We start from the raw sequence: 144,179 nt of genomic DNA on the forward strand, positions 1-144,179 counted from the left end.
CAGTTTTGAACTGTTTAAGATTAGCAGCTATTAAAGTTCGTGTCTGGTATACCGGACGCCAGGTCGGAAGGGGTTAAGAATATCCTCGAGCTCAGATGTGTGGATAAATTACAGACACACGAGAAAACACCTTAAGTGATTACAGACGGTCACTTACCTCTACATAACCCATACTCTCCGTACCATCGATTCTCTTTGCATCTGAAGACTGGGAAATCATCTTCTTCGCAGTGAAGAATCGCTGTGGAACGACTGTATTGAAAATATCCGCTAGAAGCATTGTGATTAGGAACAAGTTGGCACCAGGAATCTAGAATAAAAATATCTCTACCTCAATACCTCCTGTTGTTTTTATTTCTTATTAAAAAAAAAACAGCTTCATCTTACTTTCTAATAAAAGGTGCATACTTAAAAGTTGAGATAAAACAAACTATCGTTACCTTTACCACTGTGGGAACACTTATTAATTCACTGTACTGGAAATACTCGTTGTTTTTCTAATCTTGTAATCTATTTAGAATTTTTAAACTGTTTTTCTCTCTTGCAACGACATCTCATCTGATATTTGGCTGCTTCTGGATCCTCTGAATGAGTTAATTCTATTTTTAATTGCTGAATATCGAAAAAAAGTCCGACCCCCCAATCACAGACACCGAAAAATCTGATGATATCCAGTAACAGATAGGACGAGGAAAGGATGAGTCATGGACAGAATTTTACTTTTCTCTTCAAAATGTGCAAAAGTTCTTTATTTCTAGACCTAAAACCTTATAAAATTCGAATGAGCATGAAACACTGGCTGACCAAGTGGGGGCTGTTCCTAACTTTCCACCACTGCTTGTAAATAGCAACTGGCTCATAAAATTCTCTCTGATAACACTAGTTGGTTGCACCGTATTCATGGGTCGCAGCAATATCCGTTTTACCCGCCTAAAATTCTTATTGTTTAAATCCAAACTTATGATTGTCTGTTGCTGGTGCTGTTACCCTACTTCCGATTTTAAGTTTCACTTAAAAAAAAAATGTATGTAAAAAAAAGCATCTGTTCTCGTAATTATTATCGAGCAACCTAATATAATATAGAAGTTTCTAAACACTAACTTTTTACACTTTTAAACATTTTTTTTTTCGTTTAAGCAGAATTTTCATTTATTTATTCATTCATTTTTTTTGGGGGGGGGCATAATATTTCCCAATTCCCTGTCTATTTGGTCCAATAATGGTCAATTGAACAGAACTCGAAATATAACTTAAACCTCTCATGGACAGGACCATCCAACTCAATGTAAAGTTTCTTAAACCAGCCCGGTATCCTTGGGCTTGCCACCAGGAGCATTAATATCCTACGAAGCTGAAAGACAAGCTTTATTGAATACCACATATTCGCCACATTTATTTATTTTATTTTTCTTCTGAAAATATCAAACACTGCTTTTTATGACCTTGAAATAGTCCTGCTGCATAACCTTGCGGAGTGACATACCATTTTAAATTATATTCCAAGAGCTTAAAAAAAAAACCTTTCGAAAACTCTCGCCCTAATTTTACCTTTTACCATTCTTAGAGCTTCTTTGGGGGGCGCTCACACATATTGTAAAATGATTCAATGGGTAAACACTTGCCATATCAAATTCAAACATCGACAAACGAATTAAAGGTTAGAAAAAACATTTCAATTAAGAACTGTTAGTTGAAACGTATATACAGTGCACATAATTTATATCGAAAATTGGGAACATAAGTCCCATCAAAAGGGGCGACTCTCGTCACATCAAAGCATCGAATTTCAACATTCATCGAAAGGTGATTCAGTGGCGACCGAACTCTTGATTCGAGTTCATGCTAGGAAGCGTTGAATGGCTGTTGCCATTCCAAATCAAATAATTTTCTACACACTCCCCACCATGAACTCTTTCAAGAGTTCATCAATATCTCAATTTCAAATAATGTATTAATTACAAAATCGTAATTTCAAAATTTCAAATACACAAAATATTAAATCAATAAATCAAAAATATGCATGAATCAAAACATTTTCAAATTTCAAATATTAAATATAATTCTAAAAATGTTAGTGAACTATGCTAAATATTAAGTATCAAGTTTAAAGGTTAGTACAAAATATCAATATAAATGTTCAATTTAAATTAATGTAGAGTTCAAATTTCAAAAGTTCAAAATTCCAAGGGATACAAGTGTTGTATCGTTCTCCGCAAAAGTCCAGAAGCAGTTTTAACTTCGTATGAGCGTACGTTATTATCCCGTCCGAGAAACGCTCTTTCAATTTTTCTGAGTTTCCAAAGCAGTTTGTTTTTGGAATCCTCTTCGATGAGCACTACATCTCCTATCTTAAGTGCCGGTTGTTTGTTTGGATTATTCAAGGAGTGAACAGTTCTGAGGTCAAGTAAATATTGCTGCTTCCATTTTATCCATAATTGCCGGAGAAGAAGAGATTGATATTTTTTCCGTTTCAAAAGTGAAGATCTTTTCGATTCATTTTCTACTATTTCAGCGAAATTAATAGGATATTGAGGTTCTCGTCCAAAATTTAGGAAGTGCATTGGTGTCAAAGGCAAAGGTTCACTATTTTCATTATAGACGTAAGTTAGCGGTCGCAAGTTGAGGACGGTTTCTATTTCGTTAAGCAATGTAGACATTTCTTCAAAATTTAATAAAGTTTTCCCTACAATTTTCCGCAGGCAACCTTTTACGAATTTCACAAGTCGCTCGTAAAAACCTCCCCACCAAGCCGCCCTTTCAATTATATTTTTCCAAACTATTCTTTCTTTAGTTAGAAATTGCGAAAGTAATTTGTCAGAAATAATTTTTGATAAATCTTCTATTTCTTTTTTCGCCCTTTTAAAGGTTTTCGCGTTATCCGAATATATTACCTTACAGTTTCCTCTTCTAGCTAAAAATCTTCGAAGTGCCAATAAGAAGGAATCTGTAGTCATATCGCTAACGAGTTCAAGGTGAATTGATCTAGTAATCGCACATGTAAACAAAACTATATAAGATTTTCGAACTTCTGTAAAAATTTTCACATAAATTGGACCCGCAAAATCCAATCCGCAAACTGAGAATGGAGGCGAGGTGTTACTTCTGTCAAGCGGCAACGGAGCTGTAATTTGATTAGCAGCCTTCGAAAGATATTTTTGGCAGATTAGACACTTTTTGATTACACTCTTGACTAACTGCCGTCCCTTTGGAATCCAGAAACGTTGCCGAATTCGAGCTAAAGTGCAAGCTGTTCCACCGTGCATCATTTTCTCATGTTCTCTTCTTGTGATTAAAAATGTCAGCCAGGACCGTTTTGGAAGAATAATAGGATGTTTTTCTTCTGTAGATAATTCAGTAAATTCTAATCTTCCTCCTAGTCTGATAATTTTATTTTCATCCATGAATGGCAAAAAGGTAAACAAATCAGAGTCTTTTTGAATCGGTTCTCCATTCTTTAAGGATTCGTAATCTTCTTTAAAAAAGATCTTCTGTTCTAATCTTATCAAATGATTCTCAGCTTCTATTATTTCTTCAGTGGTCAATGTATTTCCTATATTAGAAATCTTTCTAAATTTCATGATCGACTTCTTCACCCAAGCTGTAATCCTCACCAACTTCTCCATATTACTAAATTTAGTAATGCTGATTGCATTTTCCTTTTCTTCAACAAGACATTCACACTGAAAGATGTCCTTCGATTTCTTTCTGTATTCCAATTCTTCTGTATTTATTGCTTCATCATTTTCCGACTTCGGGCAGTATTCTGGAGAATTTTTTAGCCACTGCGGTCCTATCAGCCAGGTTGGATCTTCTAGCAGTTTAGAAACTTTTGCTCCCCTCGACAAGGTATCTGAGGGGTTGGCTTTTCCGGGGCAAAAAAACCAGTCTGAAGGTGCTGTGAATTTGCGAATTTTTTCAACCCGATTCTTGACAAAAGGTTTGAATTTTTCAGGAATTCCTTTTATCCAAAAAATTGTTATCTTCGAGTCAGACCAGAAATAGCACGGAATGTCACGTTTCAAGGATTTCAAAATATTAAAACTTAATTTTGCTGACAATACTGCAGCCATGAGCTCCAGCCGAGGCAATGTAAGAGATTTTATCGGAGCAACTCTATTTTTAGAAGCTACAAAGGCCGTTCGAACGCCTTCATTTCGAGATAAAACACGCATGTAGGCAACTGTTCCAAATGCTTTCATACTTGCGTCACAAAAGAAATGAAGTTCAAGAGTCTTGATATCAATATTTAGGTTTTCGGAAAAATAATGGCGTGGGATTGAAATTTCCGTCAGTTGAGGAACTTCTTCGCACCAGTTTCTCCATAACAAACTTAGATCTTCGGGTAATTTGTCATCCCAGTCAATACGTAACGCCCAAATCTGTTGCATCAAACATTTAATTCTCACTGTAAAAGGACCTAAAATTCCGATAGGATCGAAGATGCGTCCTAAGACCTGGAGCACGAAGCGTTTAGTGTCAGTTCCTCTAGAAACAAATTTGACTAGATCTCCAACATCAAAATAAAGAATGTCCTTTAAGTTGTCCCATGCTATACCTAAGACTTTGTAAGTCATATTTTCTTCTTTGAGGGGTTCGGCATAATCACTCGAAATCACTCCATGTTTTTTCCATAACTCGCGTAGGGTCTTCGAATTAGTGCGCCACTTGTGTAGTGACAAACTAGCACCTTCGAAAATTGCTATGGACTCTAATGTATGAGATAAGGCTTCATCTACAGATGCATGACTACCGATGATGTCATCGACATAAATATTATCATTTAAAAATTTTGTAGTCACTGGGTATTTTTCAGTATACTGTTTCAGATGATATTTCAAAGTTCCTGCCAATAAAAACGGACTGCTACTGATGCCGAATAGAACGCGAGTAAATTTATAAACCTGGGGTGCAATAGATTCGTCCGAGGGGTCATCGGTAAAGAAAAAACGAGTGACATCTCGATCTTCTTCGTTGAGCGAAATTTGCAAAAATGCTTGTTTCATGTCCGTTGTATAAGCAATGGGGTGAAAGCGAAATCTCAATAAAATATCAAATATTTCAGAATATAAATTTGGACCTATATGAAGACAGTCATTTAAAGATAGACAATTAGAATCATGAGAGGAGGCATCGAAAACTATACGCAATTTACTCGTCTCACGATCTTTTCTAATTATTTCTCTGTGGGGCAGGTAAAATTTAACTTCGTCTTCCTCATCTGGGTTGATAACTGGTTCAATAATTTTTTGTCGTAAATAGTCATCTATCACCTTTCTGTATTCAAAATACAACTCGGGGTTTCTATAAAATCTTTTTCTAAGTCTAGAAAATCTCTCTTCAGCTATCTTCCTATTATCTTTTAAATCCCGCTTTTCTAACTTGCATGGTAATCCCACTGTATACCTTTTGTTTTCATATTTGATCTGAGACTCGAATTGTCTCATGATTTCACTTTATGTTGGGTCAGCATCTTGCTTCGAATCAATAAGACCTGAAGTTTCTAAGTCCCAAAATTTCTGAATTTGTTCTGAAATCGCGCTATTTTCTACGACTACATTCATCATTAAGGAAAAGTTATTTTCACTTTTTTTTTTCTTGTAAACACCAACCGAAAATTGTTTCAACTGCAACTAGTGTGTTGCTTAAATGCTTAATATTTCCCGTTACAACGTTATAATAATAATCAGCACCAATTAAAATTGTAATGGGTTCTTTACTTTCTGGAAAATCTGCGAGTGTCATATTTTTTAAGAGTTTCATACCTTAAAGTCTTCAACTTCGGGAGGGGGAATATTTGATCCTGATATTTCGTCTGTAACCAACAGTTCAATTTCTATTTTTAAGTCGAGAGAGTTTCTGTTGATTAACGTAAGTTTGATGACATCGTAGTATTTTTCGATCGGGGTTTTACTTCCAAACGTGTACACTGATAATTTTTCTTTCCTTAGTACTTTGCATTTTAATTTATTAGCTATGTTTTGCGTGGTAAAGCTACGCATCGAACCACAATCCAGTAAAACGCGTGTACCACAGTTCGAATCTAAGATTTCATTTTTTGCTAACACGTAACTCGTTTGCAAAAGAGTCCTATTTCTATTTCCCATATGCGATACAGCAGAAATTACATTTTCCGTCCCATCGCCCATAAGAGATTCTTTATTAGATTTATCGTTAGCCAAATTGTTAAACTTATAGCAAATATTTTCATTATGTTTACCGGAACAGTATTTACAATTCCTTCCCGACAAACAATCTTTCAAACGGTGTCTTAATCCAAGGCACAAAAAGCATCTACCTTGATTCTTCAATACGTTTCTCTTTTTTTTTTCAACACTTAAGCGACAGTTGAGAACATCGTGTTCTTTTTTACAAAATAAACAATCATCCGTTTTCTTATCAGCGAAAGCTTCATTTCCATTCTTCGCAGCAACGAAAAAACCGGTAGTGGAAATGCAAGCGCTATCTTGTCTATTAGACAAAGTTGAATTTTTATTCTTACTGTTTGATTCAAATGGCTTCGACCTACACGAATAAGTTCGTTCTCTTGTTAAAATTTCTGTTTGCAAGAAATTCAAGAATTGATTTATGTCTGGAACGCAAGAGGTTTTCTTATTTTGTCGATTATATTCCAATGCCAATTCATGGGGGATTATTTTCAATACTACTGCTAACAGCATTGCAGAATAGGAACTTGACTCCAATCCTAAAGCGGAAAGGCACCGAACGCTAACTTCTATTTCATTGTGAATCCGTTTCAACTTTGGAATGTCGGTAATTTTGTAAACAGGAGATAAGTTAAGCAATTTGTTCATATGGCTGTTAATTATGACGTCTTTTTGTCCGAATGGTTCTTTTAATATTTGAAGCGCAGAGTCGTAATTTTCATCTGAAATTTCAAAACCCGCAATTTCATTAGTTGCAGGGCTACCCAAATAACTGTTTAGGTAGTTAAATTTCTCAGTTTTTGAAAGCGTTTCATTTTTATGAATCGAGACTTTGAAAGTGTTGTAAAAGGAATAAAATTGGGTGCAATCACCGTAAAACTTTTGAATGTTCAATTTTGGAAGCTTCACGTGTTTTGTTTCGTATATTAATTTCTCGCTCATGTTCGAACTTATGTTCGCTTGGCTATTATTAGAGGATTTACTTTCCTTTAATTTTCTTTGAGCGCGAAATATTGTGTTCGAAACTTTTTCAGCGTACTCATATGCTGATATCAGTTCTTTTTCGTATTCTTCTAATTCTAACAACGGTTCGATATCTTCATCAATTTTCTTTAAAAGTTCTGCTTTAATATGCAATTGATTCAATAGCTCTTCTAGGGTCTCTAAATCTATTTGATCTTCTTTAATTAAACCTTCAATAGTATTCGTTATTTTCGTGACTGCTGTTCTAATAACAGTTCGGTTTTTCTTAATCTTTTCGAAATCCATTTTGGAAAATAAAAATGTCTCTCTTACCTTTTGTTGTCTTCGCACTAGGTGCTAATCCATATGAAAGTCTTCTAAATCAACAAATGTCACATGCAACGAACTAAAGTTGAATGCAAGCGTTACTTTTCGGCCGCTATGCACCTTATTGTAAAATGATTCAATGGGTAAACACTTGCCATATCAAATTCAAACATCGACAAACGAATTAAAGGTTAGAAAAAACATTTTAATTAAGAACTGTTAGTTGAAACGTATATACAGTGCACATAATTTATATCGAAAATTGGGAACATAAGTCCCATCAAAAGGGGTGACTCTCGTCACATCAAAAGTATCGAATTTCAACATTCATCGAAAGGTGATTCAGTGGCGACTGAACTCTTGATTCGAGTTCATGCTAGGAAGCGTTGAATGGCTGTTGCCATTCCAAATCAAATAATTTTCCACACACAAAAACAAATTGTCAAAAATATCTAAAACAGTTTTTTTTCCTATCAAAATTCTAGTACATTAGATCCCGTAAATTTTATTAGACTTGTTTGACGTGAATTTGTGAGGTTTAATACTGTTCATTGATTTCACATGGAATAACGCAGAAGTTTTTGAACGACATTATCCTTTCTAATCAGTGCGTCTCAAAAATGAAACAAACATTTTTTATTTCAAAAAGTGTGCTGTTTTAATGGTATGAAGAAAAACCAAACTAAAGAGGACCTTTTTGAATTATTGCTCTCTGAAGTTGAAATAAAATTGACGAAAAAGATTATTGACTAGATTTAAAACTTGGGTAATTCAGCAACTATTTGAGCTATTAAGATGCCACTTGCATATCTTCAGGACATAACATGCTACAAACGAGGAAAAAATTCGATTCAGAAAACCGTTCTCTCAGCAGATACAAGCCGCTGATGTACGGTTGGAATTTGTAAAAATGCGACTTTATGTCTACTTAGGCAGCAAATCGCGAAAAAGCTACCATGCATAGAGCTTCTGTTATACTTCTTGGCTCTTCTACCCCAAAAGTTGATCAGGATCACCAAATATCAGTTTTATAACCATCACTAGCTGCGTTGCCCGGCTTTGCCCGGTCAACCTTGAAAATAAAAATGGTGTCAAGTGACGTATATACAACAATCAGGCTTAAATAAAAGAAAAAAAAACATTATGCGAAGTTTTCCTACCTAAACAATGACGACAGAAAATAAGTTTAACAAATTAAAATGAGAAAGATAAATTTAAAAAGCGTAACCATGGAAACATAAAATAAGTTTAAGAAATTAAAATGCGAAAAATGGAAAGAAACAATGGATTCAAAAAGCGTAACCGTAGAATCGCGAAAATAAAATGGTTTTTTCGAACTTGATTTCGAAAGACAACAAACTTTTTTCTTTTGGAGATAAAAGTTTAGTTTTTCGACCAAAGGTCGAGTAAGATCTGAGTGAGGAAAGCGACTTTTTTCAGTGGCATTAAAAAGAAAACTATGGGACAATTCCTTCACTTTTTACCGAGAGGTTTAATAGAGAAAGTAGTCCCTAAATTTCAGCTAAGTCGAAAAGAATTCGAGCTAAAAAAGCAAATAACTCCCTCCGCAATTAATTTAGAGCATTGAAATAAATTGCTTAGAACGCGAGAAATTCTATTCTTTCCAACGATATATAATATTAATGTGTGCATTTAATTTTTCACCCCATATTCGAAAATTTATGTGAAAATTGAACCTAAATTGAAGTAAAAAAATGAACTATTTATCGGATTTTTTTTTCGAACCAGCCCACAGTGAGGCGAAAACGTCAAAACCGCTTATACATGTTTTTCCCCTATATTCAACCAATTGAGGATTAATAAATGTGCACAGGCCTACCTCTCAGGCAAGCAGAACTGGAGTTTTAGAGTCCTTCATCCACTACAAAGCTGAAGGGAGCCTTTAGAAAGTTAAAGAACCATTAGTGCGGGAATTTAAAAAATTTCTTTTAAGCAATCGATGCATTTTTTTCCTATTAAAGGCGAGTATATTTAATTTTCCAACGATAGTAATAGGGCGAAAAAAATCAATAGTCTAATACTCAAACCTAAAATCGGTTTTGCTCAGCACCGAAAGCTAAGAAATCCAAGGTTTTTTTTTTTTTTTTTCAAAACCCTCTACAAAAAAAAAGTCATCTTAAAAATTAATATTAATGAGTCATAAATGGTCTGTAGAAAGACCCTGAAAAGGAATTAGCTGCGTAAGCCGTGCGAACTCTAGACCCTGAGCCCAAACAAATCGAAAAAACTCCCTAATAACATGGCTGTGTAAACAAACAAGCGAGAGAGGTGTAAAAACATTTTGAAGCTCTTTTTGGCGTTTTCGCCCCACTGTGCGGCCAGCAAGCCTTTTCCGGACTTCAAATAAACTGAAAATTTCAGCGAAGTTGACCGGGAAGTTCTCGAGTTGTGCGCGTTCAAACACACAGACGCTTTTTTGGAGACTTCGTTTTATACTATGTAGAGATAAGTCGCTAGCAATAAACGCACAAACTTGGTGATTTTGTCATTTCAGTCGCGACGTGAAAAAAGAGGGCTTTACAAAACTTTGGATTTTGGCAGAACCATACGACATGTGGAGCTGTAATTTTCATATAAGTCCCATGCGTACATCCAATAAAAATTTCATGAAAATTGGATAGGGTCGAATGAGGACCTTGTCTGAAACTAAAACACTTGACATGGAATGACCCAATATGATGAAATTTTCTAGCAAAATGAATTGATTGTTCTACGTGTGGTTGGAAACTATTGGAAAAGAAATTTTCAGCCAATGCCACTTGCATGCGTAAAAATATAACTTACCTTGTTTTTCAAATAGCTGTATCTCGCAAATACCAGTCAAGCTCCTTACTATGATAGCTGCCCCATCTGCCACATCCTCCAAATCTGTTCCGCACTCCACCGTCACCCATTGGTCGGTTTCTAACAGGTACAGAATAGTTCGTTAGAAAAGGGCACAATGAAAAATTTTATTTTCAAAACTAGAAAGTCGCCCGTCGAGGTATGACGGGTGAAAATTGCTTCTAATCTTCTACATATGAACGAAACCATTGCCTGTTTGGTGATACTAAAAAAACTTGGCCGCGGATCGTATGTAATTTGGCAATCTGCCAAGTAAAGACTATTCTATCTGAATGAACTTAGCAGGGGAGAAGGGAAAATAACGATGATGGGATTTTGATTCACGCGTTTTAAAATGTCACTAGACCCTTATTCATTTATTGCATTCTCTAAACTAAAATAGGGGAAAACAAAAATAGTTACCAAGAAAACAACAAAAATAAAATAAAATATTTTCATTTCGTTCAGGAACGTAAAAACAAAATGGTTTTCTCAAAACTTTGTCGTGAATAAATAAATCAATTGATTTTGCCGAGAGAATATAGATCGAATATACTTTAGATTAAAAAAATGTTGCTGAGAGAGCTAATTTTCATTTTGACAAAACTAAGGCTAAATAACAGAAGGCAAAAGTGCACATCTGTAACAAACCAATTAACACCCCTATAAACTAATTCGCAACTGCAATAAACTATAGGGGCGTTGCAGCCACTGTCTAATGGCGGATGAAAAAGGTAAAACAAACAGATGCCGTAACTTGCTTTGAAGATTAGTGGATGACAGTACTTTTTTCATCGTGTTTGTAGGAAGCTTTCTTTTCTTTTCTTCTAAAATCACATTACACCACAAACTGTCTAAAGCCTGTAATTTACCCCAAAGAAAACACGTGGAATGGAACGTTTTACCTTTTTCAATAGTATTGTTAACCACCGCAAGGTAGCGTATTTGAGCGCTGGAGTTGCGAATAGATTCGTCCATTTCCTTCTATAAACCGGATATTAGGCTTTCCATGTAATCGATGGTCAGACAGTAGTTTGATAGTTGCAATGGTAACTCTCACTCCAGTGGATGATTCCTAAACTCCAGTAGATAGCGTTCATAGTTTTCGTTTCTTCATTACCCTGAAATGACGCAGTCTTACCAGTAAAACAATTAAGTGACCGGATCGAGTTCAGCCTTATCACAAAAAAGCCATTCCTTGCATGTTAAACATAAAAAAAAACATATTATCGAATGATTCTGCCGCGGCGCGAGTTTCATTGTTGAAACTCGCGGGTTACGCGATCATCGACGATTACATATATGAGGATGAGCTTTTTTCCAAAATGTCAAAAAAGAATTCTGGTTGATGTGTGGTCATAGGGCAACACAGTTATTGAAAATCTAGCCACAATCACACGTTCAAGACAAAAAAAGAGAGCAGGCCAATACCGAACGCCATTGACTCGGGCGGTGTAACAGATTTATGAAAAACGCAAGTAAAGCATACTGTGGATTTCTCAGTTTAAATTCTTTACACCGCAAAAGAGTTGAGGCCATTAACTGTAGTTGGGGCAAACCTAATCTCGCAGAGAGTAGCCTGAAGGCATAGTCACAGCAGATTAGGTTTGCCACAAAACGACGGGAAAGAATGAAATGGTTACAATTTGCTTATCGTGCACGTTTGAATCTTCGTATATATAATGCCGAATGATCGAGTAACGCTGACGTCATCATCAATGAAACACGCACCACGGCATGATCATTTGATAATATTTTTTGGTAATATTTGACTTGCAGGGAAATGCTTTATTTTGAAAGGGCAGAACTGGATTCGATTGTTTAACTGTTTTAGTGGCGAAACTGTTATTTTAGGAGAATCAAGAAACGTAAAAACGGTCAGCAATGAAACTACCTACTGGAGTTTAGTGTAAATCCACTGGGGTGAGGGTTAAAACTTAAACCATCAAAATATCCCCAAACAGGCAATGTCTTCGTTCAAAGGTAGAAGCAGTTTTCACCCGTCAAACCTCTGACGGGCGGTTTTCCAGTTAATTAATGGTATTGTTGTAATTGCAGTTTACAAATAGAAACTACGGATGTGTCTCTCACAAACGAACGATCCTTAAAATGAACTTCATATCAAATAATGTTTCACTTAGACCACCTCGCAGATGAGCAGTCGACAAAGTGCCAGGTTTCGAAGTTGTAATTATGACAACAGCAGAAAACTTCTTTACCTGCTATAAATCCTTCCGTAATGTACTCAAAGCTAAGATCATGCCTACGTGAAAACTGCAAGTACTATACGAAGTTTTTTCTTGGTTATCAACTATTCTTCCCATTACTTAATTTAAATCCGAATTAGTTACAAAAAAAAAAAAAACTGCACAATACATTTTTACCCTGGTAAACGCTTTGTAGACGGTCTTTATAGTCTTGGTATACTTACCTAAACTCGTGTTAACATAACAAACTGCCCTATTCACGCTGCCAACGTGTGTTGTCAATAAAACCCACATGTCTACAGTGCCTGAAAATAGAAAGTCATATTTGTTAATGATCAAAAACTATGACGTAAAATAGAGCTAAAATAGCAACATAGTCTTTTATCGGTCAGTCCCGCGACTGCCATTAAAAAAAAAATCATTGCAGTGAAAATAACATCACTTTTGTCTGTTTGAAAGGAAATCAACCACACCTAGTTCAAAAACCAAACCTTTCAGTAGAAATAATCGCAGCGAAGCAATCTGAACTTCCCCATCCAGGGTAAAGTACAAGAACTTGGTCTCTTCTGAAATGGGATGGCACGTTTCAGGTTTACCGTCAGTCAAGTGAAATTTCTGAGACGAGGTCCTCCACACATCTTCCTTCATACCGTATGCAGGGACTCCTGAAACGCAATTAGTTATTGTCAAGTTCCGATTTAGAAATTGAGGGATTTTAAGCCCTATTCATTAGGAAAGCCCGTTGAATGGGGTGAAAGTTTTTCTTCGCTCCTTTTTGTTTCTTTTCTTTTTTTTTGCGTATTCAATCAATTTCAATGACTAAAAGTACAGTAGAGAACGAATTATCCGGGAAGTTCGGGACCATAGCTATCACGGATATCTGAATTTCCCGGGATTCTGGATTGCTAAAAAGAGCTTTTGGCCGATTGCTTATAATACTTAAATTGCTATAATAAATAGTAATACGTATTAAAATATGAAGAAAACAGCTTCGAAATGCTTATCAATATCGAGGCATTAAAAACTACTAGTGAGAGAATAATTTAAACACCAAAAACCTTAAGTTATTTAATAAGACCTGAGACTCTCACACTCATTTTGGAAAGGAAAGAAAAACACCAATTTTCGTTCGTTTTTAAATAGAAGAGAATGAAGGGAAGTGCAAGAAACAAGTTTTTGAACGTAAATGTGCGATTCTTCTACTATAGTGTACGATGAGAATTTGTTTTCATGAACGCGTTTTTTTTTTTTTTTTGTGCACTTTTTTTGTAAATGTTTGGCGTTAGCGATTATTGATAACTATTGCTTTTACATTAAGTTAATACCGATTGAAATTTAATTTATGAGTTCCTGCAGCTTTATTACAGTCATGCGTTTAACGATTTATAGTTTCCACCATCAACTATACGGAAAATTCGAGAATCGCGGCGATTCATGCGCTTTTGCAACGTCACTTCCGCTCTAAACGGTTTTAATTAAAGACCATTCAATAAAATATTGCATTATAATGTGACAATATTCATTTCTTTAGTTTTTCAGTTGGAATAAAACACAAAAATTTCAGACTTACGTGTGTACTTTATAGTTCAAGAAAATATTCCGGAAAATTTCCCCCTGCGTTAGACAACCCTTTGAAGCTCATTTTTGTAAACATTTTCCTGAATTATAAATGAGTAATATGGTATTTGTTAAGAAACCGCTCATTTTCTGTTAGGTATTTCAAAAAAAAATGCTTAGTTTTTCAGAAATTGCCAAAAATGCGTATTTTTAAAAAATGACGGGAAAATCTGCAAAAGGTTGCCGGTTTTCTGGTTTCCCGGTTTTTTAGTTCCCGGATAAAAGATTCTGCACTGTAGTACTTTTGACTAAAGGAAACAACCCCATTATGTAAATATTTGGAAAATTTTAACCTGCTAGAAATTTTTCTGTCGTATCACTAAACGACACCGACCACACTGCAATCAGCCATCACGACAATGGTAGTCATCCATGGCGTGACAGTCTACAGTGGGCCAAGGTTTTCTGAAAACCAGTCTCCTTAATCCGCTCTAACTGGACTTCAAAATGGTTGCTCTTATACTTGGCGTCAGCGAAATATTTCTCGCACTTTGGATCGTTTTCCGAATAAAATAAAACTGCTTGCTTACCATCCTTTGTGGAAACTCTTATCTCGCAGATGGATAAATCGGAAGGCGTCGGTGATGTATTCACGATATCTAACATGCCAATCATTCTAATGTCCCATGCGCACTGCATCTCCATCCATTGATCAGTTTCTGAAAAACAACGAAATAAAATCGGAATTTTAGAAAGAAAGTTTTTTTTTTTAAAAAACAAAAAACATTTTCCCGAAATGTTTCATAAAAATTTTTTTACGCTATCTAAGACTTGTTCCCCTTTTCAATTCTTGCTTATTGAACTTGCCTATTGCACTTATTTGAATTTACCAAGCACCGTCGGAAGTTTCCCGACTTGCTCAAGCGATACGTTCCTTTTGCTATTCCATAACTGAGGTCGAGGAAAAAAATACATAATTTTTACATGAAAGTGATTACTTAGAAAATGTTAGGCAACAAAAACTGTTTGCTGACAGTGCTATCAGCTATAAAAAAAAAAAAAGTTAAAAATCAAGCAAACTGGGAAACTAAGATGTATTTAGCTGTTACAGAAAGTTCGATAAACAATCGAGCCAGCTGGTTGCTAGAACGACAGTTATTTTCTTGTTAGTAGGCCTTTATACATTCAATTAAATTGATTGGTCGTCAGTTTTTTAAAAATTGCAAGTAGAGTCAGTGAAAGTTAAAGAAAAAAGAAACCCTGAGTCAGAGTCAGCATGTTTTCGAACGACTCCTACTCCTTTACCCCAAAATCAGTCCGAGTTAGACTCTTAGACTCCACAGCCATGATTATAACAATTATTTTTTATGTATTAATCACTTTAAGAGTTCACAAAAAGTCTAATTTACTGTTTTAAACGTCTTCAAAGCCGAGCAGTTTTTATTGACCTGCCCTATCCTAATATTATTGCGGGTAATATTGATGACATTTTAAGTGAAAATGAATGGAATAAATGACAAATTTGGCAAGACCTTAAAAATAACATTCATTTTCGGAGCTTTTATCTAAATGCATTAAAAATGAAATTAACCAGATAAAACACAAAACGGTTAACAATGATGAATCACTTGAGAGTATTCTTACCTACAACGGTGCTCAATTTCCCACATGTCTCTCCGCCTCCCGGATTTCTCACCGTAATACTTATATGGCCTGAAAAAAAAAGGTTCATTATAAGTAATATAATGAGGGTCAGTCAATAAATAACGAAGCAGAGGCTATAAAACAGATTTTATTCGACTTTCTTCAAACATTTTGTGACTGAAATTGTTTAAACACTTATCCCACTGGGATATGAGTCGTGCTCATAGAAGTCCTTTGGCTGCTGCTGGCACCAGTTACGCACGCGTGACTTCTTGAGTTTCCCAAAGATGTGGAATCACATGGAGATAGATCTGGACTATAAGGGGGGTGGTTCAAGATCCCACTCAAATTTCCGTAAAAGTTTTTTTTTTTTTTTGCATTGGCTGTCTGTGGTCTAATGTTGTCGTGCCAACAGGATGACAGCACGTGAAAGTTTGCCGGGACCACAGACAGTCAATGCAAAAAAAAAAAAAAAAAAAGAACTTTTACGGAAATTTGAGTGGGGAATCTTGAACCGCCCCCCTTATTGTCCAGTTCTATCCCATGTGATCCCACATCTTTGGGGAACTCAAGAAGGCACTTCGGGGACAACGATTTCATTTGGACGACGAAATAAAGGAGCGCGTGCGTAACTGGTGCCAGCTGCAGCCGATGGACTTACTTCTATGAGTACGGAACTATGTAACTCATTTCCCAGAGGGATGAGTGTTTAAGAAATTTCGGTCAGTATTTTTGAAGAATGTCGAATAAAATCTGTTTTATAGCCTCTGTTTCGTTATTATTGACTGACCCTAATACTGGGTGTCCTGAAAAAGACTGACTGTTTTTAAAATTTTATAACAGGAAACGGTAAATGAATAATTCTTGCAAAAAATTCATGTGGTGGGTCGTAAATTTTTCCCACCCAGTTCCAAATTTTAGCTGAAAATTTTTCGAATAGATGGCGCTGCAGATAGTAAGCCCGTAAATCAGAAAAAAATATATAGAAAAATTAACAAAAGAACAAAACAATATTTTCAAACAATCGTCGGCTGTAATCCCAAGTCGTTATCGGAGGAAAAATCGGTGAATTTCAATTCTTTTTTTACTTACCGGCTAAATTTTTAAAAACAGTCGGTCTTTTTCAGGATACCCTGTAATATAGATCGAAAATCATCAAGATGTTGTTTATCGGTTGAAACTCATTTTACGTGTAACTGCTGCAATCGATGAAATGCAATTACAGTTTAACTAATGCGCAATCTTAGTTTAACAGAAGTAATTTCTAAAAATGAATTCATCAAAATAATCTCATCTTTCTTATTTCGAAAAAAATAACAAAACGAAATTAACTTTTCATCAGAATTTAACTGTCACTGTCGCAAAGATTAAAACAGTTTCATTCAATGAAAAATGATCGAAAAAGGTTTGTGCTACAACATGATTAAATTGAAAAAATAAATAAAGCAAATAAAGCACAAATTATCAAGAAAACACAGCAAAAGTGGCGAGTTTTTCCAACAACTTACTGGTTGTGTTGGTGAGCTTTTTGCACTCATAAAGAGGTTCCATTGTAGCCTTGAAATAGCTATTTGCTGAGTTTTTTTGATAACTAGAAAATTACCTACCAAGGTACCACGGGTGAAAATTGTTTCAACATTCGAACGGAGTCATTGCCGGTTTAGTGATATTTTGATAGTTGAAATGGTAACCCTAACTCCAGTGGATCAGCCCTAAACTACAATTGATAACGTTCATTGTGTTGACCACTTTTTTGTTTCTTCATTTCCTTGAAATGACACAGTCTTATTAGTAAAACAGTGAAGTAACCGGATCAAGTTCAGCCCTGGCAAAATAAAGCCTTTCCGTGGCATGTTTAACATTACCAAAACATTTTATCAAATGATCATACCGTGGCACGAGTTTCATTGTTGAAACTCACGGATTATTCGATCATATGCTACTATTTATATGAGGATAGCCACAAGGCAGATATATCATTGGATGATTTGTTGTGAGGTTGTATTTTTCTGTGTTGTAAAGGCATCATTTATGAAAATGACGCAAGCATACTTTTTAAAAAAGGAACGAATGTAAAAATTAACTTTGCATATTAAAACTATCATAAATATACAACTAACCTTTTTGTAGAAACAAATGCACCGATGCAATCTTGATCTTCTTCTTCAGCCAAAATTTTATCCTTAGCTCCTTTATATTTGGCAAGCGGTAACACGTTGAAGTTTCGTTGTCAAACATGAAAGAGGAGTCTCCTGGAGTCAGAAAGTATTCATATAGCGCGGTGATACCCAAAAGGACATCTGAAATAATAATTAATTACTAAATTAGAAAAGGGGTCTACGTACAAACGCTAGGAAAATGTGTAGAATAAACACATAAACACATATCAACAAGAAAAGAGTTAAAAGCAAAGTTAAAAATAATTAATTTGAATTTTGACATCTTGAATTCAAATTATGTTTTTCGCAATCACGAGTGTGTTTATGTAGGCGTGTGTGTTTGTGTGTGGAGAGTGTGTTTGTGTGTAGGGGTATGTGTATGTGTGTGTAGGCATATGTGTTTGTGTCCGTGTGCATGCATGAATGTGTGGGTAGTTGTGTGTATGTGTAGGTGTCTGTAAGTATGCGTGTGTACGTGTATGTATGTGTATGTGTGCGTGTGTAGTTGAGTATGTATGCACGTGTGTGTAGGACATGAATGCAACCTGGAGACGGCTTTCGCTAGAGGAGCAGCATCGTGAGGAGCCGATCGACGGTGATGGTGCGGAGGGTGGCCGTGGGAAAATAAAATGATAGGACGCCAAAAACAGTCAAATAAAAGCAATAAGCAATCATGATTGCTCAAAAAAAAAAAAAGAAAAAAGGAAATGTAAAGCAAGAAAATTAGACTACAATTTCTTCTGAATAACCATATCACCATTAGATGGAGCTGATGCTTTACGGGCCTTGACAATTTATGACTTTTCTGCGTTAAACCGATGCAACTATGATCTGCTCTTGAAATTCTGGAAAAGCGCGAAACTTCATATGTCACCCATTTTGACCGCAAGAGGCGCTGAACCCAATCCTGTGCATCCAACAATCAATGGCAACGTAATGAAAATCAGGGATTGCCTGTAGCACCCCCTTCGTTGACATGATTTTCAGTAATTGTCACAACCTATAAGCGTAAGCGAAATTTAGTGGGGATTCCAAATAGAGGTAAGAAAACCTGGGACCCGTATAAAAAGTTAAATTTTTTATTGAGCAATCACGATTGCTTATTGTTCTCATTTGACTGTTTTTGGCGTGCTATCATTTTATTTTCCCACCAGCACTCTCTGTCAGCACCACGGTCGACCGGCCTCACGATGCTGCACAGCGAAAACCGTCTCTAGGTTGCGTCCATATCCTACACACACGCGCATACGAACTCGCATACCTACACACACATACATACACACACTCCTACACACACATACACACACATACGAACGCCTACACGCGCGCATACACACACACGAACGCCTACACACACGCGCATACACACACACAGCACTGCATACACAACATGCACACACATGCATAGATACACACATAAATGCGTACACACACACACGTACACACACAGCACTGCGTACACAACATGCACACACATGCCTACTTACACACACGCGCGCACCCACACACATGCGCCTACACAAACACACACGAGCATACATACACACACACACGCTCGTGATTGCGAAAAACATAATTTGAGTTCAAGATGACAAAAATTCAAATTACTTCTTTTTTTTTTGATTCATTTCTAATTTTGCTTCAAACTTTCAATGCCTTAACTCGCAGTTTTTTTTTTTTTTTTTTTGTAACATTTTTGTTACTGGAAGTTTGCATCTTGGACTAACAGTTGCGAAAATAAAGGTCTTTGCAGGTTAAAACGGAACACCCTGTATATATGTATACACATTAGGGTGGTTCAAAAATACATGTAAAAAAAAATTCTCCTAGATAACCGGACACCCCTCCACATTTTTAGACTTGTGGATAGTAATTTACTGGAAACATTCTGGCTTCCTATTTCAAAAAGGGTTGCCAGACGTCCAGGATTTCAAGGGACAGTACCGTATTTTGAAAAATTGTCCCGCGTACCGGGGAATATGCATACGGGACGGCTTAAGTCCCGTATTCTGGCTAATAACAGTATTTTACAAAACGAGACATTATTTTAAGTCAAAAAAAAAACAAAACATGTGAAATAAAGAGCAAAACGAAAATAAGTTGACAGCAAATGCAAAAATTGTTATCGTTTTTATTTGGTTCGTATGTTTTTGTTTTGGCGGCAGACCATGAGGTTAACTCATTCAAATTTCCACATTGGCTGGTGTGGCATTAAAAAAATTTTTTTGCTCCACGGTTCCTTCCATTACTATTTTTGATAAAGTAGTCACATTTAACAAGAAATTTTTTCGATTGCACTGTTTCTCTTATAGCAAACGCAAGTAAAAAAAACTAGTTAGCACCTGTTCCTCTCACTGTTAATCTGCACACTGAATATCGTTCTATTGCTTGCTTTATTCTCTGAGATAGAGTTCCTCCAAAATTGTGCTTACCCATAAACATACTGAGAGGAATCTTCGGAAAGCTATAAAAACTTTGTTTATCACTCCTTAAAAATACACCATTACCAGTAATTGCACCCAATGTCAAAAATATCTCCCCCCCCCTTTTTCACTTCTAGAAGTCGTTCCGTATTTACTGTTCTTCAATCTGGCAACCCTGATTTCAACTGGAAGAAGGTGATGAACCCCCCCCCCCAAACTTCATAAGTGTGGGGAGGGGGGTTAAAAATACATTGAACTGAAAAAACAATGCGACATATTATAATATACACGAGTATTATGCATATACATAGCAATAAGATAATTATTTACGAAAAAACGGCTGGGGAAATGAAATGTTTCTAAATTTGTGACATTTTCTAAGCCACGGTCAATGTCAAACGGAGGGGTCACGGCGCACCCTTTTAAAATTCGAATAAGAAGCTAAAACTTTTACAGCACAATGTAAGGTTAAAAAAATAGGGGGTGTCCTGGACTCTAGCTGAAAAGGGTTTTTTTTTCGAACCACCCTAATGTAAATTGGGAACGGAAAGTAACAATAGGTAGCGCTATAATTAGGATAAACATTAAACCAGCTCGTCTGCTACAATGTTCTGCTACGGCATGAAGCTAGCAATGAATCATTACATTTTTACATGTTTTTTGTGATATTCTTTCCTCGTATTCATATTTTGTGCTTGATTTGTGAAGATGTGGTTATTCTTAATGCACCAATTATTCATAAACTGTAGTTTTATTGGTTTTCTTTTCCTGTTTTGATTTGTAGCATTCGTATTGTTTGTTGCACATCCATTCTTTGACTCTTTACTGTCTACTATCATTTCATATCTTTTTCTGTTTCAAATTTCAGCTTTAATCTATTGTCTACTACAATCCCCTTGTCACTGTTGGCGTAAATTTCTACACAGGAAGAGTGCATATTATTATTTGCACTGATTTAATTGTTTTGATTTAACTGTTTTCGAGCCGATAAATACCATATAGGATATACTTGTATCATAGCAGATGTTAGTAATTTAGCAGTATATACCACTCAGGGTCAGTTTCCGAGTGGTTTACTTTGCAAAATATTTTCGTATCTCACATTGTCACACTTGGATGACTAGCATGATCGTAAGTAGTATGAGTGGCAAGACAAATTTTCTTATGATGCCTTTTTCAGATTTATCAGAAAGATTAACTGTTAAACAAGAGTTTCTACTAATATAACAGCTTGGGAGCTTTTCATTTTCGTTGAATAAGTTAAAATACACGAATGACATATTTTTCCTTTGCTAAAAAGTTTAACACGCAGAACAACGGGCAACCGCCATCGTTTCCTATTTAGATTCTCTCGCCAGATGGCGTCTTTGTTACTTTCAGTTCCCAATATTCAGAGAAAGAGAGAGAGACAGAGTAACTATGAGCATACCACAAAATGGAGGAGCAGCTGACCACCCTTCAGACGTACAGCTCAAGACGTCTTGACCAACGAGCGCGTGTCCTTCCTTGCACTCATACGTGACGACATCTCCGGACAGGTACCCGATCTGCTGCGGCGCGTACGACCCTGCGATTGGTATATCCGGTACATGACAGACTGAAACGGAAAAGAAAACGAAAATTTGAAGAAAACAAAGTTATTAAAACTAGCGTTTTTTATCTATAAATATGTTTTAAAGTCAATAGGGTAACGGCACCAGTCACAGAAATGTTTGAGTCATTGCTCTCAGGTTAACTCAATTTTCTGAACCTTTTAACGTATTTAGACATTTTGAACCATTTCTCTCTCACGCAACGACATCTCATCTAACGTTTGGCTGCTTCTGGATCCTCTGAATGAGTTCATTCTATTTTTAGTTGCTCAATTTCGGAAAAAGGTCCGACCCTCAGTCACAGACACCGAATAATCTGATGATCCCCGGTAACAGATAGGATGAGGAAACGATGAGTCATGGAAAACATTCCCTTTTTCTCTTCAAAGTGGGTAAAAGTTTTTCATCTTTAGAACTGAAGACTTGTTAAGTTCAAATGAACACGAAACACCGGCTGAGATCGGAGTGACTGTTCCTAACCTTCCACCACTGCCGTGTAAATACCAACTGACTCATGAAAATCACCGTGATAACACTAGATGTTTGCAGCGTATTCATAGGTCGCAGCAACACCAGTTTAAACGGCCTAAAATTCTTACCATTTAAGTCCAAATCTTCGGCTGTCTGTGACTGGACCTTTGTCTGTTACTGGTGCCGTTACCCTATGTGAACAATGTTCGAGCTCGTTAACATACGTTTTTCAAACAATTTTGACAATTTAGTTACTTGACATTGCAATTAGCTTTGTTATTGCAATGGACCCTGTTCACGGTTTGGCAACGACCCCTTCAGCAGTCGGTCTGTGTGTATTTTGACCAACAATGCAGAGGCAGTAGAGCTAAAACAACTCGTTTTATTTAAGGATTACTGGACTTCATACGCGTCATGAAAAGGCTTAAGACTTGTACAGATGTATGACTGCATGAAAAATGCCGAGAACAAGAAAACTCAAAAAGAGAATTCGAGTTTTCACCATGTTTTTGATGAGGAACCAAAGTCTTAAACCGATGAAAATACGATAATAAAGACAGTATTTCTTATCAAATGCATCGTTCATCATTCTTTTACAACGTTTCTTAGTTCAAAACTTAAAAAACGTCTAATTTTTAAATAGAAAGAAGAGTTTATAAGCTGTTTAAAAGCAGGGCTTATTATACGCTGTAGTACCTGTTTTCGTCTGATAAAGTTCCCACAATGCACGGCAGTGACGTTTTAGACCCGCAGTGACGTCAGGTGAATAGGGTTCATTATGACTCCTTGGTTTTGAAATGAAGTCTGATTTACTTTTCGAGGTTTTCATTACTTTAAAGTTTCTTGTACAGGATCTAAAGTTATGCTGAATATGATTCCAAAAATGACACTATAATACTGCAGTATTAATTTTCTTTACCAAACACAGTAAAAGAAGTTCTTCTTCGTTGAGCATAAATACTTACCGATTACAGCATCTTCTATTTCATTTGTACCTGTAAGAGATATGAATATAAATGCAAATTCAAGCAAAAGTTTTTCTTTTTAAATTAATATTTTTTTCGTGCAAATAATGTATAAAATCAGACAAGTCGAGCTTAAATTATCCATCTTGAGGGATCAAGAATGTGTTAAATAGCTAACGCATTTCCCCACTTGTCTAAAGTAACGAGAAACTTCGGACATGCCCATGTTTTCAAGGCGACCTGGTTTCCTAGGAAGCGTTACGCCAATCTTTGGCATTGTGCCCCTATTGAGGAAAGATAAAATGGAGGGATTGAAGACTTTCATTCATGAAACCAAGACCCCAAGTCACGTGATAAATTTTGACGCAAAGCATTGGAAGAACTCAGGTTTCTTCCGCTAGTTTCACGCAAAACGTGCCAACCATTCGCCGTTGTTGAGTCACGTAACTAGGGGACTTTCGGTCAGCCTTTGCTAGGCCGATGGTTGGACTTGCTCCCTCCCTTTTAATTCCTGCTCTAAGTGTTTCACGCTCCGGGGAAAACTTGATTTGCCTGTGCATGCGCGAACGAGCCAAATCGACGCCGTGAATCCCTGAGCTGAAATCAAACTCATCGTCGGCGTGAGACGACGCCACTGCAATTTTGCAACGCAAGCAGCTCTGCTCCAGTTGAAAAATTCGTTTGGACAGTTTCCCCCATAAAGTAAAGAAATTTACATAGCGAGGCCCCGTCTATCGTAAAAAGGAGATGCAATTGACGCCCGGATTATGGGATACAGTGGTGCAATGATGGGTGAATAGTTTTCATCAATCTCGCAATGAGACTCAAAGTGACTGGCGGATTGGTTTGCATTTTAATTCATGTTTTAATTCAATTTCAAAAACGTGCCTCATAAACTTGCAACAATATCTAAGTATAAATTAACAACCATTTGAGATTCGGTAATGGAATGTTTTGAATCAAAATATATCGCAAGATGTTTAGCAGGAAGCTAAGGATCTTGGGATAGAGCGGTGCAACTTCCGGCTTCAATTTCTTAGTATCTATATGTAATTTCTTTACTCTATGGTTTCCCCGTGCGCAATCGGCTCTTTCCTAGGAATTCCCCATGGCGTAGTTACACCAAAGAAAATAGATATACGTATAAGACCAACAACCACTCCGTGACAGGTTTCTAAGTTCCGCCGAGAAAGCAACCACACTAACGGAAACGTGATTTGACACAGAAGCCAACATTTAGGAACAGATAACATGCATTCGTCGCCAATGTTGAACTAGCTTGGCGGAGTTTTTGCCTTTCCTCCGACCCCTAATTCCAAGAAATCTAAGAGAGCTGCGAATTTGTTGACACGACGGGTGGACCCCTCTGGCACTGGGGATTCTAAAGCCATTTGTATCTGTAGGTTTGAAGATAATTGCAAAATAGTTTCAGATGTTCAGTCTTCTCTTTTACTAATTCTTTTACTGATTACTGTAGGTGACTTTCTTCATTTACTACAGTTGGTGCACCAGTATAAATTCGCATATTTTCCCCCTGATGATCCTTTCTGTTCCATACTGATCATCCTTTGCAGTTTAATAATAAAAATATACATTGAGGGAGGAAACATTGTTATTACTTTTACTGATTTATATCATTGACCTTTTTAAAACCGAATAATCTTTTTTTTTTCAATCAAAGAAGGAGTGAAGAACGAACTGTGTGTGTGATTTGGTTTGCTAGATTCTAATCTAAGATTCGTTGTGGCTATTTGTGTTTTTTTTTAAATTTATTTAAAAAAATGGTTTAAATGAAGAAATAAATTTAAAACTAGTCAATTTTTCGTTTATTCAATTTTACCCCTCTGGGAGGAACATTAAGTGTCCCAGCATCTACTTTAGAACACTTGCAATAATAAATAGCACAGAGGAACCCAAAAATGTTTTTTCTTTGGTGCCCAGAGCTTGAGAACGTATTTTAGGTATGTTAGGGGCTCTGAATCGAAATATGAACTTAGTTTTTCTTCTAGCAGCTCTACTTTTTCAGATAAGTGTTGCTGTGTTACCCAAAATATGTTGTTTTAACTCCATTTTACGCACTTCTAAATCAAGTCTAGGCTTATGAAACAAGGATTGCTTCCAGCAGGTGTGCTTTGTAGTCAACTTGTACAACTACTTCTCATTGGTGTGAAACCACACCGTCGCTGTAGAACGTCAAACGTTGCGCATGCGTCAGTCGATCTACCAATAGATGGTGCCTCGATGCACGCAGTAACGTGACACCCTCGAATGTCGAATGTGAAGTTGGATGCACTGACCGGGCTTCATTTGAATGAATCCTGCATTTAACGAAGTTTTATTTCTTTATTTCTCAAAGTTTGATGGCTCAGCTTTTTTAACCAGATTTTCGAGTTCAGATGTGTAGATAAATATTTAGCCCACAAAAAGAAATAAAAAAAATCACATTTGGTTATTTACCATTGCATGATCCATATTTTCCATACCAATGATTGTCTATGCAACTGAAGACTGGGGAACCATTTTCTCCCTCGCAGTGAAGAACAGCTGTGGAACGATTGAATTGAAAATATGCGTTAGGTGCACTGTGACTGGGAAGATACCTGCACCAGGGATCTAGAGAATATAAATATAATTTCCTTCAATTTCTGGTGTCATTTTCGTTTTGTAGACGAAAACGTTCTATCATACAAGGTGTTCCAAAAATGACTGATACATTTGAAAAATCAATAAATACTAAACGGGCAGCGACGGAAATATTACATTTGTTGCATTATGCTTAAGACAACAGTAAATTTTCAGGCAGACACACTTTCAAAATTAGTTACAATGTTCCTCAACAGATGGCGCTGCAGGTATTTTAAAAGGTATGAAAGAAAACGCAGTCTGTAAGATCGCCAAAATGACCGGTGTATTTGAAAAATCATTAAAAACTAAATAGGAAGCGACAGAAATACACTTTATTTGCAATATGCTTGGAAAAACAGTAAATTTTCAGACAGACGCACCTGCAACCTCATTTAAATATCTGCAGCGTCATCTGTTGAGGAATCTTGTAGCTAATTTTGAAGGTTTGTCTGTCTGAAAATTTACTGTTGTCCCAGGCATAATGCAACAAACGGTATATTTCTATCACTGCCCGTCTACAGCCTGGGCTAAGGCAGAACTACATGGGCCATGCCACGGAAAAGCTAACTGTTGAGCAATAACTTACAGCTTGGGCTAAGGCAGAACTACATGAGTCATTCCACGGAAAAGCAGACAAATCCACGGAAAAGCTAACTGTTAAGCAGTAAGTTACAGCCTGGGCTAAGGCAGAACTACATGGGCCATTCAACGGAAAAGCAGACAAAGCCACAGAAAAGCTAACTGTTAAGCAATAAGCTGCAGCCTATGCTAAGGCAGATCTACATGGGCCATTCCGAGGAAAAGCAGACATTTTTGTCCAGCACGTGACAGATCTATATTTAATTCCAGACCGTGTAAAAGGCAGCATTTTTTGGCCTAAGAAATCACAGGTGTACGTGTGGATTTTTACGAGAAAAAAACCATTGTTCATTGCATTTTTTAAATATTTCTTTTGACATGAAACATAGAGTCGTCACGTGTGGGACAAAATGTCTGATTTTCAGTGGAATGTCATACTATTTGTTAGGACTCGACCGATGCATCGGCGCCGATGGTTCAACAATTTAGCCATCGGCATCGGTGGCCGATGCTAACTTGCAGGAAACATCGGCCCATCGGCCTTAAAAACATCGAAAAGCCGATGGAATTGACCGATGTTTTTGAAAAAAAAAAGACCTTTGTTTTACTTTTTAATACAAAGTAAAGGGAGTTGTTGTTTTCAAACAAAATTGTTTACTTAAATTTCAGTATGAATTTATATTTTAGTAACCCCTGAAAGAGTTTTTAATACTGCATTCAGGTACCAAACACGTTAACTATTGCGTTGTTTCTTGCGGCTGGATGCACGTATGTATCTCTCATAAGTCATAACTAAAAAATGGTAAGCTGTACTCTCTTAAAAAATTCCAGCGATTTTAACTCAGACTGAGTAAATTTTCACTCCTTTACAGTTTCGAAAACGCACTTTCCTTATAGGAGTGAATTCCATCCCTTTTGCGGAGCGGTTATTTTCACTCCATTTGGATAAGCTAATTTCACTCCCTTTTGTTAAGTGTTTTCCACTCTTTTTTAAGACTAAATTAATATCCTAAATGAGTGACTGCATTCCGTTTTGGAAAGCCACTATTTCACTCTTTTTTAGAATAAAATAGATAAAATCATTTCACTCTCATTTGGTGAAATTGTTTTTTAAATGTGTTTTCATGTGCTTATGCTGTGTATTTGAATTTAAAACTGTTTTTAAAATTGTTATTTCATTTGAAAAAAAAAATAGGTTAAAAAGTGTGAAAGAAAACTTTTTAGTGTTTCCGAAGAGGTTGCACAAAAACTGTATGGTAAGTACGAAGACTTTTCTAATTTATTAAAACTTTAACTGGTAATATTTCTTGAACTACTCGTATATCGTTACAAATCACCCACGTGCAATATTACGTACATTTCTGAATTTAAAGATTGAAATAAAATTAAACAAACCCACACAGTTCCAAATAAATAGATTTAAAATTTTGAAACTCTATATTGATATTCTCGGTGTGCCTTTTAACATTAATAATGTTTTAAAAGTTATCTCAGTTCAAATTAATTTAAAAAGTCTCTCATAAATTATGACAAGATACGTTTGAATTCAATTTTGTTTCTTCGGGGCCATTCATCAATTACGTAAGGACAATTTTGGCAATATTTTTGACCTTCCCTTCCCCCTATGTAAGGGTATGTAAGATTCCCTCCCCCACCCATCTTACGTAAGATTCTTTTTTTTCTTCACAATAATAAAATAACAAATATTACATCACTGGGATCGTTCTTAAATTAACTATCATTATTATTTTTTAAAACCTTTTTGAGTAAAGAAATGTTAACTTTAAGGAATCTAGACCGAATGTTTTTTCGACAAATAATTTTTGTATATGATGCGATACTAATTAAAAATAAGACATGCAAAACACAGAGCGATTCTTTTATAATATTTTACACGTTTCATTCTTTGAAACACAAAACAGCTCATCCTATAATACATACTTTTACCTTCCTGAAGCAAATGAAATATAATATTTGCCAAACCACTTGACCGCGGATTTCTAATATAAAATATCGGCTTGGAAAATATTAGTAAGAATGGATCTAACCCCCCCCCCTCCAAGCAAGGGTATGTAGAGAATTTTCCACACCCTCCCCGTCAGGACACTTACTTAATGAATTGGATGTTACACATATGAATGAGTGTATTGTACAAAGTTTATGATACTCTTTAAAGTTTATTATACACACAAACAATATTTGATTAATTTAAAATATACGCAGTGGTTGGAGCTCCGACCATCGGGAGCGGATTCGGTATCCGACCTATAGATTTGCGCATGGTCGGGTCTGTAACACCTGCCTAAAATATATATACAGTACACACACACACACACACCAAAGATGATAACGACTGTTTCAAATGTCCTATTTTTGATTCGATGACCGAAACAAAATTGTTGATGAAAGTTTCATTCGTTTGGAAGAAAAAGTTACAAAAAGTTCGCCGTAACATTGCACGTGGATGATTTGTAATGATATACGAGCAGTTCAAGAAATATTAACAGTTACAAGTTTTAATAAAAAAGAAAATTCTTCGCACTTACCATGCAGTTTTTGTGCACTTCCTACAGAAACCTCATTCGGCAACAAATATTGTTTTAATTCATAAAAGGAAGACATTTAGATGGCGACATCCACTTCGTACTCGCGACCAACGTTGGGTAAGCCTAACGTGGAGGTATAGAAGATTCTCCCTAAACAAAATCACGTGACAGAATCGAACCAATGAAAATGTTTTTGAGTCCTTCTTTCAAAGAATGTTTTTATATTTCGCTCACAAAACGGAGTGTTTCCGAATTTCACGCGAATAAAGAAAAGTTTTAGTCTTGGTTTTTTCGTAAAGCGTCTTTTTTCGATAAAGCTAGCACTCAGAAAGAATGAATGCACCCGCAATAGATTTCACTCTTTTTAAGAGTTATTTTTTCGCTCTTTTGAATTAAGAGTGTAGAAGGCTACATTTTCGCCTGTGGGAAGTGCGCACGTTCCAGTTGTGACCTTCCCTTTTTGTTTTCGATCAGATGTTCTAAAACGCCTATTAACTGATTTTTTGTGGCTATTAATTACTTATTTCAATGCAAAACTAATATAGCGTCTCAGACTGACGATCATTTGGTGATATATTACCGAATTGGAGACCGTGTAAACAAATTTGAGATGGCGAAACCGGTTTTGTTTCATTTTGTTCGATTCCCGTTGAACCGACGGTAATTTTTAATTTTTCGATGTTTGTAATATGAATCACAGTAATGCAGTCCTTTCTGTATCGCTTCGGCGGAGCTACAAGATTGGGGCCCGTCGAAATATATTTTGGGGCCCTATTTCTCTATCACAGAAGTTGTAAAACATTTATCAAAAGCATTGTTGTAACTCCTACGGTGCCCCTATGGTTATGGGGCCCTCACGCAATTGCAACATTTGCTGCATTTTAAATCCGCCACTGCACGTCAAAACAAACTCGGGTGCAAGTTTTAAAAGGGTTTTTCTGCTCAATGTTCGTTATTATTTTGAACTCTATTTTTTTGCGACTATTTTTTGTATTTCCGAGAACACTTGCGTGCTCCTCCTCCCACTCCCTCAATTTCTGAAATTAAACTGAAGTTGTACTTCTGAGTTGTTTAAAACTAACACCATTCATAAAATTAGAGATTTTTTTTCAAGTTTTATCTATTGTTTAGGAAGAGTTTAGAGCATTAATTAAAAATTGATTAAAGACGTTTTGAATGGTGACATAATTCGGAAAACAAAAAGATTTTGAATTTTTCTTCGGAAGTGCTGAAGTAGATTCAGAAACTCTTCCGAGGCGTTGGTGATAGCGCTTCTGTACTAAAAAAATCAAGCCGAAGTTGGGGCCGAAGTTTAACATTGTGAGTTACTCCAAAATTTGAGGGTGACCCCCTAATCCGCCTTCGTCGTTTCAAGCATTTCTTAAATATTTAGCGATTATTTATTTTGGTCAAGGAATGTCATTTTGCGTATTTTTTATACTTGTTTCACCTATATTTTGTAATGCGCCACCTTTTTTGCATCATTAATAGCGATCGATTTTTTTTTCTGTTGTAACTATTTTTATGTATTTATATAAAATCAATGAATAAGTTATTTTCGTTTTCATCATATGTTTAATAATATGTTATAGAAAAGTTTCAAGGATTTTTTACTATGCAATTTTTTTAATTTCAGAAAATTATTGTTAAATTGAAAAATTTAATTTGAACGTGTTTGTAGTGCTCCATAAAAGATTAATCAATCAAATTGTTCAATATTACGTGTGCAAACATCAAATCAAGTAGTATGTATATGTATTCAGTTATTAACTTGGGGTAAATATTGAGTTTGTTTATTGGTAGCTGCGTTTTAAGAATCTCACTCATTTCGTGGCTATTTCTTTTTTCCACAAAATTTACGCCACTGTTACACATTTTATGAAAAATGCCAACTTTTCTATTCATAAATTTTAAATAAGTATAAAAATATTCCTATTATGATTTAATATTGTAATTTATCTGTTACCTTTTTTGTTTAACTTGATGACTAAAAAATGTCTACGTGCAATCTTTCCACTTTAATAGCGTAATTTGTTGACGGTTTCATAGTTTTTTTTTTTTTGAATGATTAAGCAACATAATTTAATGCTTTTTAACTATGTTTAGTTTACCTAAATCCAAACATTATTAAAATATTACTGAAATCTTAGTTATATGTTCAATTAAAAAAAAAATCAATTGGTTATTAAACAGTCTCTTTGTTTTTCCTCCATTTTTTTTTTTTGGCTGTTGTTCTTCGTCTTCCATCATACAGCAGTCAAAAAAGGAGAAGCATAACTACACCCTATACAGATTGTACGTAGTACGATCCAAAAGTTCGAGGGATAAGCTGTATAAAACCTTACCCAGAATAGTTCACATTACCGAAGCACATCCACCTACAAAAGGTCATCTTGAGGGACTATGTACTTCTGCCAGTGTTCATATAACTTTTGGAAAAACTCCTGGAAGCCATTTTTCACTACCTTCTGTGATGCAGCTTTATCTTCTCCTGACGGAAGAAAGCGGCGTCCATGCAAATGTTTTTTTTGCTTGAAACAGGTAAAAGTCACACGGAGCTAAGTCCGACGAAACGTGATGTTATTGGTTTGTCATATCAGAGTATTGACCACTCGAACCGTGCATCCTCAACATGAAAGTCGCCTTCTTCCCCACGATGAAGACAAAGCAGCAGCGAAAGAGCCCTTACAGGAGGTTGCGATAAATGTCTTCCAGGAGTCCTTCTAAAAGCTATAAGAACGGTGGCAGAAGTGCATAGTCGTTCAAGGTGACTATTTCGTAGATAGATTCACGGTAAATTTTTATACAACTTGTCCTCGAACTTTTAGATTATACTACCTACGTATGAGTTTTCAACTTACTACTTCATAACGTTTTTGAGTGACGTAAGTTTACGCGCATGAAAACATCACAAGAGAATTTGCGATAATTTTAACTAAGGAGGCTTTCAAAATGGATATTTCGGTCATCTATATGTTCTTAGGTACATATGCATGTACATATGCGCAGAAAAAACTTGTGAAGTTTAAATTGGATGATCGTAAAATAAAAATTTAGGTCGAAATCTGATTTTTTTTGGGGGGGGGGGGTGAGTATTACAATTCTTTATCCGTAGAAAGGAAATAAAGTGAAATGAATCAATGATCCTTTAAATCCCTGACAATTTTATCAATTTATTTCTGTTAGATTTTTTTTTTTTTTGCCATCGGCCAACAGCATCGGCCATCGGCCATTTGGAGGAAAACAATCGGCCATCGGCCATCTTTGAACAATCGGCCAACAATCGGCATCGGCCCATCGGCCAAAAAATGCCATCGGTCGAGCCCTACTATTTGTTTCTTTTTGAAACTAACTCTAAAAATTAATCAGTAGGGAATCAAAGTATATATTTACAGATTTGCAACGACAGATACGAAGAATATATTGCTAGAATAAAGAACTCTGAAGCAGATGTCCGCAAGTGTGTCCCACACGTGACAGGTAAACTTCACTTAGAACACCAATTTAAAAAAAAATTCGAAAAATATTTTTTCCTTAACAACTCACACGAGTAGAGTACCAGGGTGGCCCATCGGCGCACGGGCTGATGTACCCTCCCATCTGAACGCTTTTTTATGTGAATTTTATTTTAAATTTAAATTTTATTTATTTATTTTTATTCCCCCCTTCCCGCTCTCAAACTTGTTCGACTTTACTTTGCTTTCTTTTTCTTTTCTTTACACTCGTAAACCTGTGTACCATCGTTTCCTTTCCTTTTACGTTCTTTCTTTTTTTTTCTCTTTTTTTTTTGCACCCTTAAGAGGCCGATGTTAGCGCCCTCTTACGGGACCCAGTCCGCCCCTGTAGAGTCAACAAACTTTTAACTTTCAGCCATTACAAATTACTATATGTATGAAGCCGCAAGGAAAGTTTTGTCAAAACTGTCCCACAGGTGACCGTGGAATCACCCACATGCAATATACCGATGTCATTCAGAGACTAGTTTCTGGGTGGCTCAACCGGACTGTCGGTAGAGTACACGCTAACTGTTGGTTTGCGATGATTTTATCTTCACCATTGTATCGACACGTTTTATTTTTCTACTAGCCGCCAGGGTTGTTTCTAAGTGCATTACGAAGAAGTTTTGATAGTTGTGGCATGTGATTGTGATTAGTTTACATTCGTTGGTCTAGTTATTAATTAAAATTGCATGATATACAGATTATTATTGTTTCCCTCCCTTTTTTAAATAACTCCATTCGCATGATATTCGTTCATCTAATATTTGCGTATTATTTATTTTCTTGTGCGTAGTTAAAATTTTAGTGTTTTGCCTACTTCACTCGCTTCTAATAATGTAATATTTTTTATATTATTAAACAACTAGAAAGTCACCCGTCAAGGTATGACGGGTGAAATTTGCTTCTACATTTGAACGAGGCCATTGCCTGTTTGGCGATAGTTTGATACTTGAAATTGTAACCCTAAATCCAGTAGATGAACCCTAAACTCCAGTATATAGGGTTCATTATTTTGGTTCCTTCGTTTTCCTAAAATGATACAGTCTTACCAGTAAAACAGTGAAGTGACCGGATCGAGTTCAGCTTTGTCACAATAAAGCCTTCCGATGGATGTTAAACATTACCAAAACATATTATCAAATGATCATACCGTGGCGGAAACTCGCGGGTTACTCTATCATTGGCTGTTATTTATATGAGGATTTTATCGTTTAAATCCTCATCGCGTCCCAAGAACTTATCGCCCCCCATTCCCTGAGTTGCCAAACCGTCCCTTTGATGGCGATCGCTCCAAGGTTTGGAACCACTGGTACAGTGTTATCAGCAAAGAAAGTTTCAGACAATGCCCAAATATTCTTACCTTCTTTTTCAAATATCTGTATGTCACACATACTAGACAATCTCCTGAGGGACACGTCTACACTGTCCACCAGTTGGTTCACCCCTGATGCACACTCCACCGTCACCCATTGGTCAATATCTGAAAAATGGAAAAGAGTTCGTTTGGGTAAAGGCAAAGGCATAACAAAATCTTTAATTTGAAAAATTTCTCAAATGTTTTAGAAAAAAGATATTTTAGTGGCTCAGAATTTAAAATGTGACTCATTTGATCGAAAAGGTAGAAACTTCTTAACAGTTAATCATACGTGTAATGCGTTCCGTCTCAAGGAAGAAGAAATTTTTGTAGTAAGTTACCGCCCTAAGCCAGGGCTAAGGCAGAAATACTTAAAACTGTTTTAAGTGAGAAGAAATATTGTTTAATCAGTTTTATACAAGGGTAAATGCGGAAGAAAAACGAGCTGATGTGTGACATAACATGACTTCCTTCTACACCAATTTAATGTTATTCCCCATTATCGGCAATTTTAATGTGGTTGAATAGAAAACTCTCTAAATATCACCAACAATGGCCAAATTGAAACCAGATTTTTAAAAAAAAAATTGCCAAATTTTTCGCCAAGTTCGCGACAAAACTTGGCGACCAAAAGACTGGCGATATATTGCCAAGTGTCTACCAAATTATATCACAACTTGAGTTTGCATCGAAATTAACAATGAATCCCCCCCCCCCAAAGTTGCAAAAGGCCCCTTTAGAAACACTCGAATGCAACCAAAAGGGGAGGTGCACAACGAGACCACACTAGGAGTCTACGTACCAAATTTCAACTTTTTCTCTTCCTTTTTTGTTAAAGGAAGTAAAAAATATATTGATTGCGTCATACGTAAAATGCAACCTCTGCCCCTCCCCTCCCTCCCATTGCAGGATGGAGTGTTATCTCTTCAACTGCATGTGCGGATTTCGGGAGACCGTTTTTACTTCCCTTTGCATAGTCAAAAGGAAATATTGTATTCGGCCGTCATTTCCACTTTGCTCACCCCCGAATGAATGTTGAGTTTTTCTCTCGACCCAACCACACCTGGATATATGCCTAAGAACGTATAGACACCCAAAATATCTATTTTGACGATCCCCGAATTAATTACAACGAGTTTTCTCGTGACGTCCGTATGTATGTGCGTATGTATCTCGCGTAACTCAAAAACGCGATGCCACAGAAAGTTAAAATTTTTTAAGTAGACTCCTAGTGGAGTCTAGTGGTGCACCTCCAATTTTAGTTGCATTCAGATGTTCCAAAAGGGGTCTTTTACACTTTTTTTGGGGAAAATCGTTGTTAATTTCAATGCAAACTCAAGTGGTGTTATAATTTGGCTGACATCTGGCGATATGTCGCCAAGTTTTGCGCCATATTGGCAACAAATTTGGCGTTTTTTTTCTTTTTTTTTACTTCCTTTTACAAACTAGTATGTTGTGGCCATCACGAAACTTTCTTCTATATTTTTCTTTTTTTTTCTGATCCTTCCCCATGCTTGACGAGGAAGCAATATTCCCAACAAAAACAAAATTACACATGCAAAAACTGAAAGTTATTTTAAAAGCCTTGCTTGAATTAATTACAAATATTTTATTTGTTAACAAACATAAGATGGCAACAGTTAAAAATTTTAAATCATTGAGATAATATTTCCGATCATTTCCATACAATTAAAATCACGAGAAATACGCAGACGACAATCTATTACGATTTATCTTTCTTATTGTTGCATTAATAAAGCTATTTTTATTCAAAAAAAAAAAAAAAAACACCTTGGAGCGATTGGTGTCAAAATTGAACCCAAGCCTGTTTACATATGGATTCACATATATTCCAAATTTCAACCAGAACGTAGCATTACTTCTTGAGATAGGGCACTCACAATGGAAAAAAAGAACGGGCGATTGCGCTACCCCCTTTTTAGCTGTTGACACCAAAATAAAATCAGCTCTTATACCCACTAAGGGCTACTTGCCGATAAATTTTTCTTTCATTCCGTTCATTATTTCTTGAGATACAGCAGTCACAATTGACGACAAAAAACGTTCTATAGCTCAACCCCCGTTTGAGTTATTGACACCAAAATTGAATCAGCACCTGTTCCTGTTACTGGCAACATATGGACCAAATTTTGTTTGATTCCGCCAGTTACTTTCTGAGGAATAGCAATCACGCGTAACTCAAAAAACGTCCCATTGCTCCACCCTCCTTGGAGGAATTCGCGCCAAAAACCAATGGGCACAAGTTCGCATAGGGGCACATATGTGTACCGAATTTCATTCGATTTCATGCGGTAGTTTTTGCTGTAGAGCGGCCACAAAAAACTGGTCACACACACACATACACACACACACACGCACACACACACACATACACACACACACAGACAGACATTTTCCAAAAATAGTCGAAATGGACTCAGCACACCAAAAAACGTTCGAATCCGTCAAAATTCGAAATTCGAAAATTTACACGAATCCAATACTTTCTTCTATACATTAGATATAGAAGAAAGTAAAAAGGAAGTGTATGCGCGAAAAAGTTTTTACTAAAATCGGCATTAATTTCTATTTTGCTCACCCCCCAATGAATGTTGCGTTTTTTTTCCAACCCTACCACACGTGGATATATGCCAAGGAACTTACAGACACCCAAAATATCCATTTTGACGATCCCCGAGTTAATTACAACGAGTTTTCTCGTGACGTCTGTATGTATGTATCTGCGTATATGAGTATGTGTGTATGTATCTCGCATAATTCAAAAACGGTATGTCCTAGAAAGTTTAAATTTGGTACGTAGACTCCTACTGGGGTCTACGTGACACCTTTCCTTTTGGTTGCATTCGGATGTTCCTAAGGGGGTCTTTTGCCCCTTTTTGGGGGGACACCATTGCTAATTTCGATGTAAACTCAAGTGTAGTTATAATTTGCGGACACTTGGTGATATATCGCCAGTCTTTTGGTCGCCAAGTTTTGTCGCCAACTTGGAGACAAATTTGGCGGTATTTTTTTTTTAATGTGGTTTTGATTTGGCCACTGTTGGTGATATTTAGAAAGTAAGTAATGGAATCACATTAAGATTGCCAGTAATGGGGAAATGACATTAAAGTGGAGTAAAAGGAAGACATGTGATGCACACACACATCAGCTCGTTTTTTTATCTAGTTTCAATTTGGCCACTATTGGCGATATTTAGAAAGTTCACCAGTGAATCACATTAAAATTATTGCGTGTAAAACGTTTTTTTTGCTTCGGTTCGCAACAAAGTTGGGGCGAAAACATTCAAAGTGTTTTCTTGCGTACTCCAAGGCACTATTATCATTAAATTCGCGTAAAAGGTAGTCATGTGATGTACACATCAGCTCGTTTTCAAACTGCTATCATACATAAATTAAATTTCTTGAGCCTCCGGTGTAATGTCATTGCTTTCAGGTGTATGCCTTCTACACTATATACTGGTAAATGGTAATCAACAAAATTTCAACGTACAAAATTAGCAGTTTACTGTATACACGTGTTTCGAGTTTTCTGGGAACCTCTGCTTCAATGCTAATAGTGAGATTTTGGATAAAAAGACATTCAGTAAAAGCTTTTACCAGATGTCGTCTAACTTTTCAGTTTAAGCATGAAATTTAGCAGGCGATCACGTGAGCCGCAGACATTTTCTAGTTATCAAATATCCGTCCCGTTACTTAAGTTAAAATTAATGACAGAATTAACAGCGCTACATGTTTTTCAATATTTTACGTTTCGTGCTCGTTTCTATCACGATTAATAGGAATTAATCTCTTTACACTTACCTGTAATTGCGTTAATATCACAGTACGCTATCAACACACGCCCATAGCCTGATTTTAGTTTAATTCCAATGTCTACAGTACCTGAAAATAGAAAATTATATTTTAAATATCCCAATTTATGACGGAAAATAATCATCAAGTTGTGTTTATTTTGATCAGTTTCTACTTGGGTGGGTACTCCTGATAATTTAGTGTCCTAGGTCTTTTTTTAGTAACTTTACATAATCTTGGGTCTTTTATTACAGTACATTTCGTCCTGAGTAGTAGTTTGCTATATATTTCCGTAAAATCATTGCTGATGTTTCAGGTTTAAGTTCTCTATAACTGTTGATTTTGAATTCTATATAATCTCCTTTATAAAATCCTCTGTATATTTAACTCCTTTAGGTAGCCGAACACCCTAATTTTCGGGGGGGGGGGGAATCGATTTTCAGATTTTGTAAAATTTAGAGAGCCCCAGTGTTCTTCTTTATAAGTCCGCAATTTTTTTTTTCAAATGAATGTATGAATTATTGAGAAAACAAGAAGAAATTTACTAAACTTCTAAGTTTTTATTCATGTTCAAAGTTTTTATTCGTTCGTCAAAGTTCGTGTATGTGTGTATTTATGTAGGCATGTGTGTTTGTGTCTGTGTGCAGGCATGAGTGTGTGTATGTGTGTGTAGGAGTGGGTGCATGTGTAGGTGTGTGTGTGTAGGTATACGTGTAAGTGTAGGATATGGACGGAACCTGGAGACGGTTTCGCAAGAGGAGCAGCATTGTGAGGAGCCGGTCGACGGTGGTGCTGCAGAGGGTGCTGGCGGGAAAATAAAATCAACGTAACGACAAAAACAGTCAAATGAGAAAAATAAGCAATCTTGATTGCTCAAAAAAAATAAGGGTTGTCCTGGACTCTAGCCGATTTTTTTTTTTTTTTTTTGAACCATCCTGGGGGGGGGGGGGGGGGTCTAAAATGAAAAAAAAAGCAGAAATCCAACCTTTTGGTATAAAAAATCTCATTGAAGCAATCTTAACAGGCCGGAACAGAGCAATGAATATGGAATTAGCCTCATTGGGAAAGGAATGGCATGTGGCAGGTTCACCGTCCACCAGGTGAAATTCGTCGTCAGAGGTCCTATAAGCAGCTTCCCGCCAACCAGACACAGCAGCTCCTAAAACAGAATTAGTTCCTGTTACACCTATGTGATAAGAATACACCCAAGTCTGTCTTTATGCAGCAGATAGGGACCGCATAAAAAAAAGATCGAAACTTCACCAGTAGCTATAAAAAGTTGTTTTTTGCAACGCAGTTTAAAAATATATTTTTTTAATGCAGTGGACAGGGACCGCATAAAAAAAGTCTCTCGTAGAGAATAACCCAAAACGTTATCTTTAAGCGACATAAAAATAAACCAAGTGATTATCATTTTGCCGACTCCCGAAGAATATTTACCGGATAGGGAAATTTTTGGGAGGTCACAGTGACTTCCCATCGGGATGGCCCCGTCGTCATATGAAGATACAGGGTGTCCAGCAAAGGACTCTCTGGTTTCGAAATTAAATATCTCGGAAACAAAGGACGACATTGGAATAAAATAAACGATATATTTATTGTGAAACCCATAAAAATCATATACAGGAACTTGGAAATTAGTTTTAAAAACTGCCAGCAGGTGGCGCTGCACAATGTAATTGCAATAGGAGTCTCTATAAATAGTGCTGCGAAGAGGTTAGTTGTTTCAGCAGTAGTTTAGTCTCCCAGATATGCTTACATTACGCTTGAAATTATCGCCCAACCTTTTCGCAGCACTATTTATGGCGACTTTTATTGCAATTACAGCGTGCAGCGCCACCTGTTGGAACTTTTTAAAACTAATTTACAAGTTCCTGTATAAGATTTTTATGGGTTTCACAGTAAACATACCGTTTATTTTATTCCTATATCGTCCTTTTTTTCGAGATATTTAATTTTGAAACCAGGGAGTCCTTTGCTGGACACCCTGTACTACTTCGCACTCGTTTTTTATAATTTCCGCTTCTTTTATGAATAATTTCCATTCGTTTTATAAATAACTAGTGGTTCCCGCACGGCTTTGCCAGTAGTTGAAAATGAAAAGATCATTTGATTCGCCTTTATATTTACAAATAATGGATTACGAATTTCTCGCCCATTTGCTGTGTTCATTTGCTTGTCCATGTTACGGTTCCACGTTATGATAATTTCGTAATTTACTCAACCATCTTATGATAATTTTGTTCTTAAAATTGGAATAGAAAAAGAACAACATCGAATTTTCGAAAAATCGCTTCGAGATGCATACCCCCATGCTACAAACTAACTTTGTGCCAAATGATAATCACAACACATTCGTCCTTAATGTGACTAAATGTAGCTGAACTCTGTCAATACTAAATATCAAAAAAAACACGCATTTGTACGTATCATCCGTTATTCGTAACAATCGTTATTTGGAAAATCGGCCAAAAATTGCCATCAGTCGAGCAATAGCGGTTCAACGGTTGTTGTTTAAGAAATTTTAAAGCTACATGAGCAAATTAAAATTGCTTACTCACCATTCTTTGTTAAAACTTTTATCTCACAGACGGATAGAACAGAGGGCGTTGGTGACATATTCAGAATGCGCAGCTTGTCGAGGTGTCCAATATCCCACGCACACTCGATCTTCACCCATTGGTCAGTTTCTATAAAAAAAAAATAATAGACTACAACATATAATTTCAAAAAAAAAAAAAAATATGCTTCTTAACACAGGAAACGTTTTCCCGAAAGGTTTCAAAAATATTTTGTATGCTATACGTAAATTGTATTCTTGATATAATGCTCGTATAGTGAGTTTTGTTTATATCAGAACTATTTAAACCATTTTTACAATCGGTATAAAGTTATAGTAAGCACTGTAAATTGTGTGAGGTTATAACTGCTAATGGTTGTAAAGCTATATAACTTCGAGCATAGGTCGTGCAGATTTTGAGACAAATCTAATAAATCGTTGAAGGAAATTTTCACGATGGCTTGTGTGAAATTCCGCCTGGTTTCAAAATTGAGCTAGAATTCAAAGCGCATGCGTAAAGATCAGCATCGATGCAAAGTTCGCAAAGCCCTGGTTTCCTGGCCGTGACGATGAAATCAAAATCGAGTGGATTCCGGCGTGGCCATTCAGGACGTCGATTTAGCTCGGGCGCGCATGCGCAGAAGAATCAAGTTCTCCTCTTGATCGACGATCGGCGAGTTCGCTTCAAGGAAACCAAGGTTTAACGAGCTGTCTGTCAGCAGTGAGACTGACGTCGTGGGTTCAGGTACTGTGGCTGTTATTTCCTCTTTTTGTGCTGTAAAAATGTCTTGTCTGTAAATGAAATAAATTTCGGATTGGTGTAAAGTTGATTGACATTAGTTTTGAGAAAGCATAATACTGATAAATGAATGATTGAAAGTAAGATGGATGGCGAAATCTGTAGATAAAAAAAAAGCTTTTAAACGCCTTTTTTTGTAGTGCTATGGAGAAAATGTTAATGATTTTGCTATAATTAGTCAGTATATATGACATGTAAGAAATCATGAACACATGGTTGCTAATTTTAAGTATTGCAACCTATTAATAATTTTTTATACTTTCAATTTATAACTTATATAAATTATTTCCTGATCATTTAATGGCTTTGGTTTATTTAAATAATCGAATAGTTAACCTGAAGCATAAACCAACTTAAACTTAGTAACCTTCCAAGAAAGGCTGATGAAAGCTTGCTTTCTCCAACTTTTTCCAACAATCTCTCTGTGAGCTTGCGAAGAACTTTGGTATAACCTTACGTGTAAAATTAGTAATAAGTTATAACGTTGTAACATTATTGTGATGAACCATCCCGAAGTGATGCGTATTTTACACCAGTCATATAACTGGCAAAAGCTAAAGACATAAACGACAAATTGAGCAAGATTAAGAAAAAAAAACACCTATTTACAAATCTTGTAGCGCTTTGAACAAATGCAAAATGAATCACAATAATAATAATAATAATAATAATAATAAAATAAAAATAAAAAACCGCAGAGGAAGACAAAATTAAATATTTTGAAGATTTCTTCACCTGTAACGTTGTTGAATGTCCCACATGTTCCTCCGCCGTTGCCATTTCTCACTGAAATATTTATAGAGCCTGAAAATAAAACAAAATCTTCCATTATAACTAGTATAAATAGAAAGTCGCAAATCTACGCTAATAATATAAAGCTGAACAGTTTGATTTTAACGCACTAATCTCAGGAACGACTGGTTCGAATTGAAAAACTCTTTTTGTGTTGAATAGTCCATTTATTGAGGAAGGCTATATAACATCACGCTATGACTAATAGTATTGGAGCAGCAATAAATTGAAATTAAATCAGTAATAATCATGATGATTTTTTTGTTGCATCAATAGCTCGAACTTTTGTAGACCGAATAGCTCAGTTGGTAAAGTCCCAGGCAGCAACTCTCGGGTTCGAGCCCGGCTGCAGGTGGGAAGATTTTCACCATTTTTTCCCGGCTCATCGAAAAATTAATTAATTTATAAATCAAGGGTTTAAATTTTTTTAATTGATTTTTTCCCGATTTTTTTATTTAACGGAAAATATCGATGTGGATAAGGGTGTGTAATTTTTTACTATATATATAATAATTATAATAAGTAAACTTAAAAAGAACCTTTTGGCAGAAACAAATGCACTGAGTCAATCTCGGTCCGCCCCGTAAGAAAAAAGTCTATCGTCAGCTCCGTCAGATTTGGCGAGTTGTAACATGTTGCAGTTTCATTATCAAACATGATAGATGAGCCTCCAGGATACAAATTATATTCAAATATCGCGGCGATGCTGGATGGGCTATCTGAAATAATAGTTAGTAATGTCACTCTTAAGAAATGACTACACAACAAAATCACTACACATCAAAATATACAGAGTAAAAATAGAGCAATAATTAAGCTGTCAGAGAACCACATAAACTTTACGCCAAGAAAATTCGACTGTAAAACTTCATCCAAATAATTTTTAAATTTATGAACTTAAATGAATCTTTTAAAATACACTGTGTGACACGATTTCTCTAACATGAATACTATCTCGTGTATTGAGTTACTTATTTAATTGTAACAAAAATTGCCAAACGCGTCACGTTTCTAAGTTATAGCCTCTATAATGTTTTCATACACCTTGCTTATAATGAGGTGAAAATTATTTAATTCCATATATATTTCAATAATGAGAAGTATAAAAAAATGTATTAGTATATAGCGTGAAAAATTCATCTGCAACAGTTATGTTTAATATAATATTTTATTTGAAATAGAATTGCTGTAAGTTTTTGAAGTGGCAACACTTAATATTTTAATTTACCACTTATTCAGCAAGAAAATTATTTTTCCTCCCTTACATATAAAAGTCGTTTTGACAAAATTGTTTTCAAACCTATGGATAAAAATGGCAATGGTTTTCTGCAATTGAAAAGAATTATTCCCAAATTGAGTGGTGCTAAATAAAAGGCATTTTTGTCTGCCCACAAATAAGAACGCGTATGAAAGAACCTTAAGGAAAATCTCCCCCCAAAAAAAACTAGCAGCTTGTTTGTCTCTATAAAAGGCAACTCGAGGATTTTTAGCCGATCATAAAACAAAAAAAAGGCCAAATTTTTAGTGAAAAACTTGTTGCAAAAATATGAAATGATGGTGGGCAGAATGTGATTTACATTTCTTGCATTCTCACTTCGATTCTTTTCCTTCTAATCTTGCAATGGTGAGAGGTGAGCAAGGTGAATCAAGATATTAATCGTAAAGAATAACGTTACCGAGGAAAATGGAATGCAAAAAATGTTGGAAGATTTCTGTTGGTTTCTAATTCAAGAAGGTTTCACTATTCATAAGAGGAAAAGTTACGTTTTCATCATTTTCTTTTATAGCATGAGGCTCATTTTCCGAGTGATAAAAAAAAACCTGCGCTATTTCTCCTCACAACGTATGTACAAGCAGTGTTGCCAGATTGGGGGAAATCTGGTGCTCTCTGGGGAAATTTTGGGGAAACGGGTTTTGAGGGGAATTCTTTGGGGAAAAAAATTTTTCCTGGGGAAAAATTAGGGAAAAAAACCTTATGGAAAAAAGAATTTTTTTCGTATTTAGATTAGCGTCAAGAAATAGTAGTTACATTGTTTGTATCAAACAGCGTTGGTTTAGCTTTACTCAACTTTATGAAATTCGCATTTCGCATTATGTGGAATATTATATTATGCTACGGAATGTGTGAGCAACTAGTTGATACGTGAAACGGGTAAAAATAAGTGTGATGAAGAATGTTCTTGGATAAATATATACAAATATCATAGTTAAAATGTACATACAGAAGCAGAGTAATAAATAAATGTAGAGAAAAAAAAACATTTGGCTATTTCTTATCTCTCGGTCAGGCGCTTGTATTTATGACTAGTGGCCCCCGCATGGCTTTGCCCGTAGTAGAAAATTAAAAGGTCTTTTGGTTCCCCTGTATATTTACAAATAATGCATGATGAATTTCTCGCCAATTGGCTTGCCCACGTTACGGTTCCACGTTATGATAGCTTGGTAATTTACTCGTCCATCTTATGATAATTTTGCTCGGGAAAATGTTCTTAAAATTGGAATAGAAAAAGAACAAAATCGAATTTTCGAAAAATCGCTTAAAGGTGCACACCCCTATGCTACCAACTAATTCATTGCCATATTTCATGAAAATCGGCCGAACCGTCTATAGGCGCTATGCGCGTTACTGAGATCCTGACAGACAGAGAGAGATATCCAGACAGAGAGACTTGGAGTTTGATTATTAGTACAGATAAAGAAAGATATTGATAAAGAAGACAAAAAAAAAAAAAAAAAAAGCGAAAATGGGAAGAAAAAAAGTTGGGGAATTTTATAAGAAAATTTAGTTATTTGGGGGAAAAAAAATTCAAGAGACAAAAATATTAGAAGAAGTCGATTCATTTTCTGAAAATATTGGTGGAAAAATAATTTTTGAATTTGGGGAATTTTGGTAGAAAACATCGCTTTTTGTGGAAAAATTGGAAGGAAACTTGGGAAATCTGGATTTGACAATCTGGCAACACTGTGTATAAGTGTATATTATTACTCTATTTGCATTAAGATTCAAAATTGAAGTAGATAAATATGTTTAGATTAGATTTGAAAATTTCAGTTTTTAGCCATTTATGGAAATTAAATTTGTCATAACTTTAAAATGGTACGTGTTACAAGCATTTAGTCTATATATTCAAGCATTATTAGCAAGCCCAAACTGACCTAAATCAGGAGTTTTTCTCAATGTTCAAGAAAAAAAAAGTAAAATTTTGTCACACAGTGATATCATTTAACAATACCAGTAGTTTCAGTCCGATTTTTTAGTTTCTGTCTGACCATCGATTACATGGAAAGGCTAATATCCGGTTTCTAGGCGGAAATGGACGTATCTATTAGTTTACAGGGATGTTAGTTGGTTTATTTCAGATGTGCGCTTTTGCCTCTCAATAATTTGGCCTTAGTTTTGTAAAAATGAAAATTTGCTTACAGCAACATTTTTTAAATCTAAAGTACATTCGATCTATATTCTCACGACAAAAATTAATTGATTTATTTATTCACAACAAAGTTTTGAGCTTACCATTTTGCTTTTACGTTCCTGAACGAAATGAACATATTTTATTTTCTTTTTGTTGTTTCCATGGTAACTATTTTGTGTTTCCTCTTATTTTATTTTAGAGAATGCAATAAATGAATAAGGCACTAGTGACATTATAAAGCTCGTGCATCAAAATCCCATCGCTATTTCCCCTTCTCCCCTGCTAGATTCATTTAGATGGAATCGTCTTTACTTGGCAGATTGCCCAATTACATACAATCCGTGGTCAAACAGTACGGCAATAATATCATTTTTGTGCGATGTACTGTTTAAGGGGTTTTTTTTTTTTTTTTTTTTTTTTTTTGAATCGACAAAAATTATTTCTCAAGCGGTGCAACTTACATTTTTCATAATGGAAGGTTCTTTGAAGACACTCGGGGAGAGGTGTGGCTGAACTGCTTACGTGGGCATTTCTGTTTTTGGTTGCATTCGAATGTTCCAAAAGGGGTCTTTTGCACGCTTTTTGGAGCCAATCAGTGTTGATTTCAATACAAACTTAAGTGATGTTATAGTTAGGCAACCACTTGGCAATATATCGCCAAATTGGGGATACATAGGGCGATTTTTTTTTTTCAAATCTGGTTTCAATTTGGCGACATTTAGCGAATAATCCATAGAATCACGTTAAAATTATCGATATTTGAAAGATGAATTTATGCAAAACACTTTTTTTGTTTTGTTTTTGCATTGATTCGATACAAATTGGGGGCATTAATGTGGGCACATTTAGATTGTGTCGAGGCTGAAAGAGCCAGATTGAGTTTAAGATTTCTGTAAATATTTTTTTCCTCTTATAAATAAATTCTCTACCATTTCGTAGATCTTTATCCTATTTTTAAACTATTTTCAGTGACTTTCTAAAGAGGCCCCATATTTGCACCCCATTTTTTTCCGGTGCTTTTTATTTATTTATTTATTTATTTTTTGCAAATCGTTTGAAATGAGATCATTGATATTAATCCTTGTTTTGCCTTCTCGCATTTAGGATAATTTTTATAGTTGTTAAAGAAAGACAAGAATTTAGAGTTTTTCAAATTGAAAGTAATTTTAAATCAAAACCAAAAGAGGAAGCCCACATTTACATAACTTTCCTCTCTCTATATACAGGATGTTCAGTTTTTATCCTGCAAGACCATTATTTTTGCAACCGTTAGTCTTAGATGTATACTTCTAATTGCAAAAATGTTCAAAATCAGATGCAGAATTAAGATACTGAAAGTTTGAAGTGAAAATAAAAATAATTCAGAAAACACAAAATTTAACATTTTACTAGCTGCGTGCCCGGCGTTGCACGGGCTACGTAAAAAACGAAAGAGATGTCCAATTGATGTTTTTGCATTACTCTGACTTCAGTTTCTAAAGCGCTAAGGAGTAAATAAATACGCGTAATGCAAGGTTTGCAAAACACCAGTAGAGCATATTTTTGGCAAAAATCTCTTTAAAGTTAATCATAGTTATCAATAATGCAAGTTATGCGTATTTTCAATTAACACAAAAGATAAAAATACATGCATTATCAATTATAATCTATGCTCACTTTAAACTGAATTAAATCTGATAGACTATATCTGAAACATTTGTATGTACAATTACGATCAGCTTTTTACATAAAATGACATACTTTTTGGTTGCTTACGTGAAACTAAAGCACCAAGACTTAATAAATACCAATTAGCATTAATTTAATACCAAGTCATCAGATTCGAATTAAGCTTTAGCTAAAATCCTTAAAAACAATATTTTTGTTCAACTCTGTTTCACTTAAAGAAATTCAAACAATCTTAATTTGACATGTTCTTTTAACGATACAAACTGTATTTCAAAAATAGAAACAGGAAGGAAAAAGAGTTATTACAATTCGAAAACTCACCCATGTGACGGGAAAAAGTCCAACAAAATAAACATAATAAGTCGCACATCCTAAATGTACCAAAATATGAGGTCGGTGAATAATAAACTTACACTACAATCAATAAACATAACTAAAGAAACAACTTTCATATGCTGAAAAGAGTTAAGAACGTTGAATGTAAAAAATAAAAAAAGGACAGACGATAAAATAAAGGCTACGTCCGAATAGAGCAACCAATTTTAAACTAATTTAAAATGAAATTCTAGATGGAAACGTTGTTTTAAGATTTAGACAGCAGCCAAAAAATCTCTTTTAAAACAATTATTAGAATTTTACTTGCTCGCGCATATGCAAAATGGCAACAGGAAAGAAATAAAAATTCCTGAATAACGTTATGTTAATTAACGTTTTAATTAATATCTCTGCTAATTAAAATCGCACAATTACGAGATTGGTCCTATTGTTTTCTTTGGAAAATTTCGAATTGATCGGTATCTCGTTTGACTCCCGATTCGTAGTGGTTCTAGAGAAGATAGATCTTCAGACAGACAGACGCGAACAGATTTTAATATTATAGAGGATACTGGCCCCAGGTCCCTTAACTTATGTTTCGAAAAATAATTTCCATTAAAAAGTAATTCCAACACAAAAAGTTTGAAATAAGTACGACCAATATACACCGAGATATGAAACGCAACGTTTTGTGACTTACACCACTTTTCACTCGCCGTCAATAACACCTTTGGGGAGAAAATACGGCGGTTAACAAGTGCTTAAAATGATATTTGTGTATAGAGTGTGGTTTTTCAAATGGTTCGAGGTTTTTTCAGTGTGTTTTTGCGTATCACGGCATAACATTTGCATTCATTTTTGAATAGCAATGAAAAATATGCATAAATACCTTGTTTTTAAATGACGATCTGTCATTCTTCTGAAAGGGCGATAAGTTCCAATCTCAACTTCTGTATGGTCCCTTAAAACTTTGAACTGGAATATCTCCTTGAGTTTTGGTCGCACAAATGTCAAGTTTTTTGTGTCAGTAATATCTTTCAATGGAGATTATTTCATTACGTAAAAGTTAGGGACTTGAGGCCGTATAAGAAGATAAATTTTGCATTTCTTGACTTATTTTCACGTCCAACTTTCAATATCTTAACCCTGCATCTGATTTTGAACATCGTTGCAATTGGAAATATACATCTAGGACTAACGGTTGCGAAAATAAAAGTCTTGCAGGTTAAAACGAAGTACCCTGTATACTATTAATTTCTGTGTATGCGTGTGTGTATATAAGTGACTAAAATTGCACCACAAAAAGGAGAAGCTGCTGACCACCCTTCGGATGTACAGCTCAGGATGTCTTGACCATTGAGCCCAAAGCCTTTCTCACATTTGTACGCGACAGTATCTCCCACCAAGTACTTGGTCTTCTGCGGCAGGTACGAACCTTTGATGGGTACATCCGGGACATTGCAAACTGCAACAGAAAAAGAAAACGACATCTTCTTTATAAATACAACACAGAATATAGGTGTATATATGTGTGTGTGTGTGTAAGTATGTTTCTTACACAAATCCACAGTTTACGTCGGATCTTGGGCAGTCGAGAAGGAATAAAGGGCGGTTTTCGAATGCCAAAAAAAAAAAAAAAAAAAAACCCCGAACAGTTCGAATTTTAATTTTAGCATTCAAAAATTCTCTTTCTACTCGAAATAATTAACTGATTTGCTTGACTTTAGTTTTATTCGAAAGTACGCTAAAAAATACCCCTGAAGTTCATTTACTTCCTTTCAAAGAAAAAAAAAACGGCTGTAAAATCACAAGGAAAAAAGTTATAAGTATTTTTTAGCCTTTTGAAACATTCATATCAAATCTGAAATTTATCGTTTTTCAACGAGCAGTTTAAGTTAGAGTGAAGAGAGATCTGTTGCCATTTTTTTTCTTGACTGCGAACAAATAAAAACATTGATTTTGCTTTAAAGTAATATTTTACCCCTTTTTAATTTTTTTTTTTTTACTGCCAGCAGAAGAAAGTCAAGGATTTTAGTTGCATTAACAAAGAGTTGCGTGTTAGGGACTTTTAGACTTGCCGTTAACGAAATTTAAGAATCATTATTTTGACGGGAAATTTTACACGCAAATTTTACAAAAAAAAAAGTTAAAAACACCGTTCATAATGCTGAGGTGTTCATATTATAGGATGTTCAAAGTACAGAGAGGTCAGCCTATGTTGAGTCTATGAAGTTTCTGCGGGACTGTCAAATTGTGTTTTTTAAAATATCAGGGAGATAATATAGAGAGTGTTCAGATAAGGAAAGTCCGTTGTACTAATACCGCGGCCAAATTTATCCAAGCATCCGGCGAATGTTGCAATCCTAGCATTGCGTAGAAAGGCGAATGGCGTATAAAGGGGAACCAGCTGGCTAGTCAGCAATAAGAAGGCCAAAATTATTCTATCAATTGATAAGTTTATGCAGGTAAAAATCTCAATAATTTTTTTTTTTTAATTTTACGTAACTTTCAAACAGCAAAATTTTCCATTTTTTGATGAAAATCGGGTATTTTGACTTCGAAGTGGAGTAAAAAATTGAATAACCAATTCAAGAAAAATTATCGTTTTCAGCAGCAGAATTAACTTTTATCTTTACTAATAATAAAGCTGAAAGTCTCTCTGTCCGGAGGATGTCTGTAGGATGTCTGTGGGATGTCTGTGACGCGCATAGCGAATAGACCGTTCGGCCGATTTTCATGAAATTTGGCACGAAGTTAGTTTGTAGCATGGGGGTGTGCACCTCGAAGCGATTTTTCGAAAATTCGATGTGGTCCTTTTTCTATTCCAATTTTGAGAAAAAAACTATCATAAATTACGAAATTATCGTAACGTGGAACCGTAACATGGGCACATGCCAATTGGCGAGATACGAAATTATCATAACGTGGATTTGTAACGTGGGTACAAGCCAATTGGCGAGAAAATTCACCATACATTATTTGTAAATATACAGGCGAACCAAAAGACCTTTTAATTTTTCTATTACGGGCAAAGCCATGCGGGTGCCACTAGTTACTAATAATAGAGCTCAAAGTCTCTCTGTCAGGATGTCTGGATCTCTGTGACGCGCATAGCGCCTAGATCGTTCGGCCGATTTTCATGAAATTTGGCACAAAGTTAGTTTGTTGCATGGAGGTGTGCACACCGAAGCGATTTTTCAAAAATTCCGTTTTGCTCTTTTTCTATTTCAAATTTAAGAACATTTTCCGGAGCGAAATTATCATGAGATGGACGACTAAATTACGAAATTATCATGACGTAGAATGGGAGAGCGAATGAACATAGCCAATTGGCGAGAAATTCGCCATCCATTATTTGTAAATATACAGGCGAACCGAATGACCTTTTAATTTTCAACTACGGGCAAAGCCGTGCGGGTACCACTAGTTAATAATAAAGCTGAAAGTATGTATGTCTGGATATTTGGATAGCTGAATATCTGTCTGTTACGTGCATAGCGCCTAGACCGTTCGGCCGATTTTCATGACATTTGGCACAAAATGAGTTCGTAGCATAGGGGTGAGCACCTCGAAGCGATTTTTCGAAAATTTTTCTTTGTTCGTCTTCTATTCAAATTTTAAGAACATTTTCCAGAGCAAAATTATCACAAAGTGGAAGAGTAAATTACGAAATTAGCATAACGTGGAACCGTAAATGGGCAAGCAAATGAACACAGCAACTGGGCGAGAAATTCGTAATCCATTATTTGTAAATATACAGGCGAACCAAATGATTTACACCAATCCGAAATTTATTTCATTTACAGACAAGACATTTTTACAGCACAAAAAGAGGAAATAACAGCCACAGTACCTGAACCCACGACGTCAGTCTCACTGCTGACAGACAGCTCGTTAAACCTTGGTTTCCTTGAAGCGAACTCGCCGATCGTCGATCAAGAGGAGAACTTGATTCTTCTGCGCATGCGCGCCCGAGCTAAATCGACGTCCTGAATGGCCACGCCGGAATCCACTCGATTTTGATTTCATCGTCACGGCCAGGAAACCAGGGCTTTGCGAACTTTGCATCGATGCTGATCTTTACGCATGCGCTTTGAATTCTAGCTCAATTTTGAAACCAGGCGGAATTTCACACAAGCCATCGTGAAAATTTCCTTCAACGATTTATTAGATTTGTCTCAAAATCTGCACGACCTATGCCCGAAGTTACATAGCTTTACAACCATTAGCAGTTATAACCTCACACAATTTACAGTGCTTACTATAACTTTATACCGATTGTAAAAATGGTTTAAATAGTTCTGATATGAAAAACTCACTATACGAGCATTATATCAAGAATACAATTTACGTATAGCATACAAAATATTTTTGAAACCTTTCGGGAAAACGTTTCCTGTGTTAAGAAGCATATTTTTTTTTTTTTTGAAATTATATGTTGTAGTCTATTATTTTTTTTATAGAAACTGACCAATGGGTGAAGATCGAGTGTGCGTGGGATATTGGACACCTCGACAAGCTGCGCATTCTGAATATGTCACCAACGCCCTCTGTTCTATCCGTCTGTGAGATAAAAGTTTTAACAAAGGATGGTGAGTAAGCAATTTTAATTTGCTCATGTAGCTTTAAAATTTCTTAAACAACAACCGTTGAACCGCTATGGCTCGACCGATGGCAATTTTTGACCGATTTTCCAAATAACGATTGTTACGAATAACGGATGATGCGTACAAATGCGTGTTTTTTTGAACATTTGGTATTGACAGAGTTCAACTACATTTAGTCACATTAAGGATGAATGTGTTGTGATTATCATTTGGCACAAAGTTAGTTTGTAGCATGGGGGTATGCATCTCGAAGCGATTTTTCGAAAATTCGATGTGGTTCTTTTTCTATTCCAATTTTAAGAACAAAATTATCATAAGATGGTCGAGTAAATTACGAAATTATCATAACGTGGAACCGTAACATGGGCAAGCAAATGAACACAGCAACTGGGCGAGAAATTCGTAATCCATTATTTGTAAATATACAGGCGAACCAAATGATTTTTTCATTTTCAACTACTGGCAAAGCCGTGCGGGTACCACTAGTTATTTATAAAATGAGCGGAAATTATTTTTAAAACGAGCGGAAATGATAAAAACGAGTGCGAGGTAGTATCTTCATGTGACGACAAGGCCATCCCGATCAGAAGTCACTGCGACCTCCCAAAAATTTCCTTATTCGGTAAATATTTTTCGGGAGTTTGCGAGAAATTCATCAAACATTATTTGTAAATATACACGCGAACCAGAAGACCTTTTAATTTTTCTACCACGGGGAAAGCCGTACGGGTACCGCTAGTTAACTAATAAAGTCAATTTGGATTTTCGATTTTTGAGGATCCAGAGATGAGTTAAGAGAAGCACCGCTATGAAGTTGTTTTTGAGTTAGTGCGTCAGGCGTCATAAAAATTAATGAAAATTGTATAGAACAGTCTTCGAAATGTACTTTATTATGTAGTAATTTCTTGAATATACATTAAATTTTTCATTAAAAAATTGAAAATATACTTTTTTTCCCTGCGAAATAATCTTATTGACTCTTAGAAATATAAACTGTGCGTGATAGGAATTTGCCGACTTGGAATTCGCTTTCAAAACGCTAAATTTTTCCACAAAACATTCTGACAGTAATGTTAAAAGTTTCATAGAAGATTGTTGTCATCATAATTTTAATCTAATTCAGGTGTAGACTATGATGCGTCTGGTGCGTTAATTTTTTTCGAGCTGATACTAATTTTAAAGTGTGCATTGGGGTCATTCAAATCAACAAGCCTCTGAAATTGACCCATCGTTGATTTCTATAAAATTCTTATTTTTTAAGTCTACCCACGTGATGATGCAAAAAAACATTTTTTTTAATAGATTTTTTTGACCATTAGTTTTTTGTGTGAGACCCCCGAAATACTCGAAAAATAGAAAAAATGATACTTCGGTAGTTACAAAAATTAGTTTTTGTCAGCTCCTATAGGAGCTAGAGTGACGTACTAGTCGTCATTTTAAAGCTCTTTACCTTGCAGTTTATGACAAGATATTTCGTCCACTTAACATGTAATTCTGGGACTGTCCAACTGCAAGGGGGTTAATAGGTTTTTAAATGGTATGTCATTTGGCAAGGTTACGTGACATTAATATTTCAAGGTCATACAAATCATTATTTGAAGTAGGAGAATCAAAGGGATGCAAGTGGCAAAATTAAAAATTTGCAGATAACCCGTACAAACGGTAGGTGAACCTCTCCTCTGTCTTGGGGCAAGAGATAGTACTAGTAGCCCTGGTAGGTGCTGCTGTTCGGCATGATTTAGTAAAAAACTTCAATGAAAGTCTACCTTGGATCTGATCTTTAAACGCGTTTTACTCGAAACTTAAAATAGTCCACTTGCATCCCTTTGCTTCTCACTACCTCATTTGACCTTGAATATTTAAAAAAGTAGATTTTTTAAAAAATCTGAAAAAAACTTTTTTTTGCTTAATAATATGGTCTACACGTGGAAGAAATTTCAGAAAGGGATAGCAATGTGATCGTACTGAAAATTAATTATTCATTTTCAATTAACAACCGCGCATTGGGAATATTGCATTATTATGCGGAATCGAGATATTTTACTTCTTGCCATTTTTCGAGTACTTCGGGTCTAACTCGGGTTAACTAATAGTCAAAAAAATCTAATGAAACCATTTTTTTTTAATATTATCACGTGGGTAGACTCAAACTTGTAAATATTTTTTTAGAAATTGATAATGGGTCAATTTCAGAAGTTTGTTGATGTGTCGTGGAATGACCCCGTTATCTCTTCCTGTGAGCGTACTCACCTCGATAAGTACTCACCTTGGGCAACAATAATTCCGATGCTTGAAGATATGAGCATCCAAATACAGTCTTTTAATATCTTCATAGTCTGTTTAGAAAACGGCCTCTGAACTAAAACTCCATCTTATCACGCGATGCATCATACTCAGGTAACAGAAGTTCCGCCACAGGATGCGAAGCGGATATGGCGTAATGCTTTTCCGAAACACTAGTTGGATCCATGTGAGGAAATGAAGGGAGTGAAGTAGGGTTGCACCGGTAAGCAAATTGGCCGATTACCGATAAATCGGCCGATTAATGATCATTATGATTATCGAGCTCGCTTCCTCCGTCTTTTTTTTCTTTTTCGTTTTTTTATTTTTTTTTTTACTTCAGAAATAATTAACAGATATAAATAAGTTTCACTTTCCAATTTAAATGTCCTGTAGTTCAATTTTTCTTTGTTGTGTCATGTGAATTTTAGCTGTGAGAATTATTCTTTAATATTTTATTCAGTTTTACGCACTTTCTAAACTATTTGTATTTCCTCTGTACACTTACATACTGTAGTTTTAAAATAATGTTTGCAGCAAATTACGTTTATTCATTGTTCGTAAATGTACTCCTCATAGTTTCTAGTTAAAGGTATGCTTAAAAAGAGTATTTTGAAAAATATTTTTCTCGCCGATTAATCGGCAAAATTTGACCGATTATAAATAATCGGCAAAGTGGCCGATTAATCGGTGCATCCCTACAGTGAAGACTTTTATTCGTAAGGACGGAAAGTCACGTGATAGATTTTAATGCGAAGCATTGGCTGAAATCAGGTTTCTTTTGCTAGTCTCGCGCAAAACGTGTCAACCGTTCGTCGGTGTGGAGTCACATGACTTGAGGTCCTTGCCTGAGCGTTTGCTTAGCCAACGATTGGACTTGCTCCCTCCCATACTTGCTTGCAACTTAAGTTGACAATGACGTCGCGACGCACGGAAGAAAAACCTAGAGCTGCTATATAGACAGGCCGACGCATCAGCTTAAGTTTAGCCATTTTGGATCGGATTTTTCATTGTTGCACTGCTTGGGTTACTACAGCAAAGTTTCGGATTCCGCTAAATTTGCCGAAAATAATATTTCATTTAATAAACAATTCACGTGCCGCTAATAATTTCTCACCAACGCGAACAATCACCAAACGCGATAACTTATCAGAAAAGACAACCACTCAAACACGCGCTCCGATTCAAAATGGCTAATCTTAAGCTGATGCGTCGGCTCGTATATATAGGGGCTTTAGAAAAACCGAGTTAACAAATGAAACGTCACTCTTGCTACGCAAATAAGAGGAGATCGCCACCTGTCTATGAGCTGCTATTGGCTGGCGCGTTTGATTCAAATGGAAGAAGTGCTCCGCGGATGAATTTACGTTTCGCTGGTAAAATTGAAAATATTTAACGATCTACAGAAATGACAAAAACGGTTACGTATGCGTTTGTTCAATTAACTAATCCGATTTCCTTCGCTTTGCCTGAGCTTATTTCTCCATTGTCAAGTAAGCTTGCCGTCGAGTTTAATGCTAATTCCTGCTCAAAGGTTGAATCCTTAAAAAACGAGGCGCATCGATTTTACAGCTAATACCCTCCCCCCCCCCAACACACACAAACACATTCTCAAACGATATTTTGGCTGTTACAAATGTTGGTTTTAGATTGAAATTTTTTGAAAACTAAATTTTAAGATACTTCTTCTTTGTCACTCCGGCGGATTGCGGTTTATAACGTTCCCTAAAACAATGTAAAAAAAATAGTAAACAAAATTAATCCTGATGATTAAGTTATCAAACTTATTATCCTTTGCACTGATTCATTGCTTACTGCAGATTTACATTCATTAATTTTAAGCACTTACATTTTGAGAATTGACAAATACCAAAACATACGAAAAAATTTGAAACAATTCTTACGATGATCTTTAATCCGATATGAAAATAAAGTCAAAAAATCTGGTTTCTGACTTCTTGTCAAGGATTTTCAATTCTGTTCAAAAACATTCAAACCTACTCTCTTGAAAAATTCCAGCGATTTTAACTCAGACTGAGTAAATTTTCACTCCTTTCCAGTTTCGAGAATGCACTTTCCTTATAGGAGTGAATTTCATTCCTTTTGCGGAGCGGTCATTTTCACTCCTTTTGGATAAGCTAATTTCACTCCCTTTTGATAAGTTATTTTCACTCTTTTCTAAGACTAAATTAATATCCTAAATGAGTGGTTGCTTTCCGTTTCGGAAAGCCGATATTTCATTCTTTTTTAGAATAAAATAGGTAAAATTATTTCACTCTCATTTGGTGAAATTGTTTTTGTACGAAGAATTTTCTTTCTTATTAAAACTTTAACTGGCAATATTTCTTGAACTACAGTCGACTCCCGCTACAACGCGATTCGACTTACGCGAAACGGCTATAACGCCAGGAGCAACATAGGCTAAAGCCAGTTTCTTGCACTAGACAAGAAATTATTTGGAAAGGAATCGTGATGCTAAGTTTCGGCTTTGTTTTTCACTACTAAACATTGACTTCGTGAATGTACTTTCATCCTTTTAGCATCACTGACTGTGCAAGTTCCCACACACCGCACTATCAACATAGCTTTGCTAGTGTGTAGTATATAACGCAATTCCTCATTTTTCATTTATTTGTTCTAAAAATGAAAAGTGATGAAATATTTTGGCACCTAAGCACGCTGTTTCATCTAAAGTTTGAAGATGGAAGCAAAAAGCGAAAATTTGCGACAATTTAAGAAAATGTAAAGATACTTGATACATTTGAACAACTAGAAAGTGGATCGAAAACAACACGACTATTAGGTATGAGTGAATCTTTCATACGTAAAATTAAAAGCCGCAGAGGAGGGTAGTGTCTAAGCAAAATACAAACAGTATGGAATTGTATGAACAATTTTACAAAAAGCGAAAGTTTGAGGCAATTTAAGAAACGGTAAAGATTTTTGATGCGCACAAACCTTAGTTTTAATATGAAGCTCGCAGAGTAATGTTTAAGCAAAACGCAAACAATATGAAATTGAAGTCTGCTCTTTTATTGTATATTATGGAGACCCTGAAAGAGGGATGTTTACCATAGATATAAATGTTATAAAAGTAAATGCGAAACTACTGTATTTAAGAATACATTAGAATGACAATAAGCTTGCGCGACATAAATCATCATCTTCAATATTAAAGTTAAAAATGTAACTTATTGTTCTACTGTACAGTAACTCTTACAGTGCAGTGCTTTATTATTACTACATACTGTACGTACCGTACTGTGTTATTTTTATGTCTCTCTTTCCCATTCATCATTGATTTGTGCATCGCAACAGTATTTCATGTTGAATTTTGCAACCTCTTTAAATATACGAAAAAAATTTCTTCATGTAAGAAACGGTAATATGTACCTAAAAATGGTCTATAACAGTTTAAAAAGTGTTTAAAAATGTCTAAAAGGATTGGGCATGTTAATAAAAAAAATCATAAACACGACACTTTTCCACTACGCGAAATTTCGACTTACGCGAGGAGTCTTGGAACGCATCCCTCGCGTAAGTCGGGATCCGACTGTACTCGTATATCGTTACAAATCACCCACGTGCAATATTACGTACACCTCTGAATCTATAGATTGAAAAAAAATTAAAAAACCCACACAGTTTCAAATAAATAGATATAAAATTTTGAAACTCTATATTGGTATTCTCGGTGTGCCTTTTAACATTAATAATGTTTTAAAAGTTACATCAGTCCAAATTAATTTAAAAAATCACTCATAAATTATGACAAGATACGTTTGAATTCAATTTTGTTTCTTCGAGGCCATTCATTAATTACTTAAGGACAATTTTAGGAATTTTTGACCTCCCCCTCCCCCCGTCTTAAGTAAGATTTTTTTTTCTTCAAAATAATAAAATAACAAATATTACATCATTGGGATCGTTCTTAAATTAACCATTATTAATTTTTTTAAAACTTTTTTGAGCAAAGAAATATTTACTGTAAGGAATCTAGACCGAATGTTTTTTCGACAAATAATTTTTGTATATAATGCGATAATAATTAAAAATAAGACATGCAAAACACAGTGCGATTCTTTTACTATATTTTACACGTTTCATTCTTTGAAACACAAGTAAAAAACAGCTCATCCTATAATACATCCTTTTACCTTCCTGAAGCAAATGAAATACAGTGGCTCTGAAAAGTGTTCGTACACCTACGACTCAATGAAATTATCCCCTATCCATTGGTTAGAATTAATATTTCGGAACAGGTATTTAATTATGAGATCTATGATCAATTTTTAACAAAACTACCTGAATTTTTTTTGGAAAAATATTAAAACTTAATTTTTTTTAATAATCAAAAAACAAAAAGTGCCGGAAATTTTATCTCACAAAAGTCTTCGTACACATTGAAAAATGTCTATATATTATTGAATAACCTAACTTTTTATTAAGTTATGAATAAGTAGAATATCATGCAGTATCAACAACACCTTTTAAACGTCTGGGAATCTATTTCATTCTTTTTTTGCGTAATTTCTAAGTAAGTGTTCAACCACTCTTCGAGTCTTACTGTTTCTAGCTCTATTTTCCTTTCAAAGCCATATTTTCGTAATCTAGCCTTACATACGTTACATTAAGTTCAAATCTGGAGATGGAGGGGGTAATTTCTAAACTTTAGGACAATTTTCGAGGACCTAGACGCAAACGTTGAACACCGTGTGCTTCTTATAGTATATCTTGATAAAAAACAAAATTGTTTCCGATAACCAAATTTTTGGCTAAGAGTTGAAAATTGGTTTTTAAAATAATTAAAGGAACAGCGTGATTCATTATTTCATCAAAAAATTTCAAACTACCAAGTCCTGATGCTGATATGCACCCTCACGCAAGAACACCTTCATCGTCCTGAATAACTGATCCAACTAAGTTCTTAAGATTAAGTTCCTAATTTTTTCTTCTATATACAATTATGCAACAATTTAACCAAAAATGTTGATTTCATATTTATCTCTAAGTAAGTCGTAATTCCAAAACGTTTTGAGCTTATCTATCATTGATTTTGCGACGAAAAGCGTAAGCCTTCTGTTTTTCGCACGATAAAGAAAATTTCTGCTGTATGAGGTCCCATTTAATACACTCACCAGAGATTTTGACGAACAATTTTAGGTGAAAACTAAATATAAAATGTTTCATTTAACTCTGTAGAAACTTTTACATCACTCAAATGTGTATTTTTCATAATTTTTTTAACTTTAAATCTCCGATCACGCTTGGTCAACTTTGCCGGTTGACTTTTTATTGCCTTGTTTTCGATCCGATTCGTTTTTTTTTTAAAGCATTTTATCAAGCACTTTACTATAGAATGGAATAAATTTTCTAATTTAGAGACATTTCAAACCAATTTACCGTTATTATGAGGAAAAAATTCCAATTTCGAATGGTGTTTCTTGTTTTTTACGAATACCAGCCATTTCAAAGTAATAAGCACAATATTAAGGAATAAATAAGCAAAAAATTAAAGCCAAATAACTTTTAAGGGTCAACACAATGCAAATATAATATAAAAACGACATACGATAATTTTAATCATGAATTTATTTGAAAATATTTGAGTGTACGATGACTTTTGTGGCGTGTTATTTCTCTGTCTTTTCGTTTTTTGACCAATTTCAAAAAGAAGATCCATCAATATTTTGAAAAAAACTACTGGGTTGTATTTAGAATGACATAGGAATGATGTGAAAAAATATTGGACGTCATATTCGAATCTAGTTTCGCGTTATTTTGGTTTTACTTCACTTTTAGGAGTCACTGTATAATCTTTGTCAAACCACTTGACCGTGTGATTTCTAATATAAAATATCGGCTTGGAAAATATTACGTAAGAATGGATCTAACCCCTTCCCCTTCCAAGCAAGGGTATGTAGAGAATTTTCCACCCCTCCCCCTCAGGACCCTTAATTAATGAATGGCCCCTTATACATATAAATGAGTGTAGTATACAAAGTTATGGTACTCTTAAAAGTTTATTATACACACAAACAATATTTGATTAATTTAAAATATATATACAGTACACACACACTAAAAATGGTAACGACTGTTTCAAAAGTCATATTTTTGATTCGATGAACGAAACAAAATTGTTGATGAAAGTTTCATTAATTTGGAAGAAAAAGTTACAAAAAGTTGTAACATTGCACGTGGGTGATTTGTAACGATATACGAGCAGTACAAGAAATATTAAGTTACAAGTTTTAATAGAAAAGAAAATTCTTCGCACTTACCATGCAGTTTCTGTGCATTGCCTTCGGAAACCTCATTCGGCAACAAAAACTGTTTTAATTCATAAAAGGAAGACATTTAGATGGCGACATCCACTTCGTACTCGCGACCAACGTTAGCTTCAATCTTGGTTTTTTCGTAAAGCTTCTTTTTTCGATAAAGCTAGCACTCAGAGTAAATGCAACCACAATAGATTTCACTCTTTTTAAGAGTTTTTTTTTTTTTGAGCAATCACGATTGCTTATTGTTCTCATTTGACCGTTTTTGGTGTCCGTGTCCTTTTCAACTTGGACCAGAAGCCGCTGCAGCACCACCGCCCCCCGTCCTCTGCTGGCTGCGCGGCGCGGCTGCCCGGTTTTAAGCTATCCGCTTCTCCTGGTCGGAGGCGTCCATGTCCTACACACACACACACACACGACTTCACACACATACACACGCCTACGTGCATACACACAGGTCTACGCACACACACAACTATGCACAAGTAACCGCCCAGGAGGAGAGGCAGGCTTGGGGGGGGGGGGGACAGGAGCCGTTTCTAAAAACAATAACTCCAATAAGTAGGGTCCTGTCTCAGTTCGTGATTGCGAAAAACATAATTTGAATTCAAAATTTCAGAATTCAAATTAATTTTCTTTCTTTCTTTTTTTTTTTTTTTTTTTGTTCTTTTGAATTAAGAGTGTATGTGTTTGTCACGGTTGACCAGCGGGCTCTAACAATCTAATTGAAGTGATCTTTCCTCTGAGTTGAATCTCACCCAATTCTGTTACAGCAGCATTCATCTGTCCGTAGCTTAGCCATTTGAAGGGCTCGTCATTAAATTTTTAGAAATATTTTTAAAAAACATTATTAATGGGTATGCTTGATCGCATAAACATAGATTCGTCATTCAAAAAAAATTTTTTTATGAATTTCTTTCGCAGGTGGTGGTGTCCCCACTTGTTCACACTCCGCTACCAGAGCCCGGAAAAAAGTTCGTTTATGTATGAAAAATTGATTTTGAATCTTTCAGAACTAGATAATTGAATATTTGAAGGAAAATGAAAAAAAAAAAATGGTTGACTATTTTAGCGCTAATTAAATTTTTTTTAATTTGAAATTTTTTTCCATTTCTGAGTTCATAACTTGGAGTGATTTGAAAAAACATTGAGCATACCGAAAAAGATACTGTTCTTGAAATGACATCTATTGTTGTTCATTAAATTTAAAAGAAAAGGACACAAGTGATTTCAAATTAAAAAAAACCTCGGAAAAAGTAGAGAAAAAAAATAAATAGTTGTTCAAAAGGGTGCTTGGAACTTACAGTTTGGGAAAGCAGAAATTCTTAATTTGCCGAATAAAATTCCAAATTTAGCCGATTGAGGATAATTTTACCGAATGAAACTCCAAATTATTCTGAATGCTGACAATTTTCCGAATCGTCCAATAAATATTACAGAATAAGGAAATTTTCTGGAAAACCTCCCGCGAACACCCATCGGCAGTCCCTTGGTTGCTCCCAAATACTCCCTATTTTCTCTTTCTGAAACCTATCCACATTTATAGGTAAGCATTGTACTATAGCTTTTACGTGATAGATTACCATATCCCTGTGATGTTTCCCCCTCTTTTGTAAAGACAACAAGAGAAATACATGATCTTTAAGAGACGTTAAATGCATCTATTATTTACAGCTATCTTACACATTATTTTATGTTACAAAGATATTGAGAATCTCGAGAGTCCATCGTCTGTGGTTCACAGTTCTTCGCTCAGTAATGTCTCTCCTCTTTGACCTACTTAATTTCCCTTACATACGGGATCCTTCGGTGGGGGTAGCTTGACTTTGTTGACACCAGAATCTGGTGGGATGACACTCTTTGCAAGTTATGATTTTCCCTGCTGTCTGGAATTTGGAATCTCGATGACAGTGGACTGAAAAATGTTCGCTATAGTGTCACAGACATCACCTCACACCAAACGGAGAAAATTTATGTGCACAACAAAATGTCCAGCTCCGGATAGAACTCGGCTATTCCGAAGACCACATTGCGGGCTTTTCGCAGAAAAGGGAAGGCGAACGTCGTATTTAAGTGTGGTCCTAGACTTATCCAGCTTCCATTTTGGTGATAGATTCAAAACACACACGTAATATGTTTTTCTTACCACGAGAGTGGTCTGGGAAAGAATTTCCAGTTCGACCTCACACATTGAATCGAAATAGCAAACAACTGGAGGAATTGCATCGGTATAGGACTGTGAAACGGCAATCGTCTGCTGCCTGTGGTAAACCTGTGATTGAGCGGAGAAAGTTGCAGGAAGTTGCTGCAACTAAAGCTGGCCCGTGTAATGAGATCATAAGTTTTGAAAAAAATGTGTGCTGAGTCCACCTAATGTATGATATGTTCGTAAAATGGACCGTTGAACAATTCATTTTGAATCAAGAACAAGTTTCTCCAAATTCTGTGCTATCATTTTCGACATTTGGTTTCTCGTTTTCTCTGAGCTGTAGATCTTCTACGTTACTTACGCACAATTAATCTTCAAAACTTTTTTTTCTTCTAATGGGGGCTTTGTTTCTAGGCTATTTAGCCTTTTAGCAGACCTAGTGCGATCCCCCGATACGGCATCCAGTCTTTCATGTACCATCATTAAGGCGTGTATGTCAATGGCACGGATAATTTGGACGCCCAGTTTCCACCAGATGGAGGCACCTGGACGAAAGCGCACTAGGAATTAAATTTAGCTGAGAGATATTCTAATCCAAACGAATACCCAAAGGATCTTTTACATGCTGCATAATCAAACGACATGGGCGCTGATGATTTTCTGCAGCTCGAAAATCCACCGAATGGCCACCCCAGGTAAAAACCTGGGTCCACAGGCGTAGAAGGCCGGCGCCTAACCATCACGCCACCAGCCGGTCATCTTCAAAACTTGAGCCGGCCATTCGAAGATAATCACTGTTCCTCCTTTCATCATTAAAAGCTTGATAAAGATGACTCATCTCCTCATAATACTGTCAAAAGGGAAAAAAATCCTCATGAATATAAATTAGCATACGTAAAATGCAGTTCAATACTTTTTAATTATTTCTAAAATGGAGCTCGTCAGACGCCATTTATTTTAGTCTTAAATCCACAAATTATTATTAAACTTAAAATGTAGTCCAATGCATTAATGGATTTATTTTGATTGGCGAAAGTTAAATCAGCTCATGCTCAGACTCAAAACATTACTTAAACAATTTATTCTCTAACATACTTAAAACTAAGAAACGTATTATTTAGTGCTTGATAAAATAACACTGTACATAGCAGTGAGCATTGGGTAACTTAATGTTTTATGCTTATCCAATGACCCTTATGCGCCCCCTTTTGCAATACTTGGTTAAGGTGAAATACGACTCTTAAACCTTGCAGATATGTGTAAAAAACAATCGAATTCGAAAAACTATAACTCTGAAAGAATACATTTGAGATAGTCTTTTTTTTTCTAGAGAAATGTATGTTCGTCCTAGTACGGCACGTATTTTTTTTTTGAAACCAAGCATTGGTAGGGGGTTTATTTAAGTGAGTTATTATTAAAAGCAAACATTTTTTTATAAAAATTGCATTAGCCACCTTGCGCGCACGATTAAAGAAATATTAGTCCAGACAATATTTTTGGTATCTAAATAATTTAAACTGTTAATTTAATAAACTGAACTAGGTTTTTTTTTCAAACATTTGTGTGTAATTTCTATATTTTATGGTAATTTAAATTAAAGTTTCAAAAAATTATCAACATTTTATCATTTTTTACCATACATAATTTATCTGGTAAGAAATTGTACACAAATGGAGGTTTACTTTGTAAAACAAAACATTAAACATGTTCAGTAAAAATATCATATGAAAATATTTCTTCGTTTTTAAGTTATCATGTGCATGATAATATACAACAAACACATTTTGAGAAAAACGTTTCAAAAATATTTTTTACGGTGAATTACTTAAATGAACTGACACGTTTTTTCTCATATTTTTCTTAATTACAGGAACTTTTCAAAGCGGTTTGTTTTAAATTATTCAGGAAGTCGAGGGAATAGGGTGGCTCAAAAAAACTTTTTTTTTTAGCTAGAGTCCAGGACATTCCCTATTTTTTTTAGACTTACTAATAGTATTTTGCTGTAAAAGTTTTAGCTTCGTACTCAAATTTTAAGAGGGTGCTCAATGACCCCTCAGTTTAACATGAGCCGTAGCATAGAAAATTCCAAAATTAGAAACATTTAATTTCCCCAGCTGTTATTTTGTAAATAATTATTTTATTGCAATATCTCTTATATAATCAAAAACTGAGCGTATCTATGTATGTCCAAGCTTCTGCTCCCGAACGACAGTGAACTGACCATCGAACCAGGTATCGATGGATTCGTCATCCTCCCGTCTTCATGTTTGGCTATTTAACATAATCCTCCGATAATAATGAGCGGAGATATCCATTAAAAACTATTAATTATGACTCTTAGATTTCAAAATCAAATCCCTATTTTTCGAAGGCTTTCCTCCATTGAAATGATTATTCAGTGCTTCATCTCCACTTTCCGCAACAACGCTTTTATTAAAATGTATAGCGGGGTGAAGAAAATCATTGAGATGAAAGATCTGTTGCCATTTTTTTCTCGAATATGAACGGGTAAAATTCTTGTTTTTGTTTTGAGGCTTTTCCTGTAATCAGGGGATTTAAAATGTTTACTTTTGGGGGGTTTTCCGCAATCTGCCGCAAAATTTCACTGACTTCTTTTTTTTTGGTTCAAGCCTGATTGTTGAACTTGCGTCACATGACATAACTTTTATTTTCGAGGTGGACCGTGCAAAGCCGGGCGACGCAGCTAGTATATGCATAAAATACTCGTGTATATTATAATACGTAGCATTGTTTTTCAGTTCAATGTATTTTTTAACCCCCTCCCCATACTTATGAAGTTTGGGGGAGGGGGTTGAGCCCCCTCTTTCAGTTGAAATAGGAAGCTAAAATTCTTTTAGTCCTATCCACAAGTCTAAAAATATTGAGGGGTGTCCTGTTATCTAGAAGATTTTTTTTTTCATGTATTTTTGAACCACACTATTGGAGAACAATATTTATTTTTCTTCCAAAAATTGAAAAATTTCGAGATTAATAGTCCTAAGTACCCTTTTAGCCATTTAACCGATCAAAATTAGCTTGCATAGCATTCTTACTACTAGATTACTTTCATATTTATTTATAATTTTTGAATGCCAAAGTTTAGCATGGTAAGCGGTAAAACATACTGAGAAAAGAAAACAGTACTTACTAATTTTACACTTGTTTCCAATAAGCTTCTTATTTCTTCGGCAAGAAAATCAAAGTCTGGACGCAAGTTTGGATCATTCACCCAACAATTCTTCATTAAGTAATATCTGAAAGTGGAAAAAAAAAGGAACTAGTCACTTCTACTAAAGCACGATACATAATCATGAAGTCAACTTTAAATCAGTATTCTTAAAAATACTAAATGCTACGCATGCAGACAAAGAGTTTTATTACTTCCTTTATTGTATTCGAGAAAAATATTCATTCAAAAATCGGCCTTAATTTCCATTTTGCTGGCTCTCGAATAAATATTGAGCTTTTTATTTCAACCCGATGAATTTTGACGATCCCCGAGTTATTTACAACGTGTTTTCTCGGGATGTCTGTATGTACGTATGTTTGTGCGTACGTATCTCGCATAACTCAAAAACGGTATGTCCTAGAAAGTTGAAACTTGGTACGTAGACTCCTAGTGGGGTCTAGTTATGCACCTCCCTTTTTGGTTGCATTCGGATGTTCTTAAGAGGTCTTTTGTACCTTTTAGGGGGAAAATCATTGTTCATCTCAATGCAAACTCAAGTGGTGTTTTAATTTGGCGGACACTTAGCGATATATATATCGTCACGTTTTGTCACCAACTTGGCAACAAATTTGTCGTTTTTTTCTTTTTTTGAATCTGGTTTCAATTTGGCCATATTTAGAGAGTTAACTATAGAATTACATTAAATTTATCAATATTACGAACATTTATCTGTACAATACGTTTTTTTTTTTGAGCAATCACGATTGCTTATTGTTCTCACTTGACTGTTTTGATGTCCTATCATTTTATTTTCTCACCGCCACCCTCCGCACCATCACCGTCGACCGGCTCCTCACGATGCTGCTCCTCTTGCGAAAACCGTCTCCAGGTTGCATCCATATCCTACACACACGCGCATACATACACACATACACAACTACATACACGCACACACACACAAACACATACACACATATACCTACACACAAACACACGCACACATATACCCACACATACACACATACAAATACATACAGGCACCTACACATGCACACAAACACATACACACACATACAAACACCTACCCACACATTCATGCCTGCACACACACTCATACACATACCCCCCTCCCACATACACACACATTCATACACACAACTACCCACACATTCATGCCTGCACACAGACACAAACACACATGCCTACACAGACATACACATACCCCTACACACAACACACACGCCTACATACACACACTCGTGATTGCGAAAACATAATTTGAATTCAAGATGTCAAAATTCAAATTAATTTTTATTTATTTATTTATTTATTTTTTTGCTTAGGTTAGCAACAAACTTGGGGTGAAAATATTTAAAGTGTTTCTTTGCTTACTCCGAGGCACTTTTATCATTAAATTGGAGTAAAAAGGAAGTCATGTGATGCCACACATCAGCTCGTTTTTAAGGTGACAAAGAAAAAAAAAGTTAAATTAGCGGGAAACAAAATAGAGCAGCATATTTATTTTCACCTGGCCAAGGTAGTAGAGTAAGTCGGGATGTAACGCAACACCGAAGCCGTGGAAAAAAAAAACTTATGCTAACGAAATAATAAAAGACAATGCCTCCTGCTCCTCTTCATGTTGATCCAAATGCTGTGTAAAATCTATCACTACCAAAAACTACAAATGAATTTTTTTTTTTTTTGCAAAAAAACAAAAACAAAATGCAGCTTTGGGCATGTTTCTTTTACAGCCAATCTATTTGCCTCACTCCATCAAGTAAAATATTCCACTTGAAGTAATATTACCAAACTTGTCATAATAAACCAAAATTATTTAAAAGCAACTAAATTAATGCAAGTCAATACAATATCATAATATGATCAAAGAAATGATAAATCACAATCAATTTTATTAACAACTAGCTGCGTCGCCCGGCTTCGCTCAGTCTACCTCGAAAATAAAAGTTATGTCAATTGACCCGTGTTCAACAATAAGGCTTAAACAAAAAAAAAAACAAAAAATCAGTAAAATTTTACGGCAAAATGCAGAAAAAAAGGAAACATTTTCAATCCCCCGATGACAGGAAAAGCCTCAAAACAAAAGGCATAATTTATTTGTCCATATTCGAGAAAAAAATGGCAACATATCTTTCGTTTCAATGTTTTTCTTCACGGTACAAATTTCAATAAAAGCATTGTGAGGCCGTGGTAGCCTGATCGGTAAGGCATTGGACTCGGGACCGGAGGGTCTCGGGTTCGATCCTCACTGGTCGAAGACCCACCGTCGTCATTAATGGTGACTGGGCGACGTTAAATATGCTCGTGGTCACAATGTCCTCCAAGTGAAACGATACCTCTGGGGGTGCCAGACTAGGAAGTTATTCGGCTCCTGGCCTGGTTCTAAATTGTCTCTCGAACTGTCCATAGATGGCACCACCATCTATTGTGTTGTCTTTGTGCTGTCCTGGAAAAACAAATTCCTGTAAACATTGTGGATTAATAGAGGTATAAGCTTCTCTAGTGGAATAGCAGAAACCTCAATCTGTGTGTGTGAAAGAAAGAAAGAAAGCATTGTTACGGAAAGTTGAGATGAAGCACTGAATAATAATTTTAAACAGAGGAAAGCTTTAGAAAAATAGGGATTTTATTCCGAAATCTAAGTTTTATAATTAATAGTTGTTAATTGATGTCTCCACCAATTATTATCGGAGGATTGTATTAATTAGCCAAACATGAAGATGGGAAAATGACGAATCTATCGATACCTGGTTCGATGGTCAGTTCACTGGCGTTCGGAAGAAGTAACTCGGACTTAGACACATGGATAGATAGGTACATACGCTCGGTTTTTAATGATGTAAGATTACGGAATGTAAAACAATGCCCTCGATGAACGCAAAATCAAATTATACTCTATTTTGAACCAGCCCAATGAGTAACTTTTATACATTACTATATAATCATTCTGTTTTACTTTTAATCATTTTACCGAGAAAATTACCTTAACGTGGACGATTAAGTACCAAATTATCATTACGTCGAACCGTAACAGGGGCGAGCAAGTGAATATAGCAAATTGGCGAGAAATTTACCATCCATTATTTGTAAATAGACAGGCGAACCAAGTGACCTTTTCCTTTTCTACTACGGGCAAAGCCGTGCGGGTACCGCTAGCAACTAAATAAATGATGTACCAACGTTTTGATGCACAAAAATTGCAAATTACACGTGTTTCGGTGTTAGAAGGAACACCTTTTTCATTGCAAAGAAGTGTTGGACGAAGAATCGAGGAAAGTGGGAAACTTTCAAATACATCCAACGACATTAATATCAAGGAAAACTGCGTAAGCAGATAATACGGATATCATCCGTGAATTTCATGTACAACTTTAAAGTATTAAGTTTAAGTGGCGTAGACTTTCCTCGGATCCATAAGCTCACACTTCTTTGCGTTGAAAAAGGTGTTCCTTGTAACGCCGAAATAAGTGTCTGCAGTCATTTACAATTTTTGTGCATCAGACCGTTGGTACATCTTATATAATTAAAAAATGAGCGTATCTATGTATGTACCTATATATCTACGTATCTATGTCCGAGTTACTTCTCCCGAACGCGAGTAAACTGACCATCGAACCAGGTATCGATGGATTCGTCATTTTCCCGTCTTTATGTTTGGCTAATTAATATAATCCTCCGATAATAATTAGTGGAGACATCAATTAAAAACTATTCATTATGACATTTAGATTTGGACATAAAATCCCTATTTTTCGAAGGCTCTCCATTCCAATGATTATTCAGTGCTTTATCCCAACTTTCCGTAACAGTGCTTTTATTGAAATTTGTAGCGTGAAGAAAATCATTGAGGAGCCATTTTTTTTATAGAATATGAACAAATAAAATTCTGACTTTTTGTTTTGAGGCTTTTCCTGTAATCGGGGGATTTAAAATGCTTCCTTTTCGGTTATTTTTCTGAAATCTGACGCAAAATTTTACCTATTTTTTTTTTATTTTTGTTCAAGCCTGATTGTTGAACACGCGTGACTTGACATAACTTTTAATTTTGAGGTAGACCGTGCAAAGCCGGGAGACGCAGCAAGTCTTTTTTTTTTTTCTAGCACAAAGGTACTTATTCGTTGTTTATGCTTTATAATATTGATGTCTATCAAAAAGGATATCTATATGATCTCCTTCCCGACATTTTCTGTGCATCGAAGTCTACGTCACTTGAACTAAATATTTTAAGGTTGTTTTACGATGCAAATGAAATTCACGGATGATATCTGTATTCGCAATTTCAGCGCTCGAATACGCTACCTTGTGGTGATTTATAAAGTTACAGCAAAAGGTAAAACATTGCGTTCCACGTGTGTCTGTCTTTACCAATAATAAAGCTCAAAGTCTCTCTGTCTGGATGTCTGTGACACGCATAACGCCTAGACCGTTCGACCGGTTTTAATGAAATTTGGCCCAAGGTTAGTTTGTAACATGGGGGTGTGCACCTCGAAGCGATTTTTTGAAAATTCGATTTTGTTCTTTTTCCATTCCAATTTTAAGAAAATTTTCCCGAGCAAAATTATCATAAGATGGACGAGTAAATTACCTAGTTATCATAACGTGGAACCGTAACTTGGGCAAGCCGATTGGCGAGAAATTCACCTTAAATTATTTTTAAATATACAGGCGAACCAAAAGACCTTTTAATTTTCTACTACGGGCAAAGCCATGCGGGTACCACTAGTTGGTAAATAAAGCCAGTTTGTTATGAGTAGTATTTATTAACTCATTTGCTGTGCCTTAGATTGCTTTCAGCAACAGGAATTGTTTCGTCCCTTTATCGTCCTTTTCCCCTTATTCTCGAGCTTCTTAAAGTAATGTTAGTTTTCATTATTTCCGTCTAAAAAGTGAGTTGATCGTCGTAAACGGCGAAAGCGTAAACACAAGAAAACTCTGGATTAACAAACTTCACATTGCCATGAAAGTAACAACGAATATGCTCGTTGGCTCGAAGCATTTATTTATTTATTTATTTATTTATTTTTTGAAAAAGGATAACGTTATACCAGGAATTTTTTTTTTTATTGTTTTGTGTGAATTTGCTAGAATATGGAGGTTTTTTTTTTCCGAAAGAAGGATTTAATAACATTAGCAGAAGAATTAGGGCTTTCATCTCTGCCTAGTTTAAAAATAATTAATTTAACTAACTTTATTTTACTGCAGCATTTAGTTTAAATGGACAGATTCCAACTAAAAAATGCAAACTATTTTCTTGAATATATTATCGTAGATCGAATTGAAAAATGTTTAACCGTGAAAGAACGCTTAGAATTTGAACTAGTGAAACTAAAAGCTGAGAATTTTCATCGCCAAAATAATGCGCCAACTTTACTTTATTGCTTACATTATCAACAGAAGAGTTTTGCCAAAAATTAGTTTAGGATTATAGTTTTAGTATTATGCGAGCAAGAACCCTTGGCGAGATTTCGCGTCAGTTTTTTATGATGAATGGATTAAAATGCTAGAAAGATTACTCTTGTCAGTCTTATGGTCACAATGAAAATGTAGTTCCATCAAGAATTGATAAATATAGAATTCAACATCGTGGCTGCTTAGAACTACGAACTACGTTTGCATTAATTTCTGACGTTTAGTAATGCTTCTTGAATTCTCATTTCTTTCTACGTGGACCAGAATATCCACAAGGCATACAAAATCAATAAAATTTCAAAAGAATAAAACAAAAAAAAATCATACATACAAATAAAAGTTACTAGGGTTATTAACATTTTCTACGCTACGACATGCGTTTGTTTTACCTTTTTCATCCGCCATTAGACGGAGGCTGCAGTGCCCTCTATAGTTTGTTGGAGTTGCGGATCATCTGCTTTCGCAAATTTCCCTGATATTAATGTCGTTTGAGCTATTTGAAGGGTTTCTCAAATCAAGGAGTTTAATGAAAGAAGAAGAATGGAAGGATTTTTAATTAAAAGAAAAATCAGTTTTATTAGGTAAGGTTTAAGTTTCGAAACAGTTATTGAAATAGCAGACTTACATTATGTCTGGAGCCAGTTCGGGCTTTTCCATCCTATACCCTTTCTTGAGCTTTTTAAAAAATTCTTCATTCACTTCTACTCCTGGATACGGATTGCTGCCTAATGTAAATAATTCCCAAAGAAATATTCCAAACGACCACCTAGGGATGAATATTTAAATCTGTGAATGTTTAGACTTAGACTGCCAAAGATTTAGCTTAAACAATAGAGAACCTTTCTTACCTGCTGTTAGTCCTTAAGCAGAAAAATTTTGGTTCCTAATACTAAGACGTCTATCCGGCACTCATGAGCTCTTGGATATTACATTTTAGTGGAACATTTATTAACTTTTAATGCGCTAATATTTTCCTTAGGCGCATTATTTTACTTTTAAAGATGTTTTGTTCAATTAATAGGGCAATGTGTTTTCATTTTGATGGAACTTTTATTCTTGCTAAAAATTCTGTTTTATCTAAAAAGCAAGCATCATTTTTTTTTTTTTGTTGTTTTTGTTTCAGTAACAGTTTCTGGAAAAATTTGTGTAGGAAGTTGGCGCTTTCTTTTCTTTGGTTTGGCGAAATACTAGGAAAATCGCCAAGTCTTCCACACTGTGAAAACCAGGGGTGCTCACCTAGGAAGGGGGGGGGGGGGTCTTGGTGCAGACTGCGCCATTGAAATTTTTTGGGTTGACTGTTTTAGGGAATTTTCCTCTTTTTTTCAGGGGGGGCACCCCTGGTAAAAACTTCCCCCAAATACTATTTTTTAAACGCGACTGAACTGCGCAAGTTGACACGCGATTTTCAATTTCGAAGTGTTATTGCCTGTTGATGCCAGATAGGCTGGAGAGCAACAACAATAACATCAGCAATTTCGAGGAGTTTTCTCATATAAAAAGCATTCGTATATACTGAGCACAAATTCTTTTAGTAGTCGTGACGAGTTTTGATAATTCTTGGCGCATGACATGAGGATCATATGAACTAAATGAACATATTTGCATTAAGAAATATATACTTCTAAGTCTAATAGTTCTTTAGAAGTTACCTCAGTTATGTTCAACGAAAGTGTAGGTTCAGCAACATACTGAATTATTCCATTTCGTTCAATCAGAGAAAAGGCGAGTACTGAAATGTAGTTTATGACTTTGAGAGGATCATTTGCAATAAATAAACATAAATGCAGCAATAAATAAACTGCTGAGTTTAATCGTTCTTCCAAAATTAGCTTAGTTAGGTTCAGCAAAGGTAACATATGAATATTTACATGCTTATTCGGGAAAAAAAAACGAACATAGAAAGGTGTTTTACCCCTATGAGAGGATCAATTGCACTAAATGAACATATTTGCAGCAAGAAATAAACTTCAAAGTTCAATAGTTCTTCCGAAATTTGCTCAGTTAGGTTTAACAAGAGAAGCGCATACTGAATTTTTACCTGTCGCTTCGAAAAAAAAAATCCGAACATCGAAAAGAGTTTTACCACTATGGGAGGATGGATCAACTGCACTAAATCAACATATTTGCAGCAAGAAGTACACTTCTAACTTCAATAGTTGTTACGAAATTAGCTTACAGTGCTGGCCAAATTAGACTAAGAATTTTAAAAGCAAATTCTTTATTGATTACATAACTATAGACACATTGAACGAACAGTGAAATAATTATCTAATATTTAGTACGCATTCCCTTGTTCTTGATGAGCATTTAAGGTCTTTTCGGCATACTTTTCACAAAGTTTACATTATTTCTTAACTTTTTGAAAAACTAGGTAAAAATTGTTTATACTCACTATTATATATACTCAAATACACATGTTCACTAATTACCTAAAACTAACTTTAAATATAACAGAACACACAAATAAAAAGAACCAGTGAACTGTTTAATCTGATTGAGGTTATGTTCCTGGTAGGTAAACAAGGAACGTAAACGAATCAGACAGTGTTGCCACCAGCAAACATTAAGTTATGCTAAAATAACGTAATAATCAGTGTACAGTATGTATTGTACTTTAACAGTAAAATAAATAGTATTTTAGTACAAATAGTGAACAAAAACAAAAAACCTCTTTAGTCTAGTAATTTGGCCAGGACTGTCGTTAAGCCAGCACAAACAAAGGTAACACATACTGAATATTTACATGTCGTTTCGATTGAAAAAAAAAGGGGGGAGGGAATACCGAAACATATGTTAGTACTATGAGAGGATCAATTGAACTAAATGAACATATTTTCAGCAAGAAATACACTTCGAACTTCAATAGTTGTTGCTAAATTTGTTTAGTTAGGTTCAACAAAGGTAACACATACTGAATATTTACGGCCGATTCAAAAAAAAAAAAATCTGAATATCGAGACGTGTTTTACCTTTACGAGTGGCTCAATTGCACTATATGAACATATTTTCACCAAGAAATACACTTCTAAATTGAATAGTTCTTTTGAAGTTAGCTTAGTTAATTTCAACAAAGATAACACATACTGAATATTTACATGTCGTTTCGATTAACAAAAAAAAAAATGCTAATATCGAACATGTTTTACAACTATGAGAGGATCAATTGCACTAAATGAATATACCTGAAGCAAGGATCAAACTCTTAAGTTTTATAGTTCTTATCAAAATATCTTAGTTATGTTCAACGAAAGTGTAGGTGGAGCCCCGTACTGAATTTTCCATTTCGGTCGATAAAAGAGAAGATCGAAATCTAGTTTACAACATCGAAAGGATCAATTGCACTAAATGAACATATTTGCAGCAGAAAATTAACTTCTAAGTTCAATAGTTCTTCTAAAATTTGCTCAGTTGGGTGAACAAGAGGAGCGCATACTGAATTTTTACATGCCGCTTCAAAAAAAAAAAAAAAAAAAAAATCCGATTATCGAAACATGTTTTTCCATCATGAGAGGCTCAATTGCACTAAATCTTACTTGAAGCAAGAAATATCCTCCTAAGTTTTATAGTTCTTCCCAAAATTGCTTAGTTATGCTCACAGAAAGGGTAGGTCCAGTCACATACTGAACTTTTTCCATTTCGCGTCAGAAAAGGAAAACTCGAATATCGGAGCGTGTTTTGCTACTATGAGAGGATGAATTGAACTAGATGAACATACTTCCATTAAGAAATATTTTTCTAAGTCTAAAAGATCTTCCGAAGTTAGCTTAGTTGTGTTCAACAAAAGTGTAGGTCCAGTCACATAACGTTTTTTTTTTTTTTCATTTTGTTCGATAAGTGCCAAATATCGAAATATAGTTTACAACTTTGAAACGACCATTTGCACTCTTTCTCTTGACCTTTTTCTGTGAAAGTAGGCTAAAAAATCAATTAAGTCCCTTTATCTGTGGGTAATGTCAATATTCAGTTTCATGCTCCTTAGTTATTACTTGACCATGCTAGAACACGCCGAGCGATAAAAAGCGCTCTTATTCTGAAACGACTGGAAAACGTGTTACCGTCTTTATCAATCAAAATTGTATTTCATCTCTCTTTTAATTTATATCGAAGTTTAATTGAACAGATTCCCGACACTCAAAATTCTAATCAGACAATGGAAATTTTTCGAGCTTCACTAATTTGAACCGATATTTAGAAAAAATCAAAACCTGCCTTTGACGCATGTTCTTTGAAATTAGTATGTAAAATGAATGGGTGAGCAGAAAAAAAGTCCCACCTTGACTGTGCAACTAATCCTATTTCATAACAGATTGTTTTATTAGTATAAATTGTTATTATTATTTTGCAGTTTTACTTATACGTCTTTGCAACTATTCATTCAAACAACAATTTAAAAAGAATGTTAACTTTTTTGTTAAAAATGTATAAGAGTACATAAAATACACCGTCAGTTCAATCATTCATCCGAGGACTGCAGTTTCGAGCTTTTTAGCACTCATCAGACCGGAATAGGAAGTAACTCAGCTGGAGGCGGAAAACCTCTTAAGGGAGCCGAGAGTGCACAACTGGTAGCTAATATAGAATCAGCACACCAGACGAGTGACCGCAGCAATGGTGCGGTTCAACTCGAAGATTGAAGGCAGAGTTAGGTATTTTGTAGTAAGTTACTGCCCTAAGTCAGGGCTAAGGCAGAAATACTTAAAATACACCACCAGCTCAGTTATTTCATCCGAAGACAGTTGCAGTTTTGTTCATTTTAGCACTCACTAAATGCTAATTCTACATTAGCTACCAGTTCGTTTGTTTGACTCTTTTGGATCCTTTAAGAGGTTTTCTGCCTCCTGCTCATTTACTTCCGTTTCCGGTCTGATGAGTGCTAAAAAGCATGAAAGTGCAGTCCTCGGATGGAATGACTAAGCCGGCGGTGTATTTTACACGTAAGAATTATTCTTGGAGAAATTTGTATAGCACTTACACATCGCTTTTCGTGGAGTAAATACTGTGATGAATTGATTCAACTGCCATCCATTTTACAGGTAATAACCCCTAAGAAAATGTTGAAAATAAAATAGGCAGCTGTCATGTCTTTTTATACTAAATTCAATATTTAACACTTGCCAGAAAATATTACTTATTTTCTCAAATTTACTTACGTTTGATTTTTTTACATATTTTGAATAATTGTAGCAGTCCTTTGCCAATCCAAAGTCACAGATCTTGACCACATTATTTTTGGCTAAAAGAACATTTCTTGCTGCAAGGTCTCTGTGGACTATCTAAAAAAAAAAAAATCATGCATATCAGTGACGCAGCGAAAGGGGTTTTTGGGAGTGACCCCCCCCCCAGATGCATTGGTTTTAGCATAAATGCTTATTCTAATACAGTAGTTTATGCATATAAAAAGGCTGTTTTGATCAAAAAACTCCTTTCAGAAGGCATTTTTGATCAAAAAAAAAACCCCTTAAGAAGGTATTTTTGACTACCCCCTCCCCCCAAAGATATATTTGATGAAAAAAAACACCCTCTATAAAGTTTTTTTTATTAAAAAAAACTCCTCCAGAAAGTACTTTTGATCAAAAAATCCCCTTCAGAAGGTATTTTTGATTACCACCCCCCCCTCCCCGAAGATATATTTGATGAAAAAACACCGTCTATAAAGTATTTTTTGTTAGAAAACTCCTCCAGAATGTATTTTTGATCAAAAAACACCCTCCAGAAGGTATTTCTGGCTGCGCTATTGATGCATAGTAACCGTATTTTTAAACACATGTTTCTTTTTTAACATCACTTTTAATTCCAATGCATTTAATTTAACGATCAGAAGTTTATTCTGCTTTAGTAACAAAAAGCAGAATTACGGGACTTAGGGGCGAAGTAAAATAGTATTAATTTATTTTAAAACTAGTGGTACCCGCACGGCTTTGCCCGTAGTAGAAAATTAAAAGGTCATTTGTTTCGCCTATATATTTACAAATAACGGATGATGAATTTCTCGCCAATTTTCTATGTTCTCGCCAATTTGCTATGCATGCCCCTGTTACGGTTCCGAGTTATGATAATTTGGTAATTTTCTTTTCCACGTTGTGATAATATGCTCGGATTTTTTTTTAAATTGGAATAGAAAAAGAACAAAATCGAATTTTCGAAAAATCGCTTTGAGTCGCACACCCCTATGCTACAAATAAGTCTGTGTTATATTTCATTAAAATCGACCGAACGATCTAGGCGCTATGCGCGTCACAGAGATCCTGACAGACAGAGATTAGGACAAAGTGACTTTCAGCTTTATTATTAGTAAAGATGAACAAATTGTATATTTGTGATGAAAGTTACAGCATACTAAGAAATCATGCCAATTTTATTTTAGAACCTTTTAGTTTATATTTTGTGAATTATTTGTAAAAAAAAAGTTTTAATTGCTACAATGCCTTTAATTTTAAATGTTTTTTTTCTCAAACTTTTGTGTTTTTTGTTTTGTTTTACAAAACATTTAAGAAATCCAAGTTTGAGCTAATAATGACCGCACTATTTAATAGATAGTCAAGAACATTTTGCATGTTGTTCTGGTTATTCTAGTGGGAAAATCTTTGTGCTCTCAAGAGAATTGTCAAATTTATGATTTTTTGTTTTGTCTCTAGCGCAAAATTTCTTGGAAAACCAAAAAAATGTTCTTTAACACATTTTTGAAAACTAATATCACAAAAAGTATTAAGGATATTAACAAAAAATTTACAAGGTTAATAGGAATGGTAAAGTGATATAAAAAAAATCATTAAAATCTGTGACAATGGGTTTACTTTTTATTTGTAAATAGATGACTTGACATGGAACGACCCAAATAGCTCATTACCCGTAGTTTTAAGTAGCAGTAGAAAAACAATGTAATACTACCGAATACTCTCTGCATTGATAAGAAACGGAGTATTTTCATAAATCACCTAACTGGAAAACTCAATAAATAAATAAATGACAATAAATCAATAATTAAATAAAAACAGAGCATATGTATCTATGTATGTACCCTGTGTATCTATGTATGTATCTATGTCCGAGTTACTTCTCCCTAACGCCAGTGAACTGACCATCGAACCAGGTATCGATAGATTCGCCATTTTCCCGTCTTTATGTTTGGTTATTTAACATAATCGTCCGATAATAATTAGTGGTGATATCAATTAAAAATGATTAATTATGATACTTAGATTTCTACATGAAATCTCCAGTTTTCGAAGGCTTTCCTCTACTCAAATTACGTTTCAGTGCTTCATCTCAACTTTCCATAACAATACTTTTATTAAAATGTGTAGCGCGAAGAAAACCTTTGAGAGAAATGATCAGTTACATTGTTTTGCTCGAATATGAATAAATTAAATTCTGGCTTTTGTTTTAAAAGGCGTTTCCTGTAATCGGGGGATTTTTACTTTTTGGTTCTTTTTCCGCAAGCTACCGCAAAATTATACTGATTTTTTTTTCTTTTTTGTTTACGGTTGATTGTTGAACACGCGTCACTTGACATAAGTTTTATTTTCTAGGTAGACCGTGCAAAGGCACGCGACGTAGCTAGTAAATAAATAAATATCACTGAGCAAATATAATTCTCACTTGTGCCTTCAAAGCTCTACAATTAGCTGTTGTTGCTGGTGTGTAAACTTTACATCCTTCATCTGTGTCGCAGCCGTAGTCATCCGGAAATAACTATGCGCAATGTCAGCAACATGGACGATGTTTGCCCCCCCCCCCCCTGCTGTTTTTAAAGTGTCCAATGACAACGATTGCATAGTTAATAACTGCAATAGTGCGACCAATTGTTCCGTGGGCAGGTAAACGGCAGTATCTTCAGAAACGAGATTTCGAGATATTTGAAGCAACGCGTTTTAGATTCATACTAACATAGGGTAATGTTAAAATTTAACGTTTTTTCCAAGCCCCTCCTTTTTTTTTAGCGAAACCCAAATAAGAAAGCTTGTACAAGGTACAAGGAAGCTAACGTACAATACACGACAAAAATACAAGAAAAAAAATGCATATCTCTAATGCACTTTTTTTTTCTTATTTTATTATTCGAGTACTTTATTTTAAAATGTTTATAAGCACCATGAATGAACAAATGCATTAATATACCACCATATAAAATGTATTTTTAATTCTGTAAAACTATGTTATTTATTTTTAATCGAAACATTCACTCACAGTGTCATTTACATACCATTTCCTCTATGTGATGTGACGAAACGGCCAAAAAAAAAAAAAAAAAAAAAAAAAAAAATAATAATAATAATAATTATGCTGTGTGTTGAATAGGTTTTGTAGCTCAAGGAAATGATAAAAGGGGCTGGACCGTGGAAACGTAATTGAGGCACTAGGCTCGTTACCAAACAATTGGTGCTAATCCGTGTGCGCACTATAGTGATTGGTTTGTGCTAAATCTGCCGTAATCACAGTATCCCCCCAACTCTTATTACAAACCAATAGCCGTAAGGATACTTGATCGGGGTTGTCTGTGTCTTGATCAGAATCAAAAATATCGAAATGCTGATCAATGATTCTTTCATACATCGTGTGAGCCAAGTCATCCAAGTGGAGCTCCTTTTACGGAAAATGCTCTTATCTGTCTTTAGTCGGTAGTTATTTTACTAGAAAATCGCCCATCAAGGTATGACGGTTGAAAATTGCTTCTCTATTTGAAAGAAGCCGTTGCCTATTTGATGATATTTTGATAGTTGAAATTTTAACCCAACACCAGAGGATGAACCCTAAAATCCAGTAGGTAGCGTTCATTGTTGACCATTCCTTCGTTCCTTAATTCCCCTAAAATGACACAGTCTTACCAGTAAAACAGTTCGCCGGATCGAGCTCAGCCTTGTCACGATATCGGCTAAGAATTCCATGTGGTTAAAGCAACAGCAACCATTGGTGAACAGTTTTGGCTTTGAAGTGTGAATTCAGTTAAAACTAACTTTCTTTCAGTTGTGTAGCTTACAACACTCAGAAAATTACATTTTCAAATCTCCACTAATAATATAAAGCTGAAGAGTGTTTGTTTGAACGCGCTAATCTCAGGAATTACTGGTTCTAACTGAAAAATCCTTTTTGTGCTGAATAGTCCTTTTATTGAGAAAGGCTATAGACTATATAGCATCACGATATGACTAATAGGAGTGGAGCAGGCAATAAACTGAAATTAATCCAATAATAATCACGATGCATTTTTTGTTGCATCTATAGAGCGACCGTTCGTTGCCCCGATAGTTCAGTCGGTAAAGCGCTCGGGCAGCAACCCGCAAGGATCGGGTTCGTATCTGGCTGCGGGCGGGAAGATTTTCAGCCCAGCTCAAAATTACCCGGCTAATTTAAAAATTAAGTTATAAATCAATCAATTATTTTATTATTGAAAAAAAAGAAAAATTTCGATTTTTTTATTTAACGGAAAACATCGATGTGGATAAGGGTGTGTAATGTTTTACTTTGTATATACAGTAAAACCTGTGAAGTTGACCACCCTAGTAAGTTGACCACCTAAGTTGACTGCTTTTTTCAGGCACGGAATCAACCGTTATCATATAAATCAACCTCTGTAAGTTGACCACTCATGTAGCGTACCGCGAGTGGTCAACTTACACAGGTTTCACTGTACATGTACATATTATGGCGTGATGTACTTAAAATAGTTTTTAATATATTGTTGTCTTATTAACCCGAGTAAAACCGCGGGGCACAGCTAAAAATAAATAAAGGAAAGTATAAAATGTTTCTCAATAGTATTACTGAGCCAGGCAACGCTGGGTATGTTTGCTAGTTGAATAATAAGCATGCACTGACATATAACAGCGTGACTTACTTTTCTCGAGGCCAAATAGTCCATGCCTCTGGCACATTGGAAAGCAAAGCAGATGAGATCGCACGTCGTTATGCACTGGGTTTTCACCGATTCGTTGCTGCCACCATCTGTGGGCGAGACAGGGGGATTTCTGGATGAACTTTTGCTGTGGTCACTACTCGAGGTGCTGTCAAAGCCTCCCGATGTTTCAGTACCGGAATCATTTGCCCTTTGTGTATGTACAGAAACATCGGCATTCTGGTGGCATTGACTCCTACCAAAGAAAAAGTTAATGCTATATGAGTACAATTCGGAAAGTAACCTCCGAATTGTTGTAGAAAAAATAAAAACCAGCACAGAGGGGAAAAAATTAATTTGAATTTTGACATCTTGAATTCAAATTATGCTTTTCGCAATCACGAGTGTGTGTGTATGTAGACGTGTGTGTTTGTGCCAAGGCATGGGTGTGTGGGTATGTGTGTGCGTGTTTTTGTGTCTGGCATGCATGGTCTGTGCAGGCACGTGTATATGTGTGTGTATGCGTGTGAGTGTAGGATATGGACATAACCTTTCGACTTAGCTCGCTAGAGGAGCAGCATCGGGAGGGGCCGGTCGACGGCGGTGCTGAAGAGGAAGGTGGGGGGGGGGGGGAAATAGAATCATAGGAACATCAAAACCATCAACTGAGAACAATAAGCAATGTGATTGTTCAAAAAAATATTTGCACATTAAAGCCACAACTCTCCTCTGTTTTTTCAGCATAGTATCCCCCATTATTCAAGCATTTGTGGTACCGTTTCAAAACTTTATCAATGGACCCTATTCACCTGACGTCACTGCGAATATATGACGTCACTGCAGTGCATTGTGGGTGCTGTAACATAAGAAAATCCGGTACACCACAGCGTGCAATAACACTTGCTTTTATGCGGCTTATAAACTCTTCTTTCTATTTAAAAAAGAGCCCCTTTGGAAGTTTTTAACTAAGAAAAGCTGTAAAAGAATGATGAACGCTTCATTTAAAACGAAATATTCTGTTTATTATCGTATTTTCATGGGTTTAAGCCTCTTTGGTTTCTTATCAGAAACATGGTGGAAACTCAAATTCTCCTTTTATTTTCCCCTCTTTTCGGCATTTTTCATGCAGTCAGAAGTCTGTTCAAGCCTTACGCATGTTCATGATGCGTATGAAGCCCTGAAATCATCAAATTAAACGGTTTGTTTTAGCACTTCTAACACTGCGTAGGCACTCGCAGACCTACAGCTGAAGGGACCGTTGCCAAACCGTGAATTGGGTCAATTCCTTCTAAATAAAGAACGGCAGCCTGCTATTTAAATCAGTATGTCGCAGAGTTTTTGAGTTCCTAAACGCCTGCTGTAACCCGAGCCACCTCCTCATTACGGTGAACAAATGATAATCAGAAGGAACCGCGTCCGGGTTGTGAGGAGGATGTTTAAACACATCCCATTTGAAATTGCGCAAAACCTCGTCTCTTATTACAGCAGCTCATTATCGGTGTGAGTGTTCCGCACATAATTCACGATGAATGTCCACTATTGACAAGTTTTTGTCCTAAAGAAATCATCACTCGTCACCCCTCACAGTTTGCGGATTTTCTAAGAGGCCACACTAGCAAACGCTTGGTCCCACGACCCTCTCACTCGCCGACTGGAAGCTCACTGAATCAGAGATTGTTCAGGTATTCGATAGAGGACGCTCCTGACCCTCCAAGGCCACGTCCAATTCTTAATACACGGATTTTGCATCTTTAATTTAAAATCGTACAACTACTAGTTCGCGACGACACTGATGACAAAACAGAAGGAAAGAAAAGAAGGAAAGAAAAAGAAAGAAAAAATAAAAGAAAAAAAGGGAGAAAGAAAAAGGGCAGGGGGAGGAAACTCCGAATAAGAGATTAAGTAAAATGAATAATGATTAAGTAAAATTTACTCTTTTGATGCTTACTGTTGAGGCACATGAAATAGAGTTAATTGTTTTCTAGTAAGAAGTTTTGATTTTTTTTCTTTTTTCCCCACTTTTTTCTACCTTTTTTCCTTTCGTTTTTTTCCCCCCTTTTTTTTCTTCTTTTCCTCTTTTTTTCTCTCCTCCCCTCCTTTCTTTTCTTTTTTCTTCTTTTCTTATTTCTTTTTTTTGAGGGGGCGACAACTTTCGAAACATTTTTACAACTTTCGGAACACTCAAGTATCTAAAAAATCTCCAAAATATTACGTTTAAAGGAATCTCATTGCTTCACTTTTCATTTTAGAACATTATTCCTTTTACCTGTAGTGTGGATGTTTCAATTCTAAATCCAAGATGTTGAAGCAAATGATCATATTATCTTCGATGTTCCCAAAACGGGAGTCAGAGAGGGTCGGCATTTGGAAATCGAGCTCTCCGGAGTTGCGGTCTACCTGATTGATGAACGTCTTTTTATGCTTCAGCAAAAACTGCTTCAGATTTCCAAAGCAACAATATTCCATTATGACAAATAGTTCACCTGAAACGAAAGAAAAAGTAATTTTTAGTATTTTCAATGCTTAATTATTTAACATAACTCATTTTTAAAAACAAAAACTTATACATATAGTGGCAATACCCGCACGGCGATGCCCTTGATAAGAACTTAAAGGAAGTATGTTGAATAGGAAAAATTCACGCCCCCCCCCCCCTGCATTTAAGTACAAAAAATATATTTCTGGCGCAATTTGTTCGGGATCTGTGGGGTAAAAAGTACTAAAAACTGCTAAAAATCACATAAAACATTAACTAACTTTTTTCCTAAATAGAATGTTAATGCAGATTATAGCCTATCGCCTTCTTTATCTAATAATAAAGCTGAAAGTCTCTCTGTCCGGATTTCTGTCTGTCAAGATCTCTGTGACGCGCATAGTGCCAAGACCGTTCGGCCGATTTTCATGAAATTTCGCACAAAGTTAGTTTGTAGCATAGGGTTGTGCACCTCGAAGCGATGTTTCGAAAATTCGATGTGGTTCTTTTTCTATTCCAATTTTAAGAACATTTTCCCGAGCAAAATGATCATAAGATGGACGAGTAAATTACGAAATTATCTTAACGTGGAACTGTAACATGGACACAAGCCAATTGGCGAGAAAATTCACCATACATTATTTGTAAATATACAGGCGAAACAAAAGACCTTTTAATTTTCTATTACGGGCAAAGCCGTGCGGGTACCACTAGTCCGCAATAAATGGACTACTCAACACAAAAATAATCTTTCAATTCGGACCAGTAGTTCCTGAGATAAGCGCATTCAAATAAACTAACTCTTCAGCTTTATATTATTAGTATAGATATTGTGGTGTCCAAAAAAAAAAAAAAAAAAGAAAAAAATCGGTGTTTCAAGTTGCACACCCTCTTATATTTTTACTTTTAGGTCAAAACAATTGTAAAAAAAGGTTTCACATATAATTTGAATAACGGCAGCCCTGTTGACTAGCGCCTGAAAATGTGTGTGTGTGTACTACGCCGAAATCAAAAAAAAAAAAATTTTTTTTTTGGAAGTTTGAAATTTTATGCAGACGGCTGACTTGTAGTGTTTTTCTTTTTTTTTTAATTTTTTTTACCCCTTACTGGAAGCCATCCTGTGTGAAGAAATCTTTTTTCGATTTTGGAAAGAAAAATGAAGCATTTAATAAAATTTTCTGTTTTCAGTTGCTAAACTCAAATGATCCAATCCCAAAAAACTTAATTTCATCTTACGTTTAATATTTTAATTTTGCTCAGATTTGTGTTGACAAAAGCAAAATGAAATCCATAAGCGGTACTTTTTTGCTATAACTCTTATTACAATGTAAGTTTTTCTCAAATTAATCAACATTAACTGCAATATTTTTTAATATTCCAGCGTTTCGAGTGTGTCAAATGAATCCAAATGCTTCTGTCGAAGAAATTTTTTTACATTTTTAATGACTTACCTTGAGATAGATTCTCCGTCACTGCGCCTAATAAGTTCACGATATTCAAGTGTTGACCGATGTAAATTAAAATTTTCAGTTCAGCAGCGAGAGCTTTCTGTTGTTCACTACTTGCGGCATCTGAATAAAAAAAAATAGAAGGAAAACGCACCATAAGCATACTTTTTGTGCTTCATATTCTTGTTGCAAAAACTTCAAAGGTCTGCGGCATAATACAAGACGGAGGGATTACTACAAAAGTTTTGCAATGCAGCTTTATTTATTTACTAGAAAATCGCTCGTCAAGGTATGAAGGGTTAAAATTGCTTCCACATTTAAACGAAGCCATCGCCTGTTTGGTGATAGTTTGATAATTGACATTTTAACCTTCAATACAGTGAATGAACCCTAAACTCCGGTAGGTAGCGTTCATTGTTGACCACTTCTCCGTTTCTTCATTCTCCTAAAATGACACAGTCTTACCAGTAAAACAGTCAAGTGACCGGATCAAGTTCAGCCTTGTCACAATAAAGCCTTTCCCTGCATGTCAAACATGCCCAAAACATATTATCAAATGATCATGCCGTGGCGCGAATTTCATTGTTGAAGCACGCGCGTTACTCGATCATCGGCTATTATTTATATGGGGATGATTGCTGATAAATTTCATTACCAAACATCTTAAAAAACACTCAGATTTAATTCAAACCTTTGAGCATCTTAACTGCAACTGTAGTCGAGTCTTCTTCCGTAAGACCAACAACTTCTGCTTTTACGACCCGACCAAATGCCCCATGTCCGAGAGTTTCACCTGTATAAGGGAAGAAAAGCAAAAAAACTTTCAACGTTTTCTGCACGAATGTCTAAAAGTAACTTATTAAATTCGCAGGCCTTCTTGCGGGAAATTTATTTTATAACTATGAAAAATTTCACTTTAAAGGGGTCCAGGACAGAAAAATTGTCAAACTTCACAACTTTTTTTTATCATTTAAAAAGCTTCTCCATTTTTTTCTGCTTAAAAGGACGTTTGAATCTTGTTTCTATCTGAATTAGAACGAAAGATATAATTGTTTTTGTTGCATGCATTTAACTAAGATTAAACTTACCTTTAAAACGTTAAACGCGATTTTATCCATGATGTGATTTTTCCCGATTTTTTGCATTCAAACTCTTATAAGTCACGAACTGATAAAAATAAAGTAATCGAATTTGTAGCATATCTTTTTCAAACAATTTACTTTAGTTTTTACTCGGCATTTTTGAAAAAAATGTTTACTGTAAAAATATGATTTAAAAAAAATATATCTTTGAATTTTTCGAAAATTTTCAAATATTTTCCATGTTTTATTGAATTAATATTTTTTAAATCGCCGAATAAAAATTAAAGCTTAGATATTTGTGCATAGTTTTTTGAAAAAAATTTGAAAACTGACCAAGAATATTTTGAGTTATAGCGATTTAAAGCAACCCCATTTTAAAAAATAAGAAATGAAATTTAAACAAAAATATATTTTTTAAAAATATGTGTCATTATTTTGATTGTTAAATAGTTGGTGAATCAGTGCAAAAAATTTCAAACCTCTAAGCTGCTTAATATTTTTTTTTTTCAAATTGTTTCCCGCAATCCCTTAAAAATCAAGTTTTTAAGCGTTTATGAAAAAGAAACTTTAATTCCTTACCTAATTTCAGCCTATCCCTAGGGATCTCCCACTGATGCTCGTAAGGCAATAGTTCAATTTGGTCTTCCAGCGGTAAATTTGGATTATAAGTGCCAATGTCTCCCCGTTCAAATAAATCATGCAACACATTGGTGACAAAATCCAGTTCTTTTTTCTCCTTCTGAAACATTATACTTTATTCAGTTGCTGCTCAAACCACTAAGTCAACATTCAAATTCAACAAAGTATTCCTCATAAACGAACAAAAGGTGGAAGATCTTCTGTTTTTTGCACTTTTACTTACAAAGTTGCGTGCTACAACAATTGAGTGCGTTATTAAGCCGCTACTGCTAAGAACTATTCGCAGCACAGGTTAACATTAGAAACGATTCTATTTTACGTTTAATTTGTGTCTTATTTTATTTTTTCACGAGTGGTTTTGCGTTGAATAGTCCATTTATTGCGGACTAGCGATACACGCACGGCTTTGCCCGTAGTAGAAAATGAGAAGGTCATTTGGTTCGCCTGTATATTTACAAATAATGGATGATGAATTTCTCGCCAATTTACTTTTGCTCGTCCACGTTATGATAATTTCCTCGGTAAAATGTTCTTAAAACTGGAATAGAAAAAGAACAAAATCGAATTTTTGAAAAATCGCTGCGAGGTGCTCTTATGCTATAACTCATTTTGTGCCGAATTTCATGAAAATCGGCAGAACGGTCTAGGCTCTATGCGCGTTACAGACATCCGGAGATCCAGACTTTCAGCTTTATTATTCGTAAAAATAAAGAAAAGAAGATGAGCAAAGATCGAAAGAATAAAAGGTCTCTTATTTTGTACTTCCTTTTACAAAAAAGGAAGTATTGTATTCGCGAAAAAATATTCACTCAAAAATCGACCTTCATTTCCATTACATTCACCCCCGAATGAATATTTAGTTTTTTTTTCGACTCGACCACACGTGGATAAAGTGCCTAAGAACGTATAGACACGCGAAATATCCATAATGACGATTCCCGAGTTAATTACAACGAGTTTTTTCGTGACGTCTGTATGTACGTATATATGTATGTGTGGATATGCGTATGTATGTCACATAACTCAAGAACGGTATGTCCTAGAAAGTTGATATTTGGTACGTAGACTCCTAGTGGGTTCTAGTTGTGCACCTCCCCTTTTGGTTGTAATCGAGTTTCTAAAGGGAACTTTTGCCTCTTTTTGGGGGGAAATCATTGTTTTAATTTCGATGCAAACTCAAGTGATGTTATAATTCGACACTTAGCGATATATCGCCAATCTTTTGGTCGCCAACTCGGCTACAAATTTGGCGATTTAAAAGAAAAAATGTATTTATTTATTTTTTTTTAAATCTGGTTTCAATTTGGCCACTGTTGGTGATATTTAGAGAGTAAACTATTTAATCATATTAAAACTGCCAATAATGAGAAAATGACATTGAATTGGAGTAAAAGGAAGTCATGTGATGCACACATCAGTTCGTTTTTTTTTTTCCTGAACAGTAAACAAGCAGCAAAGTTTCATTATTGCTTAAGGCAAAGCATTCCAGCTTGACTTCAGAATCGTACCATACCGGTATGGTTTTACAGGTTTTTTTTATAGTTATTCTGCGTAACCATGCGTTTAACAAAACTCAGTGCCTTTCATAGGATTAAACATCGGAACCAACGGACTGCGAAGAAATACAGATGCTCTTGGGCTTGTTTGCTATGGAGATCTTTTAAACGGAGATATACACTGTTAAACATTACCTAAATGTACATGGAATACACCGCCAGCTCAGTCAATTCCAGCAGAGCACTGCAGTTTCGTGCTTATTAGCACTCATCAGCCCAGCTTAGGAAGCGATTGAGCTGGAGGTGGAAAACCTCTTAAGGAAGCTATGAGTGCCAAACAAACTGGTAGCTAATACAGAATTAGCACTGACCAGACGAGTGACCGAAACAATGGTTTCGGTTCAACTCGAAGATTGAAGGCAAGGCAGGTATATTAAGCACGAAACTGCAGTCCTCGGCAGGAATTGTCTGAGCTGGCGGTGTATTTCATGTATTTCTGCCTTAGCCCTGGCTATAGGGCGGTAACTTGTTGAATATACCTGCCTTGCCTTCAATCTTCGAGTTGAACCGAACCATTGCTTCGGTCACTCGTCTGATCAGTGCTAATTCTGTATTAGCTACCAGTTTGTTTGGTACTCTTGGCTTCCTTAAGAGGTTTTCCACCTCCAGCTCAGTCAGTGCTCTGCCGGACTGATGAGTGCTAATAAGCACGAAACTGCAGTCCCCTGTTGGAATTGACTGAGCTGGAGGTGTATTTCTGCCTTAGCCCTGGCTATAGGGCGGTAACTTGCTGAATATTACCTAAATGTGCTGTAGGAATAATTAACCTCATTCCATTGAGAAGAAAAGCATTTCATTTGTGCTGCAAAAAAGTCTGATACCGAGCTTTTGGCGAAAAATGTCTGAGCTTTTTGCGAATTTCAACTGCCGGAGGAAGTTATATTTGGGGCTTCAGATAATGTAGTGGAGAAATTAAGGGTATATATGGGGAATATTTTGGTGGAAGTGAAATACGACCGGAGTCAAGATGATACGAAAGAGTTACGGGATTTTAATCGCTTGATACCGCAAATACCGAAAGTTAACAATTGAGTATTTAAGGGGCGTTTTTATCCGCGATAATTGCGGTTTATCCGTGATAAATGTACATTTGCAGCAAAAGATCATCAAAAAAATGGTTTACGATTTCCAAATTTATGAAACCACTTACCTTTCCTTTAAAAATTCTTTGAATGACGCAAACGGTCAGAATAACACCTCCGATGGTAAGGACAACTATAGCAATTCTTTCATCCCTCAATCTTTTATCTGGAACGAAATATGTGCACACCGAATATACAGAGTGGTCCTAAATTTCACGTCAAAAATGTAAAGGTACTGGTAGAGGGGACTTAAAAAGCATGATTCAAACTAGAACATAGGGTAACGGCACCTTTAACAGACATGCTTAAGACATCGCTTTAAGGTTAACTCAATTTTCCGAGAATTTTAACGTATTTAGACTTTTAAAACTTTTTCTCTCATGCAACTACTTCTCACCCAACGTTTGGCTGCTTCTGGGTCCTCTGAATGAATTAATTGAGGCAGTGAGAAGAAAAGGGATGCAAGTGGCAATATTACAATTTTCGAGATAACCAGTACAAATGGTAGGTGAACCTCTCTTCTGTCTTGGGGCAAGAGTATGGTACTAATAGTCCTGGTAGGTGCTGCTGTACAGCATGATTTAGAAAAAATTTCAATGAAAGCCTACCTAGGGTCTGATTTTTAAACGCGTATTACTCGAAACTTAAAATATAGTCCACTTGCATCTCTTTGCTTCTCACTGCCTCAATTTTATTTTCATTTGCTCCATTTCGAAAAAAGGTGCGACCCCCCAGTAACAGACACCGAAGTATCTGATGATACCCAGCAACAAATAGGATGAAGAAAGGAGGAGTAATCGAAAAAAAAAAAAATCCCTTTTTCTCTTCAAAATGTGGAAAAGTTCTTTATTTTTAGACCTAAAACCTTATTGAATTCAAATGAACATGAAACACCGGCAGACCTCGTGGTGGCTGTTCATAACTCTCCACCACTGCCTTATAAATACCAAGTGGCTCACAAAATTCACTCTGACAACACTACACGGTTGCACCGTATTCATGGGTCGCAGCAACATGCGTTTTACCCGCCTAAAATTCTTATTCTTTAAATTCAAACTTATGACTGTCTTTTACGGTTGCCGTTACCGTATGTTCTCAAACGTAATACTTGCGCATTAAATGAACTCGAAGCCAGGTACTGGCGGATGTAAAACAGGTCAAACATTAATGACATGATATAATACATCATTTTAGATTTTGAGAAAGATTTCAAACTGTTGTCGCGCTTGACAGTTGCGACCTGTAAGTCTAATACAAACGTCGCAATGACAAAGCAGTGACCGACGAAAACTTGCCGGAATGGCTCGTCATGGCACCGATCAGAGCGTTGTCGTTTGGAAGCATGTATTACAGGTGCTTTTCGAAAATTTTAACAAATAAGGTTAAACTTTGTGGCTGCAATATTAATTCTCCCTCTTGAAACTCAGTGTGCATTTTATAGCCCAACGCTTTCTAAATCTTCCCAATTTCTAAAATTGCCAGAATGTCAATTTGTTCAGTTTATACCAATTTTTTACCAAAATATAGATGTGGGTGGGCTTATACCAAAAGCGCACCCACCAGTAATGGACAGTGCTTCAATAGTGGTCACTTCAAGTTTACTTATATATTTTGAAGAAAGAATATGAACAATAATAGTGCGATTTTTCGTTGCTCCTTATTGTAACTATTATATTGAATCAAATTTATCAGTTTTTTGAAATTAATGTAAGTAGTGTAAATTCTACGGATGAGAAACTGTCGGTCACTACTAAAATTTTCAGATTTTGGAGTAGCCATTATTTGATCAAATTTGAGATTTGGAAAAAAATTGGTATAAACTGAACAAATTGACATTCTGGCAATTTTAGAAATTGGGAAGATTTAGAAAGCGTTGGGCTATAAAATGCACACTGAGTTTCAAGAGGGAGAATTAATATTGCAGCCACAAAGTTTAAAAATATACTTCACTGTGGGTGGTGCGTTTTAAACCCTAAAGTGGCCACTACTGGTTTGTTTACCGTACTTTACGCTTTTTTAGCCTGTTTTCACGCAAAAGTAAAAGAAAGAAAAAAGCGCGAGAGAGGGCTCACTACATCTTAAAAATACCGCTAAAAAAGTCAAAAATAAATGAAATATTTAAATAACTATCGAAAAATAAAAAATTTGAATTTAGGGTTTTGAGATGGGGAAAATGTCTGTCTGTCGGTCAATGGGAGTCTCATAGGGAAAATGTTCGACTCTGAATCTTGGAATTTTAAAGTCTTCGGTTTCCGACTCCCGAAAAAATGATCCCAATATCAGTCCAGCTCCAACCCCCCGAATTTAGTAAACCGCCAATCCTTAAATAGTTCAGTTGGAGATATTAAAGAAACATTTTTTTTTTTTTGGGATATTTATACTTGATAATAATTTATAATAATAATGATTAATTCGTCTGAAAGTTTCTATAAACTAAAAAGGACAATATATACAGGGTGTTTCTTTTTAAACTGCAAGACCTTTATTTTCGCAACCAATAGTCTTAGATGTATACTTCGAATTGCAAAAATGTTCAAAATCAGATGCAGGGTTGAGATAGTGAAAGTTTGAAATGAAAATAAAAATAAGCCAAAAAATACAAAATTTAACTTTTTATACGGACCCCAGGTCCCCTAACTTATTTGAGCAAGTCACTACTGTGATAGGAACACGGGACCATCGGGTGTGAGGTCCCCTAACTTATATTTAGGGACATTATCTCCATTGAAAAAATTATTCCAACGCAAAAAGTTTGAAATTAGTACGACCAATATTACCGAGAAATGAAACGCAGCGTTTTGAGACTTACTCCACTTTTTACTCAACATCAATAACACCTTTTGGGGGGGAAATATAGAGAGGTCAACAAGTGTTTAAAATTATGTGTACATAGAGTGCGGTTTTTCAAATTGTTCGAGGTTTTGCAGTGTGTTTTTGCGTATCACGGCATAACATTTGCATTTGTTTTTGAATAGCAATGAAAAATATAAATACCATGTTTTTCTTACTTTGACGACCTGTTATTCTTCTGAAAGGGCGATAAGTTCCAATCTCCCCTTCTGTATGGTCCCTTAAAACTTTGAATTTTGGTCGCACAAATGTCAAGTTTTCTGTGTCAGTAACAGTTTTCAATGGAGATTATTTCTCCAAATATTAGTTAGGAGACCTAGGGCCCGTATAAAAAGTTAAATTTTTTATTTTTTGACTCATTTTATTTTTGATTCAAACTTTCAAAGTCTTACCTCTGCATCTGATTTTGAACATTTTTGCAATTGGGAGTATGCATCTAAGAATAACGGTTGCGAAAATAAAGATCTTGCAGTCCGAAACGGGACACCCTGTATATTTTACACCTCAACATTACTTTAATAAGGACAAAGAATCTTCTCTTTCTTTAATATAAATACTTACCGGCTGAACTATTTCCGATTTCTTCTGTATCTGCAAGAAATTTTTATTAAAGTGAAAAGTCATTCTTTATAAATATTTTGCATACAAAAAACTTATAAAATCAGATAAAGCACTTTTAAATTATACAGGATTTTTAAAATGAAACTGACAGTGCGTAGAGGCTCCGGTTGTATTGGACAGATCTGAAGGAAACTTCGAATAGTGTTCCTTAGATCATGGATGTGGACGAGGTTTTAGGAAACAAATATAATTTGAAGTTCCGACTGCAGGTGGCGCTTCAACGACGTAAAAATGAAACTTAAGAGTAAAATAATATTAATCTATTTATATGTGCTCTATGCGCAAACCTTGACAATCAACTATCGGCTAAAAGTGTGCAATCTGCCTCGTGCACGCTTTCTCTCCCACGTTTCAGTAGGGAAGAGAAAAAAAAAAAAAAAACATGGTGTACGTTGAGTATCTAATGTTATTTCTCTATGAGCTCAATACCCAAGTGTGCCCATAGGGAGTGGGGGATTATGGCGCAAGTTGTGCCATCAAAATGGGGGGGGGGGGATTTTTAAATTTATGTATTTAATTTTAATTTAAATTATTTATTTTATTTCGATTTATTCTGTTTATATTTCATTTCATGTATTCATTTAGTTTGTGTGCGTGTCTGTCATTGGCGTAGCACAGAACTTTTCTAATAAAATAATAATATTAATAATAGTAATATTAAATGAATGAGTAAAAAATGTTTTTAAAAAGGAAATTAAATAAAAAAAGAGCTAAAAAATTAAAAAAAAATAATAATTAAAAATGAATAAAATGAAAAAAAAAAGTTAAAAATAAAAAACTTGTCGCCAAGTTGGCGACAAAACTTGGCGACCAAAAGCTTGGCGATATAATTTGGCAAACACTTGGCGATATAACACACTTGAGTTTTCATTTGAAATTACCAATGATTTCCCCCCAAAATGGTGTAGATCCCCTTTGGAACATTCGAATGCAACCAAAAAGGGAGGTGCACAACTAGACCCCACTAGGAACCTACGTACCAAATTTCAACTTTCTAGGACATACCGTTCCTGAGTTACGCGACATACATACGCACATACGTACATACAGACATCACGAGAAAACTCGTTGTAATTACCTCGGGGATGGTCAAAATGGATATTTCGCGCATCTATACGTTCTTAGACGCCACGTGTGGCCGAGTCAAAAAAAAAAAAAAAAAAAAACTCAACATTCTTTGAAGATTGAGCAAAATGGAAATTAAGGCCGATTTTTGAGAGAAATTTTTTTCGCGAATACAATACTTCCTTTTTTGTAAAAGGAAGTAAAAAGGGAAAGAGTGTTGAGAAAATTTGGGGGAAGGGGGAGGGAATTTCCGCAATTGAACTTGAGTGGGGGGAAGGGCACACACATCAATACCTATAGTTCAAGGAAAAAAGTCGTCTGCATGGAACATGCTTCTGAACAAGAAGTTACGCGCATTAATCGTCTAAAGCTTCTTTTTCTTCAGAACGAGAGCAATGCCATGATGAGATTTTTAAGATCAACTGACTGTTTTACTACCGCCGCGCCGTGTGAAGCAGCAATTGTTCACATTGCAAAACGAGCAAAGGTTGTGATTTAAGTCAGTTTACAGTACCTTAAAAGGGACAAGCCGACCTATCCGACATTTTGGTTCCAAGACGACATTGGAACCAACCCTGTTTCTAGTATTTATAATTAAGTTGTAATATTTGCTGGTTTCTATGTCGTAAAAAAAATGATGATTAGTTGAGTAAAAGTCTTGTCCCTTAAGGTAAATCTAAAATGATAAATTCAACAAAAATGTATTTGATAATGTTTACTGTAATGAATCTCCTTTTCACACTTTATTTGTTTTTAATTGATATTATTTAAATCTTATTAAATCACTTACGGAATTAAATATTCAAACAACCATCAGGCAACACATCTATTGCTTGGTTACCAGTTTTTTGCAACGAGGTTTTGGTACAAATTCTGATTTCGCGACACGACAATTTTTGGAACCAAAATGTCGGACGAGTCGGCTCCCCACGAGTAGCCTTTGCCGGTCCAGCTCTGTCACCAGCTGTTGCAATTGTGACTTCTGGTTGTTCGGGTTCTCTCAAACATCATAATTATGCACAAAAATTGTGTTTTGTTCAAAAAATGAAAAAGATGGGGCAGTAAAATGCAGAGGAATTTTGTACTTAAAGAGCTGTGATACCGTTTACTAGTCCCCCCCCCCTTTTTTTGACAAAAAAAAAAAAAAAAAAAAACCCGCCGATTTTAATCTTTCAGCAAAAGGATTCATTTCTGCCGAATTTGAATCTCAATATGATTTTTTGCGACATCATTTCAAAGCTAGTGGGGAGGACCAGATTTTTGGTTGATTTAACCAGTTGTAGCTCACATGATTGTTGTTGAAATGTCGGTTACAGATTTTAGCGCCAATTCAAGTAGCTCGCTGAAAAATGTAATTATCTCGATAAAAAAAAGTCATTTTATATAGGATTTTGTCTACTGTATTTTATGTGTAGATTTTCCGGAATTTCAGAAATCGGTCTTAATCTCAGAAATTTGTTTTGGGGCTCATTTTTCTTTCTTCTACCATCACTCGGTTACGGGTACGAGCCGGGCAGGATAATGGGTGGTTCAATACTAAACTTGGGATTTTCTTACATCCCCTTTCGTTTGGCAGTATTAGGTCAAAGTCATCCTGAACATAGGCACTCAAATACAGACAGTGTATGTAATAAATAGTTTGATGTTTGACCTTTCCATTAAATGTACTTTTGAGTTGCTTTTTGTCCTGAGGATCTTTTTTCATTTTGTTACATTTAAATCTGTCAATTAATACAACCTGCAACATAGCTGAATGTGAAGCTGCTTCATATGCAATTAAAATACCTTTCGATAAATAAATACCTTTGTGCCAAAAAGGAAAATAAGAAAAACGCAATGGGGTTGTTTCCTTTAGTCAAAAGTACTACTTTTAGTCGTTGAAATTGATGGGATAAGCAAAAAAAAAAAAGTAACATGGAGCGAGAAAAAACTTTTTTCCCCAACGCTTCATTTTTAATTTATTTATTTTTATTTTAATGTCCGCTTTTGAAAATGAGGCGTGGTCTTTATGACGTCACAAATGATATTCTTTGCCGCATTTGTCTACCGTGTTTCCACGTTATGAGAATCAAGAACCGCATTAAATATTGCACTCTACGCTTGCTATCAACTCTATCGTTGCCAACACACGTGAAAAAAGATGCGAATTAAACATTGTGTTCTGTGAATGGCAACGCAGAATGGCATTTCATCGTTTGTGATGTCATCGGCAGAAGCGTAAACAATGAAATCGCGCCAGTTAAATTAGTTTTTTAAAAATATTAAACGAAGTCAAATTATTTTAAAAAAATGGTCAGATCCTATGTTTTTAAACACGTTCTTTCAGAAAAAAAAACATTTAAAATTTCGGAAACGACCCCATTGCAGATTAATACATGAACGTGTTTCGGCGTGACATGGAGCGCCTTTTTCAATGCAAAAGAAGTTTTCATCCATAAACTCATTTGTTTTTCGTTGAAGGAGGCGTTCCTTGTAACGCCGAAATACGTGCATGCATTCATTTGCAATTTGTCCTTTTTCGGAGTTGTTATTTCTTATTTCAATTATCTTTCTGTTTAATGTAATTACTTACCCATTGTACCATTTCCAGTTTCGTCTGTATCTGTAAGAAAACAAGTGAAAATGAAAATTCTGGCAGTGTGAACTGTCTTTATTAGACTCATTTATGCCAATAACAAATTAATATGAAATCTGATAAAACAATTCTACAACAAGTTATACATATGCAGAAAGGAAGAATGTACTAGCACTTTTTACGATCCTCTGATTTATTTATTAATTTTTTCGACATGATAAATATTTTCATATCTCAGAGCCAGACTAAAGTAAATCACAAAATCGTTTTCCTGCTGCATACAAATGAAGGCCTATCTTTTGTTGCAATTTTTCAACGCTGGTAAATCATTACGAAAGAATTTGTTTTTGTTTGGAGCTGCTATAGCTGATTTTGCAGTTTGGAGCTGCTGCCCTTAGCAATTGTCCACCAGTGTACTGTCTGACCATCGATTACATGGAAAGGCTAATATCCGGTTCATAGGCGGAAATGGACCTATCTATTAGTTTATAGGGGGGTTAGTTGGTTTGTTACAGATGTGCACTTTTGCTTCTCTATTATTTAGCCTTAGATTTGTAAAAATGAAAATTTGCTCACAGCAACATTTTTTAAATCTAAAGCATATTCGATCCATATTCTCACGGCAAAAATTAAACTAATTTATTTATTCACAACAAAGTTCTGAGCTTACCATTTTGCTTTTACGTTCCTGAACGAAATGAAAATATTTTGTTTTCTTTTTATTGTTTCCATGGTAACTGTTTTTGTTTCCCCTTTGAGAATGCAAATGAATAAGGCACTAGTGACATTATAAAACGCGTGCATCAAAATCCCATCGTTATTTTCCCTTCTCCCCAGCTAAATTCAGTCAGATGGAATCGTCTTTACTTGGCAGATTGCCAAATTACATACAATCAGTGGTCAAACAGTATTTCTTACATAAACATTGGTAAAAGGAGAATTTTTTTTCCAGAGATTTTGAGCTTGAGTGTTATTGAGATTAAAAAAAAAAAAACTTCTTACGTCTAACGTTGCGTTCAGTTCTTCCAGCCATTTATTGAAAGTAGGTTTTTTTTTTGCAGAAGTTTGATGGTGCAAATAACAGTAACATTGCTCCTATAAAAAGATCCTCGAGTTCAGATCATTGGGAAGAGATGAAATGGAGGAAGTGAAGACTCATTCGCGAAGGAAAGACCCCAAGTCACGTGTTAGGTCTTAAAGCAAAGCATTGGAAGAAATCAGGTTTCCTTCGATCGTTTCACGTACAACGTGTCAACCATTCGTCATACTTAAGTCATGTGACCTGAGATTTTTGCCCAAGCTGCTACTTGCTCGCCTTTCAGAGAACAAAAAAAAAAAAAAAAAAGTGTCGTTTTTACCCATTCGCCATTTGCTTACGAAGGAATGAAATAAGCTAAAAATCAAACTTGAAATCAAATTGTTTTTAGTGTTAAACATTGCAGTGTCTAGTTCTTAGTAATAGCAGCATAATGTTACAAATTCTGTAAATAGTAATTATTTTTGCGATTGATTTGTCGTAATGTAGCTAAATTTGGCGTTAATTAAATTATCTTTCATCGAAAATTATTGTAGCAACGTAACCTGTAAATAGTTTCTTGTAATGAATATACAGCCCGCGTACATTCAGCTGAAGTATACGGGCCCCTCATTTCTGAATGATGAAATGTGTGAATGAAAAGAAATAAGATAACGGTGTACGATTTTCGGGAATCTTGTGGAATATTTGAGAATACTCTTTAGATGTTTATAAATAGCCGTCCCGCATGATAAAAAATCAGTCTCGATTGAGAAGTTGTACTGAGAGTGTATTAGCTCTGTTTATTGCGAGGCATTTCGCTGTGTTGTTTTTCGTATTTGGATGTAAATACGTGTGTAACCGTTGAGTTTACGGTGTTGATTGATATTTGCTTAATTGCTGATGATTAATTTAACAGTTGTTAACGATCTTTCCTGTACATAGTGTAAATAAATCTGTGTTTTTTTCAAGAACTGTGTCGTCATTTCAAGAAAGTTAAAAGTCGCACCGGAGCCTTTAACAATAACAAACTCAATCGATGAATCACGTAACTGTCCAACTAGAAACAGGATACACAGCGAAAATTTCACATTTCGTTAGGTTACGGACGGGGGAATAGTATCTTAAGTTTGCATTGTGAATAAGTGAGTTGAGAAGCAACTGAATGGAAATGATGCTTCAGAAACAGAAAAAAAAAGCTGAATTTTGTTACCAATATTTTGCAAGATTTATTTGAACGGGGAGACAAAGGCATGTAGTGACGATCAGTCAGTCTCACAAAATATTGTTACAAATTCTTAAATAGTAATTATTTTTGTGATTAATTTGTCGTAATCTAGCTAAATTAGGCGTTTGCTAAATTATCTTTCATCTAAAATTATTGCAGTAACGTAACCTGCAAATAGTTTCCTGTAATGAATATACAGCCCCTATACATTCGGCTGAAGGATACGGTTCCCTATTTTTCATTGATAAGGTTTGTGAATGAAAGAAATAAAATAACGGTCTACGATTTTTGAGAAGCTTTTGGAATATTGTGGAAGAAAGTTGGAAGTCGCACCGGATCCGTTACAATATCTATGTGGGGTATAACACCCACACATCACGTGTGCATCACATGTACACCACGCACTGGTCACGTGGACATCAGCCAATAGAAAGTGTCCAAAAATTGTCCTTTCCAAGGGTAAGGATCCTCTAACATTCAGTTCAGTCTCTGACTCCAGATCAGAAGGCTGCACGCCAACCTCTGTGATTTTTCTGTTATGTGTAAACCTTAATTGTATCTCAATTTTAAATCTTAATGTTGTAGAATAAATAGTTTGTTTATGTTAGATGACGTGTATAACTTTAACCAAGAGTCACAACAGGCACTTAACCATTCGTCGTTGTTGAGTCACGTGACTTGAGCTCTTTGCCCAAGCTTTTGCTTAGCCTATGATTGCACTTGCTCCGTCCATTTACTAATTCCTGCTTTAAGGTTCACGTCTGTGGATAAATATTCAACACAAAAGAGCAAATCAACGTCATCCCTGATGGTTACTTACCTTTACATAATCCATAATCCCCATACCACTGGTCGCCTTGGCAACTGAAGACTGGGGATTCGCTTTCTTCTTCGCAGTGAAGAATCGCTGTCGAACGATCAAATTGAAAATATGCGTTAGAGGCATTGGAAGGCATTGGAAGATGTCTGCACCAGGAATCTACAACATGAATTTAACAGCACATTCAGTATCTGGTGCAATTTATATTTTCCACTAGCTAAAATGCCCGGCTTTGCCTGGTTTACTTTAAAAATAAAAATTGTGTCAAGTGACGTATATTCAACAATCAGGCATAAATAAAAGAAAAGAAAACCATCATGCAAAATTTCCCCTCCAAACAATGACGACAGATATTAAAATCCTTTTAAGAAATTAAAATAGAATGAGAAAGATTGATTTAAAAAACGTAACCATGGAAACACAAAATAAAATAAGTTTAAGAATTGAAAATGAGAAAGATGGAAATAAACAATGGATTCAAAAAGCGTTACCGTGGAAACGCAAAATAAAATGGTTAAAAACTTGAATAGAGAACAGATTTTTGAACTTCATTTAATTCGCTTGTAACTGTTTTTCGAATGGAGATAGAGGGTTAAAATTTCGACCACAGGTCGAGTTAGATCTGGAGTAAAAAAGGCAGCTCTTTCCAATGCGCTTCGCAATAGATGACCCTTTGATAGACTTTGATCTATTGATAGACCCTTTGTAATGGTCGTTGCATTTGTAATCTTGAGCTTCAAATGTTAAGTTTTTAAAAATATATACCGGGTGTTCCAGTTTAAAATGCGAGACCTATTTTCGCAACAGTTAGTCCTACATGCATACTGTTAGTGACGTGGAATATTATTATTATCGAACATCAAACAATTAATCAGAAGGTTGAATAAATAAAAATATTAAGCCATAGGTTTTAAAAACATAAATATATATATTTATCTTTACTAATAATAAAGCTGTAAGTCTCTCTGTCCGGAGGATGTCTGGATGACATCTGTAGGATGTCAGTGACGCGCATAGCACCTAGACCGTTCGGCCGATTTTCATGAAATTGGGCACAAAATTAGTTTGTAGCATGGGGGTGTGCATCTCGAAGCGATTTTTTGAAAGTTTGATGTGGTTATTTTTCTATTCCAATTTTAAGAACCAAACTATCATAAGACGGACGAGTAAATTACGTAATTATCATAACGTGGAACCGTAACATGGACACAAGAAAATTGGCGAGATACGAAATTATCATAACGTGGAACCGTAAGATGGGTACAAGCCAACTGGCGAGAAAATTCACCGTGCATTATTTGTAAATATACATGCGAACCAAAAGACCTTTTGATTTTTCTATTACGGGCAAAGCCGTGCGGGTATCACTAGTTTACAATAAATCACCAAAATATTCAAGCGCCTTTTTAATTCACACGAACTTATTCCGCTATCTTTGTTAAATTACTATTTTTCTTTATTTCTTGCAACCTCTAAATACAGCAAGGCTTCGTTTGTTTTAAGGGGTCACAGTACCTTTCAAACATTCTTTTTTAAATTTAAGTAAATTTTATATTTTACTGAAACCATAACATGCATACTTATTTCTTAATCAATAATTTATTTTCAAAAGTTAAAAATATTGCACACTTTTTTAAAAAAATTGAGGAAGATTTCAATTTTTTAAAATCCCTAAGGCTTTTTCATTTTTGCACTCATTTAAAAAATTTTTTTTGCAAAAAGATCACTATAATCTTTAAAAATCTGCATTCATTTGCTTATGAGTTTATTGGAAAATTTTCTGTGATTAATTATGTAAAAAAATCAAAGTTTTTTTTTTTATTATTTGGTTTTCAAGGGTTTAACATGCTCTAAACATTTGAGTCATTTATAAAATGCTTATCCAGTGCACAGTTTTGTCAACTATGTTATCCCAATTGCAAAAAGTATTACTTTAAAGCTGTATCTTTAAGAGAAAAAATTCCTTAGAGATGATTCTAATGATATGAAAACACAAAAATACCATCATCGAGAAAAAGCAGTTTAAAGTTTCTCTTTTGCATAAGAAAACATAGCGAGCATGGCCTAAAAGCACTCATAACTTTTTAAATGTTTGAACTAAAGCAATGAAACTTTTCCCCTGTGTTCAGAATAGTTTTTAGTTTTGAAATAAGCGATAAAAATTTTTTTTTTTTTGATCGTTTCATCATTTTTGAGGTACTTTAACCCCTTAACACGATGGAGGGTTTTCCAATCGCAAAAATGTTTAAAATCAGATGCGGAGCTAAGATATTGAAAGTTTGAAGCAAAAATTAAAATGAGTCAAAAAATACAAAATTTATCTTTTTATACAGGTCCTAAGTCCTCAAATTTATATTTTGTGAAATAATTATATGTTAGTTCTACTAATGAAAATGAGTCCCAAAGTATAGATGAAACTAATTTATTTGTTGTGAATTTTACGCGTTATGAAAGAAGAAAATGAATGTGAAAAGATGTGAAATGAGGAACATTGAGAGCTTCAAGTCAGCTGAATTAAGAATGATTTGGGTTCACAATTGCTTTTACACTTCCAAATACAGAGGGAAACGTGAAAATATTACATTCAAAAGAATTAAGATGGATAGGGAGACAATTTTTTCAAGGGCAAGTACTATACATTCTGAAATATTTGAAAGTTTACAAAATTATGTTATTTCTATGGAATGATATTTTTTTTCTTTGTTGAGTTGCAAAAGAAATTTTAAAATGATAGTTGGTGTCCCAAACTATTATCTGTTGCTGCGTACGTGAAAGAAAGATCAAAATGTTATGTGTCTCAAGTGGGGCAGGGGGTCCATAACTTGGAACAAAGAACGTTTTTTAGTTTTATTTTTAAAGGGACACATCTACACATCTATAACTTGTCCCGGGGTGAAGTACTAAGGTACATCCTAAAAAGAGAATACTTCATTCAAATGGAAAACATAGAAGCTCCGGCTTTTAATTTACAGGACTGACGTAACTGTAGGAGAACGAAAAGCCGGGAGATGGCGCTAATGATTGCATATTGAAGAGCGTTTCCTTGCGCACGCGCAGTGCAATCGACGCCATTCTAAAGTAGGTAGTTCTCGTAGAAAGGTGCACTAAAACGTAGCTCTTAAATTCATGTTGTCGAAGTGAAAACGGAGCAAAGAATTAACATCAAATTTTGCTTTAATTTTGCTTAATTTGCAGGTCAGCGTCCCGTAAACTTGTTTTAACATTTCGTAGGTTTCCGCAGCTGTCGTGCCCAATTTGAAGCATTTGATGTAAATTCTTTGCTCCATTTCAACTTCGACAACAGGAATTTTAGAGCTACATTTTAATGCGCCATTCCACGATAACCACTTGCTTCAGAAAGACGCCGATTGCACTGCGCATGTGCTTGAAAACGCTCTTCAATATGCAACCATTAGCGCCATCTTCCGGCTTTTTGTTCGCCTACAGTTACGTTAGTCCTGGAAATTGATATCCGAACCTTGTATGATTAATGTGCTACTAAAGGTAAAAACTCAAAACTGTCACAATATGGGTAACGGACTGTATATCTCCCTCTGGCTCTTTGGCGTGGATGCAACTTTTTGGTTTCTTCTCAATTGCCTTTTTCTATACTGCATCCACTCCAAATCTTAAAAAATTTTGAACACAAACCCTTGTTATTTAGCACAATTTATAGCAAATTCTTGTTTAACACTTTTCAGAGTAACGAATAACCTTTGTGCTGAAGATTCAAAAAATCAGTAATCCAACGTCATTAAGCCCAAAAATTGCAAAAAATTTTTAAAATTTATTACTTAACGGTTTTTTCCTGATGGAATTATATAATAAATTTTGCCTCCAATTGTCATTTTATCTTTTTTGTTTCGTTTAATTTCGATTTTTTGATATTTATACTATCTCCTGTTCCACCGTGTTGCTTTTCTCGGACGACTTTTCATCCAGAAGCTCACACCTCTTTGCATTGAAAAAGGTGTTCCTTGTAACACCGAAACACGTGTCTGCAATTTTTTTGCAATTTTTGTGCTTAATGACGTTGAATTACTGATTTTTTGACTTTTCAGAGTATTCATTCAGTTCGGCAGACTATTTCCATATTTTCGTTAACGCATATAATAACAAGTTTTGAAACTTGGTCCATGTCCCATTTTCAGAACTATTTTTGGCACACTTTTAAGAATATTCTTTAAAGATTCGTATTTTTTCAGAGCCCTTGATTTCTGCAGTACTGTTTACATCCAACCAACCGTGCAACAGAACACGATATCATTTATTTACCTGTTTTTTAGAAGGAGACTTAAAACCTTAACATCAATGCAATAGAGTAAAACTTTTGGTTTAACGTATTATTTATGAAAATGGAGAGGTCATTCAGCATTATTTAAAGGAATTTTCCAGAAATAGGAGGATACTAGTTGCGTCGCCCGGCATGCACGGTCCACCTCGAAAATAAAATTTATGTCAAGGGACGCGTGTTCAACAATAAGGCTTGAAAAAAAAAATGAAATTTTGCGGCAGATTGCGGAAAAATAAGCAAAAAGGAAACATTTTAACTCCCCCGATTACAGGAAAAGCCTCAAAACAAAAGCCAGAATTTTACTTGTTCATACTCAAGAAAAAATGGCAACAGATCTTTCATTTCGGTGATTTTCTTCACGCTCATGTTCACTCTACAAATTTTAATAAAAGCATTATTACGGAAAGTGGAGATGAAGCACTGAATAATCATTTGAATGGAGGAAATCCTTCGAAAAATAGGGATTTTATGTCAAAATTTGAATGTCATAACTAATAGTTTTTAATTGATATCTCCGCTAATTATTATCGGAGGTTTATGTTAAATAGCCAAACATAAAGACGGGAAAATGACGAAGCTATCGACACCTCATTCGATGGTCAGTTCACTAGGTTCGGGAAAAGCAACTCGGACATAGATACATACATAGATACCCTCAGTTTTTCATTATATAAGATTATCCCATGTGAGGTTCGTACAGTGTCATTACAAAAAAGTTCTAGTCAATGCACTTGCACGCTCGAAAATTCTAACTCACCTCGTCTTGTAAATATCTGTATCTCACAAATACTAGACAATTTTCTGACTTCAATATCTACGCTGTCTATCAGTGCGTCCACATTTGATGCACAATCCACCGTCACCCATTGATCCATATCTGAAAATGAGAGGATAGTTGGCTAGGAAACAAGTAATAAATATTTCATTTAAAAATGATTTATTTTCCAAAACGTTAAAAAGGAATTTCAGTTTTTGTCTAGATATAATACAGTCAAATTATGAAAAATGAAACCACACTCAAACATTCAAAACGAAAAAAAGAAGGGACTTGGGCCGAACATGAATGGTTACGACAAAGGCCCTGGTAGACAGCAATACATCGAATCACTTACCATCAAGAAGTCCAAACGGGGCAAATCCTATTTTATTTAAGGGTAAAGTTCGACCTTTTTGATCAAAAGGTAACAAATCCGTTCTTTGTAAGTTTTGTTTTCAACAAAAGGGGACATATCCTAAAGAATCTGCTGTACGAAGACTTTTAAATTCAAAAGAACACATGTCCAAAAACCTTAAATTTTAATCCACCACTTTTTAGTTCATGTAATTCGATTAGAGAATATGAGAAGGTGAAATATTAGGGTTTTGGGGAAATTGGAATCCTCAACATTCAGGTTTTTGTTCAAAAGGCCACATATCCAAGATTAAAATGGCGATATCTCTTTGTTTTTCCTATTCAAACATTTCTTACTCCACACATAATTTGCTGTGCTTTTGTGCTCAATTCTAGACCCAGAAAAAATGCCCAAACTGCTTTGCTTTTTACCCGGATTCGTTTTTTTTTTCCAACTGCTGAAAATTCAGAGAAAAGGGATTTGTTCTCTTTTGATAAATTAGTCCTCATAAGTTTCTTTTATACCACCTACAGATAAACATTTGATAACAGCTAGGCCGAACGCGAGACCATGTCAGCCTAGTCGGAAACTAGGGGCCGGGGCCTGGGGGGGGGGGCGACACTGGCGCAAAAAAAGGAAAAAAGGAATAAAAAGAAAGACAAAAAAAAAAGGGAGAAAGAAAAAAGGGAGGTGGGGAATCTCCGAATAAGAGAGAACGTAAAGATTAAGTAAAATTTACTCTTTTGGTATTTTTTGTTGTGGCACTTAAAATAGTGCCACAACAGTTAGTTAATTGTTTTGTTGTAAGAAGTTTTGATTTTTTTTGTCTCCCCTTTCCCTTCGTTTCTCCCTTTTTTACTTTCTTTTCTGCTTTTTTTTTTTCTGCTCCCGCCCCCCCCCCTTTTTCTTTCCTTTTTCTTTTCCTCTTTTTTTGGAGAGCGGCAGGGGCCCGGCGACATTTCTGACAAGGGGCCCGCCTTGTCTCTCTGCGGCCTTGATAACAGCAAAAAAAGTTGTTTACACTCCACGAATTCATATGCAATATATACTCAAAGCTAAGGCCATGACTACATGAAAACAGTTTAAGTATGAAATTTATCAAACCAGCACACGAGCGGCGGCCATTTTCTGGTTTAAACCCAAATTCGTTACACAAGTCCAGTCTAACCACGGATTGTATGTAATTGGCAAACGTCCAGTTAAGACGAGTCTATCTGAACGAGGAGGAAAAGTAAAAATGTGATGAGCGTGTTCCGCTCATTTGAACGAGTCTTTGCTTAACTTAGAGTTTAACATACATCAACAAAAGCTGACACCCCCGAAAACTAATAGATACGTCCATTTCCGCCTGCAAAACGGAAGCTTGCCTTTCCATACAATCCGGGATCAGACAGTAACTGCTTTTTGCGTTTTCACTCTGGTTCAAGGGCGCCCATATGCAAAATTTTAAGGGGTGGGGGCTCAAAAATTTTCCCCTTGGTTTAGCAGAATATTTTCCCCATGGAAACCGATTAGAGATTAAAATTTGACATGTTTAATAACTCATTCATTAATGGCTGGAAAAGAAATTTTTATACATTTTTGCAAAGAAAAAAGCACAAAAAACAAGGAAGTTCTCATTTCTAGGGGGGGGGGGGCTCAAGCCCCCCCTCCCTTTGCCCCACTATATGGGCGCCCTTGCTCTGGTTTTCGTTTTGTACATGATTCTATTATGTGCTTTATAAATGTGGTACGCTTACCTGTTTCAATGTCAATATCACACCGTGCTCTGTCAATAGTGCTATAGCCTGATGTTAATCTAATTCCAATGTTTATAGAGCCTCAAAATAGAAAATCATATTTGTTATTGATCAAAAACTATGACAGAAAATAATTTTAAAAACTAGTTCATATTTATGTAAACATATTTATAAAAGTAATGATCATGCATGATAAATCAGTACAAGGCCCCACTAAATAGGCTTACAGGCCTTGACAATTTTCAATTTTTCTGTGTTAAACCATGCAGCTCGTGCAGCCCCCGAAAAAACCCTTCCAGAAGGTATTTTTGATCGAAAACAATCCTCCAGAAGGTATTTTTTTTTATCGAAGACCCCTCCAGAAGGTATTTTTGATAAAAAAAAAAAAAAAACCCTCCAGAAAGTATTTCTGCCTGCGCTAGCGATTGTAGCCAACATTGATGTATATTAAAGCTTTTTTAATCCCATGTTTTGTTTTTGCTTTTCGTTTTCTACTTCCGTTCACTTAACTTCTTAGACGCACTTTGTATACTTAAAAGAAAATCGGAAAAAAATGTTGCAAAAAACAAACCTTTCGGCACAAACAGTCTCATCGGGGCAATCATCACTGGCACAACCAGAGCAACGAATAGGGATTTCGTCACTCTTGCAAAGGAATGGCATGTTGCAGGGTTGCCGTCAGTCAAGTAAAAGTCGTCAGGGGAGGTCCTATAAACAGCTTCCATGCTACCATATACAGGAATTCCTGAAACAAAAATAATTATTATCGCTAATATTGTTGATCGATAAGAATATACCAGTGTTCATACACTTGTGGTAAAAAAAAAATCTCTCAGATTTCCTGGATTTCCAGGTTGTTTTTTTAGAAAATTCCAGGTTACTAGCTTCATTCAAAATTAAGTTTAAATAAAAATATTTTCAAAATAGTCAAAATTATTCAAAGAAGTAATGTGTAAGAACTGAAACTTTTCGCCTTAGATTTAAAAAGAAAGAAAAGAAATGTTGGAATTGTTTTCTTTTTTCTCTCAAAGTGGAAGTTTTTTTTTCAACATTTTATATTCAAAATTATTTTTAAACAAACTACTTGTTCAAAACAAAGTACTTTCGACTTATTTTAGCGTTTCCTCGATGTCAAGCGTTTTCCTGTAATCGTGCGGCAATCTTTTAGAATTTACTTTTGGTTAACAATTCTTCTCTTTATTTTCTTACTAGTGGCACCCGCACGGCTTTGCCCGTAATAGAAAAACTAAAAGGTCTTTTGGTTCGCCTGTATATTTACAAATAATGTATGATGAATTTTTCGCCAATTGGCTTGCCCATGTTACGGTTCCACGTTGTGATAACTTTGTAATTTACTCGCCCATCTTACGATAATTTTGTTCGGGAAAATGTTCTTAAATTTGGAATAAAAAAAGAACAAAATCGAATTTTCGAAAAGTCGCTTCGAGGTGCACACCCCCATGCTACAAACTAATTCTGTGCCAAATTTCATGAAAATTGGCCATACGGTCTAGTCGCTTTGCGCGCACAGAGATCCTGACAGAGAGGCTTTCAGCTTTATTATTAGTAAAGATTAGCATATAACACAAAACATATTAAGCAAAATACAAAGCTATTTTTCAGTGTAAATATGATTAAATAGTAGCTTCGATCGGCATAACATATAATGCATAATAACAAAAATTAACATCCGTCGATCATAAGCCGATGCCAAAAATCAACAGTTTTTCTTTCTTTCGCATATTAAAGGATGCTTACATTAAAATTAAAAATTCTTTTCCAGAAAATAAAATTTTTAAAAATTCATAATTTTTGCACATTTACTTTCAATGGGTTATTTTCATTGAGAATAACCTCCGATTCAGTTTTTGTAAATATACGTCTACTTCCATCTTGCAAACGACCAAATATGGCGACTAAGAGAAAAATTTAAGATAATAGTAGACTTTTGAATTTATAGCATTCAAGTAGTTATAAATAAGTAACAATCCTTAAAAAACTACAATTAAGAGAAAATAGTCCGTTTTTCGCACGTAAGCGTCTAAATAAACAAGAATAAAAAAATATTTTGAAGATAAAACTTGGCATTTTTCCAGAAAATAATTACAAATTATCCGAAAAACAGGGGACATTTCGCGTTGTTTTCAATAGTTTGCATTGCAAAAAGCATCCAATGCCGTGTTCGGAAACTTAGGCACTTAAATAGTCTTGTGTACGCATCCCCATCTTGGGAATGGCCAAATAAAGCGGCTACGCCAAAAATTAAGAAATAATTTTTTGAATTTGTATCATGAAACTACATTTCAGTTAAAACGTTTTTAGCACATTTGCGTCCAAGGAAATGAGGATAAGATTAAGTTTTAAGAACAAATTTTTTCATTTCTCTAGAAAATTACATATTTAAAAAAAAGGCAAAATTAAAGAAACAACAGCTCAGAGCGAACGACGTATGGAAAAAATGAAAAATAAAAGGTAAAGGAAAATAAGATTTTTTAATACTAAGCACTTTTTATAATGCACTCAAACGGACAAATAACTTTCCTGGATCAGATAAGACAATTTAAGTTTTCCTGTAGTTTTCATTTATTTCAAGAAAGTGACACCACACACGAATAAAAATGCGTCTTAAGTCATGAAGAGAATTAATTTCCTTAACTTGTCCTTTCTGGCCCAGAAAAGTTATCTTGTCCTTTTGAGCGAATTGTGAAAAGTACTAAGTATTTTTCAAAAAATTCTGTTATTTAGAATCATTAATCAATTAAAAGGCTTTGCATGATCTACCTCAAAAAAATAAAAGTTACGTCAAGTGACAAGTGTTCAAAAATCAAGCTTGAACAAAAAAAAAAAGTAAAATTTTGAGGCAGATTGCCAAAAACTAACCAAAAAGGAAACATTTTAAATCTTCCGATTACAGGAAAAGCCTTTAAAACAAAATCCAGAATTTTACTTGTTCATATTCGAGAAACAAAAAAAAATGGCAACAGATCTTTTGTCTCAATAATTTTCTTCACGCTACAAATTTTAATAAAAGCATTGTTGTGGAAAGTTAAGATGAAGTAGTAAATAATAATTTGAATGGACGAAAGCCTTCGAAAAATAGGGATTTTATGCCGAAATCTAAGTGTTATAACTAATAGTTTTTAATTGATATCTCCGCTAATATTAGTGGAGGATTATGTTAAATATCCAAACATAAGGACGGGAAAATGACAAATCCATCGATACCTGGTTCGATGGTCAGTTCACAGGCGTTCGGGAGAAGTAACTCGGACATAGATACATACATACATTCAAGTTTTAACCATATAAGATGCGCAAAATAAAATTGCTCACTTACCATCCGTGTTGAAAACTTTTATCTCACAGACGGAGAAATCAGAAGGCGTTGGTGATGTATTCATAATGAGTAATCTGTCAATCTCTCCTACATTCCACTCGCACTCTATCTCCACCCATTGGTCAGTTTCTGAAGAAGAAAAATATTCTATTACACATAAGAAAAAATCCTCATATGAATAATAGCCGATCATCGAGTAACCCGCGTGTTTCAACAATGAAACTCGCGCCACGGCATGATCATTTGATAATGTGTTTTGGTCATGTTTAACATGCAGGGAAAGGCTTTATGGGGACAAGGCTGAACTCGATCCGGTCACTTAACTGTTTTACTGGTCAGACTGTGTCATTTCAGGAGAATGAAGACACGAAAAAAGGGTCAACTACTGGAGTTTGTCAGTAGTTGGAGTAGCTGGAGTCTGCCTACTGGAGTTTGGGGTTCATCTACTGGAGCTAGGGTTACAATTTCAAGTATCAAAATATCACCAAACAGGCAGTGGCTTCGTTCAAATGTAGAGCCAAGTGTCACCCGTCATACCATGACTGGCGACTTACTAGTTATTAAATAAAATCAAAAAACCAGACTGCGTGAAAAAGAAAAAATGTAAGCCCAGTCGTTAAATGTTATTAAATACTACTAAATAACTACACCATTGAAATAGTTTTATAATGGATACATTCAAAAGCAGTATAGAAGAATCAACAGTCTGGGCCCATTCAAATTTTACGGGGTTCCTTAATTGGTCAAAAAAGAATGGGCCCCGTATGTTGATCCTTCTTTTCTGCTTTTGAATTTATGATTTGTCTTATGTGTGTATCGAAAAAATACCTTGACGACTATTTCCTTCTATCAGAAGCCTAGTCAGCGAATTTACTTACGAATTCTGACATAGAGCCTAAACATTTTAACATGATTTTAAACTTTTTGTCGATCTCTGCTTGCCCCTAGCTTTGTCTTCGTCTGGAAAATGAAAGACATCTAATCGCTCGCTTGTAATGCAAAGCCATTTGCCACAATTTACTAATACGAAGTCAGAATTTGAACCTACGCATGCAGTCACCAAAACTAAATTACCGAAGCTACCTGGATGCTGAACCTGATATCGACTCTAGCTATCGAAATTAAACGCAATGCGTAAACATTTTACCAGCAGAAGCAAAAAAAAGAATAATTTTAAGTAAAAGAGAATGGGATAAGAGCCAACTTTGAGAAGATTGCGACAAAGTAAGAAGATCAAAACAAAAAAAGCAACAACTAATTTCAAAATTTAAAACAATATCAATGCATAAAAATAATCACGTAAATAATAAAAAGGATGATAATATTCAATATTTCAAAGGTATCCTTACCAGTAACGGTTTTCAATTCACCACATATTTGTCCGCCTAAGGAATTTTCCACTGCAATGCTTATCGAGCCTAGAAGTTGAAAAGATGGTTCGCTGTCATTCAGATGCATCGAAAATTGTTAAAATGTTGTTTTTCAGTTAAAAGTCATGGCTGTGCACCTCAGAGCCAGAGTAACTTAAGTCATCTTTCACTACTTGGCAGGAGAGCGTAAAACGTTTGTCGGGCACAAAAAGGTTCGGACTCTTACTCTTATAACACTGTGGAAAATAAATATACAGGAAATTTTGTTTGTGGAATTACTTTGCTATAGCTTAGAGTGGAATAAGATTCTACCTACAACGCTGAAATAACCCAAAAAGTGCCATTTTGTGGCTGTGAAGTACAGATTTTACGTATTAAGTTTTGAAATATGAGCGAAAAACTACTGAAATAGATGGCAGGTGATGTAAACAGTCAGTAGTGTACCAAGGAGTTGGCAGGAGTGGCTCTCGCCAGGGGAAGCATTCGACTGATGTTAAAAAAAAAAAAAAAAAAAAAAAAAAAAAATCGGATTAAAAAAAATATATCAACATACAAGTGTAAAACAGCTTAAATAAAAGCTCCAAAAAAGGAGCTGGAGGCATCCTCGACACCATTTGACAAGTGTGCATAAATGAGTTCCTAATCTGTTCTCAAACGTGTTTCCCAATCTTAAGTTTGACGAAGATCCCGAGCGGGAAACATTTGAAGCAAGTTTGGAGCACATGTCAGTACACTTTCTATTTAACGGGAGCAAATTTTGAACACATTTTAGTGCACATTTAGGGAACACTTTTTTTTCTGACTTGAAGTGTTCCAAACGTGTTTTCAATGTGTACTGGGAATTTGCAGTGTGGTGGCTGCATTGTCTCACACCATTGTATCTCGAGGTGTCGGGGAGTAGTTTTCAAAGGAGAAATCCATACTTCGAAGGTGAAAATTCTAGTTTTCAAATAAACGATCATTATTTAAATACCATTTAACGTGTTTAAAACATTTTTTCCCCCTGAAGTTTGTAACGGACCCCCTATTAAGGATCGGTGGACCCCCAAGGGGGGGGGGAGACCTGCCCTATGGGAACACCCCTGAAAATGTTAGACACCTGTAAGCGCTTTTGCCTTAATCAAAACCCGTAACCTTAATCTAAAATAACGACGATTCAAATTTTCAAAACTGCTTAGTTTTTTTTTTTATTTTTTTTTACGTAATGCCTGAATGATGGAAAAATTATTATGTCACACCCGTAACTAAATTTTTAAAAATTTTCTACAAATCCCACTACTAATTAGTAATTTGTAACTATAATTAGGTGATAGGTAGGTTGAACGGGAACTTTATTATTCCTTGTTTTTATCAACAATTAAACAGCATTTTTGAGTAAAAAATGAGCACTTGAAGCTGTGTGAACTTCACAACCGTAACCACGGATTGACCCTCATATCAAAAGAACCGATAACGAATTTAGCGAGCTCGAAATTTTTGATCAAATATATCTCTTCAACTTCACTTTTTAACAGGATTTAAGTATGATGTTACCTGAAGATGAACCCCGAAAAAAATATTAATAGACTAGCTGCGCGCCCGGCTTTGCACGGTCTACCTCAAAAATAAAAGTTATGTCACGTGACCCGTGTTCAATAATCATGCTTGAAAAAAAAAATCAGTAAAATTTTGCGGCAGATTCCAAAAAAATAACCAAAAAGGAAACATTTTCAATGCCCCGATTACAGAAAAAGCCTCAAAGCAAAATCCAGAATTTTATTTTTTCATATTCGAGAAAAAAAATGGCAACAGAGCTTTCTTCTCAATGACTTTCTTCACGCTACAAATTTTAATACAAGCATTGTTGCGGAAAGTGGGGATGAAGAACTGAATAATAAGTTGAATGGAAGAAAGCCTTCGAAAAAGATAGGGATCTGATGACGAAATCTAAGTATCATAATTAAGGTTTTAATTGATACCTCCGCTAATTATTATCGGAGGATTGTGTTATGTTAAACAATCGAACATAAAGACGGGAAAATTATGAATCCAGCGATACCTGGTTCAATGGTCATTTCACCTACGTTCGGAAGAAGCAACTCGGAGGATATAGATACATACATACGCTCAGTTTTCGATTATGTAAGATGATTTATTTTTATTTTATTTTTTTTTTTTTATTTTATTTATTTTTTTTTTTTTGAGGTCGTATATTTGTTTCTCAAAGGCACTATATACATTTCTTTGAAAAGGGCAGAATAAACAAAAATTGACTTTGTATGTAAGAAAACTAGTCTAAAAACTCATAACTTACCTTTTGGTAGATACAAATGCACCGAGTAGATATCGGTCCTCCTACTAAGCCAAAACTCTATCGTCTGCTTCGTCATATTTGGCAAGTAGTAGCATTTTGATGTTTCATTATCAAACATGAATGATGTGAGTCCGGGAGTCATAAAATATTCATATATCTGGTTGATTCTTGAAAGACTATCTGGGAAAAAAACAGTTCATTTCACTCGTAAGAAATGAGTCGAAAACAGATATAAAAAATATCGTTACAAATTCTGTAAATAATAATTAATTTTATGATTGGTTTGTTGTAATCCGGCTAAATTTGGCGTGTGTTGCTTAATATTCATCCAAAATTATCGTAGTAACTTAATCTGTACATAGTTTCTTATAACGTATACACAAGCCCCCTAATGAAGTATATGGTCCCCTTCCTAAGATTTGTGAATGGAATAAAAAGAAAAAATCGAGGAAGAAATCGAATCGTGTGTGGAATATTGTGGAGACTTCTCTAGGATTATAAATAGCCGGGCGTCGCATCGTGTGAAAGAGAGAGTTATTGTTGCGCAAAGGAGAACTTGTATAAGCTCTGCTACTGTGTTGTCTTTGCGCTGTGTTTTTGCGTATTTTGATATAAATACGTGCGCTACCGTTGAGTTTACGGTGTTGATTGATATTTGCCTAATTGCTATGGTTACTTTAGCAACTACCTTTCTTGTCCATAGCTGTAAATAAATCTCCAGTGTTTTTCTCAAGAACTGTGTCGTCATTTCATGAATTTCATGAAGTGGCCAGACTCGTCAATATACAACAAGAAAATAAGATAGTGCAACTGAATATCAATAACATTTTAATTTTATGAATTCAAGACAGTTCTTCAAATGTCATTTACTATGGCAGTAATTTTCTGTCGGATTGATTTTTTAATCACTTCATTTGTTTATTGTTTCGTTAATGATATCATTTTTGTGATTTGTACAATTCAATGTTAATTTTAGGCTCATTCCATGTCAAGTGATTCAACATTTTTTCCCCTCAAATTTTTGTATTCCTTTGAAATTTTTCTCATCAGTTTTACCCTTTGAGCGAATAGAAAGTCCAAACTTTTAGATTTTTATCTCTTATTTTTTTACTTCCTTTTACAAACGAGATGATGAGTGCATCACGTGACTTTATTTTACTCCAATTTAATGTCATTTCCTCATTATTGGCATTTTTAATGTGATTCAATAGCTAACTCTCTAAATATCACTAACTGGCCAAATTGAAACCAGATTTTTAAAAAAGGAAAAAAAAATCGCCAAATTTGTCGCCAAGTTGGCGACAAAACTTGGCGGTTAAAAGACTGGTGATATATCGCCAAGTGTAAGACAAATAATAACAATACTTGAGTTTACATCGAAATTAACGATGATTTCCCCCCCCCCCCAAAAAAGGGACAAAAGTCCCCCTTAAGAACATCCGAATGCAACCAAAAGGGAAGGTGCACAACTAGGTTCCACTAGGAGTCTACGTACCAAATTTCAACTTTCTAGGACATAACGTTTTTGAGTTATGCATGATACATACACACATACGCACATACATACGTACATATGGACGTCACGAGAACATTCGTTGTAACTAACTCGGGGGTCGTCAAAATGGATATTTCACTCAAAAATCAGCCTTAGTTTCCATTTTTCTCACCCCCGAATGAATGTTGAGTTTTTGTTTTCGACTCGACCACACGCGGATAAGTGCCTAAGAACGCATAGACATGCGAAATATCCATTTTGACGATTCCCGAGTTAATTACAACGAGTTTTCTCGTGACGTCTGTATGTACGTATGTGCGTATGTCTGTCGCATAACTCAAGAACGGTATGTCCTAGAAAGTTGAAATTTTTTAGGTAGACCTCCAGTGGGGTCTCGTTGTGCACCTCCCCTTTTGGTAACATTCGGGTGTTTCTAAAGGGGTCTTTTGACCCTTTTTGGGGGGAAACCAGTGTTAATTACGATGTAAACTCAAGTGGTGTTATCATTTGGCGGACACCTAGCGATATATCGCCAGTCTTTTGGTCGTCAAGTTTTGTCGCCAACTTGGCGAAAAAATTGGTGTGGTTTTTTTTATCTGAGCAATCACGATTGCTTATTATTCTCATTTGACTGTTTTGAATTCTATGATTTTATTTTTTCCTCGCCTCCCTCTGTAGCACCACCGTCGACCGGCCTCAGGATGCTGCTCCTCTAGCAAAAACCGTCTCGAGGTTGCATCCGTATCCCACACACACGAGCATACATACGCACACATACCTACACACACACATTCATGTCTGCGCACAGACAAACTCACACTCCTACACACACACATACACATACTCATGCTTGCGCACAGACACAAACACATATGCCTACATACATACACACGAACGCCTGCACACGCAGCACTGCATACATAACCCGCACACGCATGCATACATACACACACATATACACACACCACATACATGCGCCTAGACAAAAAAAAACACGCGCATTCATACACACACACGCTCGTGATTGCGAAAAACATAATTTGAATTCAAGATGCCAAAAATTCAAATTAATATATCTTTTTTTTTTCATGCCTGATTGTTGAACACGCGTCACTTGACATAATTTTTATTTTCGAGGTGGAACGTGCAAAGTCGGGTGACGTAGCTAGTTAAACAAATAAAGATTGCACCTAATATTAGAAGATATCAATTAATATTTAAAATGTTAACGACAAAAACTTTATCATTTAAAAATAACAAAAATAATTTTTGAATGAGTACCTATCCATTTTTAAAAAGTACTTTTATCATCGTATTCTATGATTTTCAGAGGGAACTTTATTGTCACTGGAATAGACTACATGTGTTACTATATACTTAAAATAGTACCAGAAATGTGGCGCTGAAAGCGGAGTAAATATTTCACCATTTCACCTTGCCCCGCTATTTCACTTTGCCCCACATTCCCCTACATTAGTTGCTGCTTAACATGATCTGCAACATGACTATTTTGATACAACTTTCGTTTTGAAAAATGAAATTTAAAATTTAAATTTCTCAAAAAACGTATAATGATTTTTTTAATTCTAAAAAAATCTTGTGTACTTTATCTTCGTTTGTGCAAAATTTCAAGTTGAACTTGTAGACAGCAAATGGTATTTTTCTATCGCTGTCCGTTTAGATTTTATTGATTTTTCAAATGTATCAGTCATTTCTGGAACACCAGTTATGCGTGAGAAGTGTGTACTGGGTGCACAGTTAACCCTCGTTTATCGTGGTTAATTCGTTCCAGATTTCACCGCGATAACTGAATTTCCGTGAAGTAGGATTCGGTATTTATAAACCGAATATTTTCCTAATTAGAGGGCATAAAACTAACAGGCGACAATTTAAGTAGGTTTTTAACAGAGCCCCCTAGACATGAAACAGCACCCCCATCCAACATTACATTTGTATTACTTAATATATTGCACAAAATATGAGAAAACGAGATATATTAGACGGGATCGACATCACATAAATTATTGAGAAATAAAGTACACACACACATGCAGTTCTTACACACTACTACTAACCTATGAAAATAGTTCAACTTGTTCAATGATGAATTCATTTCCAGTTAGTGACCGTATGTACCCCCTTTCTTCCTCTATTTTCATCAAAGGTATTACGCATACAGCTTAAAAAGCAAGTACGTTGTTAAACACCTTTTTTTTTTTCTTTCACACACACATGTTGAGGTTTCTGCTATTCCACGGAGGAAGCTTATACCTCTATTAATCCACAAATTTTCCAGGATTTTGTTTATCCAGGACAGCACAAATTTAACGCAATAGATGGTAGTGCCATCTATGGACAGTTCGAGAGACAATTTAGAACCAGCCCAAGATCCGAATAACTTCCTAGTCTGGCACCCCCAGAGGTATCGTTTCACTTGGAGGACATTGTGACCACGAGCATATTTAACATTGCCCAGTCACCGTTAATGACGACGGTGGGTCTTCGACCAGTGAGGATCGAACCCGAGACCGTACGGTCCCAAGTCCAATGCCTTACCGATCAGGCTACCACGGCCCTAAACACCATTAGAGATGTATTTATCCCCTAGTAATACGAGGCGTGTTTTTAAAGTAAGTTCCATTTTGAAATAAAAAAAGAATGAGTACAGATAGAGCAAAGAAATTTATTGCACAAAAATCTACCACCCTCACGCTATTTTTCGACATTGCTCCCGTGATTTTCCGAGCATTTGTCATTGAGTGGTACAGGTTTTTGTATATCTATTCGTACAATGTTGCCGCCTGTGTAGTCAACCCTGGGATAACATGTTCTCCGAGTTCATTATTGCTGTTGTGCCACAGACCACCTAAGAAAGACTTCAGATGTCGAAACAAATGAAAAATGCTGCGAGATAGGTGGGGGCAGACCAGAGGATGTTCAAAAAACGTCCCAGCCAAAGCCCTGTAAGAGTCCTCATGGTTGACTACACGGGCGGCAACTTTGTACGAATAGGTATACAAAAACCTGTACCACGCTATGACAAATGCTCGGAAAATCACGGGAGCAATGTCGAAAAATAGCGTAAGGGTGGTAGATTTTTGTGCAATAAATTTCTTTACTCTATCTGTACTCGTTCTTTTTTTATTTCAAAACGGAACTTACTTTAAAAACACGCCTCGTAATACAGTATACTTTGTAGTTAGCGTTTAAGGTTAAATTGAGATTAACTTTCTTCGGCGATTTTAAACCTCCACTCCCTCAACTAGTACAACTACAGTCCCTATGAGGAGCTTACCTTACTTAAGACATAATTTGTAATTCTCTAGTAAGAAAAAGTTTACACGAGAACATAAAAAAAGGCTCATTGCTATAATTGAAAAAAAAAAAAAAAAAACAGAAAAAACCGCGATGTAGTGAAACCGCGAAAGTCGAAGCGTGAAGTAGCGAGGGACGACTGTATTAACAACATACCACAAAAGGGAGCAGCCGCCGACCACCCTTCGGACGTGCAGTTGAGGACGTGTTGACCGACGAGCGTGTGTCCTTCCTTGCACTCGTACGTCACGTTCTCTCCCAACGAATACTCTGTCTTCTGCGGTACGTAAGAACCCACGATCGACACATCCGGGGTACGGCAAACTGCAGCAAAAAAGAAAAAAAAAAAATTAAACGAAAATGTAAAAAAAAAGCACTAAACTTTTTTTATCATCTTGTCTTTCCGAGCTAATGTAAAACTTTGTTCAAGCACAGGGTTATTAATTTTTCTACGACAGTGTTGAAGAAAGGCACTAGTCAACGTTCGATATAACGACCATCTCCGTCTCACAAAAAAAGGTCTTTATAACGAATGGTCGCTATAAGAAGTGGAATTAAAAATAATATACACAGGCATCATGCATGTTCCGTTGCTCCTATAAAATGAGCACTTTTTCAAATATTCCAGTTGAATGCCCAAATTATTTTTATCATAGGTATTTTTAAAAAATAATATGGTTGCAAAACATTATAGCAAAATATTAAACATATTTCAATGTAGAAAATACAGAAAAAAAAATTACATACTTACAAATCCTTTATTTTCGAAGATAAAATCAGAAACGGTTGTTTGCCTTTTTAGCACACGTGGTTTTTGATCAATCACATTGCTTATTGTTCTCACTTGACGGTTTTGATGTTCCTATGATTTTATTCCCCCTCCCCCTCTGCAGCACCACCGTCGACCGGCCCCGCCTGATGCTGCTCCTCCTGCGAATACCGTCTTCAGGTTGCGTCCATATCCTATATACACACGCATACATACACACCTACACACACACAAACCCACACACTCATGCCTGCACACAGACACAAACCCCTACATATACACACACACTCGTGATTACGAAAAACATAATTTGAATTCCAGATGTAAAAATTCAAATTAAGTTTTAAATTCTTTTTTCCCCCATTTTAGGTTTAGATGCTAAATAGTGTTTGAATTTGTATATCTGTTAAACCCTTTTCCTTAGGAATTCGGAAACTTCACATTTCTCCTCCCTTTATTTTTTCTGTGAAGTGCCTCCTGAAAGTTGGACTGAACACTGAAGACTGCATGCATCTTGTCCGTAAACAATAGTGCAGGTCCTTTTAAGTTACAAATTTGTTTTACTGGAAAAAATACCGGAAATAGTGTCCACTGAATTCGTCACTGTATTGGATTAGACGATATAGAACGGACGTAATACCGAAAGCATAGAGCTCATAGGTACAAAGTTGCGTCTTTTACCCCTGGCCGTTATAACGGAATTGTCTTTATAATGTGTGGTCGTTATAATGAGCGTGGACAAGTTTTTGAATGTTCTAGTTTCTTTGAAGAAATTTGTAGACTCTGCTCCAGTTTGCTCACATAAATTTCGAATAGTTTTGATACAGTCAAGTGCCCATACTTGAGACAGTACCCTCACTTGGGATATCTTGGCGGATTTAGTTTTGAAGGCTGGTACACCTGTCAGTGTTTCACCAGTTAAAAATAATTAGTGTTACAGAATAAATGAATAGTTATCTTTTCAGGCTACGTGATCTAAAATTTGATGTTTTAGCTTTACGGGTGAGTTTAATGATTTTCCAAATTTCGAAAAAAATAGGCGATTTTTAAGCATGGAAACAATTTTGCTTACCAACGCTAAATGAGCAGCATTCGTTTGAATTTGTTTCACACTTCATTTTGGCTATGTACCAGTGTCTTATTTGGGCTAGTTTGTTTTTACTTTTTAACTAATTCAGTTTAACTAATTTATTCATGAATGTGAGACATTGCAACTATGCTCCAAACTTGGGACACTGTTCTAAATTAGGGTATTAAAGCATAAAAAGTAAATACAAGGGTTTCGGATTTAAAGCAAAAAATCAATGAGTAACACAAATAATGTCGATTAATGTTTTAAAAATAGTAACTATCTTAAAACTAGTGGTACCCAAACAGCTTTGCCCGCAATAAAAATAATGTATGAGGAATTTCTCGCCAATTGGCTTGCCCATGTTACAGTTCAACGTTATGATAACTTGGTCATTTACTCGTCCATCTTATGATAATTTTGGAATAGAAAGAGAACAAAATCGTGTTTTCGAAAAATCGCTTCGAGGTGCACACTCCCATGCTACAAACTAATTCTGTGCCAAATTTCATGAAAATCGGTCGAACGGTCTAGGCGCTATGTACGTCACAGAGATCCTGACAGACAGACAGAGATCCGGACGGAGAGATATCAAAACAGAGAGAGTTTCAGCTTTATTATTAGTAAAGATATCTTAAATAATAATAAAGCTCAAAGTTTGTCTGGATATCTGGATCTCTGTCGGGATATCTCTTTGTGACGCGCATAGCGCCTAAACCGTTCGGTCGATTTTCAAGACATTCCTTACAAAAATACTTCTTAGCATGAGGGGGTGCACCTCGAAGCGATTTTTCAAAAATACGATTTGTTCTTTTTCTATTCCAATTTTAAGAACATTTTACCGAGCAAATTATCATATCATGGACGAGTAAACTACCATAACTTGGGCGAGCAAATTACCATATCGTGGGCTAGCAAATTGGCTAGAAATTCATCCATTATTTGTGGCGAAACAAATGACCTTTTAATTTTCTACTCCGGGAAAAGCCCTGCAGGTACCGCTAGTAAATAAATTCTAAATTTAAACAACTGAACTTAAATTTAGGATTTTTCGACAAAAAAAAAAAAAAACAGCCATTGGTATGCTTTTTATTGCTAAGTTGATTGACTCTCGGATAATCTGCTGACGGATAATCGGGAGTTTGTATAATCGGAGGACGGATAATCGGAGTACTGTATTCGGGATCCGATTGAGGTGTAAATTTGGTCATGTCTTGCGCGCTAACATTTTTCAGCTACTTTTCCTTCAAAATTGTTTTCGAACTGAAAACTTTCAAACAGATACTAATTTTAAAGTGTGTATACTTTTAGGTAAATTCTTACCTTCGGAAAAAGTAATTCCGACGTTTGAAGATACAAGCATCCAAATACAGGCTTTTAGTGCCTTCATAGTATGTTTAAAGGACGACCTCAAAACTAAAACTTCCTTTCACCGCGCTTACTACTTATTTCACTGCGTTTTTTTAATCAACAGAAAGCAAATTGACATTTTGAAGTAATAATGTGTTACGCTTTGGTGACAGAACTTCCGCCACGGGATGCAAAGAGGATGTGACGTAACGCTTTTCCGAAAATTACTAGAAAACAAAACGCATTGATTTAACAACTTAGAGCCACCCGAACACATTTAGTGTGCCGTTCTTGGACATTCGGATTTTCTAAATGTTTGTTTCTAAAGTAATCATTTTTTTATCAAAATTTTGTTCAAAATTTTGCATGTTTATTTGAATTTTTCTCATTATGATAACGAAATGAAACAAAAATTGACAGTAAGATTTATGAAAAAAACAGGTTGCCTTATTGAACGTTGGTGGCGTTGCAGCTACTGTCTAATGGCGGATGAAAAGGGTAAAACAAACAAATACCGTAAATTATAACTTGATTTGACGCTGAGTGAATGAATAATTTTTCATCGTGTTTGCGAAAAGCTTTCTTTTTTGTAATTACATTACACCATAAACTGTCCTCAAAAAAAAAAAAAAAAAAAAAAAAAAAACAACAACACGTGGAGTGGAATGTTTTACCTTTTTCTTTAGTATTATCAATCACCGCAAGGTAGCGTATTCACAGACACAAGGGCAAAAACTAATATTATTAATTAGTTAAAACAGCTGAATTTGAAAAGTTTTTAAAAAATGCTTGTTGGTTGAAGACGTATTTATTTCTTTTCATATTTTATTTCACGGAAGATGCGCCCGTACGAAAAAACGACCTCCCCCTATTTTTTTTTTCATTTTCTTTTTTAAAAATCCTTTGCAAAAATAAATGAATACTCTTTCTTTTTCTGTTTTTATCCTTTATTCTTCAGCTTTGATATTTGAAAGCGCATAAGTATAAACTTTAAGCACATATGCAGCAAGAAATAAACTTCCAAATTCAAAAATTCTTCCGAAAATAATTCAATCTGGTTCAATCGGAGGAACGCATACTGAAGTTTTACATGCCGATAAAAAAAAAAAAAAAAGAAAAAAGAAAGAATATCGAGACGTGTTTTACCACTATGAGAGGCTCATTTGCACTAAATGAACACATTTTCAGCAAGAAATACACTTCTAACGTCAATAGTTGTTACAAAATTTGCCTCGTTAGTTTCAATAAAGGAAACACATACTGAATTTTTACATGTCGTTTCGATTTTAAAAAAAAAGGGGGGGGGGATATCGAAACATGTTTTATTACTATGAGAGGATCAATTGCCCTAAATAAACATACATGCAGCAAGAAATAAACTTCCCAATTTAAAAATTCTTCCGAAATTAATTCCGTGTGGTTCAACCGGAGGAACGCATACTAACGTTTTACATGCCGATACAAAAAAGAAAAAGGATATCGAGACGTATTTTACCACTATGAGAGTCCCAATTGTACTAAATGAACACATTTGCAGCAAGAAATACACTTCTAACTTCAATAGTTGTCACGAAATTCAATTAGTTATGTTCAGCAAAAGTAACACATACTGAATATTTACATGTCGTTTCGATTTAAAAAAAGGCGGGTTATCGAAACATGTTTGTTTTATAAGAGGATCAATTGCACTAAATAAAAATATATGCAGCAAGAAATACAATTCTGACGTCAATAGTTGTTACGAAATTCGTTTAGTTAGGTTCAATAAAGGCAACACATTCTGAATATTTACATGTCATTTCGATTTTAAAAAAAGAGGGGGATGTCGAAACATGTTTTATTATGAGAGGATCAACTGCACTAAATGAACATGTATGCAGCAAGAAATAAACTTCCAAATTTAATAATTCTTCCGAAAATAATTCAGTCTGGTTCAACCGGAGGAACGCAAACTGAAGTTTTACATGCCGATACAAAAAAAAAAAAAAAATATCGAGAAGTATTTTACCACCATGAGAGGCTCAAGTGCACTAATTGAACACATTTGCTGCAAGAAATACACTTCTAACTTCAATAGTTGTTACGAAATTCAATTAGTTAGGTTCAACAAAAGTTACATATACTGAATATTTACATGACGATTCGAAAAAAAAATCCGAATAGCGACACGAGTTTTACCACCATGAGAGACTCAATCGCACTAAATGAACATATTTCTAACATCAATAGTTGTTACGAAATTTGCTTAGTTAGGTTCAATAAAGGCAACACATGCTGAATATTTACATGTCGTTTCGATTTTAAAAAAAAGAGGGGGATATCGAAACATTTTTTATTATTATGACAGGATCAGTTGCACTAAATAAACATATATGCAGCAAGAAATAAACTTCCAAATTGAAAAATTCTTCCGAAAATAATTCAATATGGTTCAACCGGAGGAATGCAGACTGAAGTTTTACATGCCGATACCGAGAAAAAAAAATTTCGAGACGTATTTTACCACTATGAGAGGCTCAATTGTACTAAATGAAAAAATTTGCTGCAAGAAATACACTTCTGACTTCAATAGTTGTCACGAAATTTGCTTAGTTGGGTTGAATAAAGGCAACACATGCTGAATATTTACATGTCGTTTCGATTTAAAAAAGAGGGGGGGATATCGAAACATTATTATTATGAGAGGATCAATTGCACAAAATAAACATATGCAGCAAGAAATAAACTTCCCAATTTAAAAATTCTTCCGAAATTAATTCCGTGTGGTTCAACCGGAGGAACGCATACTAACGTTTTACATGCCGATACAAAAAAGAAAAAGGATATCGTGACGTATTTTACCACTATGAGACTCTCAATTGTACTAAATGAACACATTTGCAGCAAGAAATTCACTTTAACTTCAATCGTTGTCACGAAATTTGCTTAGTTAGGTTCAATAAAGGCAACACATGCTGAATATTTACATGTCGTTTCGATTTTAAAAAAAAGAGGGGGATATCGAAACATTTTTTATTATTATGACAGGATCAGTTGCACTAAATAAACATATATGCAGCAAGAAATAAACTTCCAAATTGAAAAATTCTTCCGAAAATAATTCAATATGGTTCAACCGGAGGAATGCAGACTGAAGTTTTACATGCCGATACCGAGAAAAAAAAATTTCGAGACGTATTTTACCACTATGAGAGGCTCAATTGTACTAAATGAAAAAATTTGCTGCAAGAAATACACTTCTGACTTCAATAGTTGTCACGAAATTTGCTTAGTTGGGTTGAATAAAGGCAACACATGCTGAATATTTACATGTCGTTTCGATTTAAAAAAGAGGGGGGGATATCGAAACATTATTATTATGAGAGGATCAATTGCACAAAATAAACATATGCAGCAAGAAATAAACTTCCCAATTTAAAAATTCTTCCGAAATTAATTCCGTGTGGTTCAACCGGAGGAACGCATACTAACGTTTTACATGCCGATACAAAAAAGAAAAAGGATATCGTGACGTATTTTACCACTATGAGACTCTCAATTGTACTAAATGAACACATTTGCAGCAAGAAATTCACTTTAACTTCAATCGTTGTCACGAAATTTGCTTAGTTAGGTTCAATAAAGGCAACACATGCTGAATATTTACATGTCGTTTCGATTTTAAAAAAAAGAGGGGGATATCGAAACATTTTTTATTATTATGACAGGATCAGTTGCACTAAATAAACATATATGCAGCAAGAAATAAACTTCCAAATTGAAAAATTCTTCCGAAAATAATTCAATATGGTTCAACCGGAGGAATGCAGACTGAAGTTTTACATGCCGATACCGAGAAAAAAAAATTTCGAGACGTATTTTACCACTATGAGAGGCTCAATTGTACTAAATGAAAAAATTTGCTGCAAGAAATACACTTCTGACTTCAATAGTTGTCACGAAATTTGCTTAGTTGGGTTGAATAAAGGCAACACATGCTGAATATTTACATGTCGTTTCGATTTAAAAAAGAGGGGGGGATATCGAAACATTATTATTATGAGAGGATCAATTGCACAAAATAAACATATGCAGCAAGAAATAAACTTCCCAATTTAAAAATTCTTCCGAAATTAATTCCGTGTGGTTCAACCGGAGGAACGCATACTAACGTTTTACATGCCGATACAAAAAAGAAAAAGGATATCGTGACGTATTTTACCACTATGAGACTCTCAATTGTACTAAATGAACACATTTGCAGCAAGAAATTCACTTTAACTTCAATCGTTGTCACGAAATTTGCTTAGTTAGGTTCAATAAAGGCAACACATGCTGAATATTTACATGTCGTTTCGATTTTAAAAAAAAGAGGGGGATATCGAAACATTTTTTATTATTATGACAGGATCAGTTGCACTAAATAAACATATATGCAGCAAGAAATAAACTTCCAAATTGAAAAATTCTTCCGAAAATAATTCAATATGGTTCAACCGGAGGAATGCAGACTGAAGTTTTACATGCCGATACCGAGAAAAAAAAATTTCGAGACGTATTTTACCACTATGAGAGGCTCAATTGTACTAAATGAAAAAATTTGCTGCAAGAAATACACTTCTGACTTCAATAGTTGTCACGAAATTTGCTTAGTTGGGTTGAATAAAGGCAACACATGCTGAATATTTACATGTCGTTTCGATTTAAAAAAGAGGGGGGGATATCGAAACATTATTATTATGAGAGGATCAATTGCACAAAATAAACATATGCAGCAAGAAATAAACTTCCCAATTTAAAAATTCTTCCGAAATTAATTCCGTGTGGTTCAACCGGAGGAACGCATACTAACGTTTTACATGCCGATACAAAAAAGAAAAAGGATATCGTGACGTATTTTACCACTATGAGACTCTCAATTGTACTAAATGAACACATTTGCAGCAAGAAATTCACTTTAACTTCAATCGTTGTCACGAAATTTGCTTAGTTAGGTTCAATAAAGGCAACACATGCTGAATATTTACATGTCGTTTCGATTTTAAAAAAAAGAGGGGGATATCGAAACATTTTTTATTATTATGACAGGATCAGTTGCACTAAATAAACATATATGCAGCAAGAAATAAACTTCCAAATTGAAAAATTCTTCCGAAAATAATTCAATATGGTTCAACCGGAGGAATGCAGACTGAAGTTTTACATGCCGATACCGAGAAAAAAAAATTTCGAGACGTATTTTACCACTATGAGAGGCTCAATTGTACTAAATGAAAAAATTTGCTGCAAGAAATACACTTCTGACTTCAATAGTTGTCACGAAATTTGCTTAGTTGGGTTGAATAAAGGCAACACATGCTGAATATTTACATGTCGTTTCGATTTAAAAAAGAGGGGGGGATATCGAAACATTATTATTATGAGAGGATCAATTGCACAAAATAAACATATGCAGCAAGAAATAAACTTCCCAATTTAAAAATTCTTCCGAAATTAATTCCGTGTGGTTCAACCGGAGGAACGCATACTAACGTTTTACATGCCGATACAAAAAAGAAAAAGGATATCGTGACGTATTTTACCACTATGAGACTCTCAATTGTACTAAATGAACACATTTGCAGCAAGAAATTCACTTTAACTTCAATCGTTGTCACGAAATTTGCTTAGTTAGGTTCAATAAAGGCAACACATGCTGAATATTTACATGTCGTTTCGATTTTAAAAAAAAGAGGGGGATATCGAAACATTTTTTATTATTATGACAGGATCAGTTGCACTAAATAAACATATATGCAGCAAGAAATAAACTTCCAAATTGAAAAATTCTTCCGAAAATAATTCAATATGGTTCAACCGGAGGAACGCATACTGAAGTTTTACATGCCGATACAAAAAAAAAAAAAAAAATATCGAGACGTATTTTACCACTATGAGAGGCTCAATTGCACTAAATGAACAAATTCTCATAATTTCTAGTTCATGCTCACTTTCTGAAGAAATAAAACCATAAACCTGATTTTTTATTCTGAGAGTCTTCTAATATCATTTCTTTTCAGGAGTGGTAATACCAAAGTATCTTTGGTAATACTGCCAACCTTGCGTCATTTTACCATCACCTCAGGTTATTCCTGTTTTAGTCTCCAATGTGTAAAAACATCTGCTGTCGTTATGTTATATTAAGTATTTTAGAAAATTTTCTCTGAGAGCATTATAGTGCCTGCTATAGTAAATACGGACTTAACGCTTACCAATAAAGCGATGTTGCTACAGTTTGTGGTTAAATTTCAATATTTAATTTATATTACTGTTTGATATTGTCAAAACTATTTCTAAAGAATGGGCAAGGCTTCAGAGACGTCCCTCAGAAAATGTAAAGAAATAAGAGCATTCTACTCTCTTCCTTACATTTCTAGAGAGTTATTGCAGGTTAAACAGGTGCTTTTAATTCAGTAATAGTTGCACATTTCAAAAAGTTAAAACTGAATGAGTGACTGAAAGCAGATCCCGTCGGCAAATTTAGCAGAAAACGCACCACTAGTCCTTGTATTGCCCGTAGAATTGCATATCGTCGCCTCAGAGCAACAGTAAGATATCTGTTATTTAAGCTCTAGTTTAAGAAACAGAGTCAAATAAATCAGTGAAATCTCACGAATGCTCTTTTTAATGGCAAATAGAAGAACCCACCATGAGTCTAATCATCTAAACTTCGAGCCCTGGTCGGGATAGAAAATCTCACTACAGAAAAAATGGACTTTGAATTGAAAGTTTTATTTCTGGGAGGAGAAATGTCCGAAATGCGCCTCTAGTAGATCCGCCAATTTCTGCTTCCATCTATGGCTCATCCTGCTGGGAATACTGAAGAACTTCGTGAAAGCCGAGAATAAAATGATTTTCCAATACCTTACAGTTAACTTTCCTAGATATATTGATGCTAAGGTTAAGGAAAGAATTTTTGACGACCCTTCAAATACGCACAATTATTAAAATCTGCTTTTGAAAAAAATTGAAAGAGAAGAAAAAGCACTACGGAAGCCCTTAGGGTTATATTCCAAGTATTTCTAAGCAGCAGAAAAGACGAGAACTAAAAACAGCTGGTCAAGAAATCCCTACGGAAGTTCTGTGACCATTGATGAATGTTATGTCTCTGAAACTATTTTGTTCACTTCCTCCGGAATCTTTTGCTTTAAAACTGCGAAGTTATTAGCGATGAGCATGAGGAAAGGTTTCATCGAGATATTTTTTCAATGGAAAGCAGATATCAGGGCCAGTGGGCTGAGTTAATGCGCACCAAATGATGAACTATCACAAGAGATGGTGCTTCTTTGGCGTACAAGAGCAATCGAAAATAAAGCGTTTACAACAATAAGGCAAAAGTAATTGTTGCTTTTGGAAAAAATAAACAGGACCTATTTACTAACATTTATTGCACATGATTTTTTCTTTTAACCTTTGCCTTCAAATTAATGTGCGGGTTGTTGTGCATCTTTCTCCAGTTTACTTATGCATCTTGAAAAAAGGAGCTAATAAAAAAAAATCTACAACCCTACTCATTTTCCTTGACCTAAAATTAGTAGGAATTGACATTTTAAAACCAGGATGCAGACAAAAAGTTCTTTTTTGTTGCGTAGTGTAAATTCATTCGATGTTCTTTGTTCACACTCAGGCTGTTGGAAAGTTATAATACTGGTCGGCGAGTCAGAGGATTGGTAAACTTAGTCAAGAGAAAAGCCATGATTTTTTATGAAAGTTTGTACTAGCGATCATCGAGGCCAAAATCGAGTCCTAAGTTCGATTTTAAACCTCGATTTAAAAGTGGAAACCTGTTTAAAATCCTAAGTTGTAAAGATGTGAATAACGTGGCTGAGTGGATGGGAGGAGCACAACGTTTGACGATATTCCCCCAAATCAAGATTCCTGACTATCAGTATTCTAACAGTCAAGCAAATTACAACTAATTCGAAGTATCAAGATACATAATAAAACAATACAATTTTAAATTTACACACAAAATAGCAATAAGCACGCGATTTTAATCAAAAATGATAAAACGTTTCTAATTCATAGTTTTAGGATTGAAATCTGCAGGTGCAGTACGTATCAAGTATCAAGTTAATACTTAGCATATTTTAATTTTGACCGTTTAATACAATCTTTCACTTGCAGCGTGGCAAAGTGAAATAACTCCCTTAATTCATTTAAGTTTTCTAAAATTGACAAACAGTTCTTTACTTATTCGTTCATTTATTTACTCATTTTTTTCTCATGTAAATTTGTGTTTATTTAATCGTTAGTGTTTCATTATTAATTCATTTATCATTCACTCGTTCAATGAAAAATTATTATGTAAATAAAAAGAAAATATTTCGTAGAAAAAGCCTGTTATTCTTCATTTTGCTCCATACATGGGGGGGGGGGGGCAAAGTTATATTTTCGCTTTTTTGTTTCTTTAAGTGAAGATACAAATCACGGCCAAAAATTAAAAATACTGTTTTAATGCAAGAAATATTAAAATATAGTGTTACTTCTTTACATGCCGCCTTTTTCGTAAAAACTTCCAATTTGTTCATTTTGAAAAAAAGTGATTTATGTTAATTATTTCACTTTGCCCCATTTTCCATTACTTAGAACTTAGTAACCCTACTAAAATATAAAACCAAAATTCAAATATTATACATTTGCAAAACACAAAAAGATGCATACCTCTGATTTCTTTTTCCTCAATCCCCGGAAGTATTTCTCATCCATCAGAATACTGGATTTCCGGAAACTCAGTTGGGTTAGATTCACGAAAAAGGAAAAGATGTTTCGATTAATATTTACTAACACATTTCAAAAGATACAAAGCACTTAAAACTCAGCAACGATATATGTTGAAGGTGTCTCGTCAAGTTTTGAACGGGACAGTTCCTTTTTCGGGTATCCGCCTGTCCCAATGTCCCCCTTTCATTCTGAAATGCTACGTTATCTGAAGGGACAGGGCGGAATCCTGAATTCTTCAACGAAAAATTATTGGAAGAATGTTTACATCAATAAATTATGCTGTGCATTATTATTATTATTTTTTAAATACGTTTAATGGGTCCAATGCGTTCGTAGAAAGTCAAAAGTTAAGAAAAACCTAACTAAAAGAATTTTCAAAAGTCTCAATTAGCAAAATGTGATGTAAAAAATTGAATGAATTGTAAAACAAAAGTCGGCCGTAACAAATTTTATTTGTTTTTTCATTCAATGTCACATTTCTATCTCATATCAATATAAAAGAGTAGTTTCACGGAAAATCTTTCTAATCAAGAACAATTTACATCTGATATGTTATACTATAACGAGCGATTTGTTAGCTGTACAGTAATAACAAAAAAATACAATTCTTAAGCATATCGACCAAAGTAATTTTAAAAGGCAATGTTCTTCTACCAAAAGAAAAAAAAAGATACGTATACAGGAAATATTTGCAAATCGTGTAAAATAGTTTAGCTTTCTAAAAAAATTTCACAATATGTATTCAACAGTACATCCTTATAAAATCTGCCACCCAGGTAAAGGTTCCGTATATCATATTAATAGTTTTATATGCTTAAATTAGAGAAAAACAATTCTTTTATCTCATCGGCCATGCATGAATTGCTTTTAACTTGTTTCTATGGGCATGTCCTTTTATTTTCAACATTATGTTAGGAATGGTTGAATATTTGGTATACACAACTACTTTCAAGCAGGGTTGGGTTTTGGATGTCAAAAACTGGTTTAGGACAGGACAGGTGGTTTTTATCGTCTAAAATTGCCTAAAATTGTCCTAAATTGTCTTGAACTGCCCTAAAGTATACTAAAGCTAAAGAGGTGTGTAATCTAATCAATTTGCATTGACTGCAATATTCATAATGTATAAATGAAAATAATAATAAGTTTTAATCAATGAGCGATTGATAATATTTTTCTCCGAAATGTTTACTTAAAAAATAGTTTACTTAAAAACATTACCATTAACTCCATTAAATAAAAACTACCTCATGTAACAATTGGTAGAAAAATGAAGGAATATTCACTACAGATTACAGTTCCATTTTTACTCAAAGCAATGTTATTAAATCTGTAATCTTTTGGTGCAAAAAAAAAAAGTAATTTCTTTAATGGTTTTTGCATTGAAGTTACACATGATGTTTTAATGAAAATTCTGTTTTAAATCCTAGATTAAAGAACAATAAATTGATGAATTGATATACGCACTTATATTTAAACCTGTGCCTCTTTATTTTAATTCATATTTTTAATATAACACATTCTGTAACTGCAAAAAACTGTCATTTATTGTATTTAAGTTAATTACCTCACTATATTTTGATCACTTTCTTTTGCACGCATGCATAAATGTAAAACACTTAGGTCACTATTATGAAAGAAACCTCTCATTTCTAAAAATTGAAAATTTTTATGTACAATTCAACTTCTATGTAACTAGATTAGAATCAGCTCTATAAATGAGATATTTTTATTGATTTATTACCATCAAATAAATATCTCTACATGGTATAAAATGAAGTCTCCAAAAAGCGTCTGTGTGATTGAACTCCCAAAACTCGAAAACTACCCGGCCGATTTTGCTGAAATTTTCACAGTTTGTTCCTTTAAGTCCTGAGAAGGTTTGCAGACCAGTTTGAAAGCAATTCGATGAATAGTTATTTTTTTAAATTCCAATTTAGGCCCGATTTTCACATAAATTCCCGAATATGGGGGGGGGGGGAGAATTACTCGCAAATAGTAATATTATGTATCGTTGGAAAAGGAAGAATTTTCCGCGTTCTACGCAATTTGTTTCAATACTCTAACTTATTTGCGGTGGGAGTTTTTTACGTTTTTAGCTCGAATTTTTTTATGCTTACCTGAAATTTAGGCACTACTTTCTTCATTAAATCCATCAATAAAAAGTGAAGGCATTGTCTCACAGTTTTCTTTTTGACAGCATTGGAAAGAGCTGTTTTTTTTGCTCCAGATCCAACTCGACCTAAAGTCGAAAGTTTAACCCTCTATCTCCATTAGAAAAAAAGTTACAAGTGAATTAAATGAAGTTCAAAAATCTGTTCTCTATTCAAGTCTAAGCATTTTATTTTGCGTTTCCACCGTAACGCTTTTTGAATCCATTGTTTAGTTCCATCTTTCTCATTTTGAATTCTTAAACTTATTTTGTTTTGTGTTTCCATGGTTACGTCTTTTAAATCCATCTTTCTCATTTTATTTTAATTTCTTAAAAGTATTTTAGTATCTGTCGTCATTATTTGGAGAAAAAATTTTGCATGACGGTTTTTTTTTTCATTTAATCCTGGTTATTGATACTTCACTCGACGCAATGGTTTTTTTTTTCAAGGTAAACCGGGCAAAGCCGGGCAACGCAGATAATTTAACATAAAACATAACTGACACATTTTGTTCTGTTTGTTATTTTCTCGCAGTAATAGTTGGACACTTTCGTATAGTTTTAGACACAAGGTTTTTGGACAGGACGGTAGAAACCATGGTTTTTAGCGTAGTGTATAAAAATTTGCCAACCCTGCTTTAAAGTCTTTAGATTTTAGAGACAAATATCGTCAGAATAACATCAGTGCGCAGCACAACGAAATTCTATGCCATGTTTTCGCAGATGTTATGCGTAAAACATCTCCGAAACTCCGCAAAACATCCGAGAGAAACATTCAACCATAGCTGGCATAATGTTGAAACTAAAAGAGAGGTACGTTAACATTCGGACAACCCTGTACAAAAAAAAAGCCCCTTTGAACTGCTTATTCATTTTTGAGGCCTCAGCTGTAAATCAAGACCAAATGAGTGATGAGGAAGAATAATAACAGGTGCTCTAGTGCCGGTTCGACTTTTTCGAACATGGGGATCGGAATGCACTCCGTACCCGCAACGTTGCGCCCATCAGAGAGCAACAGATTTCGAAGCACGGTCCGGAGAACGAAGATGGAACAATCAAATGGCTCTCTCACCCGATTCTCCGCTTCGAGCACAGTGAAAATGGAAGTTCCTATCTCACCCTTCAGCCGACAATAGCGAATGAACCCTCGTAGGAAAAGTTTCTGCAGCTATAGTTGTACCATAGCAAGAAGACAACTGAATTGAAGCGGAAACGGACAATTTCATATTGTGGTAGATACGATCAGCAAAAACGCGCGAGCAGTAAAAACTTGCATGATCTCGCTGATCCTACCTATTACAAAATGAAATGAACCGTCTCCCCTTCCAGATCATCGTCCATTTATCTCTCTGTGGCACAGCTATAGCCTGACACATAATAAATGACATCAGTTCAATCGCGGACAGCGCCACATTTGTTATTCAAATACCAACCACACACCATTTAGGTCAATTTATAACTATGTCTGAGCTACCTTCTATGTTCAATAATGTAGGATGCAGCTATAACAGTTGATGGCAGCGTCTCTTAAATTACACTCCGTGGAACCCCAGCGTTCCATGGACATCACTAAGGGGTTCCACAAGTCGTTTGTTATTAATTTCTTATTTAAATTAGCCGCTTAAAAAATAGATGGAAATTAGTTTTGAGCAAAGCTTTTAATGTGTATTTCATGAATAAACTGCGGAGAAAGCTTCAAAATGAATCGCGGATTAAAAATTCATGTATTGCCAACAAACCACTTTCTTTTGCGTCAATTCAAAAATAACAAACTTTTATGTAACATTCGATTCATCCCTGAAACAAATTAATGCTCTTATTGGAAATGTTGGCACAGTTGACATTACTTCAACAGTCACAAATCCAATGCTGACGCTTTCACCTTTTGTAATTGCATATATACAATTTATTAACTTATCGATCAAAAATTTTAAATGAATTACTAAAATACCGTAACAGATTTGCTAAACCTGATACGAGAAATCAACTTTCGGCCAAAAAATCATAGTATTACGTTTCTATTTAGATAATCAAATAAATTTTACTGAAATGGGAATGGAATTTAAATTTAAAATTTTGCTTGAAGCCAATTGTTAGAGTTTATTTCCGAAACTTTTACGTTCCTTTTAGAAGTTAGTTTTCGAAGACCATTATTTGAAATTATAATAATTTCAACTGCAAAGTCAACCATTTTGAAAAGGCTGCATTCACACTACCCAATCGACGAAAAACCAGGGGTTCCACAAGAGAAAAGTATTTATGGAGAAGAGTTCCACCTATCGCAGAAATAAAGAAACGTAGAGATATAGCACTAAAATAAACGCGATTGTATGTCTTCCACTCTGGTGTGCTGCTTACTCCGTTATTCCAACGAAAGTTTCTCTAACGTGCAAGATCGATTCATCAAAAAGGCAGGATCCATTTACACAAATGATGCATTTTTACTCATGACACACCTTGTAATTTCCATATATTCGAGTATGAGAAACCAAGAAGTAACATAATCCGAAGTATATAATTAAAACAAAATTAAAAAAACACATAAAATAGCTATAAAAGAAGAAGCTTGAAACCTAATTATTTGTCTGTGCTACGGTTGTAACTTAACAGTCACCCCTGCGAAGCGTACAAATTACTTCTTTTTTTTAACTCATGAAAACTTTTTTCAAAACTGATACTTCGTGGGATGACACAACGGTTCCTTAACATTCGAAAATATCTCAACTATAAGACAAAGTTTGAAATTCCAGAATTGAAGTGCAGGGGTGCCCACAGGGGGGGGGGGATTTTATTTTATTATTTAAATTAAATTAAAAATATGAATACATTTTCTATTTTATTTTGTTCTTTTTATATTTCATTTCATTTAAGATTTTAGGTATTATTGGCGTAGCACAGAACTTTTCCAATGAAGTAATAACTAAAGCTAAGTAAAAAACGTATTTTTAAATAAAAAAGGGAAATAATGTTGAGAAAAATCTTAGGGGGGGGGGAGATATTTGCACCATTGAACTTGGAGGGAGACACCCCTGTTAAAGTGAAAAAAATGAGTAAAAGTATATCATTTGTGCGAATGGATTGAACAAGAAGCCCTTCACTGCGAGTTGATTCGGTATTCTCGGCTGAAGAGTGAAAACATGACTCTTTGGAAATTACGAATCGAACCCAAACCATCCATTTTCAATCGCAAGCCAGCTGTACGTGATATTCCTAGACTGCGAATACTAACATGCGGCAGATTAGTGGAAAAGCAGTTATACTTCCTGGAAAAACGGTGAGGCGGAATTTTCCCTGCTAACCGCGTCATTAACGGGGGGGGGGGGGATGAAGGCTGTTTCTTCGTTTTTAAATTTGCATTCTCATTCCACTCCCTCCCCCTGTGGCTAAGTGCTACTGTTGATTGCTGAAAACAAAGGAAAACGAGCTTAGTTCCATGCATAAATGTTCATTATTACGCTGTTTAAGTCAGACGACGATTGTTCTATCGCACCCGCTGCAATCTTTTCCCTGTTTTAACTTTGTTGGAAATCTTTCCTGCCTAAAAGATATTGCAGTTAAAAGCAGTCTACAATAATCTGCCAGTTCTCATGGTAAGTAACGCAAGTTTGGCAGAAAAATGGGCTTAGATCGTTCTTCCCACTAAACTATCATTTATTTTTTAATGATACAACACTTTATCTTTTCTTTTGTGAAATAAAGCTATTTTTCACTTAGCTTTAAAATAGGTACTGTTTTTCCACGCTTATTATATATATAAAAAAAAAAAACACTAACTCAAACCTTTTGGATAGTTGAAAGTGCAATGCTCAACTATTTCTCATGTGCAGTTTTTGTACTGAAGCCAGATTTTTCATTCATTCGAATTTTGTTTATTAATGACAAAAATCAAAGCACAGAAAAACTTCGTTTATCCGATCCCTGTTTATCCGGATTTCCGGTTAATTGTATAATTTTGTTAAAAAAGTTTTTTTGTTAACAAATAATTTTCTCATGGTAACCGTTTGCTTTCTAAAAAAATATTACGCAATAAGATATTTGATTAAATGTGCGATTCCTGCATAAACCGTGAAATAAAATTTATTTTAACCAAATTAACACCAATACGTACTCGGAGCTTCAGTTCGACACCACTGCAGCTAAACTATAAATTATTCTGTATTCCCTGGAAACATCACTAGCATTTTTTTTTTTTTGCTGCAATAAAAACAACGTCGCCTTATTTACGAATTTGTTTTGCCTATTGCCCGTATTTTCGCTCTACAGGTTTGCCTTAGGTCCCAGTTAATCCGTTAAACGAGCTTCTACGGTACAATCAAAAGCTCAGAGATAACTCCAAAATGAACACAATGTGACCCAGGTCAGAGCTCAAGATGCTCTCTGGCACTTGCTCAACGGTTCATTTAGATCGCAAAGTGATTGAGTATAGATTACGACTCAGTGGAGATGTTCGCACAGGTATTCATGACCCATTTGATTGCGAAAAAGCATCTGACTTCACGTTCTGTGGCCTGTAAATTCTGTAATTTGAATAATTTAAGCATTTTTGCACTCCAAAACCTCTATTTAAAGCAGACTTTTTGTAATTAAATTTAGAGCGCTCATTTACAAGTAAGTATTTACGAGAGGTTAAAACATGTCCAGCTTTTTGAGGTTCTGTTAAAAGAAATATCGATTAGTTGTCCTCTTAATTACAAATTCCTGTTCTTTTTAGGAAGAAAAAAATCGCCCCATCCAGTTGGTGAAAATCATTTTGAAGTTTTTCAAAAGTTCTTTGCAGTTCCCCCCCCCCCCCCAAAAAAAAACCCACGCACAAAAAACTAAATTAATGATTAAAGAGCAATCTCTGCTGCTTTCTTATGAGCACGGAATTTAAGTTAATAAATGACTTTGTAATTTAATGAGAATGATTAATTTTAAATTGCCTCATGGCTAACACTGTACTTTATTTTCTCAGGGCTTGAATCTTAAACCGAGAGTTAAGCACATACAGGAATTCATTAGTTTACCAAAGATTGCGGTGCCTAGATCATTGTTTCTATAAAGTCTACCTTTTGAATCAGAATGAGTGACTTGCAACAGATACTTTCTAAAACGCGGACAAAATTCAACAATCGAAGTCGTAAAGAAATGGCATTTAGGTTCTATCTAACGACCATTGGCGGTGATTTGAAGAGCAAGTTTTTATGGCTTTTTTTTTTTTTTCAATTTAGAAATCAAAACTAAAAATTATAAAAAGCTTAAACTCAAGAATGTCGAGTTTCATGCCAGAAACGTTGTTTTTACCATTAACACGTATTACAATTTTTTTCCCTTATCCACTTGCAGGCTTGCGTGGTTTATAAAAGAGCAAAAATTATCTAGTCAAGTATTTACTTTCCTTACTAAGTGGTTAGTGACCACCCTAATGCTCAGCATACAATATATTGTCATCTTGGTCACGACGTCAAGAGACTGCGATTTCGTTCTTATGGACTCATTAGTTTGGAATAGACAATAGCCGAGCTGGAGGTCGATGTCATCTCATTGAAGCTGAGAATGCCAACAAACTGGCAGTTGGAACAAAATTAGCTCACCAGTCCATAACAAGGACAAAACTGCAGTCTCTGAATGTGATAGACGAGCTGTTGATATACTTCACGTAGTTTGGCCTTAGGCATGGCTTAAAGGCGGTAACTTCCTGCTAAATACCCATGTTTCGTCTTCCAATGACGAGTTGGATCATATCAATACTCGCTTGTTTGTTAAATTTACGTTGCTGACACTCTCAGCTTCAATGCAATGGCATCTGTCTGCATCTGTTATTGACAATGCCAGACTGATGAGTGAGGACGAAACTTCAGTTTTAGGATTGCATGACAACTGGCGATATGTTGTATATCCCTTTATCTAAAACACAGTGGCGCAATCGCCTGTGGAGGACAGGGCCTGCTATGCACATGTCAGTTTTCGAGACCGAGAGCTATGGAGCGCAAGACAGACGTTTCGGATATGTAGTCAACCAAACGCGGAACCCCCAGTGCTTAGTGCCCCAAGTACGCTTGGTACTTTTTCTTTCGACCCACTCAAGGACCGAGTCCACCGTGCTCAACCCGGTAATCGAATCCTGTACTGCGGGTTCTCAAAGCTTCGTCCTTTAAACTTTGAGAAATATACATTAAAATTTGCAAAATCATAACTTCTTAGAGATTTATACCATACAGTACATACGAAATTTGAGTTTTATTTATTTTTTTGAAATTAGTGAATAGCTTATTATATACTGCTATGTACCCTACACTTGATTTCCCTTCTCTCTCACCGTGAATTGAGGTCCACTGTTACTCCCGTGGGTTGTAAAGTTGCTTATGATAAAATTATTTTGGGTATACTAAATTTCTGAAGTGCTGCCCATTCATCTTAGCATTTTTGTCCGCAAAATTTGTTTACTGACCTGTTGCAAACTGCGAGTTCAATATTTTGTTGCGAAAGTAACATTTTTGAAATGCAGTACGATTCAAATATTTAATCACATTGCATATTAACATGACCTTCGTGGTAGGTCACGGTCGAAGGTCACGATACTTCTCTCCTTTTTAGTTGACTAGCTGCGTTACCCTGCGTTCTACCTCTAAGATTAAAGTTGTGTCAAGTGACACATGTTCAAAAATCAAACTAACATAAATTGAAAAATTAAATTGACTCCATAAGGTCAAAGAGCCCCCTTGTGAATTCTTGAGCATCATAGAACCTCGATGCCAAATTTGGCAAAGCTCCGACGCAAACTGGATTTGCAGAAAGCTATTTATATATATATTTTTTTTTTCTCTCCAACTCCCTACCTTTCGGCAAGCGTTACCGCTTCGCGTGAGTCAAATACTTGACAACCTTTCTATGGCTACAAAGGTTACAACGTCTATAAATCATATTTTCGTTTTCCTAAGACTAATATCTTTGGGAGTAACTACACCGCATGCAGTTCATAAGAAGTAACGATGCAAAAACAAAATTTCCTTAGCACTAAATGTTTTCGCCTAAATTTAGAAAATTTTCCAAAAGTTTGAAGAAAAAAAAAGTATTAAAATTCTCAGAGAATTTTGAGAGGAACTGTTTCGTCAGTTAACGTCTGGGTATGAGCGTTAACTATGAAAACGCAAGCGAGCAAATGATTTTTCTGCTTGAAGCAATAAAATAAGAAACAACGAGTTGGTTCCAAAACAGTTTTATACACAACCTCAGTTCAATCCAAAAATAGAGTTTTGCTTTTAATCGTATATTCAATGATTTCCTGTCATTTCTTTTATTTATACAAATTCTTTAGGAAAGAAAATTATAAATAAAAAAATCATTTACTAAAACTTACTTCTCGTTTAAACACGAGCTTTTTTAACAGCGTTATGAATTTTAAAAAAATCGTAAAACCTTGCCTATTCTCATAAAACACAGCTTTTGCACAAAATTCAATGAATACTAATTGCATTTCGGCTTTGTTTTAACCGGTAAATATGCAAAAAAGTGCTAAATTTCACTCTTAGAAAAAAGTTTTTTTTTTCTGGACAAATCACTAAATTAAAAATTGTAACAGAAATTCAGAAAAAAAATGCGTAAGTTCTTTCAACTCTGCAAGATGTGACGGATAATACAGTTAGCTATGAAAGGATGTTCATTAAAACTTCAGTTTTAATATACACTGCAAGAAATTGTTATAACCAGTTGACATGTATGAGGGCAGTTACCGACTGGAGTCAAACTAAAAAAAATGAATTTTAAAACAAAATACAACAACGTTAATTTATGCGAGTTGTAAATTTCGAAAAACATCTATCTTGAGACTTAAAGAAATTTAGATAGCTCCTATATTTTCTTTATAAATGTATAAAAATGATTTTATTCCCATATTATTGAGAAAACTAAAGGAAATTTAATGAACTCAAATACACTCGTTTTAATTGAAATTTATATCTTTATCCTTTATTTTCTCATACATTTTTTTAAACCTTGAGCATTTGAAACTTCCCAAAAGTGATGCTTTGATATACTCGTATTATTGTGATATAAACCATTAACTGTTTACCGCGCTTTTCGGGGTAAATTTTATGCAAAATAGCTACAAAACAAGTATTTAGTTAATTATTTCGAATTTGGAGGGAAATATTCTCTTGTATCGAAGGAAGAGTTAGAAATAAAAGCTTTTAAAAATTACTATAAAGTGAATACATTGAAAGTATTAAGGAAACAGTTTTGAAGGAAAAACAGGCGTAGCTTTTTATCAACAAATGAACAGAAAAATATGTTATTTAAGTCACATTAAATAATCATTTTAAATTTTAGAAAGATGTAATAAATATTGAAAAAAAAATATGGCTTTCGCATACAAATTTTCAGATATCTGCAACTGCGTGTTTCGGGGTTTCAAGGAATCCCTTTTTCAATGCAAAAAAGTGAGCTTTTGGATTTTTAGACATCAGATAAAAGCTAACTTTTATATTGGCTTTTATCAAATATTTTTAGATCTTAAAGCTCAGTATTTTTCTATTGAAAAAGTTTTTAACTTCGAAACACGTGTCTGTAGGAATTTGCAAACTGTTATGTTTGTTTTTTTATTTTTTAGCACATAAGTTTTTTTTTTTAACATTTTAGTATTTATAACAGAAGTTTTTTTTTTTAACATTTTAGTATTTATAACAGTTATGTACGCTAGTACGTAGGAAAAAATATGAAACTAGCCGTTTTTTCCGCACTGCATCCTGAACCATTTCAAAGAGCACAAGGAAAAGTCATGCAAAGTTTTTTTTGTTCTTTCCATCGCATATGCAGTCTGAAATATTCGAAAAATTAGACAACTGAAGCGATTCATTTAAAACGCTTCAAAGTTTAAATCAGAGTTAAGAAAGAAATAAAACTTTCGACGTTTAAGTTTAAACTTCTAAAATGCTGCACTAAAAAACTCAAAAAATGTAATGCGGAGGATTCACATTGTTTTTTGTCATAAAATTTTAACGCTATGCTGTTTTAGTTCACTGAATTGAAAAACAGCAAATTTATTTTAAAGTTTAAAAACTACCTTAAGGCCCGAGTGTGATTCAGTCTCTCAACAACTATTCTCCTTAGTATAGACCAATAATTACTTCAACCCGGAACGTGAATCATTCCGTTCAAGTCAAATTGGCATGGATTTTTTATTTTACATTCTTTTAACTCCATCTATTTCCAAAGGGTGGAGGGACCTCAATGCTTTTGAAAGTTAACAAGATTCGCATTGCGGAGTTCACGAAGGACTGCAAACAAAAGCACTTTCAAAAGGTTTTTATGCATGACTTATTAGGGAACCCTATGAGAGTATGTCAACCAAAGTCAGATTTGACTATAACTTTTCAAATAAATTTCACAAGTTAAATCAGAACTGGATAGTTGCATTGTAGAAGTGTAGGAAAAAAATAAAATGAAGTCAAAAATTGAAGAGAAAATATAACTGTACACTTTTTACTAGACGTTTGTTACGTTTTATAAATACGTATGGATTATATGAAATTCACTTACTGAGGGAATTATACTGGAAAATTCCAAATTGGTTCGTTGGTTTTAGACTAATTTTTTTACGGATATCTAATTTCAAGTTCTTTTAAACTTTTATTGGGTTCCTTCTTTTTCGGGCTGAAGTCTCATGAAAAGAGTAACATACTAAAATTCATTAAAAAAGAAATTTGTAGTTAAAGACACATTTTGTAAAACAGACCTTAGTTCTCATGTTAATTTATGTTAAGCATTTTTTCTAGAAAATTCAGTTTACATCTGTAATATTAGGAGAGTAATAAATAAGTTTAGAAGTAAGGAAAGGACGGGAAGTTAGAGGGGCATGTTATGAACTCATGTGTAGTAATGTAGAAGGAAAGTGCTGGCAGTCAAAATGCGATTCAAGGTCTTTTGATAAAAAGTTTTAGAAGCAAGAATAAATAGCTCCAAGCTTTTCCAATATGAACGGTATCAACTAACGAAGCCACTGCAAATATAAGTGCACTGACATAGTTACGAACGCAATTCGAAAAATATTTTTTCCAGAAATGCTGTTTTTATATCACAGCTATTCTGGAAGAGTAAATAAAAGCAAGAAGAAACTACAACTGGGAATCTCGTTCTTAAAAAAAATGATTATACATAAATGTTCATGCAAACCAATTCAATAACCTACTAATTCAACTAATAAAGTCGTCTCTTAACTGAAATATTGAATTAATGCATGGGATTTCTCCGACGTAAAAGCTATTCCCACTAGCGACTGGAAAAAAAAAGTCAGTAGCTAAGAAAAAAAGGTTTCTCGGGTTCGAATCCTCACTTTTTTTAAGGTATAAAAATTATTCTGATTGAGTTTAAATCCATTCAGTTTTTTCCGAGGGGGGGGGGGTACCTATTTATCCATTACCCGTGCCATCATTGAAGCAACTGACCATTTTCCTAACCAATTGCAGTTCAGAAAAATCGATTAAAATCGTTATTTCAAGCCTGGAAAATCATCCACACTTCTTTGAGAAATAACTATAGTTGGGGCAAACCTAACCTGTCAGCATTGTGAAGGGAACGCAGATCCTAATCACAGCATGATAACGCTGCCAGGTTAGGTTTGCCGCAACTGTAGATGCTTTAGATAAGAAATTTCCGACGCAGGCCAGCAAAGAGCCTTTTACCGGTTTAGTATTTTAGTCATTCCTTCGGAAATTAATTCACGGATGCCCTTTAGTCAGCTGCTTCTTAAGTTGTACCACAGGTGCATGAGCCCCTTACTAAAGTAGGTTAGAGGCTCGTTGCTAAGACTTCAAGGTTTTCCTTTTACTTTTTTTGCATTGGCATGAACGTGTCCAGGGTACCAAAGCATTCATTAATCTTTAATAGAGTACAATCAGGAGTGCAGTGATTGGGTGCTTTGGGGGTGAACCTCTCATAACCCTTTGGTTTGAGCAATATTACCAATCCTCATGGAAGGACTTGGGGTCCACTCGTTTCCTTTCCCAAGTTAGGTAAATTCTGACTGTGCTAGTGGCCAATGTTCAATTATCTTACACATACTTTCGAATCGAACCTTTTTATCTCTTTATTATGCGTCATACTGCAAAAAATCTTTAAATTGGTAATATATAATAACCTAACATAAACCTACCATAATATATATATAACCTAACCACTAAAATAGGTGGAGTGAAATTTGTTCATAACCTTTAAAAAAAATTCACTCAAACGTTAAGTGCAGAATACTACATTAAAACTGAATTTTAATTTCATAAATCAAACTCGAAACCCCTGTACATGCAGGCCCGACGTCTGGAGCAGGCGACCTGTACCAATGCCTAGAGCAGTTCTAGGGGCAGCAAATTTCGTGTTAGAAAAAAATCAGTGCCGCAAGATGCAGCAACGGATCTGGCAGGAAGCATGCCACCTCTCATGCTAAAGATGGTAACAGCTGAGGGCGGCACCCAAGCGCTGATCAAAAAAAAAAGAAAAAGTAATCCCCCTCAACCTCCGATGCTATTGAAAATGAAACTCTAAAACCTAGATTTTGGGAAGTTGTTATCCGAAATTTTTTGGATGTGAGCCCCGAAATCTATGCCCCTTGCTAATATCAAAGTTTACTAAAATTCCATTTTTATGTTTCCAACTTCGAACATTTTCCGAAAGAAAGCTGTCTATCAGCACCTTCTC

The 144,179-nt window shown here is 35.2% G+C and overlaps 1 protein-coding gene and 1 long non-coding RNA gene across 2 annotated transcripts; both read right to left on the reverse strand.

Annotated features, from left to right (window-relative positions):
- Window positions 1-63,335: 63,335 nt before the first annotated feature.
- Window positions 63,336-86,775, reverse strand: LOC129217780 (vascular endothelial growth factor receptor 3-like). Its single transcript, XM_054852123.1, has 10 exons — window positions 86,607-86,775; window positions 85,637-85,738; window positions 84,949-85,068; window positions 83,291-83,507; window positions 81,024-81,280; window positions 76,343-76,461; window positions 76,165-76,235; window positions 71,818-71,958; window positions 65,745-65,850; window positions 63,336-63,446 (listed from the first exon to the last, which is right to left on the reverse strand). The coding sequence occupies exons 1-10, from the start codon at window positions 86,773-86,775 to the stop codon at window positions 63,336-63,338; spliced, it is 1,413 nt and encodes a 470-aa protein (XP_054708098.1).
- Window positions 86,776-89,372: 2,597 nt separating this feature from the next.
- On the reverse strand, window positions 89,373-96,443 carry LOC129216858 (uncharacterized). The gene is made up of 3 exons (XR_008580184.1): window positions 96,413-96,443; window positions 92,716-92,745; window positions 89,373-89,470 (listed from the first exon to the last, which is right to left on the reverse strand). It is a non-coding gene; the product is annotated as an uncharacterized LOC129216858 (long non-coding RNA).
- Between the last annotated feature and the right edge of the window lie 47,736 nt (window positions 96,444-144,179).

Source organism: Uloborus diversus, chromosome 2, assembly GCF_026930045.1.
Source record: "Uloborus diversus isolate 005 chromosome 2, Udiv.v.3.1, whole genome shotgun sequence".
In the NCBI taxonomy this organism is placed as follows: Eukaryota; Metazoa; Arthropoda; class Arachnida; order Araneae; family Uloboridae; genus Uloborus; species Uloborus diversus.

What these genes read in the sequence shown, in the direction of transcription:
- LOC129217780 (XM_054852123.1), bottom strand. Translation starts at nt 86,775, where the DNA reads ATGTTTCAGAAGGAGAAAAAAGAACTGGATTTTGTCACCAATGTGTTG. An exon ending in GAACTGGCTCCAGACATAAT is followed by an intron (nt 65,851 to 71,817) that starts GTAAGTCTGCTA and finishes TTCCACTTTCAG; the next exon opens with ATATTACTTAATGAAGAATT. An exon ending in TGGAAACAAGTGTAAAATTA is followed by an intron (nt 63,447 to 65,744) that starts GTAAGTACTGTT and finishes CCCTTTTGACAG; the next exon opens with TATTATGAGGAGATGAGTCA.